This window comes from Oxyura jamaicensis, chromosome 9 (genome assembly GCF_011077185.1).
Source record: "Oxyura jamaicensis isolate SHBP4307 breed ruddy duck chromosome 9, BPBGC_Ojam_1.0, whole genome shotgun sequence".
Classification (NCBI taxonomy): Eukaryota; Metazoa; Chordata; class Aves; order Anseriformes; family Anatidae; genus Oxyura; species Oxyura jamaicensis.
In genome coordinates, this window is record NC_048901.1 from 7,197,610 (window position 1) to 7,341,788 (window position 144,179).

The 144,179-nt window shown below is 38.4% G+C and overlaps 4 protein-coding genes across 7 annotated transcripts in view; all 4 read left to right on the plus strand.

The window, feature by feature from the left end:
• Nucleotides 1-41,065: 41,065 nt before the first annotated feature.
• On the plus strand, nt 41,066-68,542 carry NMNAT3 (nicotinamide nucleotide adenylyltransferase 3). 4 transcript variants are annotated; one of them, XM_035334932.1, is made up of 6 exons: nt 41,066-41,092; nt 49,622-49,723; nt 51,963-52,097; nt 60,610-60,793; nt 64,840-64,949; nt 67,753-68,542. In XM_035334932.1, the coding sequence occupies exons 3-6, from the start codon at nt 51,983-51,985 to the stop codon at nt 68,160-68,162; spliced, it is 819 nt and encodes a 272-aa protein (XP_035190823.1). In that variant the 5' UTR covers nt 41,066-41,092; nt 49,622-49,723; nt 51,963-51,982; the 3' UTR covers nt 68,163-68,542. The 4 variants fall into 4 exon arrangements, with proteins under 4 accessions (XP_035190823.1, XP_035190820.1, XP_035190824.1 ...); XM_035334929.1 differs by lacking the exon at nt 41,066-41,092 and adding an exon at nt 42,946-43,083; XM_035334933.1 differs by lacking the exon at nt 41,066-41,092 and adding an exon at nt 43,031-43,083 and having other exon boundaries at nt 49,654-49,723.
• A 74-nt stretch (nt 68,543-68,616) lies between these two features.
• On the plus strand, nt 68,617-89,499 carry RBP1 (retinol binding protein 1). The gene is made up of 4 exons (XM_035334934.1): nt 68,617-71,090; nt 71,698-71,876; nt 85,888-85,989; nt 89,205-89,499. The coding sequence occupies exons 1-4, from the start codon at nt 71,018-71,020 to the stop codon at nt 89,256-89,258; spliced, it is 408 nt and encodes a 135-aa protein (XP_035190825.1). The 5' UTR covers nt 68,617-71,017; the 3' UTR covers nt 89,259-89,499.
• Nucleotides 89,500-106,575: 17,076 nt separating this feature from the next.
• On the plus strand, nt 106,576-116,562 carry RBP2 (retinol binding protein 2). Its single transcript, XM_035334479.1, has 4 exons — nt 106,576-106,671; nt 110,336-110,514; nt 114,522-114,623; nt 116,286-116,562. Exons 1-4 carry the CDS (start codon nt 106,599-106,601, stop codon nt 116,337-116,339), a joined length of 408 nt encoding a protein of 135 aa, XP_035190370.1. The 5' UTR covers nt 106,576-106,598; the 3' UTR covers nt 116,340-116,562.
• A 20,769-nt stretch (nt 116,563-137,331) lies between these two features.
• The window catches only part of COPB2 (COPI coat complex subunit beta 2), a 14,490-nt gene continuing 7,642 nt past the window's right edge, over nt 137,332-144,179 (plus strand). Inside the window, exons 1-6 of the mRNA XM_035334477.1 lie at nt 137,332-137,427; nt 138,612-138,749; nt 139,353-139,439; nt 141,371-141,497; nt 142,278-142,426; nt 143,327-143,473. Coding sequence (XP_035190368.1) covers nt 137,425-137,427; nt 138,612-138,749; nt 139,353-139,439; nt 141,371-141,497; nt 142,278-142,426; nt 143,327-143,473 — 651 coding nt within the window. The 5' untranslated portion in view covers nt 137,332-137,424. The remainder of the gene's footprint in view (nt 137,428-138,611; nt 138,750-139,352; nt 139,440-141,370; nt 141,498-142,277; nt 142,427-143,326; nt 143,474-144,179) is intronic.

Genomic DNA, 144,179 nt, shown 5'->3' on the forward strand with positions numbered 1-144,179 from the left:
CAGGCCAGAGTTGTAGCCCATGGAGAGGAGACCATGCCAAAGCAGGTGACCTGGCAGGAGCTGCTGTGGGGGCCCCAAGTTGGAGCAATTTGCTCCTGATGGATGAACTCGTAGTACGGACCCATATCTGGAGCAGTTCTTGAAGAGCTGCTGCCTGTGGGCAGCCCACACTGGATCAGTTCAGCAAGGACTGCATTCCGTGGGAGGGACCTCAGAACACAGGGGACGAGAGTGACTGAGAAGGAGCGGCAGAGAAGAAGTGCTATAGACTGACCATAACCCCCATTCCCCCGTTCCCCAGCACTGCTTGGGGAAAGGAGGTGGAAGAGGGCGGATGGGGGGCGAAGGTGCTTTTGGTTTCTTTTCTTTGTTTCTCACTTCTCTAGCTTGTTAGTAATAAGCAATAAATCTTACTATCTCCCTATGCTGAGTCTGTTTTGCCCATCATGATAATTACTGTGCAATCTCCTCGTCCTTATCTCAACCCTTGAGCCCTTTTCATTGTATTTTCTCCCTGCTCCTCTTTCAGGAGGGGGGGGTGAGAGAGTGGTTGTGGTGGAGCTCAGCCGCCCACCGGAGTAAAACCACTACAGCCGCTCAGCGGGGAGGAGGTGGAAGAGGGTGGATGGGGGGAATGTGTTTTTGGTTTATTTCCTTTGTTACTCACCTCTCTAACTTGCTAGTAATAGGCAATAAATCTTACTAATCTCCCTACTATGAGTCTGTTTTGCCCGTCACGGTAATTGTTAAGAGATCTCCCTGTCCTTATCTCAACCCTTAAGCCCTTTGCATTGTATTTTCCCCCCTTTCTCTTTGAGGATGTCAAGTGAGAGAGCAGCTGTGGTGGATCTTAGCTGCCCACCTGAGTAAAAGCACCACCTACAAGAAGCTGGGAAAGTGAGTCAGTGAAGAATTACTGTATTCTTGTTATTACAATCTTTTATACAGAGCCACTGGCTGTATAGAATCTAACGTGTTACTCATACATTTGACCTGTCTTATGGGTTCTTAGGCATACCTACTGTGCCTTAAGGATGTAATTCTTAAGCTATGTTCTGTGAGACTGTAATAAGGGATCCTTGACTCATTTACAAGTCCCATATTTAAAGCTATCCTTCCTGCTATTTCCTCAGTATTTTATGCGAAACTGTGCTTCTCCCTTAATGAGTGGCCCAATAAAGTAGACATGACCCCAGTACATAAAAAACCCTGCAATAAGATCTGCTGCTAAATAATGATTTGCATACACACACAAAAAGGTTAAAAAAAAAAACCAAACACTCATACCAACCTTGCAAACAGATTTAAGGTACCAAAGCTATCCTCCTTGACTATTTCACTCCCCTTTTCTTTAGTCACTAGCCAGCTTCATCTCTGACTGTCATCACAGTTATACTTAAGATCAGTTCTGCTCATCAAAGTCACAGAATCACAGAACCACAGAATAGTCTAGGTTGGAAGAGACCTCCAAGATCACCGAGTCCAACCTCTGACCTAACACTAACAAGTCCTCCACTAAACCATATCCCTAAGCTCTACATCTAAACGTCTTTTAAAGACCTCCAGGGATGGTGACTCAACCACTTCCCTGGGCAGCCTATTCCAGTGACTAAACTATCCATAAATATATGTACAAGCAGAGGAAATAGCACCAGAACAGCAGCTTATAATACTTGAAAAACCATTTCCACAGCCATTAATTCTTCAAACTAATGAGAAATATAGGTCAGGATATACCTAACTTGCAAGACCTATCCTATGTCATAATTGACAATGAGGACATACAAGTCTGGACATACTCCCAGCTGACTCTATTTTTTTTTCCCCAATTTAAATCAAAGGACAATGAGGTTAAGTCCTCATGACTGTTGGTTAGAATTTGCAGTCTGCATGCTCAGAAACATTTGAACCTCTCCCATTGCTTCTCTAGTGTCTATTTAACCTCAAAAACTAACTGCAGGTGGGAGATGGCCCCCAAATGGAAATTTGTCATTCCATGTGCTAGAGACTTGGCACCCTCTGCTAGTTCAGAACTAAATGAATGTTGTCAGTAATTTACTAAAGTGCCCTACTTAAAAGCTATAATTTCCCTAGCATAAGAAGTCCTGTCTTGCATCACCCCAAGATGTCATTCCATGTATGTAAACCACTGTGTCTAAAGGAGTTTCTTGAGTTGGCACTACTTACCTTTGTTTCAAATCCAACATATAGTCAATATTAAAAATAAAAGTGGAAGGATATGTGTGAAAATGAGCATTGTTTTTGTATTAACAGTAGATAATAATTGATACCAAATATTTTTATTTATTTATTTTTTTAATAAAAAAATAAGATCAACAAATTTTTGGCCAGCATTCTCAAATCCAAGTGACACAGAAGAGGTGTTTATGCCAATTGCAGGTCTTGAAATAAAAGAGTTGATTATCAGTAGTGCTGGACAATCATGACTGTTAGTGATAAAACTGGCCACTAGACACATGCAGAAGTCTGAAACTCAATCCCAGTGAATATCTGACTAGTTATAGATGCCTAATGTTGGTCAACAGTCTTTTTATTAACCTAAAGCCTGTAAGAATAATTTGTGTCATATACTAAGGTTTTAATTGACCTGTTCCCCACCAGTTCATTTTTAACCATCCATGTCTTTCTGTGGTCCTCCTACTTTCCCTTACATTATAAATGCCTAATGCTAATAAAGTTACCAAAAGGCACTTCAAATTTCTTGACAATCAAAGCCAGTTTTCTTCAGGTATTTACAAATTTAATCTGGGGTAGCATTGCAGCCAAATCTTTCCAAAATCCTGATTCAGCTAGGCAACAAGCTTTCTTAATTAGCTTTCCTCTCTTTTCACAAATTATAATTTATATCTTTTATTTTTCTGATAATTTTTCTCTTTTCAAAGCCAAACAAGCTTTTTGTAATGAAGTGTAGAGGGTTCCCTTTAATAGTACATTGCCTTAAGCAAATTAGTTGGCCTAGCCAAAATTGAACCGAACTGTACACTAGCTAGTGCTACAAAAACAAACAAACAAACAAACAAAAAACCAATGTGCTCTCAGTTTCTCTCTTCCTGGAAGCAGAAGTCTGAGCATCAATATAAATACAGTTGGGACGGCTAAAAGACTGGGGATATCTTGCCATTCCTTCTCTCAGACAGTCTTTCCCCACATGCTCAAACCACATACCTGATGGGCCACCCTATAGTCCTCACAGGTCTTTGAGCATGCACACACATTCCAGGTTTCACGGGAAAGGCAGAAGATGATGCAGATTGGCTGTTTTTGGCGTAATCTTTTCCTCAGACTCAAGGTTAGACTCAATGAACAAAATCATTCCTTTGAATCCCACAGATTCATTGGTTATGTCTGTATGGATTGTAAGGTTTGGGGACAAAAGGCAAGCTAAAGCACTAATTGCTACACAACCCACACCTACATATCCATGTTTTTAAGATGATGTTGCTCAGTGTCACGTGTCCGCAGTTTTCTAAGGCCAAACTTGAATAACAGAATCACAGAACCACAGAATAGTCTAGGTTGGAAGAGACCTCCAAGATCACCGAGTCCAACCTCTGACCTAACACTAACAAGTCCTCCACTAAACCATATCCCTAAGCTCTACATCTAAACGTCTTTTAAAGACCTCCAGGGATGGGGACTCAACCACTTCCCTGGGCAGCCCATTCCAGTGACTAACAACCCATTCAGTAAAGTTCTTCCTAATATCCAACCTAAACCTCCCCTGGCGCAACTTTAGCCCATTCCCCCTCGTCCTGTCACCAGGCACGTGGGAGAACAGACCAACCCCCACCTCGCTACAGCCTCCCTTCAGGTACCTGTAGAGTGCAATAAGGTCGCCCCTGAGCCTCCTCTTCTCCAGGCTAAACAGTCCCAGCTCCCTCAGCCGCTCCTTGTAAGACTTGTTCTCCAGACCCCTCACCAGCTTCGTTGCCCTTCTCTGGACTCGCTTGAGCACCTCCATGTCCTTCTTGTAGCGAGGGCCCCAAAACTGAATGCAGTACTCGAGGTGCGGCCTCACCAGAGCCGAGTACAGGGGGACAATCACTTCCCTGGCCCTGCTGGCCACGCTGCTTCTTATGCAAGCCAGGATGCTGCTGGCCTTCTTGGCCTCCTGAGCTCACTGCTGGCTCATATTCAGCCGACTGTCAACCGCTACTCCCAGGTCCTTCTCTGCCAGGCAGCTTTCTTAGCACACATCTCCCAGCCTGTAGCTCTGTTTGGGGTTGTTGTGCCCCAGGTGCAGGACCCGGCACTTGGCCTTGTTGAACTTCATACCGTTGGCCTCAGCCCATCGGTCCAGCCTATCCAGGTCCTCCTGCAGAGCCTTCCTACCCTCGAGCAGATCGACACACGCACCTAACTTGGTGTCGTCTGCAAACTTGCTGAGGGTGCACTCGATCCCCTCGTCCAGATCATCAATGAAGATGTTAAAGAGGACTGGCCCCAGTACCGAGCCCTGGGGGACTCCACTAGTGACCGGCCTCCAACTGGATTTGACTCCATTCACCACAACTCTCTGGGCCCGGCCATCCAGCCAGCTCTTAACCCAACGAAGTGTGCGCCAGTCCAAGCCATGAGCAGCCAGTTTCCTGAGGAGAATGCTGTGGGGAACGGTGTCAAATGCCTTACTGAAGTCAAGGTAGACCACGTCCACAGCCTTTCCCTCATCCACTAAGCGTGTCACCTTGTCATAGAAGGAGATCAGGTTCGTTAAGCAGGACCTGCCCTTTGTAAACCCATGCTGACTGGGCCTGATCGCCTGCTTGCCCTGCAACTGCCGCATGATGACACCCAAGATAATCTGCTCCATGAGCTTCCCTGGCACTGATGTTAAACTAACAGGCCTATAGTTCCCCGGGTCTACCCTCCGGCCCTTCTTGTAGATGGGCGTCACGTTTGCTAGCCGCCAGTCAAGTGGGACCTCCCCCAATAGCCAGGACTGCCAATAAATGATGGAAAGCAGCTTGGCCAGCTCCTCCACCAGTTCCCTCAGTACCCTTGGGTGAATCCCATCTGGCCCCATCGACTTGCGTGCATCCAAATGCTGTAGCAGGTCGCCAACCATTTCCTCATGGATTGTGGGGGTGACATTCTGCTCCCCATCCTCTTCCACCAGCTCAGGGTACTGGGCGTCCAGAGAACAACTGGTTTTGCTGTTAAAGACAGCAACCTTCATATCTGATCAAACTTTTCTGCATGAGAATTTTGACCCCACAAGGAAGAATTGTCACAGCCTTGTTTGCCTGATATTTATTAGTGATGTTACCATTAATTTAGCGTGGCACACAGAATGAGCATAGTCATTTCACCTACGCTGCAATTATGAGTATTGTGTTTGCCCTTGAAAAAGTATAGGACAGACATCAGTCTCCTCCCTTACAGTGTTCCAGGACTTACTCATTCAGGGCACCACATGGAGTGCATTTAAGCAATTTGGGTGCAGGGCAGAGAAAGACTTATGCATAAAGTTAGACTTCGGCACAAAGAACAGATTAGATGCCACTGAAAAGTGTATTCAAATCTTGCTGGCAGGAAGACCAACAGAGTATCGATTGTGGTGAATTTCCCAACAGCCAAGATTTAGGTCTACTTCAGAAGAGAAGCAATTACTAAAAAAAGAATGAGATCAGAGTTCATGAAAAGCACTGAATTAACTAGCAGTGGAAACTCTCCAATGTTTAGATTTATCCCCGTGTTATACACTAGGAATCCATATACATGGCAGTGAAAGAGCTGTACCTACAAAACAAACAAACAAACAAACAAACAAAAACTTCAAAATTAAGAAGTGTCATGTCTGAATTGGTAAAAATAAAGCAAAACAACAACAACAACAAATATATATATATAAAGTATGAGTTTTAGAGAAGACTTCTTATGATATTCTTATGAAAGAATAAAGCTACAAAAAATATGACCTTTCTGTTAAAAAAGAAAATATTAGTTAACTTTTTCAACTTGAGGCAAAAGCTCTTGAGAGTTGGGCTGCCTGAAAACACCACAAGGAGATCATAAATTCTCTCCTTACCAATGGTTTTAAGTATATATCATATTTGTCTCATGGAATTTCATAAATAGTTGCTCTAGTAGCTCAGCTTCAACGGAAGTCCCATAGTAGTATGTCCCATATTAAGTCCCATAGTAGTATGCAAGTGCTAAAAAATGCTGGTGGCTGCCTTACTGCTTGAAATGTAACCAACAAAACATACTGTCCTAATGTCTAGCACTCTAACTACATTTTTGGCCATACCAATAATTGTGACTGAGGGTATGCTTTAAATTAATTCACTTATATGACTTTGAATAAAGGAAGATTTTCTTCTCCTCTTCTGAAGACTGATGTTGTACCCAACCTGCACCAAAAAATGTTTGAACTTGGTGGAACCATTTTAGTTGCAGGAAGATTCAGCACTCAGACAGTTGAAAAATTCCTAAGGCCACTAGAAATTGGTCTCTATTAACAACTCTTCCTAACAGGAAAATGGTATCAGGAGCTTCTTGGTATGGCTAGATCTTTTTTAAATTATTTTTATTAGAGAAAATCTGGATTTGTGGTATTTTCTTTCTTTCTTTCTTTCTTTCTTTTTCTTTTTTTTTTTCTTTTTTAAATTGTACTAGTTTCAAATCACTCAAGACTGAAAAATTTCTTTGCCAAATTTCAGTAAGTACAGACTATTTTATTTCCTATTTACAAAACTTCACGAACACAAACTAATGCATGCTGACAGTAGGTGTTGTAATAATGGAAATGCAAATGTTACCATTGCAATAAAATATTTTGCTGTTTTCAATGGGCATCAAATGAAGGAAAAGACAAAAGCTTCAAATATAACCTTTTACTAGATCTATCAACATGCGATAAAGAAATTCTCAGTTTACATGCTACAATGTTTCATAGAAGAGGTAGCTCCTTTCCTTGGTAAAATGATCCGATAGGACGGGCAAGTTACATGTTTAGTGTACAAAACAGAAACTCAAGCCATCTGAGTACAGTGTTTGCCCTAATGTAGTATAATACAGGGCAACTTATTTCCTGCCTTAGCTCTGTTTACTCTTAGAAACGTTTATCTCTTCCTACTGGTCAACTCACTCAAATAATTTCATTGTCTAGCATAATAAAGTCTTTTCCTAGTAGGTGCTCCTATTTTGCAAATCTCAGTAATAACTGTGAAACAGAAGGAACTGCCTTTCCATCTTTCATTTCATTTCAAAGTGCAGAATTCAAACAGAGCAGACCAAGAAAATTCATCCTACATTCTGCTTAAACCTTTGAGCCTTTTATTTCCAAGTCACGAGGCATCTGTGAAGACGCAGAACCAGACCATGAGAATAGCTATCCATAGAGATGTAGCTGGAATTTAGGCTGGGAAAATCTGAGCTCAAAACACAGCAACGATCATTAGGATGTGATACCCTCAATCTCCTGTTCAGTATTTACATTGTCAAGGCAGTCTGGGAAGAACCCCAGCCTAGATGGCAAGCAGGGCAGAGATGTTGTTGTGACCACATCCTGTAATTCAGGAATCCACGCCTCACAGACCAGTGCTATCAGGGAGGCTACACTTGCTTTGTGTATTAGGTCACGGTATACCTTAGCCAGGTTGTTCCATGTGGGATGTTTCTAACATCTGTGCTCTATCTCTGCCCTGTCTGTCCACTTCCATGATTTCTCCCCCTTTGATTGGCCTAAAATCTGTAATGTGTTCCCTATCTATTTCCAAAAAAATGCTGCCTCTCTAAAGCAGACTTCAGTTGTGAAGGCCATGAGGTGAACAAATTATTTTTCGCCCTTTGTCAAGTGATTTGACATCCCTTTGGAGTCAAACAGTCTCCAGACAGGTATTTACAGACACAGGATAGAAGGATTGATGCATAATCAACGTGGCCAAACATACGTGGCATATTTTAGCAGCAGGAACACCACGTTCTCATCACAGCAACTCAAATATTTATGTTCGTAAAAGACCAGTAAAGCCTCATAGTAACTATTATACAAGATGAGAAGAGATGGAATAGTCTATGAGTATAATCTGGGAGATTTAATATTGCAGCCAATAGCACTTTGGTAGTTGTTTAATCATTTTAAATAGAGTAGCTTTAGAAATGAAGCAGGTCATCCCTTAGGGTTTTTTGAATTCTCCACTGTAGGTTCTCCTCACCTAAGAATATAATGTCAACGAAATTTAATCTGTCAGGAAAAAATGCTTTGAGTTAACTGATTTTTTTTTTCCTTTCAATTTCCTTTCAGCCAGTTTAGCTACGCTTTTGAAGTAGAGGTGAAATATTGTTGGAAAAACCACACCAGGCCCACTTTTCAAACTGACTGCAATGTGTATAGCATACCTATGGTTGCAGCTTTGCAAAATTTTGATAAATGAGAGAGAAAATACAGGCAAACATCTCTGTAAAAATACAAGGAACAATATTCTAAAGATCATTTTAAATAATAAAATATACTTGGCACTGCGTTTGAAAGGAAAAAAATAACTAAAAGCAAACAGAGAGAAATTGAATCCAGTGCCGTCCAAACTGTAACACTGTTCACCCTTGCATTTTATTTAAAAAAGCATATTTTTGCCTGTTTAGGGATTATTCCTTTTTACCTAATCCTCTTTAAGTACCACAAAGCCAACATTAGAATATGAAGCCAGCAGTATCCCCTGCAGGGGCTGCATCTGTCACTTCCAAAACAGCATTTCTTTGGAAACTAGTAAACAGCCTCACCTTTAACAATCTGTTAAAGATCATATTCCCAGGGTGCTATCTATTCTGTTTTATGTGTGATCATTGCCCAGTTTGTACTTATTATGTTATTAGGGCTGAAAGATGTTTTCCATGAGAGGGTGCAAGTTTTCAAGCTCTTGCTGGATAAAAGATGAAGGTAAAGGCTTTCAGCTCTGAAGGGAGAGATATTTGTAAATGTTTGGTTTTTATGGAACAGATCTGCTTTTGTCCAATCATAGAATCGTAGAATTGGAAGGGGCCTCAAAGACCTCTTGGTTCACTCCTATTTGACTGCTATTCGATGGTCAATGTGATCCACGCTTGTGTGAGCAGAGTTCAAAACAGATGTAAATATTACAGAAGTAATTGTCATAGTTAATACCTGGATTGCCAGGCACATTCAGCAAGTCAGACATTTACAGGCTGTGGAAACAATCTCTTTTTATATCTTATTGCAGCTCTTTTGTTTTGAGATCTAAGCAAACTAGCTGATGCTAGATGCTACCTCTGACATTCTTTACAGAACTGTAAGAGCCTGCAGCTTCCAGACTTAATCTGGCATTTACCGTGGAATGCAAATTAATAAACTAAACAGAGCTAAAATGTGTCTTTATCTTGCTGAGAAATTGCTTACTTATACCTTGAGATATCATTTTATTTTAATTAATATGGAAATAAAACCTAGGAGTGAATGCCAACGTCTTTTAAAACACCACTAAAAATAGCTTGTACTTTCAAAGGGCACATATCCCCAGGATTTACAAAGACAAAAATTACCACATTTTACAGATAGCAGAGGAACTGAGGTGACTGCCCAGTACCACTCTGAGTCTGTAGAAGACAGAACTAGGACACAGATCTCTTAATTCCTTGTTTTTCGGCTGCTCTCACAGTGGTCAGCCAATTTGATAGCATTTTTGTCAAATGAACTTTCCCATCAATTGTTAAAATAAGCAATTTTAAAATATATAAAACTCTACAGACAAAATACTGTTGCAATTTTATGCTTCTATTGAGATACACATCTGAAAATTAGTTCAGTAAACTTTTTCTGCTTCCAGTGACAAGAATTAATTCTCTTTAAATACTAGCACCTTTGCTCTCAGAAAACTGAGACCGATATCACTGAATTGGAACAAAACCGTGTGCACAGATGTGGAAACTTCACTACATATGCCCCACGCTTTGCAGGGGAGACTTGGCTACTCTGCTGTATCCCATTCAAAAACTGACAACTATGTTGTCTTCAATATGATGAACACAAATATCACCAAGGCATTGCAGGTTACACCAAAGCAATTCTATGTGTGAAAACATCCAATTATGAATGGGTATTTCTGAAAGTACAAAGCTGCTCATATCCATTAGAGCTCCAGAGTGCTTCTAATTCCCTCCTGAAAAATATGTTGAGTTGAGAGCAGCTATGATAGTATAACAGGAACAATCTGATGCCTTATCTAACTCTAGTTCTCAGGCACATGTGCTTATGCAGTTACACAAATAAATTATATTTCTTTATATTATTCAAGGCAACTATCTTTATCTAGTTGATACCACAATTTTTTCTTCAGTGTCTTTACAGAAGGATTTTAGTGGATCAAACTGAGTTAGCAAAGAGCTATAATTTTGGAATATAGGGAAATGGGGGAGAAAATGTCACATATATTAATTTTATACATAGTTTTGTTGTGAAGTCACCACTCATATGTGTGATTTTAGATGTTTTAGAATCAGCTTGAAGACATACTTCATGATGTTCATGGCTCCAGTAAGTCTCCACAGTGTCTCCAGTATTTCATATTATGTGAATTGCATGTTCCTTCACATGCGTAACTAAAGAGAAAAAGAACTTGAAGAGGTAATTCATTGTTTGTAAGGTGAAGCCCTAGACTCCAGAACTCCCAAAAGATCAATTTAAAATAAATCAATAGCACAACTGACTTAAAATAATATATAACTATGAAAAATTATATTTTTATATTGAAAAGATTAAACCAGACACAGTCCACAGTTCCTATTCCTAACTTAGACAGCAACAGCAGCTGCTAAAGTGCAGGGAAAAAACGCTTGGTTTTGTTGTTGTCCCCTCCTACCACACCAATATTTGGCTCTGGTATTCAGATAGATTGGCCAGTTCTCCTCTACTTCAACACACGTGATTAAATGACTTGACTAACCCCAGTTACAAAATGTGATTACATTTAGGAAGATGACAAGAATGTCCTGGTGCTTACCTGTATCTACAAGGGCAGCAAAAAGTTCTTGTGTGAGCATCCTTTTTGTTTGACAGTAGAAATGATTAATATAATCGTTGTCTTTTAAGAAAATCCTGTAAGAGCTCAGAGGACAAACTGATTGGCAACCTTTCCATGGATGGGATCTGCATGGAGTATTGCTTGGAAGCCCGTGTGATGCCACACAGCTTGCCATTCCCAGCGTGTGAAGGGATCTAAGACTATGATATCCTTATATATATATGGTATATATATGGCATTCTGAGTGATAGTTTACAGATTCCGAGTCCCTTTTTTACTGAGATCATATTGAACCATCACCTCCAGGTGCAAAACAGTGCACCTTGAAATCCTTCAAGGATTTCTTCCAAAATTTCCACCGTCAAAGTTCTCACTTTGGCTCTAAGCCTAGCAATGTAAAGCATACTGCATGGGCAGTTTGAAACACTGGCTGCAACTACTAACCATCTTTCCACAAAGGCAAGTTTAAATGCTTTGCAACTTATATATGTGAGAAAGCATTAAGCATTTCACTGCTGATAGTCAGATCTGAAATATGCAGTGAGGAGCTTCAATTTAATTATGAGAAAGGAAATATTCTATTTTAATATTCAGAACTGAGACTGGTTATTAAAATATTTTTCTCCAGCATTCATTACTGTTTGTTCTAATGCTCTGTAGGTATATGAATACTTCAGTATGAGAAGCCATTAGGGCTGTACACTCTTTGAACTCTGCCTTGTTTCAAAACACTTCAGTTTGAGACAAGAAGGATGTGTTGCATATGGAGAGCCTACAAGGATGGCTGCGTGGTGGACAAACTCATAACGGGTGGAGGCATTCAGCACCGAGAAAACCCTGAGTTCTATGCAAAAATGAGGCCAACATGGTCACTGACTATAAAACATAAGGTAGGAAGCATTTACTGAAAGAAAAAAATTCATAGCACAAATTGTTAAGGTCAAGTTTTTAATTTGGCATTATCTGTGAGAGTCTGAAAAATCAGAGAGCTATGTCAGTAGATCATGCACTTATCTTCACATTCCCAATACAGATCCTCTTTCCTATGGAATACCTTTGCCACCTTAATATCATATTAGATTGCATTAATAACACTCAAAAGATAAAGGAAGTTGGATTCGTTTTAGCCTCAAACTCTGATCACACTGATCTGTGTATTGCTATTACTTATGATCCAGAAGGAATCAAAACATAAAAGTCTGAGAAAATAAATACTTATCTATTCTTAAATGTTCCCAAATATGTATTTTGATATACTAATCCAATAACCCAGTATTTTTATTTTACTTCCTAGAGAAATACAGAAACAGCGTATAGAAGTATAATATAGGAACATAGAATAACAGGCTAGAAAATAAAAATAGAGTAACAGACCTTTCATACCCAAACTACAAACAGTTTCAGTGCATGAAGCACAACAGGAGATTAAAATGCAATTAATTATTCTTGGGCATGTATGATGTACCACTTTGTAAATCCTACACTCTAAACAAATTGAGCGTTTAGAGATAGATGAATACCGGGAAATGGCCTACAAATTTCCCTTGCCAAGCATAAAACAGACTGAGCAGTTTTGATACTTCTACTGCTGTCTCTTCAGAGTAGATGGGAAAAAAAAATGTTTTGGCACTTGCACAAAGAGTTACTTGACAGTTACTGAGCCTAAGATTTGTCCCTAGTGCTGAGACTCTCTCAGTGCCTGCAGCAGGGAATGGCAATCCCAGCAAAGCAACCAGGGGGTTGCTTTTTAGTGTGAAACTTTCTTTGAGGCAATCTTGCCTTACAAATCAGGTCCCCTTCTGGCTGGAATATCTGAAAGGGAAAAGGGCATTTTGTCCTATTGTATAAGAGTTACATTTCAGCTTCTCAAAGTCTCAGAAACTCCTTGGCTGTTGTCCAACACAATTGTTCAATGTCACCAGTATTCCATAATACTTTCTGGAAGGTATCAATCTCCTATGCTGTTCTTCTGATGAAGGAGACTAAACACAAATCCAAAAGGTACTCTACTACTGCACAGTTCCAGTAATGCTCTCTTTTAAAATTTGCATTTCTAATCTTAATTAACTACACTAGCATTATCAAAATCCTTGTAATATATGAACTATATTGTGATCACATTATTGACCCTGACAAGCAGTTACTCACTGATATAGTTCTGTTCAGGTCAGTGGAATAGCCTGTGTGAATGATTTACCAGACTACAATCTGATTAAATATCTCAAAAAGCTTTGAGAAGCATTAAATTCGTTAATATAATATATGAATACACAACAGATAAAAAATTATGATGCAGAAATGCAGTACACCCTGTCCAATGCCTACTTCTTAATATGTATATTCAGGTAATGGTCTAATTTAAACCTTATAAAAACTTTTATATAAGCAGTTAGCATTTATAGTAGTGCCCAATACGTTGCTAGCAGTGGTAATAGCCTGTGCTATATCATTATAGATGTTTGAGATAACTTTGTAAGAGATTACTTAGTCGTTTTCATCATCATATTCGACCTACCAGTACACTCTGAAAGGTTAAGCATGTAGAGTGAAGTTTTCCGTATCTGAAATTTTCTTCGAATGTAAACCTCTTAAAACTTAAAGGTCAAATAAAACATGGTCTTGCCATTTCCATGAACATGTTCAGGAAAATCTACAGAATTTTTATTTGCCTTTAATAATTCATGTGGAGAATCCCAAGCAATGCCATTATTTGGAGCAGGGAACTGAAATTCAGCAAGTCAGTAGTTCTGGCATCAAGACAGCCTAGTCCCACAGAAAACTGTAGACACTTAATCAAATTATGATTTTTAGATACATCTCAGTTTATATACTCTCAGGTTTCACTTAGGGTAGTTGTGGCATTATTTAATTCCTCAGTGTTTGTTAGGTAGACCATTTACTGACAAACGTACTGCAATTGTATTGCACATTATTATATTGCCCTCGCCCAAATACCATGTCTTACCATGAGTCTGAAAGGGAAAGTGTGATGCATTTGCTGACATTAACTCCTGGCAATATATGGTGGTTGGTTTTTTTTGTTGTTGTTGTTCATTTGTTTTTTTGTAATAATGTAATGTAACCTTCACACTGGCACTTGTTTAAGGAAATCTAACCAGATAGAAATAACACCACAGAATCATTACTGAAATGAACTTTTGTTTGTCAAAAGCTGCATTTTTCCCTAGTGAGTGAAAACAGGTCACCCACTGAGGTCAGCAACTATGACAACCTGTTGTTAATATGGATTTTCTTTGAAAAAACATTATTATTATTATTTTTTTTCTCAGCTAAGTCTTCAGGATTGTCAGTGCAGGCACCATCCCAGTGCCTCGTCAACACCGACAGGCCCGGGGCACCAAGCACCTCTCTGGGAAGCCTGTCCTGGTGTCTGGCTGCCCTCACTGTAAAAAAAAAAAAAAATCCAAACATTCAGTCTGATGCTGATAACAGTCATTATGAGGTTGAGTAACAGCTTATATGAGCTGTAGCTTACTTGTGCTTTTTAAAAAAGCCCCTCAGAAACAAAAGTATTTGTGATAAGCTTGTGCTGCTTTCAGTCCCACTGTCAGGATTAGAATATTCAGAACAAGGTCCTCTTTGAACTGACCTTCTCCAATAACAGTCCTGCTAAAGTAGCCAGAGTTTTCATTTCTGTAATCATCACCTTCCCAGAATAGGCTTTTTAGTCCATTTTTACTTGATTATTTCTCACTTGTGGCAATCTATAGGATTAGAAGGAAGATCACCAGTTGTAGGACCTTAGCATCATACACAAAAACAGACATATACTCTCATCATCTGTCTCCAATATATCACAAATAATTAAATAGCTCACTTCAAATGATAAGGTTCCCTCTCACAGCAAAAGTTATTGTAATTACTCTCTAAGTGTTTGACATTGTACAATTAAACTCCATTTCATTTTCATTAGTCAAGTCTACAAGGTCATATAAAATTTGTGGATGACAAAATGAGAAATTACTGCCAGGATTGGAGGAAGACTGGGTCATAATTCAGAAAGATTTTTTATCCTAAATTCATCTAATCCTTCCTAAATTATGACCCAGTCTTCCTCCAAAAGGGGTAATGCTTTCAGACTTTGCGTCAGCCACAGATTTTATAATCGCACCTACCTCGCTCTTGTGACATGGCCACTAATTGAAATGTAGACAGGACTGTTCTACAGACCCAACCTTGAGAAACAGCATTTGTAACTTTTCTTCAGTCTGGTAACTTTCCCTTCAGTGTAATTCACTGAAGCTGCTAGTACAGCAAGCTCTTTATCCACCCTTCAAATTAATCCCCGTGTTCTCCTTTCTTAATAATAGTTTCCCTTGGGGAACTGTATCAACTACTTTGCTTAAATTTAGACAGATTAGGTTCATTGCATTACCCTTGTCTAAGAAGTCAGCTTATCAAGAAAGATAATAAAATAGCCTGATACAACTCCTATTCGATGAAACTATGTTGCACATTATTCCATGTCTATTTACCCCTGAAACCTTGATGACTCTTTCATTCAAAATCTGAACACTTTCACATGTCACTGAGTTCAAACTCAGTGCTTATGCATTACTTAGATCATTTTTGCTTTTGTGAATGTATTGTCTTTGTCATCCTCCATATTTTAATACCAATATATGTAGTGGGCCACTGCGGAAGACATTATAACAAGTAGACAGTGGTTTCAAGCTGAACAGAGGCAGAGCTTAACCATGGTTGTTTATTGTAGAGCCCTGCACCTTAGCAGGAGTGATTGCTACATAACCCTGATATTAGTATGCTCTGCCTTCAACAATAGCGCCTGGATGTACATGTACTGCTTGTAAGGGCTTGTTCCTATGGAGATCTGTAAGAGCTTGATGCTCTCAATGAACCCTGGTGTACCAGAAAGTTCAGCATTGTAAAGGTCAAAGACTGGTAGCTTTGTTGCCTTGGAAGAATTGTATAAAGATGTGAAGAACAGTGAGTGTGGTGAATCTCCCTACAGGCCAGATGTGTGCAGCATGCCATGACTAACATGAAGGGTCTCATCCAGTGCTGCATTCACCACTACAAATATTTGCCTGCTGACATTCTAGAAACTTCAGAAAGACCATGAAAATATTTGTAAGATCACTCAAATATGCTTTGTTGCAATTTGCTTTTATACAATCATAATTATTGTGGTGAAGTTTTATTATCCAAATTCTTTTCTAATGAACAACAAGGTCCCATTTACTTCATTTTATGCCTTCAGTACATCTTGTTGCCTTTCTTCCAGCATATTTAACTGACACTATACATAACAAATGTTATGACGTATACATAGACAAAACTGTTTTCTCAGCAACGGAAATATGACTTTGCTGTAGGAAGTCTTCTGCGTTAAAGTGACATCAGAGAAACAACCACCACCTCTTCCTCTGCTAAACATAACATGCAATCACTTTCTGTAGGCACTGCAATATCCAGAGCTACATGGGGAAGTCTAACCACTACAAACCATATAATGAGTGGTCTCTATTTGGGAAAAATTCTACAAGCTCAAGCCAGGATTTTTTTATGAACTACAGTTTGTTAAGAACAAGTCACCAAGAATAAAATGGATTTAGCCTGCATGAGCTCTAGAGCTCAACAGGTTATTGATATTGATTTGGCATTCAAAAGAACACTACCCGAGCTCTTTCAAAAGGACCTAACTCAGCAAGAAATACAGTAGCACCATTTAAGTCAGGTTTTGAATGGCATAATGATGGCAGAGTTCGAGATATTACAATTCCTGTCATTGTCAGCTTGAAGCATTAAGCATACAGCTGGATAACTGAGGGGGAGGGAGATTTTTAACAGACTGAAAAACTAGAGTTACTTCTTGACATCAGCCCATTCATTATTAATTGGCCTTTAATATACTTAAAAAGTCAAACTGAACCAATGATCAACTCAAAGCTTATGTGGATTTTTAACGGCAGTATCCTAGCCCACAATCATTTGAGAAAAGATTAGAAAACAAAAAGTGGACTCAAGAGAATGAGTTAAGTCTAATGATGACATGATTCATTCATCTACATTCCCACATGTAGTAAAGGCGATCAGAGATATCATACCTCAGTAAGGCTCAGCTCCCCTTCTTCCCCTTCTATCTATATTTTCTTTCAGTTTTTCATTACTTACATTTTTAAGCATGCATCAGAATTACCCTAACAAAACAAAACAAAAATTCCATGTTGTCTGCAAAGTTTTTCAAGATGCCTTGCCTCAGTTACATATATGATGGTTGTAATTGATGTGTATAAAATAATGACTAACATTGTGCTCAGAAGATGAGCAATAGCCCTTAAAAAGTTACAAGCAACTTCTGCTTTTTTTTTTCCTTTGTCCTTAAATAGATGTAGTGAGATACCATAAAAAACAGGTAAAATACACATCTCTTCTGTAATGTTTGGCAAGGGTAGAAATCAACATGCATACAATGCCAACTGTAGAATACAACTAATACTTTAATTTCAAAGGAAACCTTAACTTTCAATTATTGTATGCAATGAAAATACAAGAGAATACTCTTTAGGAATAGAATTTACCCACTGTCAGACAGACATCTCAGATTCAGACTCAGACCCAGGCCTGAGGTGGTGATGATATATGCCACAATAAAGGAAAAGGAAGATATCTGTTTTGACAGGAAAGGTACGAAATCCCTGATTCTTGAACCTCAGAGCAGTGCAGTGGGGCCCATGAATGCTAAATAAACTACTGCTGAGCAACCAGTGTACAGAACTAGAGTTAGCGTAGGATCTGTTCATCCCAGCATAAAGCCCCTGCCACAGGCAAGTAGGAGGTGGATATCAGTTAGTATTCTCGTCCCATCCAAAACACATTATTTTTGCTTTTCATTCAAGTCCATTCAGGAACAAATGTCTCCTTTGTCTCCATGATGTACCTTTCGATGTTGCATCAGCCTCAGTACTGTCTAGTTCCCCTCATCTATTCAAATGCAATCTCTGCCTAAAATTTTCGACACTGACATGATTTGTTTGCTGTAAGGTATGACTCAAGTCAAAGATGGACACAGGGAAATGTCACTGAGACTTAAGCCAAGAGCATGTCATAAACTTGCTTTGAGTATCTGAACTTTTGAGTACTTTGGATCTACAAAATAAGGTGGTAAAATCCTCTCTGAATAACCTTGTGATGTTATTTCATATCCTTGCACAGCAGATACAAGATGGACAACTAAAAACCTGCACAGATATTCCTTTCTTTGTACCTGGTATATCCTTGTCCCTGTGTTTGTAGATGAATTGACCCCAGGAGGAGGGAACAGAGGAAATACAGATTGACACAGCAGTATCCTATTGATGCCACAGTCAGATGACTAGCAAAGAAAAACTCTCTTAGAAAAACAGTGCTAAGGTGAGATCAGTCCTTCCCCTATCTATCCCCCCCATCTGTGCTTATCAAAGGTTTGATAAAGTGTGGGATATGGTCACAAGACCGATTAAGCTCCTTCCTGCTGGCCCTGCAAAATTCTCATGTTACAAGAACTACAAGGTGGATTCTTAGACTGCTAGCCTAATTTAGATTGGATTGACTACAAATTTGTTTCTTTTGCTATCCTCTCTAATGTTTTCTTGGCATAAGCTTTTTTCAGTTACACTGTCACAGAAAAAAAGACCTCATAGGCTAGCCTCAAGGAGGACACAGGCACTCCCAGTCCTGAGGCTTACACCTATCATTCCCCCATTCTTTGTATTCACGTTTTTGAGACATGAAATAGTCGAAACAGACTTTTCTTTTATGAGGTCAACAGCTGATCCCATCTTCATTAAAGAAGGGTATGCACATACCAGAAAAAGCACCAGAACTACACACGTTTCTTAACCTCAGTTTTCTCAACGCTCATGAGAATTCTTTGGGTTTAGACCAAATATGCTTGTGCTCTAGATGCAGATACCGGGCAGCTGCAGCTTCATTATGTGATTGGAAATGCATCAGTCAGCTAGGCAGAGCAAACACAGGGGCTACAACCTGATTACCACTTCTTCCACTCAAGTCTTATCTTCTAAAAAAATTTTCACCTACTGTTCTAAGGATTCTTAACAAAAACAAACAAACAAACAAAAAAAACCAGCATTGCTGTATTTTCTCTATCTCTCTTCTCCAACCATTTTTTCTACCTCATTTGAATTCAAAGAACCCAAATCCACAGCTTCCTTTCCTTTGAGAATTCACCCACTGAAGGCATAGCTTCATGTTGCCAGCCAGTTGCCAAAAGGGCTGTCCCTTTGCATCCATCCCCCAGTCCTTCCATGGGCATATGCATGCAGCTTCCCGTTTCCTTCCTTGCACCGGTCTCACAAGCGGGCAGTTGGTGTTCGGTCAATGAGGTCATGTCATTGATCTGACGGAAATCTCTTTTTCCTAGGTTGCTTTTCCTTAGGAACAACTAAGTGATCCGCCTCACCAAGTGACCACGCAATCACTAGACCCGAAGGGGAACAGCCCTCCTCCCCTTCAATAGCCGTTTGAAGCATAATGTGAAGCTGTACGTGGTGACCTTCATACCTCCTCATTTTCAGTTCCCTATATTAACACCCAATGCTTTTTGTTCTGCCTCCAAACAAATTACTTTCCTTAAAATAGTAGTTGTCCAAAAGGAAGCTAAAAATTAGATCTACCTAGTTTGCAGTTCCTCCATTGTTCCCATATAAAAAATGACCTGGATGCTGATAGATTTAACAAACAGCCTCTACTAACACAGACATTCGTGTGACACTCGTGCCCTTAACACACGTAGTATGAGACAACACAAAGCACAGCTATACAACACAACACAAACACAGCTATAAGGCACAAGGACACTAGCTCCTTTATAAATTAAACACCACAAATAAACGATTCGCACAAACAGATCATGTTAAATACGCTGCATCATTTGAAAGATTTTGCAGCATTTTTGTTTTCACCATAAATTTTGCACCCCTTCCACTCATTATTCAGTGCCTAAATAATAAGGCTTAATCTATAGCAATAACCTATTCAGGCTGTTGGCATTATAAGAACAAACTTTCCCTGTGGCTGCATCTGAACCCAACAGAAGCTATCTGTCTCATGGGCTCAAAGAGAAGAAACTTTAAAGAAAGACTTCTACAAACTTAATGATTTATGGTGCAAGTGCTAGCCCTTTTTTTTTTTTTAATTTTATTTCTCTGGAAGTTAGTAACATGAATCCATCAGCAATTTAAGAATTTGAGAGAGTACATTATGAGCACAAGACATGCTGTCATGCTGCTGTGTCCTATTTAATATATATATTATTAAATTATATATATGGAAATATCAAAAAGCCTGTGAAGGTTTTACAAGTGTGTTCTGCATTTTCCATATTGGTTTAGATAAATTCCTCTAGCACCAAACTGGCAAAATTTGAAATGTAAGAACATTTCCAAATGAACACTTAACTGATTGATTGTATGGAGCAGGGTGGGCAGAAGCTGGTATTCCTCCTAGGAAGCATATTCATATCCATCAACTGGGACCAGGGCTGCTCCAGCAGCAACGGAAATAAGCAAACCTTTCCAGCAAAATAATGAGAAGTTTCGAACACTCCCATCTGCACTCTAATGAGAGCAATTTGACATTTATGAACACACCAATCACAGGTTCTTTAGTCCTGCCTGACATATTTCTACTTAGCAAAGCATTTAACCTGTGAAATGGAGACTTGATCAAACCCATGTAACATTGCTGTGCCAGGGGAATGCCCACACTTCCAGGCAGAGAGAGCCCTTCTCTTCTAAAGCCTCCAGAGCATTAAAACAAGTTGCCTTTTCAAAAAAAAAAAAAAAAAAAAAAAAAAAAAAAAAAAAAAAAAAAAAAAAGACCCTTTCTGAAAAAGACCCTTTCTGATCAGTTTGCCAACCTAAATTCTTATAGATCTTCAAAAAGAAACATTTTGCTACCTGTTTCATGCAATAAAACTACTGAAACGGGTGGAAATTCGAATTTCTAACGCTGTACTCCTCGAACACCTGATGTGAGACAGGTTAGCTTCGGCTCTACTAGCCAGGCTCCCTCTCCTGGTGAATACGAGGTAGTTTCAACACTTTATAGGGAAGTTGCCTTAAAGCTGCATTTCTGCAACTCTTTCATTCCCTCCTTCACATGAAATCCAAATTCCTTCATTCTGAAATCACCTTATGTTATAAGTCAGATAAATTTAAGCAGAGTCATAAAATATTTTCTACTTTTTTTAAAAAAATTAATACATGATTTATTACTCAAAAGACAGCATTTGTGGGAGAGTTTCTTCCAGACATCTTTGTCATCATCGATGTCTAGCTGTGCTCCATTTGTGCCTTTTTAAAAGATTTCTTCACATAGGAAAGATCTGGGAGTTTTGTAGATGTAAAGGGAAAGGTCAGTGTGGCAAAACGGAGCTGAAATTCTGTACACAACGGGGGGAGAACACAGGTCAGGCCAGCATGAGAGACTGAGATCTATACTGCTGGATGGTGGAAGAGACCTCTTAGGATCCTTAGAGGCACCAGGACTTGGGGCAGGACTGAACCTGCTGTATCCCACACTCAGGGAATAGAGGTGCCAGCAGTAATCAGAATGGTGGCTCAGCTATTAAATGTAGCTGTATGAAATTCAGTGGTCTGTCCTGCCATCTTTTCATATTACCTTTCTTCACTTTGAAATTAAAAACAAAAAATCAAGAGTGTAAATGGATTGATTTTAAAGTGCTTTCCAGTAAAGCTGGGTATTGTGGAACTGCTGATTTCCATCTGCCATAAACCACCTGCCTATGGGCTATCATTACTTAGCTCCTATTGCTAAACCATCCTGTGCAAGTTGGAGGACGGCATCCATCAGTCCCATCTGGTCTTCAACTTTTTTCTGTCAGAGGAACCAAGAGTTACAGAAATCCTCGACAATTATCAAAAGGAACATGAGGCATGAGTTACTTAGTGATATAAAAATAAAGATATCTATTTCTGGGTTTGTTAGAGCTCCAGACACTATTTCATGGCTAAGGGCCTTCATTTCCATTTCTAACTTGTGTACGTTTTCTGTGTCAAACTTAACTTTTGCATCGACTCAGAGCACAAGAATTTTTCTGCCCCAGTTCTCAAAGGCAGGAAATTTCCACTGCGTTCTGTAGGTGTTTTGGCTCCTGTAGAATTAGCAACAGGGATCCATTCCCCTGCCATAAGAAGTGAGAATTTCATAGTCAAATCCACTGCAGTCCCTCAGATCTAGTGGGCAGGAAGACCCCAGCAGCTGACTTCAGCCTCCCTGGGCTGTACAGTTTAAGCTCTCAAGCCCTCCACCATCCCACTCAGCCCTAGGTTTATTATATGAGTACTGTTAGAGCTCAGCATCCCAACCTCTCTGGAAATATGTTTCCTATCTCATCATTATGTAAAAGCATTGAATAACGAATGATATCACATAAAAATCAAGTTTTAATGTTAGAATTAAAGAAAAACACAGTAGCAAGAGAAAGCCTTGCATAAATGATGAAAGGAAAGATAGAGAGCAATGCAGGATATCATAATGTAGGTAAGATATGGGATGCAAAGATAATTCCCTAACAAAACCTAAAAGCAGATATGAATCTGAGACACCAATCTTCCATCACAAAAAATAAAATAAAATAATAATTTTAAAAAGTTCTCTCATTCCACCTGCCAGGACTTTATCCAGCCCTTGTTTCTGCGTGTGGCATTTCCCTCTTCCAGCGTTTAGCCATCCAAGCTAACCAGAAGGCCTGTGGCAATAACACCCTATTTCTAGGGACCTGTTTCATTCAAAGCATTTTGACACAACACAGCAAAGAGCTGCAAACGAATGCCCAGTTTCACATTAAGCAGAATTCTGTTCTCTACCACCAGCTGCTCAGAGGGAAGAATTCTTCCTGGCATGGCACAGGTGGCACATACAAAGTGCAAATTAAAGCTGGGGTTTCCACGCAGCAAGGGTGGACGACAGAGTCATTGTGCTGGCCTAGTGATCTGTGCACCTGACCTGCACACACGAGGGATGGGATGGGATGGGATGGGATGGGACGGGACGGGACGGGACAGGATGGGATGGAACAGAAGAGACAAGGGATGGGCCACAGAGCAAGCGTGTACAGCAGGGTGTGCTGCAGCAGCAATGCAGGCAGTTAACAGCACCCAGGCTCCAAATTAGAAGCAAGTTTCACTTCTGCAAATGTAATCTGTTTGAAATTCATTTAATCTTTTAAAATCTAAATGCTGTAGTTTTTTATCAGCATTATTTTAATACCTGTGATGTGTACATGTGCAGAGCTTATTGTTACTTTTAATATTCATTATTCCCTATAAAAGCAGAAGTTGTACAGATAGCTCGGTACAGCAGTGCCAACAAAATCCAATCAATACCCAAACAACTGCTTCTCACTTCAGTTGTACCAGGATAACTCAATACAGGTGTGTTTATGCCAGCTTCCTTTGAACACAGAAGAGACACAGAGGACTGGATCTGCTAACATATTGCAATGGTCTGAGCCTGTGGCAACACAGAGCCACCACGAACCCCTCCCGCTGAGTAGCAAGGGTTCTGGCTCCTCCGTTTCAAAGAAGAGAAAAGCTGCAAGCAGGTACCACCAGGTACCGCCTCTGAGATAATGAATTTCCTCAGCTGTATTATGGAAGTGAACACAAGGTGCAGTGCGACCTTTCCCTTTTCTAACCACATACAATTTTTCTTTTTCTTTTTCTTTTTTTTCTTTTTTTTTTCTTTTTTTTTTTTTGGACTCTAGCTGGAACATTTCTTCTGTTTTCCAGTTTGGGCTGTTTACTCTTGTAGGTTGTCTCATTGTGTGAGATTGTTTTGTTTGCTTCTTCTTTATCTCTTCTGTATCAGGAGGAATTTAGTCTTAGTACACAACTCTCAGGTAGGCACAGTGATATATGAGAGAAATTAAGAAAAATACAGATTTTCAAAATATAAGCATGGGAAATACCTTAACAGAGGGCCCAAAAGCCAAGATGAATCTTAAACTCCTATGTGCAGAGGATGTAACTTCATAGATGTGAAGTCCTTCCTTCTTACGTGCAATGAGCAGTAATATCAGTTTCCATGGATCAGAACAGACAAAGAGTATTACTTCCCACTTCAGAAAATGAACTGGTTCTAATAGTATATCCAATATTTAGGATAGGTAAATATAACCAGACATGGTAATTTTCCCAGAACTAGAAAAGAGATTCTTGCATGTAAAAATACCTATCTTTGTAGGAATCTAATAGCTTTAGATATTCTTAGTATTTTAATTTCACAAAGACTATTAAAAAGCACAGGTCAGTATATGAGCCTAAGCCTTCCCTGTATTTTGGGCAATATCTCAGGATTAGTTTCAATGTTTTCAGTGAGAAATAACTTGGGAATAAAAACCATTATGTCATGAAGAAATTCTGACTTAAAAATCCTGCAATACTTTAAGCATAGGTTTTTCTTATCATAGTCCATGGACGGAGTTTTCTTCTCCATCTTTCATAGTAGTGCTTACAGACAAGGTCCTTGTCAGTGTTTATCACAACTGCTGCAGCAGCTGTATATATCTTTGAAATATCTTCCAGAAGCTCTAAGACTAAAGCACAATATCTTCAGTTGGATCTGAGGTCAGACAAAATGCCAGTACAGCACGAGGAACTCTGCTGTGCATTGTTTTCCATAATTCAGCAGCCGATCCCAGCTTGTTGCGCTTGTTATTTTCTTGCAGTTTTCCTAAGAGCCAAACATCCAGCAAAATGCAAGGGTAAAGAACAAGTGGTAAAGGGAGAATATTTCCAGACAAAATGACTGGACAGATGGGAAAAAGGTGGAAACTATTTGTCCTCACTAAATAATGATGCTTGTTAAACTGCTTTGGATATCTGTATTTGCAAATGTCAGCGAGGATCTGAATGAATAAAGCAGACAATGACAAAATGAGCGCATTCCAGCTCACCAGATTCAGAAGGAAGAAGGTGTTAGTGAGGTCAAAAGGGAAGAGACAAAGGTATCCTACAAGCCTTAAGACAGGACCATGCCACTCATGACAACTCTTTGGTAGTGATTTTTCAGTGTCAAATGTGTATGAAGTATGAAGAACAGTCAGGGACGTTTATTAGTTGGAAACACAACGTACTATTTGCCTGTTGAAATTAACGGAGTGCGAGAAGGACATGGGTAGCTGTTGTGAAGGAAAACACTGCTGGTAACTGCACAGCTGGGGAGAAATGGTGAAAGACTATACAACAAATAAAACATACAGTATAAACTTCGTGGTGTCTTAGGAACTTCCTGTATTTTTAGTGTAGATTAAAGTTGCAGATAAAAGTCCTCTCACTTTACTTTGCCATACCGCTACCATTGGATATCCAATAAGGTCACCTCTGCCACTGCCACTGAACTCCACCAGTTCTATGGGAAATGCAAATCTATGACAAATAGAAAAATGTCCTACTTATGTAGGCAATGATTTTACCCAGCTTTTAATATTACATTCTTCCACGTGCATACACGAGAACTGTACCAGGGAACAGTGCACAAATGTCCCATGTGGGACTTCATTCTGGAATACAAAGCACATCCGTAACATCCACAACAGCTAACACAACCGCCCACACCGGGGAAGTGAGCTGTGTGCTTTCACAATTTGTGCTGAACTGAAGGCTAAATATTATCTGCAAAAATCACCTCCACACAAAGTAAATGCAATTTTTAGAGCTGGTTTTCTCATTAATTCGGTCTTCTCTGTGAAGCAGCTTATTATTGTTCTGTCCACCAGTGCGTGAAATCTAGCTTTTCCTCACTTCATATTTTCTTTAAAGTTATGTGTGTTTGTTTTTTTTTTTTTTTTTAGTTTGGTTTGGTTTGGTTTTGTGATAATCCTATCTATTTCCTATCAGTGGTGCCAATGTTTCATTTGAAATATTGCTAAAGAGAATTTTATTCTAGATGTATCAAAATCAAATGATATTGTACTTTCCATGTCAATCCAGGAAGCGTGTCTGAGGAGGAAATGGTCACTCACGGTACCTTCTGTGGAAGCTGCACTGCTAGTACCATTTCAATGCAGAAAAAGATACTGCTTTTTAAGTATTTTTAACAAAAATAGACATGTATTCCTTCTCAGACTCTAAAAAGAGACATTCATAACATTCTGATTTTTTGGGGTGGTTTTCATTCATTCTCACTTTCAGATGCATGAACCAAATTATGTTTGTTTCAACAATTCAGTCTGGTAGGCAGTATGTAAAGCTGAGGGGTTACCTTTGTAGAAAGGGACTACTCACAAACTTCATCCTGCAACTGTTTGGTACAACTTCCTACTAATTTTTACATCAATTGTTTTAAGCTGTCAGAGCTTATCACCTTTTTTGGTATTAATTTTAGGTGTTGCACACTCCACAGCTCAGGGATGAACACCGAATGGTATAGATCAAGATTTTGTTGCCTGTTACTACTGCTAAAAGGCACTGAGTGACTAGGTTCTTCCTTACTGTGTTACATACTTAGCCTCGGTGTCTGTCAGTCAAGAACTATTTTAACCCTTCCTTTGGCATGCCAGGCTGCAGCCATGGTTTAAAATAGTTACATTATATTTCCTTAGATTCCTTTTTGCTTCTAAGCCCATACCAACACTGCCTCTTTTACAGATGGGAGTAAAAATCACAACTATGGTAAGAATTTCTGGCTATATTCACATTGTTTACTAAATAAATACTTCAGAGCAAAGTGTGAAAAAAAATATTTCTTAGTGAGTCTCAGAGACATCTGTTACCGGATGGCTGTAGGAGTTCTGCACTGCAAGGATGCCCAAAGTCCATTGCTCGCTGTTGGCCAGAGACTCAAATTTGGATTTCCACTGTCTCACAGATCTTCTATTTTAACTTGGCCAAGTCACACAAACCCAAGCCTTCAAAGGTTATCTAGATGCTATAGATAAACTTGGGGTTATCTACCTAAGCAGTTTTATGAATGTGTAGCCATGTTTTACCTTTAAAATGTGGACAGCATATACCCTTGCCAGATACGGATGTTAAGATAATAAATGTTTTAAGGATCATCAGTTCCTCTGTAAAAAGTGCCAATGATTGATAGGAGGAAAAGTTACCTAGGTTTTTTAAGCTCCTCATTTGAAGAATTCTTATTTTAACTTAAGGGCAAATTCATTTCTTGAATAAAGCAGTACCAATGTTATTAACCTCACTGAACTGCAAGTCTTGGCAAGAAAACACCTCTCCTACTACTGCTTTAATTCAAATTATTCATATTTAAAGAAAGCCAAATTAGTAGGAAATGTGAATTCAGTCCCATAAAGCAACTTCAGAGATAATGAGCACCTGCATCCTCACTGCAGAAGATTTTATAAGAGGAGCCCTTTATTGCCTAGCTCACTATTCAGAGTTACTATGTATGGGCTCAAGAAACTCCGGAGGAGAATAAATTAAACATTAATTGTGTTCCCTTTAAACTAACTCTCCTTTAATATACCAGCTTCTAGGGATATCATATCTGTGGATGGTTGAACTGTTCTTGGGTTATGATGCTTTCTTTTAGATGTGAAATGATTTAAAGCACATACTACATTCCCTAGACATCCATTCTTTATTTATATTTTTCTAGGAGTTTTGTTGGAGTTTTAGACTTCTCTTAAGGAAATTCCACTATTTTTGTAAGAACATCAGGCATACCTTTTCTTCTTTAATGCTGTTCACCTCACTGTGCCATTCCTTGCAAATCGCAAAGAAATGGAGTTGTTCTAAATATAGCACTCCTCAACTCACTGCATTTCAATTTCGACATACATTAAAGTTCAGGGGTTTCTTTTCCCTTCTCTTTACTGCTATTTTATTCTGTGAGGGCCTGCCCCTGCTGTAGTTGATTGGCTGTCTGTATCATACACATAAACAAAAATTAGAGTCTAAAGACACAAATGTTTTTAACCTTTTTGCGTATGCAAATAATATTTCCTCTGAAGAGACGCTGCTCATCTCATGCATAATCACAGACTATTTTTAACTAGTTCTTTATTCAATGTCATACTTTATCTTGAAGGTTCATAACTTCTATCCTACATAGAAATCTGTCCTTGTTTCCACCGGGGTTTAAAGTACTAGATTCCAAAAGACTAAGAGTCCTGCAGCCGGCATTGGTCACTTACACAATTGCTAGGGCCCTGGGCTGGCATCATATTCTGCTACCAACAAATACTGCTACTGGGATGCACGCAGAGAAACTGAACACAGCAAAGACTGAAATACCAAATTTCAGTGATACATGAGGGGAACTATTTTAATACACTGTTTTCTTCTCTTTTTCTGTAACACAGGCAGCATGAAGAAAAGGCCATTAAATGCCACTCCAGTAATGTTACATTGCTCTACATTTTACAGTATTAATCTTTGCCCATGCAGGCACCAGGATCCAGAGGCACATGTGGCCCTTGCATTTGTAAAAGGGTTAGTCACATAGGACCAGCAACAAGATTTAAACTCTGCTACGGTAAAGATACCGCAGCCTAAAAAAGCTGAAGGGATGCTGGCCCAAATGGAATTACTGGTTTGGGATTTTTGTTTGTTTGTTTGTATTACTGATGTCCAGAGGGGTGAAATCAAGCAAGTTAACTAGTCTATTCTGCACATCATTATGAATATTTTCAGCAGGATTGTTTTCCTTTACCCTTCTCTCCTTTTCTAATCTAAACAGCACGTGGGAAATATCCTTTGAAATGGGCTGAATTTCCTTCTCTTACTGCTGAAACAGTTAGTAGAGTACACAGGCCTTGGCTTAGAATTTTGACAAATTATGCAAACCCTGATTTATTTTCTTTTTTGTCTCTTTTGATACATTAAACAAATCACATCATTAAATTGCATGGTTGAAGGATCGTTCTTAGAAACATCTTATAGATTAGCATAAGCAGTCACCTGAGGAAAAGTAAAATTCCTCAGTAAAGCAGGAGGAAAGTGAACCTGAAAAGAACAGGTATATAGGTAAGGTAATGACTCTGAAGTGGACAGGCAAAAGTATAAAGCTAAGCGAAAAGACTTGGTCAAGCTGCAAACAAAATGACTGTCAAGCTGAGGAGTAAGAGTAGTACTTAGTAACTGCAGCCACCATGTGGAATATTGTGCTGCTTCAGCAGGAGATACTGCAGTATCTTTTTAGACTCTCTTGTTCCACTGGAACAAAATTTGCTGAGGGGCAGAACTGTTGTATCTCAAATATCAGACTCAAATCAGTCATCACCAAACACACAGAGTTCATGTGAATGTGGAGGGAAGTAGCTCATTACATCTTCCTCTCCTCTCTAAATAGGGGTGACAGAGCTATAGCTAACATGAGGACAGACTGCCTCCAAACACCCGACCTGTCTCAGGTCTTCCTCCAGGACTTCTGGTATTTCTGAGTGAAAATGAATCTTTTCTTTCAGAGGACATGATAGAATTATCTGTTGAGAAAGAAAGCTTTTGGAACAGTATCCCCCTTCTGAATGGCTTTTAGTACAAGATATAATTATTGCCTGAAGTTCTGCTACGTAGATACAGACACGTTCTGAGGTTTACACCAGCAGCTACAAAATTATAAGCAAAAATCTCATTCACATAAAGGAACCCTACCTTCACACCAGGATAGTTTTCTATTCCATACAGTTCTCACCATACGCTGATCACATCATTAATCATAAAGGCCCCAGGGCCAACAAAATATCCTCCTCTTTGGGAAGAACAAAACACTAATGAAAGTTCAATAGAAATAACAGCATGAATAATAATAGCAGGCAATTATATCTGCTGTGGTATCAAGAAGGTACTCAGAAAACGGCATCAGAAGTTGCTTGATCAATGACTGGAGCAGAAGGATAAATGAGCTTATCAGTGAAGGCCAAGCTGACTGACGGCTAGAGCAAATGCCTTGACTAAAGGTGCTTGAAGTTCATTAATAGGAATGGCAGGGTCCTGCTTGGAGGCCTCAGTTAAAGGATCCCCAGTGGAACGAATGGTTGGTGACAAAGATATTTCTTCTCAGAGCTTTGTCAGAACATTGATGCTTTGAGGGTTAGGACTTAATGATGCATTATATGTTGAGGATTTGGACTGGTAATTTTAACTACGCTCATTTGCTTAGCTTTCATTAAAATCTTTTGTTAAAGTCTATACCACGGGAGTTAAATGCAAGAAGTTATCACAAGATTTGGTATTTCAGATAGTTTTAATCCATTATGACGACTGTGGGAGATTTTATAGTGCAAAGAGAAACATATATTTTTAATATGACTACGGTATGTTGTCTGTGTACTTTACTGCAGTAAAAGCTCACAGTTTCACTGTTCGCTTGGAGAAACATCTAAACACCTTATGCAGAAATGGAGGAAAGTTATCCTACCTGTTTAGTAAGCTTTGCTTCTACTCTTACATCTCAAGTAACTCAGCTAAGATCATTTTTTGCGCATAACCATATAAATCACTGTGGTCTTAAACATATTGAACAAAACAACAATCATGCAGTGAGAGTCGGTATCTTTATGAGAGTATCCCAATGAATTACAGATTGCAGAATCAAGATACAATTTTTGTGTTCAATTTCTAGCAGAAACATCTGAAAGAAAAAGTATCTAGGAAAGCAATATACAGATAGTTTCCACTTCTGAGCTTCCGTCTCTGAATTTCTCTATGCTCATAAACATAAATTAGCATTTGTAATCTCATTGGCCAGTAAATTCTTGCAATGTCTTACAAACAGTTAAGCAATTTCTACTTTACGTTTCTGTTGGATATACCAATTTACACGTATAAAGCCCCCCATCACATGTTCTTTGTTTAATATCACACCAATTCTCTGTTTACACAACAGGTCAGTAATAGTGAATATTGGCTCACATACTGCCCAGGTCTATTAGGAAAATAAGCTAACAGCAACCCGTGGAATCACGTTGGATAGATTTTGCAATTTTTATTGGAACATGCAAATAAGTATAATTAATTATGTTGCAAAAATGTGAAGAAGTGCTAAGAAGTAAGAAGTGGTTTTGAAAGTCACAGATCAGGAAATGAAATGTAATCTTTTTTATAAACCATGAAAATACATACAGTAATATCTCAATTAACTATATGCAAAATTACATGTAATGCAACTGAGGATAAAGTTCTATTAAAACCCACTTGAAGTGATACAGACAGCCTGACATATCTCTTTGTTGATTTAAATAGTGCCTTTCAGCATACTGCAATACATCTGCAACTTGCCTAATGTTAATCTAAAATAAGCACTAGCCCAATGACCCAAAGCATTAAACATGGTATATAATTGCAGCAACATGGTATATAATTGCAACTAATAAACAGCCACAGCTTGAATAATTTTTATAGTTTGTTGACAACGCTTTTCCAGTCAACTGTTAAACACACTTTTCTTTACCTGAATAAAATCTTTGCTATAGATTTAGGTGAACGAACAACACTTAACATCTCACTCAGGTGACATTCTTGAGATATTTTTCTCATAATTCAGCAAGAATTTATTCACTTATTTCTTCATTTTATTCAACCAAATTGCTACCAGAGCAGTTGCCAGGACACTTATGTTGTAACATTTCCCTTCATGTGCAGTTCTCAAAAACATTATTTCTCCACAGAATGGAACATTGGAAATCAGATTATTTCTTGAAGGGAAAGAAAATAATGTTGCTTACTGCTATTTTTCTAGGTTTGTACATATAATAAGACTCTGAAATTAGCTCCTTGGGAGGGTAAATGAAGGAAAGGGAGCCCATCCATTATAAAGCAGTAGCAATAACCCATTCTAATCCCATATTAGTATAATTTTGCCTGGGTTTTTACCTAGTAGTCTGATTCTGTTCCATTCTGGTGCAAATTATGCATCCTATGTACATTCTGAGCATGCCTTGATAACCTCAGATTCCACTATGTGTTTAATAATTGACTATTCAATAGAGCATTGATGTGTTTTTGTCTGGAACTAATTCACCTTTGTCTGTGTATCAGCAGGAATGTACACTGAATTACAGATATGGTCTTGAAATGTCATAAAGGCCATATGCTTTATTCATCTCGGGTTTTTTAAACTGCATATTCATGACATGCAACGCTTGGAAATTAATATCCTTGCTTGTATATGCTAGTATAGATACAAAATGATTTATTAGAGCAGTGATTTATTGAAAAGCACCTTGAACCTTTATCTGGAAAACAGCACCTCCTGTAAAAGGCCTGACCTCGAAAACGGAATTACACTTTGCTGTATTTGCTGAGATATGTAAGCCATGACATATCAACAAATAAAAACAGTAGTTAGAGTATTCAAAACATCAAGTTGTTTTTTTTTTTTTAAAAAAAAAAAAAAAGTGCAGAGGAAATTGCTATTACTCATACATATGAATATCTCTTTGAAAGAGGAAGCATTAAGCAAGTCCCCACTGTTCCTTGCAGACCTGACAAACTCAAAAAAATGGTTTGTAACAAAGTGCTTACTTACAAATATAGGATGTTCTGTCTCACTCAAAAGTAAGCATCCTTCATCGCCTCTGTTCTCCCTGACCATTGCCAATCAAGGTCAACCAGCCTTAGTAGTTATCAGCACAAAGTTACTGATTTAGGTCACACAACCCCCACTGAATTCAGTCATAGAGATATGAGAAAGGAAAATAAGACTGAAGAAAACAACCTCTACAATTTCCAATGAGTGACATTTAATCTTAAGGAGAAAAAGCAGTAATTTTTCTGTATTGGGAAAAATTATCTCTTAGCTATACAGTAACCAAGCTGCCCTTTCATCTTTGGAAGCTGTATTTCTAAAAGTAAGTTGGTCCATAGTATGTCGGTCAAGCCAGCACCTTTAAGAGCAATAAATTCACATTAAAACTATTCACGTCACTTTGCTGTAATAACTGACCTATTGGTCCTTTGTTGCCTTTGAATTTCCTCCAACTACAACCAACACCAAATGCTTCAAAAGCAAAACCTTGAGCAGAATTAATGGGAAGTAAGTTTCATACTATTCCTTGACAAAACTGAAATTACATCCTGAAGTAAGACAGTTACTTTTATCCTGGCCTGTAAAATCAGCAATATTACATATATCAGCCTGTTATCCAGTTCTTAAAAGAACCTTCCTATCTCCCTCCAAACACAGAGATAGGAGAGTGGTGTACTATAGATGACTATGGACTACAGGAAGTCTTACTACTTTCACTTACTTATTTCACTTTTGGTCATCCTGAGTCTCATCATGGGTCATTTCTGGTCCCTAGGTAGAGAAAGATGAAGAAGCAATCAGAGAACACTTCGTTGTTATCATTCCATCAGCAAAAGCCTGTTTATATCTAATAAATTTATCTGTTACACGAACACTATCTTGTAATATATTCAGGTTGACATATCTCATCCTACAAACTACACAAATGGTAATAGTTAATTTAGAAAAACATTTAATGCAGTATCAGTTGCAGAATGTGAAATTGCTTTACCATTATTATTAGCAACTATTTACTCTCAGGTAACTGCAAAGTATACTACCATTTCAAACACCTCTTGGTGAGCTTGCCTTAATTCTTGCTGTCTCTCCATGCATTCATCCTGATGCTTTACTTTGAGCCTTGTAAGGTGTTTGCTTAAAACATAACAGACTTTCTTCCCTTACTTTGCAGTTATTTGCTTTCCCTCAGAGGGTTTATGGAATGCTACAGCCTAGGAGGATGAAAGATTTTTTGAAAGATGAAAAGGATGTTGTGAACATGTTTATCCACTAATCTTTAGATGTATCTTGAGAGGCATTGTATTAAGGTGAATCAAAGTTTTGCCAAGGTTATTACAGAAATCACTATCATGGCTACTCTCTAAAGCCCTTGAGTGAGCAACTGGCTCACCTCTTCAGAAACCGCACTCAAAGGAGCACACTATTCTGGCAACGGTTCACAATTACAAAGTTAAGGCATACCCACTTCGATGCTTTTTTTTTTTAAATTCATTTTGGGGCTACCTATAGATGTCCCACTTGCTCAGTTGGAAAAATGACTTCTCAACTCTGCCATTAAGCCACCAATGTAAAGTGGCAGTGTTCTGTTAAATACGTGTTGTATTTCACCCACACGTGGCTGCTGATGGGTAAAGAAATTCCTTTGCATACGTGCAAAGGATTTAAAGTCTCACCAGCTGCCAAAATGCTAGGTTAGCTGTAGCTAAATCTAAACTAGGGGTACTCTAACTATATGCCATCTTTGAGTGTGGATCCCTTATAGAAGAATGATCTGAATCAGCATTTTTGGGAATCTACTTTCAATGACTTCTAATACACTTGAGATGCCTAAATTTCATTTCCTTAAGGACTAGTGGTTTGATTATGCAGCTATCCCAGTGTTAAACAGCTTCTTTCTTGATTATTTGTGATTGTGTCTCATCTGTTACTGATGGCGCCTTCAAGAGGGAAAGATGATTCGGCAAACACTAGGTTACAAGTCTTGATTCACGCTCCAGTTAAAGCGTTAGGAATCTCTCCACTCATTTTTCTAAATGTCTCATATGGCCCTGTTGTACTTAAGAATATCTGTGTTCTTTCCTACCTTTGATGAGAGCACCTTTAAGAAGTACCGTTGATTCCAAGTGCTTTATTTAACAATAAACTTGATGTTCATTTCCTGCTTCTACGACACTCCAGCCCTAACATGTTGCACTCTTTCACACCTATACTCGCATTGCTGTTGGGACTATGACTACATGTGTCTAAGAAACAAAGATACTGCACATTACAATCTTAACTACATGGTCTGATTTCTTTTTTGCCCTTCCCTCCCAAACAATTGTTAGTCATTTATGAAACAAAGCTGTTTTTCTTCTGTTTGCAAATAACTCTGTCACTGCATTTAGGCAAATGTATCGAGGGAAAATGCTTTGAATTGAAGACTTTGGGAGATAATGCAGGCTCTGCATTAGCTAGAAAATTACTGACACTTCATTGTATGAGGGATGCTGGTTTTTAAGTGGATACTTCACCTTTTAAAGGGCTCATTACAATGTTGGCTATACACTCCACCATTACCCAGTTTTTTTCTGTCATCAACAACAATGGAAAGCAACAACACTGTTCTAAAGCTCTAGAGACATTTCAGCTGCTGATGGCTTCTAAGTAGTGAAAATAAAACAGCAGTTTCTCATTCCTGAGTAATTTTATGCTTTTCATAGTTGGCTCTCTTGGTTCTTTGTCTGTAGTCTAAATAATTTGTCAAATGCCCCACCCAGGACTAAAATGAAAATACACCCATAAAATATGTTGGAAAGGAAGGCAGCTATTAAAATATTCCTTTATTTAAAGAAAATTAGACCAAGATCTATTGATCGTAGTTTTGTCTCTTTCTTAACATTCATATATTGTAAATTCAATGTTAGCAGATCATAGGCAGCTACTCTATTTTGAAATAATAACTAACAATGACAGTAACACAAAATTTTATGTCTCTCCTGAAGAAAAAAATATTGACATGGCAGTAATGAAAACAAACAAAAACAAACAAACAAACAAACAAACAAAAAACTTAGGTCTGCTTTTTCCATAGCTTCATATAAAAGATTCTTCACTGTAAGGGTTTATTTCACCAGTGATCTCTGCAGGAAGAACAGAGCTACAGATGAAGTTAGGCACTGCCATCAGATTTTTAATTGCTTGTGTATGGACAAGCCAATTAGTGACTAGCAATAAGTCATCAGGTGCAATTGAAAGGAATATGCAATCTGGCTTCCCCTTTCTCAAGAGGCAGTTATCTTCTCGTCTATTGCAGCTATAACTTGAAACTCCTCTGCAGTTGCCATCTGGCATATAAGTGTGGATCTGGGCTTAAATGAGAAACAATAAAGATAGATGAAAGCCTTGATGCTTTGCACTGCACAGTGCTGCTTTTTAGAAGATCCTTTATATTAAATTATACTGAAATCAAGATTTTGAGCATTATATTTATGCCTCATCATATCATTTTTAAGTTTGTATAAAACAGATTAAATAATCCTCTAGCCAAGTCATTAAAAACTAGACTGGTGAGGGCTGAGACAGAAATCCCTTAGCTGACAAAATGAGAATAGAAACAAAGAAAGAGAACTTTGTTTAAAAATGGTTAAAATGTGATGTTTGTATTGCATTTAATGTTTATGTTTTAAGGCACATTACTGTGTTTTTAAAAAGTATCCAAATATTATTTTTTATTTTATTGAAGCAATATCATGTATCACTGACTATTGGGACTATGAGAGGGATGGCAGTGTTAGCTGTAGAGGAAAGGCATCTGTTTGGCGGTAAGGTGTTGCAGCTGACCAACACCTGCACAACACTTTCTGCTGATGATTTCTGCTTCTGATGAAATTGTATGACTTTGTAACAGCATGGGTGCCATCACTGCATGCACAGAGAGGATGTTCTTGCAAGAAGACTGATACTGTAATGCATACTCAAAATGCAAAAAACACACTGCTGATCACTTTTGTAAGTTTCCCCCTTGTTTGTCCGCAAAAATCCTGGTGTACTAACTGTACGTTCAGTAATGAACAGGAGAGAAGAACAAAGGGAGGTCACCTGGTGAAAAAACAAAAACAAAAACAAAACAAACAAACAAAATACTGTTTCTAGAGTTTTCTCCCAGAAAATGGCAATGAACTTGAGCACTTCAGCAAACCTATGTGGCTACGGCAGCAGGAACCAAAGTCTGGATTACCTCTATTACTTAGAATGGGAAAATGATGAGCCTTCATAGCAAGTCCTCTCAGATAAGCAATAGTGAAATCCACGTATTATACCCATTTTTCTGTGTTACAAGACTCGGCGTTATGGAAAAGCTATTCTAAAAATTACAGAGCTCCCCAAAAGATGACAGCTCTGTCTCACAACAAATCTTCAGGTTTTGAAATAATTCTTTGTTCCGCATTGAAAGAACACAAAGTCCTCTTGGGATCATTGTAAAAGCGAATTGCATCAGAGTTCCAATTTTATAAAAACCCATGGTTTCTAGTAATAGACTTGTTTTCTTTTCTCCCTGCCCTATCTGTGCAAGTGATCAGTGAGCACTATACAGTCAAAACTTTATCAGAACAAATATGCCACCATGATAGAATTCCATTTTGACCGATGATGTATTTTAACTTAAAGTAACTAAATTAAAATTACTCCATTAAATTCAGGACTGTTCACTGCACTTTAAAGAAAATCTTAATGTCCAAAGCCTGGTAATTCCTCCCAGATATATCAGTGTAAAGTTAGAAGGGTTCTGCTCAAGAAGGCAGAGATGCCAGTTACTCTCATTGATGAGTATAGAAATGAATGTTACTTTTGGATCCCATTTTGTTCTTGGTAGACAGACCTAAAGTTTATGCTGTATTCTCCTTACAACCTTTTTTACTACTGGAGTTCCTGCTCCAGTGGGATGACTTAGACCTCCCCATTTACTGCTATTCTCGCGGCAGTCTCCCACCTCCTCTTTCTTGCAGGCTGCCGCCTCCCAGCACAGGGCCACCTTACCGGGCCGCCCCAGCACGCAGAGATGCATGCACCATGTCCCAGAGATGGGCTGCTTCACGGTGAGAAGTGTTTCTTTCCTCTGCTGGTTTGCCCTTGTACCACAGTGGGTACATTACAACTATTACATACCAAACTTCCAGTGATGCAAAAATTTTATATACAGAAAAGCCAACATTTGACAAAAATAATGCTGTGGTTTCCAATACAATAATTAAAAATACCTGCTGGAAAAACTCTGTAGATTACGGAGGAAGTAAACAGTAGCACGTTAACACTCAGCAACAAATATTCCAGTGTGTGAAAATTAAAGCGAAGGTCCCCAGTACCTTTATAAAATCCACTTAAAAGGAACGCTAAGTTATTTATATTGAAAAACTGACACTAATTCTCTTGGACTGCATATATGGTGTTGTTATTTCCACACATGATCCTGAACAATTTTTTTAAGAGTGATTATATCATCAAACATAATCCCAATGCTGAGATTATATCAACAAATAATACCAGTACGCTGGATAGATAATTCGGAGTGCTATCTGAAGCATTATGAAAACAAAGAGCTATTACAACTTTCCTAAAATGCAAAATACAAGGATGCAAAATCAATGTTCAAAAGCAAAAGACAAAACGAATGGAAGACAATGCCCTACTAAGATATACTGATGAATATTGACAGGATTTTACAAACAGCGAAGGATTAGCGGGAGAGAGAAAAACAAAAAATGCATGACATTCTCTAATAAAAGAAATAAATGAATGTAACATGAATTTTCTGTTCAGTTCACCTGTGACAAAAAAGAACACTTTGATGGTCATGGAGCCTAAAACAAGTGAGAAATTTTTATTTATCTGCTTTTCAGCATTTGTATTTTGTCTTTCAGACAAGTCTTCCATGCAGCCAAGTAAAAGTTTTACGATTGTTCTTTGAGCCCTTTTTAGTGTTTGTTTTTGTTTTTGTTTTCTTCTTCTTCCTTTTTTTCTTTTTTCTTAGCTTTCAAATAAAGCACTGTGTGTTGTTCTCTACTGCGGCTCATTTATCTTCTGCAGCTTCAGAGGAATATAGTCCATGGGAGTTTGCATTGCTTTGTTTCTATACTGCATTTTAGCCTTTTGATTTCTAATGTTTGCCTCAGTAATAATGGATTTGCTAATGTTTGCCTTTAATTCTAATAGCAATCAAGTAACTGAATGATTTTCATTTAGAGGAAGTTAACATTTTCTTATCCACCCAGTTTGTAATATTTGATGTAATGGTCAAGCTAGCTCTAACTGCAGCATTTAAGTAATTTAAAAATAAAAGCTTGAGTGTTTACTTCATAGACTAAGCTGAGTGAATGATTGCCTTGCTGCCCGAGCCAAGAATACAAGCTAATGCTTTCCAATTCTGTTATGGAGGGCAAAGGTTAATGAACATTTCTCTCATGTTTCTCTTCTCTATCTCTTCCCAACTGATTTTTTTTCAGACCTGAAATATGCATCAGTAAAGGCCGGGTGCCAAGAACTAACAGATTATGCTGACTTGCCGTGCGGCTCTTTGGCAGATTTTACAATTACAAGACCCAATCCTACAGCCTTGATGCGTGCACAACTCATGCAAGACCCTGGGAGCTTTGAGTCTCAAGAGCTGCAGCTAATGACGAATTTTGGTACAGCCGCAGATTCTGAGCATCCGGGGCACCTTTGGCTTGGGATTTCATACTCGCAGTTTTATACCCTGATGTGGGTATTCTAAATTGTGTTTCTCACTTAAAAGTCGTAGAATAGAAACAGAATGGTATCGTTGCTCCAAGCTCCCACTGGAACTGGCCCAGAATTGAAACCCATGAAAACACACCAGCAAAATAAAGATCAGGACCTGGTCTGGGGATTACCATTCTCTTTGAGTAATTGTAAGAACACGACAAGATTCCGTAGTGGTAACTTGGTCTTAATTTAATTGCTGGAATGGAGAATGGAGAACATGATTTGGATCAGATCTACTGATCTGTGTGTTTACCATCAGCAAATAATTCTAGATATAACTCAGTTCTGAAAGCATTTATTTATTAAACAGTCTCTAAAAGTTTAATAAGAAATGGAAAGCTTATATTTAAAGGCCACAGTCAAGAAATGCTTATTTTAACGATTATGGTTCAGCTTACAACAGAACTGGTGAAGGCCAGATCCTCAGCTAGCGGAGTTCCCCCTGCAGTCACTGGAACTGCATTGTGTCAGCTCTGGTGCTTGCCCTTAGTGCTCAAGCTTAATGCACAGGATTTAATCTTTATTCCTTTCTCTTTTGTTTTTTCTTTCAATTTATTTTCTTTCTATTTCTTTAGTAAATGAAGCACAGTATTTCCTGTTATAGGAAATTTTATTTATTCCCAAAACACATGACAGTAATTTAAAATATATAAAGCGGAGGTTTTAATTCTAGCTATTTAGAACAAGCTTTATATGCTTAGTAAGCCTGCTCAGCAAAAAACAAATGATCCATTTTGGTCTAGGATGTCAGCTTTATGAAGTTTTTAAAAATGGCCTTTTCTCCCTCAACGGAAGTTGGGAGAATTAATGTTCCTATAATGTTGTAGATTTAGCATTAGGAAGAAAGGCCTAGAAACACTAATATTTATATACGCTCTAAAGCAAAACACTTTAAACACTTATCTGCATTTCTTAAACTTCTGCCTTGCCTGGGGAATTTAATTTATGATTTCAGACTTGCTCAAGTTGTGCCTAGCGAACATACCCTGCTTCCAGTCACAAGCCAAAGATCCAAATGCTGAAACCATCCCTCGGCCAGCCACGGATCTGAAGGACAGCTCCCGTCCTCGCTGCGACAGCCAACAGCATCTTTTACATGTGCATTTCACACAGCAAAGATTTACAATCCTATTTTACATATACATATATTTTGTCAATATATGTATATTGACTATAATGTCAAGTAAGAGGAATACTTGTGTTTCAACACTATGATAATTAGGAGATCTGGGGTAGATTACAGAACTGACCGGTGAAATTCTGACATCCGGAGGCGCTGGATTTCACGTTGCTGAGAATTACATGTAATAACCGAGGGACTTGAAACCCTCCGGACTCCCCTCTTCTCTAGGATCCCTTTAATGCCTACTTTACACCACCGGTGTGCTTTGCAGACATTCAGCAGCCGCTGCGGAGCAAGGAGGCCGTACGGTGCCCCCCACCAACCCGAGAACGCCGAGCTCCGTTACCCCGGGCCGGCAGAAGCCGCCACAACCCCGAAGCCGCGGCCTGGCCGCGCGGCCCGGGCCCGTCCTGAGGAACACCCGCAGGGCGCCCCGCGCCCGTCTGCCAGCCCGCCGGGCCGCGCTGCGCTAGGGCGGCGGCAGCGGCAGGGGCAGCGGCAGGGGCAGGGGCAGGGGCAGGCTCGGGCCGGGGCCGGGGCCGGGGCCGGGGCCGGGGCCGGGGGCTTGTCCCGCCGCTACGGGTGGGGGCACTCGCGGGCCGCCGCAGCCCGTCTGGCCCCGCAGCCGGGGAGGGGAAGGCGGCCGCGCTTCCCGGGGGGATTGCGGGAAAAGTACGTATCCGGGAGCACACGTGTCTGTGTTTCTGTATGTATAGAGCCAGTTAAAGCTAATGAGTGAGTCTGGGCTTTTCTTCTTTTTCTTTCTTTCTTTCTTTCTTTTTTTTTTTTTTAAACACTTACTAAAATGTCAGCGTTAGGACAAGCGGCCGTCCGTGGTTACGTGTATTTGTGTGTGTGTATATATTTAGGCTTTGGCTTCGCTGTGTAACCGTGCATCTGCCTCCTCTACGTCAGCCTCAGAGGTCATTATCCCCTCTTGTGCAACAGCTGGTGTTTGGTTTTATAACTGATCCCTGGTGCTGGGTTATTCCGAGGCTTCGGCAGGCACTGCGCTGTGTCACAACTGTGTTGGCTTTAAGCACAGTAGCAATACAGGCTGTGGTTTGCTCATTCCTCAGGCGTTACAGTTTGCTATTTAAGACTAGTTACAGTGCTCAGTTCTGGCAGTAAGTTAGCTGTATGCCTTTAACTTCAGAAATGCTGGGTGTAGAATTGAGCTGAGGTTCAGTAAACTTGTTAGCATTCAGCCGATCTGCGAGTGTTTGTGAAAGGCCTCAGGGAAGCACAGGGGTGTCCGAGGGGCACTGAGGACACAGGAGTGAGTCCTGTCAAAGGGGCATTTGAGCTATACGAGGCTCTGCCTTTTTAATGCTGTTGTTGAGTGTAACGCACCGCTCTGCAAAATGCTGTAGAAGTCTCTCTGTTCATCAAACGTTCTGTGTTTTTCTTAACAATACGAAGAAAGAAACTAAGAAATTAGCCTTTAAGCTTAGAAATATTATGGAGAGCTCAAAAACCATAAGAAGTGTCAGACTAACAGTCTGTCCAGCCTAGTGGTTTGTCTTGGACATCAGAGAGGAGAGACGATTTAGGGAAACTGACCCAGCCACTTGCTTCCCCTTGTGTTCTCAGCTGCCAGCCACATTTCACGAGGTCCTACATGCAGGTATCCTCTGCACTTTTGTCTGGTTTAAATTTTTTTTTTTTGCTTTCACTGACTGCTTCCTAGATCTAGTATTGCAGGAAGAAGCTCTGCTTTCAGCTTTGTAATACTCAGCCCTATCCTCCCCCAAGCTCCTCTCCAAACCAAGCAGTTGCAGGCATCAGTTTGCCTCCCTGGAGCAGCAGTAGCCACACTCACTGGGTCTTCTGAATTGCCCTTTGAGCTGAGACCAGAATGCTCCCAGCAATCAAGATGTGGGCCCAGCCAGGTTTTCTTAGTGCTAAAAGGATGCCCTGTGATGGTCTCAGTACCTTTCCTCATGATGCCCAGCGTTTTGTTGGCTTTTTGGCTGCCACTAAAAACCAGAGGAGGTGTGGTCAGGATGTTTTCAGGATAATATAACTGAATGGTTATTAATGCTAGCTTCAATGATTCTAAAAATTTCAAATAGGGTGATAATTGCGATTATGCAAGGGGATTTTGAAAATCAGTAGTAATTAGGTAACTCGTTTGGATAGAGCTGTTTCAGAATCTCACTTTGTTCTTTGTTTAGATAGAAATCCCTGTACAGATGAAATATACTTAAAGGCAAGCAAAGCATTTTGGATGATAGGCAAGCCACATATACGTTTGTTTAATTTCTTTGAATTTTTGATTGTACAAGATGAGGCAAGTAGAAATTCTAAGTTGATTATCAAATACAAATATAAAGACAACAAGCTATGTGATCTCCTGTGCCTAGAAACCATTTACTTAAGCAGCCTTATTGCTATGCAAAGTCCTCACTGATACTAGTCATATTCATAAGGCAGTGTAAGAAGTGCATGTAATGCGTTTCATTTGGATGGCTTAGGTGTTGATTGCGGACAGCCTTCTCACTGTCAGCTGTGCTCCACTTAGGGACACCTGAATGCTACCAAATCGGTGGTGGGGTGGGACGGGGGTGTTTCATTTCAAACAGTAGCTTTCTGCATTTGGTATTAACTGCCAAATGAGAAGACCTATCATGCTGTTAACAAAGTGAGCAGTTCTGTGTATTGTAGGATTCCTTTTTGCTGCCTGCAGGTGGTCAGGTAAACTTCAAATTATAGGCAGAGAGCCTTTAGTTAAGTTCTTCATTTTATTCTAATTCTTTACTTTGATAGAAGATATCTTCTGTGTAACTGTAGAGCTGCTGAAATGTTCTTTCATCGCTCCCCAAACTGTGCCATGAGTTACTTTCTTCTGATGTACTAGACAGCAAATAGTTATCCCGTTTTGGAACAGGCAAGTGAGCAGTGCAATTAGAGATGTTGTTTTACTTCTGGTCTTGCTGCATGTTCTGGAAATCCTGCTTTACCCTGTGCTTGCAATAAGCGATTATTTCATGGCCAAGTGTTTTACAGTAGTGGATTGAGGGGCTCCATTTGTTTCCTGCTTTCTAAAGCCTGCTTTTGGTGATTGAACATGCTTTATTTGTTACGTAAATGTCTACCATTTGTGTGCAGCTTGTATTTTTGTTACCAAATTTGCCTTAGGTTCTGCTAAATGTATTTTGCTAATTGTAAGAGAACTGTGGAACAAGTTGATAGGAAAGAAATCAATCTGGCTTTGCAAAGGGAATTGTTGAAGTCATATAACAGTTTGTGGTGACAAACAAGCCAATGCTCCATCTAAATCAGCAATTTGTTCACTTAAAATTAGTCATTCCAGGTCGCAGTTCTGCTTGTATTCTCTTTTCCAGAAATTATTATATTGTTTCTTGTGGATAATTGAATCCTACGTGCAAATGAAAGGGTGTCTGTTGGTTGCATAAAACAACTCATGCAACAGCTGTAGAAGAGGAAAAACAAAACTTACAGGCTAGTGTGGTAAGGAAAAGGAAGGGGAAAGCAGCTGAATGTTAGGTGATGAGAGATCATCAGGGATTGTTGGGTAAGTAATCATAAAGCCCACACTGTACTGAGTACAGGAAGACACCTGGGTCCAGTCACAGTCTCTTGAGCTTGTTGAAACACTGCTTGAAGGCTGTACTGCTGCTGTGCGGTGCATGCTGAGACCCTGTGTTACCCAGCAAGGGCTGAATGGATGTCGTGGGTAATAGCTGCTCTCTTCTTACTTCTTTCCTGTGTAGTTCTGGGCTAGTGTAGTTCTACTGGGCTTGTCAAGTGATTATACAACCAGGCGCAACTGCTGCAGGGCTATGTGTCTAAGCATTGTTGTATATTGTATGGGCAGTTACAATGAAAAGCTTAAAAAAAAAAAAAAAAATTAACAACTGGGCAGTATTCCCTGAGAAAATAGAGGAGCAATGTAATAGCAATATGCAGCGGTTTGTCCTTACAAGCTTTTTTTTTTTTCCTTTTTTTTTTTTTCCCTGCTTAAAAAAGAGAGTAGATAAATGCGACTACCAGGAAATACTTGGTAAAATGCACTGTACTTGCCTTGTAACAATAGGTGAGCTTGCTGTTGATGGCTGTGAGTGGTCTTTTTTATGTCCGTATTCCTGTTCAGGCAATAGGGCACCTAAGAATATGAACTGTGCAGGATGAGGGTCCAAATTAAGAATACTGAGAAGAAAGAATCCTATTGTGGGAGCATGTTTACAGACATCTTAATGGCTAGACTCTGAGGACCAAATGCTGGCATATTCCTGAGTGTATTCATGGTTATAAACCTGCAAGAACTCACAAGTCTTTTTTTTTTTAAAAAAAACAACTTCTCAATTATTCTCTATTTGGGCCACAGACACACTGTAGTTTTCTGTCAGTTTTTTTTTGTCCACGGTTAGCTCTTGGGTTACTACCATTTGCTGGGGAAATTACTGCCTGGATAAGCTTATTTACTTTTTAATGTTGTGGTTGATTTGAATTCCCTGGCACCATCTTGTGGGTGTTGAGATTAATGTTTTCTTAAGGTTATATTAAGGAATTCTGCTGCCCCAGTTCTTTGCACTTTAAAGGCACTTAAGCAGTCACCGGATTCAATTTTTGCATGTATTTTAGACTGGGTGATTCCTGTGGTCATTTTATTATTTTTCATTTTTTGTCCATGTGTGCTTTTCACTCAGTTTTAGTGCCATTCAGTCCCAGTTTCTTCTTATCAGTGGAGTGGAAATTGGGAATGGAAGTTAAATACAGAACTAATTTTTTCTTTGGAAATAAAAAAAAAATATCAAAAAGACAATGAGTGTAAATCATAGTTAAGTTGATTTCAGAGACATAACTGCACCAAAAAAACTAAAAATTTACACTGTCAAACTCAGATACTAGCTAAAATCTGAGCTAAGAAAGGTGTAGGTTTATACTTAGGAACTTTTTTTTTTTTTTAAAAAAAAGGCAGTATTAAAACGTGTTGTTGGCTTTTCTGTGAACGGGTATTTGCCCACTGATACAGCCTGAAATAAAGCAATTGCAAGAAGAAGGCCTCATACTGTGATGTGGAGGTTTCTAATCTCAGGAAAGGAAGAGACAATTTGGCAGAGGCCGCTTTCTCTATTAGCCCCCCAGGCATTTGGGATTCGGGACATGGACTCCCTGCAGTTTTCTGTGAGGTTTCTTGTCCGTGGATAGCTTTTCGGTCACTACCATTTGCTGGGAAATTACTGCTTGGACAAAGCAGAAGGGAAAATGGCGAGTACCCCCAAATTAAGCCTATCTAAAGCAAAAGAGCCCAATGCACTACTAAAGACAATATTTTATATGCGTTGGGCCCTTTTCACAGATACATGTAGGGGAAGAAGCTGGTTTCTGTGAGGCTGTATAATCTGTTGCTCTAGTGGAGCCTGCAACAGGCTTGAAGATGTTTAGGTTTGCTTATTTTTTTTTAATCTGGTTTAGAAAATGCAAGTCTCACCACAGTTTCTAACTAAAAATCTGGCTTTAAAAACATAAATAGGGGCTACTTCATCCTTCTGATATGCTAAATATGATAGAAAATCGTGTGTTCTATCATGTAGTCTGTTAATGGCTCTACAATGCAAGTCATGAAAGATTTCATGAAATGAAGAAAGAAACCAAGTGCACCTGAGTCATTGGAAATAACAATAATGTGATCCATCATGTGGCCCTGAAAAAGCCATTTTAGAGGATTAGAGTGTCATATTAGGCTATGCAGAATATTTATAGCCACCTTATAAAATTCTTCATGGCTTGAGTGAGTAACTTCTTGATAAGTAAATAAAATATCACCCTACATTGTACATTTTTCATATTTTCTCTTACCCAGATATTTACCTGTATATCCCCACCTTCCGCTTTAATAATGAACATAACATAAATATGTCACTGCTGTGGAGGATTGCTTTGAAGTGAAAGCACACATTGGGCATGTAGTCACCGGAGTAACTTCTGTTACAGCAACGGCTCCTTTTAGTAATAGCATGAGAAAATCTCTGGTATCTGATCATGTTTTTAAGGGATATTTGTGTGCTATGGTTGGCTATGACTTGGGTCAGCTAGTAAAGTATACTGTTGTTTTCTGACTTTGAGAATGTGTCTTACAACCATAACATCCTTGACATCACCTCGTAGAACTCACTGGGCTCAGCTAAATAAATTTCTACGAGGTAATGAGGTGGCCTAGTGAAAGAATGGACGTGTGCAGCTTTGAACTTGTTCAAATCTAAATTTCATATAAACTAGTCTAGATTTACCCTTGTGGGAGGAAATAACACTTTTATCCTGTGCTAGAATTTGGTTTCTTTCTGTTCTTTTCAGAAACTGTACTCAAGGGTGAGTCTGCATCGCAGTGGGCACGTATGAGTGTCTTGTCCTCCAGTTTACTGATTTAACAGCTCATGAATCAGACTGCACTGCTCAGCACTCCGTTGTGCTTCTGATAATTAATCAGATACGGCTCTAATTACTGACTTTCAGCAGAACTTAACTGTGGTCATCTGTAACGTCATCTATTATTGATGTAGGAATGTAAGCAACAGAGGAAGAGCTTGCATTAATTCTCTAATGAAAACTGTGTTGTTTTTTCCATCATAACCTCTATCGTATCGCTTAAGTGTGGCTTCCTCATTTGAATGCATCTGTCCTTTTAAGTATAGCTGCATGGAGCCTTTCTAAACCACAGGCAGTACCCCAAGCACATGAGGTAACTGGCTTTGAGCGAGAAGACACCTGCTTGGCCAAGGCTACTGGAGCACATTGGCAGGAGGGAGCGTGCCCAGCCCTTGTGCAGAAGTGCTCACCAGAGGGAGCCATGCGCAGTTGTTGCATGAAACGTGAGCCTGCTGCTACAACTCGTCTTCTGCAAACCCTGTTCTTTAACTTATCCCTTTTGTCATCAAAAACAAAAGCTATAATGCTCTGAAGTGGCATATCTGCACGCTGTCTATTCAGAGATGTGCTTTTACTTGTTTCTGTTACTTGTGAATTTTGAGGACGGACAGCAAAGATGAGAAAAGGTGTTAAATTTTGCCCTCGTGTCAGGAGGGAAGATGAATTGTCACAAGATGTATTGATAAAATGTACTTATTTTATGCAAAAATCAAATGTGGTTGTTTCTTCTAAAAAAAATAGCTTTAAAAAAGTGAATTACTAAGCTCAAATATACAAATTAATATACTAATTAGTAAGAGTGATGAAGCAGAAATTTTAAATGACTTGTCCCCAAGGTTTCTATCGAATGCTTCCAAATTATTTGAAAATAGGTGAGGTCTTACTGTAGAAATAGCATAGGCAGTAAAAAATGGCATATCAGCAAAAAGAAAAAAAGTGAAGTTTGTTAAAGCAAGAGATACAGATGCAAGGCTGAGATGTAAAAGCTCTTTTTTTCTTTTTCTCCTAATGCACTTTAAGTACTTTCTTTTAGAATTCTGAAATACAGATTTGTGGAAGATGTTTAGTTGTATGTAGCTTGTAGTTCGTCACAGAAGTAATAATTTCTATGAGGGAGAAGACGTGAAGTAGATCTCTACAAATCAGGTTCCTTCAGTTCTGGTATATGTGAAGCCAGGTCCAGCCTCTAAAATAGCTGAATGTTATTTCCTCTTTCACAGTTGTGGAAGTGGAAGCACAGAGATAAGGACCTGACTTCTAAAACATGCTTAATAATTGCTTTCTGCTGATTAATATTATCACTATGTTAAAACACTCCTAAAACTTGGTTACCGAGGAGGTACTAGAGAGCTTATTTTCTGTGTTGCAGCCCTCTTTTATTTGGTGGGTTCTGTCCTTTCTTCCCTTCCTGATCTAAGGGTGTTGTGTATGTTCCATAATTCTCCTACTCTGTTAGAGGTCAAGATACATATTTTGACTTAATTGGAATTTCTTTTTACAGCCTTGCCATGAAAATGAAGCAGTTGATTTACCCATATACACCTTCCTCAAAAGTACTTTGTATTTCAGCTAGACATGGGAGCAGCAACAGGAGGAAGCACTTCTGTTTTATGGGGCACCGTTAATGGAAGATGCATTATGTAGGGATGATTGCTAGGGAACAAATTCATCCGAGATCATTTATTTAACTAAGTACGTTATTGATGTTACACCTGGGTGACTTTTTGCAAACACATAGAGCAACTAATAGGTGCAAATTGGTATTAGCATATTGAAATTGATGCAGGCTTTTACTAACTACTGCTTCCTTGGTCTGACGGCCATTTGGCAAGGGAAGACAACTTATCAAAGTATTCGGGGCTGGTTTAATGGCTTACTTTTATGGAACACATGGAACAAATATATTCCCCTAGCACGATGTGCACACTCAGTAAATGCCTGATAACAGCACAGTCACCTACTTACTTGGTTGTTGCTTGTGTTCAGATGGTGAAATTAGTTAAGGGCATGTTGCTTCATGTGTAGGTAAAGTGCATATGACTCTGATTTGAATGGTTGGAGGCATTTGTAACTGTAGGAACACGGTGCTGTAGCACTTAGTGCAACTGCCACTCCATCTCGTGAGATGAACAGGTCAGGAAAATGTTACGGTGTTTCGAGTTTTCTCCTCTGCTTGATTTCTCAAGGGAGCTTAGCTGAAAAATCAGTTAAAATCAGTTGGTGTGAAGGACTCGTTGCTAGCTATAAGGAAGCCAGAAAACATACTGGGGATTCTACTAAAAAGAATAAATGGAGGAAGTGGGAAATGAAATAACTTTTCTTCACTTCTTTAACAATATGCTATACTTAATTTTGCTTGGGGAATTGGTATCTTAAAATATACTCAGGGAGTACTCAGAATCTAAATAGAGCGTTCACTCCAGCTGGAGTGCTTTACCAGAAGTCTTCCTTCTCAATCCGAAAGAGAGGCGCACAGAACACTTCCTTGGGGATGCAGCTTTCCGCCCTTTCCAGCTTGAAGTGATCCCAAACTGATGGACTTCTAAGCAGCAGAGAAAGACTTAGCTATTTTGAATAGGAAGGAGAGAGCACTCTGTCTTGAAAACTTGAAAGCTTTCTTTGGAACCTTAAAAGCTTTACTGTGTACCTGTTGAGTAACTTCAGGTTACAGTACATAGGGATACTAGGAATAAAAGTACTGCTGTTTTATTTTTTATTTATAAATTTATATATATGATGTGTACATATTAATAAATATATTCTAGAATGCCTCTTTACTACCTGTTTGCCATTAGTGTATTTTTATTTGATCTTTTTTTTTTTTTTTTTTAATCTCCATTAGCAGTACTGTCTGGTTATCATTGAGAATTACAGGTTGAAGTCCTTCCCTAGAGGTATAAGCGAGTCAGAGCTGCAATCAAACCATCCAAGGCATCTCTTTCAGGTGAGAAATAAAGAATTAAAAGTGTATAGAGTTAAAAGTGTCTCTAAAAAAATAAATTCAGTTATAACTTCCAACACGCCAAAGGAAAGCACAGCAAAGGAAGCATAAGCTATGTTTCAGTGGAACAGAAGAGAGGATGGCAGAGCCCTTGCTAGAGCTGCTTTTGATAGATGTAACTGGGAAGACAGGGTATGTATTGGCCCCCTGAACACGAGAGTAAGAGGGGTGCTGCCTGATACTGCCTACAGTCTGGAGCTGTATGAATACTACTGATTTTAGGTTCTCATGTAATACTATCCAAGCCTACCTGCAGGGCTGGTTGCTGAGCAATGTCATTATAGTTATTACTGTAAAAAGTTTCTGCTTCCAGGAAATTCTTAGTCTAGAACTAATTACTTTCTTATTGAGAGTTCAACATTGACTAATCTGAGGCAACAGAATTAATACAGCTGGAACTGCAGGAGAACGCTTAAATGTTCTGGTAACAATCTGGTTTCAGTTCATCAGATAGTATTTTTTTTAACCTTTTTCAAGGCAGAAAGATGTTTTTCAATAAAATGAAGATCTACTTATAGAACTTGTGATACTGAAGAAAATTCTTGAGTTTGCTTTTGTTCTGAATAAAGAAGCTGTAAAGCTTGCATACAGCCCTCATGTATGAGTTTGTTAGTGTCTCTACAGGGTTAGTGAACCAAAGCGGAGGGACAGATTGCTGTGAAATGTGCTTTCCACAGCTACTGCAATTGTAGACTATAAAATTGCTGCTAAATTTCATTGGATCTCCAGCCACTGAGTCTTCTCACACCCCTGTATATTTCCCTTAGCATGATGAAATAAGAGAAATAAGTGGGGGGGGGGGAGGGAACTTAATATGTGTATTCAATGCTAGACAATGAACTAGTACGTATGCTTCAACTAATTTTTTCTATTAAAAGTTTGCAAACTGCCAACATTTCAAAAGTGGAAATATTAAACCTTGTTGCTGGGTGCACCAAATGCTGTTAAATGGTGCAGTCCAAGACTTCAGAGTTAAATCCTGCAGTAAATTCTATAAATGAACTGATAGAATTTGCAATTATGAAACATTAACTGGGCTTTATTTTAACCATTATCGTGAAATTCTTCTAAGGAAGTAAAGGGAAAAATTATGTAGGGAAACATAAGGACTCAGACCAGCGAGCGGTGGGCTCTGAGCTACAGTGCTTTGGTACACTGCAGCTAGGGAACCTGCTGGACAGAGCACAGAATCGATACCGGGCTTGGTCTGTTTTGGCCCAGGACTGGGTTCTGATGTTTGGGAGGCAGTAGTCTTCAGTGCTATGCGTGAGTGTGAGCATTGTCGGGTTAATTTCAAGTGCCAAGAAGACAGCCTATCTGAAAACCATCATCATAGGCACATATGTAGGACACAACTGTTTGAATCATGCCTGGTATATCTTGGACCAATTGTAAAAAGAGTTATGCAAATAAGGAGCACCAAGCACAGTGACTAACTCAAACCAGCTTTTACTGCAGCAAGGCTCCTAACAGGATTGCTCCCCACCTGTTATTCTTGTATCCATAGCTCTATAATGTCCCCTGTGTTTTCTTGTAACAGCTATAGTTTCTCTTCCCTGCTGTTCCCTATCATTGATCCACCATCACTTGCTCTGCCATCCAATGAAGAAACTGAGGAGGCAGTTGCAGATCATGTTTGAAGTATGTGCAGACTGGCTGCCTGGCCACCAGCCACTGCCTGCCTGCCTCTAAGGAAGCCAGACCTGTAGGTTTTGGTGTTACATGTGGGTTTTTGCCATATGCTGCACAGGTCCCATTTAAGAACTTAATTAAAGAAAAATAAAGTGCTTTCGACAGGCTTGCAGGTTCTAAAGTTATTAATAGGAGGTTGACAGAAAGACAGCACAAAGATGTTTTCTGGTAAGAGCAGGTTAAAAATAAAAGCTCAAAACTCTGACAGTTTTGTATAAATGACTGTATGAATTTCTAAAAACACTTCATAGCTATTTATGTATATAGGGAAAAAGAACCTGTTGATGCTCTCCTAACTAGTATAAAAGAATGTGTGCTTCTGAGCTAATACTTTGTGTGTTGCAATGATGCAGCAAACTGAACTTCTGATACTTTACCAGTGCTTCAAGAATGCATGGTTCTGAGAACAGTGCTGCTTTTGTTTTGAGGAACAATGGGAAGACTGCTCTTTGTCAAGTTTGTCTTTTTTCATTTTTTTTTTTTTCTTTAGGCTGGAATTTTAGTGTTTTGATGTCAATGAAGAGCAGGATACCTCTCATTCTTCTAGCCTGTGGCTCCTTTAACCCCATCACAAATATGCATATGCGTTTATTTGAGCTGGCTAGAGACCACCTGCACCAAACAGGTCAGTAAGGGTTTGTTAGGACCACATGTACGTGGTGTTTTCCTGGGAAAAGGAGGACACTTCTAACCTTTGCTAAGCCAACTGCAAAGTGACAGCTTAGCTATAATTTTATTATTTTTTGTTTGATGATTTGATATGAAGCTTTTTGTGGAATATTCAATATAGAAATTCTAGCATTACCTCTTCCTTTGACTTACTGCATTAAAAAAGGTATCACGAGTGTCCGTGCAACTGAACTGAAAACTTTATCAGCAGTTTTAGAATCATATGCATGGAATAGACTGAATCTTGTGAAAGACCTTCAGCAGTTTTGAAACTGAAAAGAAACGTTTATGTTCAGATTTTATTCTTTCATGATATGTTGTATTTTAATATGAAAAAATGTTAGAGCTAGCAGCTTTGACAAGTGGGTGAAACTGGAGAAAAGATGAAATGTTAATTATTCATTATCCTTCTTTAGTAAGAGGTACAACTTATCTCCCCCAGCAAAATAACTTCTTCAGAAAAGTGATCATAAAAGCTAGATGTCAGCAGGCTAGAAAGTTTCAGCAACAAAGGAGGAAGCTGGATAATATCAAGAACTTAAGCAATACTAAGAAAAGCTTTGGAGGAGCATTGTGCTCTAAGCTTGATAACTGCTTAATTGTTGAGGCTTTTATCTTCCTTCTGGCTGGTAAACTACACACGTACCTCTGGAAGAGGTTGGAAAGGAATCACAGCTTACTGGAACTTGATGGGGATGTTGCTAGGGAGGTTGTGCAAGAGGAACATGCATAGAAATTAATTTGGTTCTTAAACTTGCATGGGGTGGGTGCAGGAGGGAATGTGGTAAACCCTCTGGTATAGCTGTGTGGTAAGAGCTGCAGCTACGTAGTCACCATATAGTGTGAGAGTATTTTGCTTTTTCATGAGAAGAATTGCACAACTGGCTCTGTTTTTCTGGAATAGTAAAATGATACTGTTGCTCCTGGAGGACTAGAAATAAAGGGTTAAGGGACTTGAATTAGCTTTTCTTGTAATTTTATAACTCCTTTGAGTTCCCTGGTGTGCAAAGAGTAAAAAGGCAATGTGAGACCAACTGGTAATTCTCTTACATCATGTGTTACAATCAAATAACTTATTTTTTTTTACCTTGAAAGAAGGGTTTATTTGGGAAATTAATTATGATTCTGCCTGAATTGCAATTATGTCGTGGTCTGTGCCAGGGTCTCTGTAACAAGGCTCCACCCTTTACTCAGAGCAATTTCTTTAAACAGGTCTAGTGAAAATCATACTAAAAATGAAATTTTGAATGGCTGAAAAGAAATTTGTGCCTTGCTTCATGACTATAACATCAGTCCTTTGTTCTGGATAGGGTATGACTTGCATTTTGACTTCTTAGTTCAGTGTATGGGGATTTCCTCGTATAAGTACTTCTTACGCTGAAGAAAGTGAAATTTAATTACATCTGGGTTGCCTACAGTGTAATCCTTGCAGCTTTTGAATATTTAACTCAGTATGTAAAGCAAGAATCCTCAATTAGCTTGTGGGAACTTTAGTTATCTCAAGCAGAGGTAACTTTATATGAAATAACTATAAACGTGCGTGTATGTGTAGGTATGTGGTCTTTCCAGCTGTGGGGAGGGCAGTTTCTCAAACAGAAAAGGTTTGCAACATGCTATAAAAATGCCTGTAGAACCATTCCTGCCCAGAAACTTCATTGATCATTCTCTCATGGTTCCTGTCCTGTTTCTGCTCCAGTAGTGACCCAGGGAAGAACAGAAGAAACTGGAGTCTCTTGCTCAGAAGGAGCCCTAGTAGCAGAGTGGGAGCTGATAGTGGGGCTGGGAGGCCGTGGTTATACACCTCTAGAGCTTGCTTGTAGAAGTGAGGTAGTGGTCTGCCACGTTCGTGTTGACTGCCTTCGGTCACAACAAATACTGAATGCTTGAAAAAGTAGCTAGTGTGAGTACAAAATTAACTAGCATGAGAAGCGATGTTGCCAAGGCTGGAGAAATTACGTACTGCTGGTGCTACTTCCATATTTCTGTTCCACTGCTAATCAGGCAGAATTGATGAGCTGTGCAATAGCTTGGCTGCACCTGACTTCACAGTCAAGTTTTACTGTCACAAATGACGTGACTCCCCCAGTGTGCATCCTGACTGACATCTCCAGTCGTTCTCTCTGCCAGCTTTTTGGCCATCATATCACTTTCAAATGCTGTCTAATGTTACTTTATGGAGTTTGATACTTTAAGCAGCATCTGCTGTTTCATTGCCACAAGTCAAGTAATTCAACCATCTTTTGTTAATATCGGTCACCAAATCTTGTAATGCCACCTTCTAAATACAACAGACATGTCTACATGTGACAGAATAACTTAGTTTCTCTTTATCTGAATTTTTTTCTAGTCCTATCAATTTGAGTCCTCACACATAACTAGAATTTTCTCAGATTCAATTATTTGTTTTAAGATTTTCTTGAGATTTGAACTGATTGTGCCAAATGCCTTTTCATTCTGTTAATACCTAGTGTCAGATATTTTTTTCTTTGGTGGTATTTCTTATATTTGACCATTAAGTCTGAAGTGGTAGAATCAGCCTGTGTAAGATGCTCAGAACATTGTTTGCCAAATATTGCCAGCGGAGGATGCTTACATCACCAAGATAAGACCAGAAGGGATACAGGGCAAAGGAGGGGGGTGTGAAAGACAAGATGTTTCTGGCTCTGACAAAACACATGCAAGGAGGAGGAGAAGGAAAATCAGTATCTTACGAAAGGTGAGGAAAAATGTGAGACGTTGGTTGTCAAATGCAGTTCTGGGCAATGCAACTGAGAAATCCAAGGAGTTAACTAGTCACCAGAAAGTCCTGGGAATTCAGAAGCTTACGTTGTTCAAGAGCTGCACTTGATTAAAATGGACTGGTACTGTCAAAAAAGAATGAGGTCAGATTATAACTGCAGCAAGCCAACTGGAAGTCAATGCATTCATGCTGTTTTCTTGCAACAATTCTGATAACCAGAATTTTAACACAACCCAAAAAAGGCTTTGATCCTACTGTTGTGTGGTGTGTATAGCAACTCAGATATGATTAGTCTAGGATCAGATCTGCAATAGTTACTCATTGTCAATATTTACTGTATGTGCAGACATTAGTTAGGATTAACTGAAGATGAATTAAAGGAAACAACAAATCTTTAATTTTCTCCCTTTTCATTAAAAGGCTTACAGCAGTACTTGCTTAAATGGAGCACTTATTATACTAGGAGCACTATGGAGCACTAATTATACTAGGCTCTACCCTTGAAAGATACAAGGGGAGATGTGTGCGTGGCTTAGCATCCGGAAGGAATTAAAACTATTGGCACACTTTGCAGAGGTGCAAATCAAAGTATAAATCTTAAGACATCTCAAGATAAACTGCATCTCTACATAAGAAGCTTCCATTACATAAAATTCAATTTTCTCAGTTCTTATTGGTGCACACAGTTAGCTCCTAATCTTTTCCTGAGTTTAAGAAATTCAGAATAGGGTATCCTGTGAACAGAGTACTGTACCATGTTAATATTCATACTGTTAGGCTCACGATGCTAGCTTTCTCCTTCCCTTCTGGAGGAAATGCTAATTTGCATAGCTGTCAAGATAGGGTTGGTGTCTTTTTGTTGTGTGTGAGTTGTTTTGGGGGTTTTTTTTGGACAAATCCAATGAACTCTAAGAGAAGTGATATTTGAGGTCTTAGTATGAAATGTTTATTCTAGATGTGATATGTGGATATCATACAGTGTGTGTTTGAGGACTGATCGTCGTGCATCCCCAGGAACGCTCCTTCAGCAGGGGAGTAACTGAAGCCACAATGTATTTGAGAGTGGCTGGTGGCTGTCTGACTGCAGAGGTAAATCTGCATCTTAAGGCCCTGTAGTTCACTCAGCCAGGTGGATATGATTTATGTTTGTCTAGGTACTTATGTGGCATCTGTCACTACAGTCTTTGCACACCTCATCTATTTCAGTGAATGCATCTTTCAAGTACTCTGAAGTGGTGAAGGTAAAGCCATCCATCCTATGAAGAGCTATCACAAAAGATTGTCCATTACTGTTCTGATATATTTGTTGTTTGCTTTGACTTTCAATGCAATGGCAGCTAAATTGTTTACCCCTTTGATTTTCCTTCTGCTGAATTCTCCCAGGAGGTGACTGAACATAAAGTAAAAAGTTTTGCCTATTTTCTTTTCCTTTTTCATGCTTGACAATCTCTGCATACGTGTCATGGGAAGGTAAGCATAGGATGGCATCCTTTTCATGTTTTATTTGTAAGCAGTTTTGAACAACTCAGATATTTGGGATTTCTTGTATCTAGGCATATGGTGCTTTCTTTTTGTTTTCCCACCCTTCACAGCATCAAAACTGTTATTTATAAATCAAGTTAATATATTAATTTAAATGGAACAGTTAAAAAGCCTTGTATCTGTTTTCCTAACGTTAATAGCCTGAGAGTTCTGGGGGGATAACTGCTGATTTCTTGTGGGTTCAAGGGAAACCATTCCTATTACTTTCATTCAGAATTTTATTATGTGATTTTAATGTATATGTAGTCACAGAGGGCAGATTAAAGAAATAATCCAATGGACCATATTTTGAAATACAAGTGTGACTTTTTTTCAGTAAAGAAATGTAAGCTTATTTTAATGTAAGCTATGGGTGCATCTTGGAAGGTTAAAATGTGAAACTGTATTGTAAATATTTTCAACACTTCACTTCTGATAGCAAGTTTTACATCATTTTACAATGTTCTGAAATAGCTGCCACTTCCTGTCACAGAGCAGGACTGACTTAGTAATTTAGTGATTTTCTTTGTTTATATATTTAATGTTGTGTATGTACTGTGCAGTAAAATTCAAACTGCTTATCAGACTCATTTTGTTCTTAGATATGTGGGTAACCTTATGCCCTTAGAGTAGGATTAATGAAGCAGATAAAATGCTTGTTCCCAGACAAACCTTCCAAAACCCAGTCCAAAGATTTGCAATCCTGTGTCCTGCGATTGTTCGCATTATCTCTGAATATCAGTCTCCATTGATTTCATAGTGAATTGGCTCAACCCACTTCCTAGTGAAAACTGGGAATGGTTGGTCTCATTCCAAGGGAATTTGCAGTACAAATAATCATGTTATTAGCTTTATACAGGCACTTCCAAACCATCTTTCACAACATGAGCCGTTAAAAAATGGTAGGAGGTGGAATGATGCAGCATTCTCTATCAGGCAAGGCATTTTGAAATTGGTAGAACCTGAGAACGCTCAGGTTCTTCTGAGCTTCTCAGCTCCATGCAGCTGCTCACCTTTCCAAATATACCTATAATGATCTGTGACCAAGGAGCATTGGTTCTGTCACCCACTGAGGCTGAGTCCTGCCCTTTGCAGTGGTGGACAACACCAGTTAGATCAGTCTCTTGTCCAGTGCTGAAGAGAAAACTGGGGCAGTCTCCAGGGAGTGAGGGGGGAAAGAAAATAAGAAGTTAAAGCCCAGGGAATTTGGTTTGGCTTATGCTTGCAGACTTCGAATACAGGACAGAAGTCTTAGCTGAATTAAAAGCTGTCAGCTTAAGACTATTTTTTTTTCCTGTGCTGAGAGCTGTATGGTCCTTAATATCTGTTATCTGCAGGAAGGGAAAATGCATGTATTTCCAGGCTTTGATTTGGTATTGTATTTAAACAGTGTCACAGCAGCTACCAGCAAGACTTTTTTTTTTTTTTTTAGCTTACTATAAAGTGTAAACTGGGAGGGGCAAATACAAAATAATTTGGTGTAACAAATCAGGCGGATAAATGAATTGGTCTAATGCTTAAGGATAAAAATGCAAAAGAGGCCTAATGTTTTTCAGGCCGTGTTCAGCAGGGATTAAAGTTTCCAGAAACTGTTAAAACACTACTGCCTCATAGTATTTATTAAATAGCACTCTTGAAAAAGGAATATATTAAAACAATACAAGCACAACGTCCTATTGTAACCTGCTCTGGAGGTGATAGAAGGGAGAACGGTGTTGGGGTCATTCCTGCTCAAAAACATATGAAGCCTTTACAAGCTCCTACTTGAAAGAACAAAAAAGGGGGACAAAAATCTGGCGATATCTAGAGCCCAAAGAACTAAGGTTATTGAACCCTAGAATAAGAAACAAATTCTTCTCATCTAGTTTGTTTTTTTGTAGTTAAAACAACATTTTAAACAAGATACAGTTCAAAAATAGTTTTTAGTTATTACCCAACAGGACAAGCAACAACAGACTTCAAGATGACAACAAACAGCATTCCAGAGAAACAGAATGGGAAGGCAATTCTGAAGCAAGAAAGGCTTGAAACTACCTGTAATTTATGGAGCAAGAAAGAAAATATCAGAGGAAATGTAAAATAAATTTTAAATAATAATAATAAATTGAATTTAATGATTTCCTCTTTGCTTGCCTACCAGGACTGAAGGATGTATTTGAGCATGCAAACTTGTGAATTACAGAAGAGGACACAAGTTGTTTAGAGCCAGTAATAAAATATTCTCCTGTATTTTGAGCCATAAACTCATATTTTTGGTTGTAGCTTCTTATGTGTGTTATGGTTGTGTAGTGCTAAGTTGCCCAGTGGTTGTGAATCACCTCAAACTGTTATGGTGTTTGATTTTCAGTATCTTCAGTGTTAGCAATGATTCTTTCAGTTGATTTCATTTCTACTTTAGAACAGGAAGATATGACATTGGAAGCTCTCATCTCATCCAATTTATTCAGTTCTCGGCCAAAAGAGACTGAAATGTTTACAGCTCTCAAGGATATGGCAGAGCTTACTCATTCTTGGCTAGCATGACCACACCATTTTAGTTTTTACGTTTAGTACATCTGTTTGAAATATAATGGAACAATTTTTATATGTACAAAACTGACCAGTAGGGAACTGAAATGTAGAAGAGAAAGTTCTTGTATAAGAAAAAACCCTTAATGAGGGTAACATTAATGAATTCATAGTGTAATTGCTTTCCCTGTCAACTGAGAACTCACAATAGCGTTGTATCTTATCTAAGTATCAGAGAATGGTTGTTGCTCATATGTCAAGAGGAAATATTTCCAATTTCAGGTCTACAGATGGATTTAATTATATACATGTCTTTGCATGTTCCTGGGAAATCTTATCTTACGCTGTTGACCATTTTGCCTATGCTAAGAATGTTTTTAAAGCAGAGGATAGGTTGGGTTGACATTTTCACAGGAGATAGGCCTGTAAATAGCATTGAAATTTAATGCTGTTTTTTAAACTTCACCTCCCTTAAGTAATTTTGAAAATTTCACTCCTATTATATCAATTGTTACATTCCTAAATTGCTATTTAAAATTATTGAACTGTCATGTGCTAACATCAGAAATTGAGTCTAAGTCTATCATTTTCAGTACAAAGCTCTGGAGGGAACTTGCTGCATTCTGTGAGTTTTTTTTGTTGTTGTTGTTGAAACAATCAAGTTTTAAAAATTTTTTAATCTTCAATATCATATTTATCATAGTTATTTAAAATGCATGTGTTAGACTAGAATTTTTTTTTCATTTTTGTTTATTTGAAACACCTTTGCTCTCAGTTTGAGGGATGCAACTCTGCAACTCATATCAGTGCTTTATTTCTCAGACTTATTAAAATGAGAATTACATTTTTATCTAGTTCTGTTTCCTGATATGAAACCAGAACTGCTAATTCTAACAAAAAGAGCTCATATTAATGTCTACATTATGCAAGTAGAAAGATATGGGCATATTTTTCAGATTTAATTAACATGATCAGGCAGATTGAAGGGGTGCTTAATGGCAGCTCCGCTGATGTTTGGACCATAGTTTTGTAAGTCTAATTTTAGACTCCATTACCCATCTTTGTTCTTGAATCATCTTATTTGTCTGACTTGCATTAATCACAGCCACAATAACATGCTATATTTCTTGCTTTAGCACAATGAAAAGCACACTGATTCTGATAAATAACAAGCATGAGGCACTTAAGAACATCCCAGTGGTCAGTTAAGTCACCCATTATTTTGGCTGTCTAAAAGCTGTACTGATACATTACTGGAATATAAAATTTCATTTTATCCAGCAATTTTGATAGCTTGCATCATAAATTATAAACATCTCTACTTGAAAATTGCATGTTTATCCAGATCTTGTTTTTTGAATCATCTAATGATACAAACATATTGATAAGTACTTAAGAGTGGTTCAGAGTAACAGGAAGATTGCTTTTCAATTCTTTTAAATTATTATTTTCTTATTAAAAATAGTACCTAGATAAAAATGTTACTAAGTGGTTCATGGTGTCCTGTAACTTTGAAGTTTACCATGCTTTTAGCAGGAGGCTGGTCTAGATGAGCTCCTAATATTCCATCCACCCTAAATTTTCAAGATACTACGACCATTAATGACTAATTTTCAAGATACTGATTAGATAATGACTGATTTTCAAGATACTATGACTATTAATGACAAAATCACTATTTTCTTTTTCCTTCTGAAAGGAAGATACCAAGTAATAGAAGGCATAATATCTCCTGTCAATGATGACTACAGGAAGAAAGGTTTGGTTTCAGCAAGGCACCGGGTAGCAATGGCGAAACTAGCACTAGAGACATCTGACTGGATTCGAGTTGATCCATGGGAGAGCGAGCAGGAGACGTGGACAGAGACAGTAAAAGTGTTAAGGTAATTACATTGCTTTTTCTTTCTTTATGAAGTTACTGACTGCCAGAAATCTGTCAGGCTGATGGATCAATGCACAGAACTCACTCTTGTAAAACACCCAAGCAAAGTGTGTCTGTTTATGGCATTTTCTCCGAGATAAAGTATTATATCTGTGACGCTAGAAATTCATGTCACTGTCCTCTGAGAAGGTTGTGTAATCAGTATTTCCATATCTGGAGTCCTTTCATTTCCCAGTGCAAAGCGGAAAGGCTTCACCCAGGCCTATGTGTTGGTACTGCACTGCGTAGTAATGTGCTTGTGCCATGTAAGTCACGAGATGCCATGTGGAAAGCCTCTTTGACACCAGTGCGCCCTGGAAAGCAATAGTCGTTGAAAGAGTTGGGCAGCAAAGTTCTTGGCTTCCTTGTTATTTCTCTAGTTTTTAAGTCACTAAGCAGGTAATAGAGAGATCTCAGTCAGAAACTAACAGAGTTCAGAACAGCTCCATTTGTCAGGAGCACCCTTATTCTAGATTAGCTATGTTGGCAGTATTATACGTTTAGGTTTGTGTTCGCACTTCCTTTAAAAGCTTTTTTTGTATTAACTCTAATAGCAAGTTAAACCCAAGCCTATAATTGCTGAGGTTCTCCACAAAATCATTGAGTTTGCTGTTACTGTGCTAGAAGGAAAAAGAAAACACTTTGTCCAACCCGCCTAGAAACGAAACTTTTCCCCATACGCTTGCTTTTGATAACAAGTGCATTACAGTGTAAGGTATAAAAACACAAACTTCTTGTGCTGAGCACCTTCTGGAAACATAGGTGCTACAAAAGTCTACAGGCACCATTAAAGTGAAAGACTTTTTGGATGTCTTTCAAGAAAGAGTGCTGTAAGAAGTATTAATTATTTCTTATTCCTGCTCAGATTTTCTAACTTTCTAACTGAGAACAGTTGTTTGTATAGCTGAAGGCTTTAGCATGTGCCTTCCAACAGCTGCCCAGAAAGCTCGTAAGGCTTTAGGTGAAAGCCATTTCATAAGAACACCCTGTGTACTTGCAAAACATGTGCAGTGTACACAACTAGTGCAGCCTTTTGGTTCTGCTTTTCCTTGGTTCACTGGGTGAACATAAACATCCAGTTGCTTCTTTCCCCCTTCCCTCTAGCCAGCAGAATAGGAGTAAAGGGTGGTGAGGGGGCTCAGGACACCCTGCTAGCCTATCTTCGGAGAAAACTCTGCTCTACTGTCTAATTGCAGTGGTAAGTGTTATGCACCAGTGAAGGAGATCACCAACACTTCTGTCCTGCGACGTTAGCTGGCTATAGGATTTCTCCCCCAGACTTTAGCTTTGTAAAAGTAAATCCTTGCAGAGAAGGAGCCACAAATCCTACTGATCAGGTGATCCTACTTACAAAGACTTTGATCTTTCGCAGCTCCAGCTGAATTGAGTACTACTTGCAAGATTGGGTTTCTGGATTGTAAATTTAGGATAAAATGTACTGCATATAAAAAATAGGATAAGGGGTACTGTAAATAAAACCTGTATGCATAACTTTTTCCTTAGGAAAAATAGTATCAATGTGGCATGAGCAGCCAAATTGCCTTTCTGTCTAGGAAGTAAGCCACTAGTTTCATAAATAAATTCACAAAATGTTAAAATGGATGCCTATGAAGGAGAGAAATTACTTTGAAGTATTTTGTTCCAAACAACGACCTATGTTTATGAGCTGAACCAGTGCCATAACTTAATGCTGAACCCTGTCCCTTGAAAGGGAAAGCAGCATCTTCATGAAATGGCACAGGTCGGTGCTTTGGTTTTTACACGGTAACTGTCACATTTGAATTTTAAAAAGAAGAGGTCGTTTTAAGGCTAGATTCTTACTAAGGTTCTCCCCTAGTTAGAACTTAGAGTTCATTGCCACCTCCACTGTAAGCCCCCCTCAGGTAGGAAATGTTAGTAGCAGTAGGAAGAGATTTTAGTGCAAGGGAAAGACAAAACCTATTGTACCTAGATGTCCCTTCCTTCCAGCGTTTTGAGTTGTATGCTTAACTGTAATAGAATATTGTGTCCTGAAGGGGAGGAATGAAAGGCCTTATCCTACAGTATTTCTTTTACCTGTGTGTGCTGATGTCATATTTCATCAGAATCTGTGGATTTTGCAGAGGCTTCCAAGTAGTTACGACATAAAAGAATTTTAAGTAGCAGAGCTGATATCCCACTTGTGGTTATGTCATTAGTTGCCTCTTACATTGAGTATGGAAGTTCTGAAGGCTGTCGCAGTGCTTGCTGGTGTGCTTTATTTTCTTACAATGTTGTCAGAACTACTAACCAACGAACTACATCATTCCTCTCGCAATGTAGATTTAATTGTAGTGCAGGTAGAAATTTGCCAATTCTAAATTAAATCATGGTACGTCTTACCCAACAAGATTTTCTGAATTGTGCTTGTGATTTTAATTATATAGACTCTTGAAGCTACATGCAGAGTTCAGAAAATCCTTGATAAACTGACAGATTGGCTTGTCCTTTTTTGGTGTCTCTTTAAAGTAACATAATCCTCCCTACCCCAGCATCTGAAACGCCTGCTGAACAGACCTTTTGGCAGCTAAGACTTTGCATTACTTGTGCTGTTAGTCCTGCAGTGAGTTCTTTGCCAGAAGTTCTCATTTTTGAATCGAGGCCCAAGAATGTCAATCCATGATGTGAAGTTAGTGTACTTGACTATACATAGCATCAGCCTGTTTACAAGAAGGCAGGATTAAAAATAGAAATGTAGGAAGGCACAGGCCAAGCTACTGCTACCTACTCTCTCCTGCCATATGTCCCACACCCCTTGTCTATACAGTTCCTTTAGACAGTGGCTGAGCACCAGAAATGACTGGAGATAATTATGCAGCCTGGCTAGGTGTATATTCTTGGCACTCATGCAACTTATTACTGTGTCTTGAAGTATTGAGCGTGATTTGAAGAGTGTATATTTAAGTCACTAAACTATAAATTCATTTCTTAGGCAGACGTTCAAAAGGTTATCTATGGCTTTGTATATATTCTGAATTTTGACAGAGTTAAGGGAAAAACTTTACCTTGTAACCCATGGTCTTTGCTCTGATACAGTTGTCTAAGACCCCACAGTCATTTTGCTTATATGTTTGCTGGACAGACACAAAGTGCTGGCTTTTGTACTCGCTGTGACCACACTGTTTAGTGATACACTTGCTTCCTGACATGATGTTGGCTTGTGCCACTTAATACAAGCATTGCATAGGCATGGCTCAGGATGGTGCAAGACTGGGGCTGTTCTCAACAGGCAAGGCTGTGCTTGAAGGAAGAAAGCCGCAGTGTATGGATCTAACACTGGCACTTGCCCTCAGTCAAAGAAGGAGCCACCACCATGAGGAGGCAGTACCAGTGCATAGTGGGGCACCAATGATGCAGAGCAGCAAAAGAATAAAGTAATTGAAACTCCAGAAAATGACAAAATAATCTTTGCATGTCCTCATAGATCTGAAATCAGTAAAGTTAGAGGCATAGCAGGTGTGCAAAATTGTACGAGAACTGTGTATTTTGAATTTCTGGGGATTGGGGTCACTTTTAATTAAAAGGAAAAGCACAAGGTGAATGCTCAGGGAACATGCTTTTGTGGAGAAGAGGATGAGAGAAAACTCATGAAAACTTTTAAAGAGCAGAAACATTGTGTCTGAGGGATTTTGTTTAATGAAGAAATCAAATATACTGATTCAAGTGTGACTGAAGTGTGCTTTTTTCTAGTACAAACCTCCAAAATGTTTTAAATTTAATGATGCTATAAAATTTTCCCTAATAGTAGAATTTCAAAAAGGAATTGAAAAAATGTCATTACATGGATTGCTTGTGGATTGAGCAAAATTTAAGTACATTTCTACTAATCTCATGGTAGAAGGAATATAGTGTGTTTTTTTTAACAAATTATATTCAAATCCAAAGTGCATAAAAGTAGACTGTGTTCCTGAATGTGAAAGCACCGGGTAATCGCTTTGTGCATCTCTGAGAGGATTATCTCACACAGAAGCCTTTATTTTTTAAATGCAGGCACCATTACAATGAATCGCTCAGACTGCTGCAGTACAAGAAGGAATTCATGAAAAACAAACAGCCCTTAGAAAGATCTACAGAGAATTCCCTTTCTTCCCACTACACAGGTTGGTTCGTAAGTCTCAGTGTCATTTTGTTCATCAAAACAATAAATACAGCATTAAAAACAATACAACTTCACCAGATTGGACAAATTGATGAAGGTGAACACAGTAGCAGCGAAGTTTTGAAGATTGGAGCTACCTGCCAAAAACAAGCCATGCCAAATGCCAGCATGACTCCTGGTGCAGTTACTTTGGAGTAATTTCCATGCAATAAGGAGATTTCCACCACTCTTCTACAATAAGGAGACTTATTTCGGGGTTGTATTAATGTTTGGTTTTATAAGCATCAGTTTGTGTGTCAGAGATGTATGCTGTGGCCTTGCTGGTTTTGCTAAGTATAAAGTATATTATTAAAGATATTAATAAGTATAGAGATTATCTATAATTGTAATTCTTATGTTATACAATGAACAAAGTATATGGATGCCAAATCTTTGATGCTAATGCATTGTTTTGTTTGTTTTACTGCATTTCTGGATAGAAAGGTCTCTACTGGCATTAGAAGTATGGCAGATTCTGGAAACACCGTCAGCTGTTGGTTTCCTATTTTACCACATTCCCTTGCTCTGTGTTTTGCTAGGATACTGGTGGATTTCTGATACTTTACATTTTTCCTATGGTGTTGCAGCACTGCTTGGACATGAATGATCCATTTAGGTTATTCATGGCTACGCAAAGATTTCCACAGTATGGGCTGTTTTATCGTTACAAATGGCAGAAGAATAAAAGCCTCTGGTATTGGGACTGCAGTTGAATCTTGTCTGATGGGGTTTATCATTGTTGACAAGTGACAAGTCACGTTTTTCTCATTACCCCATTGAGGAAGATGAGTGGAAAAGCAAGCGAGACTATTTCAGCTTTCCTTGATGTAAAAATTCTCCTTTGGGTATTATTTTCTTCAGCTTTTTCAAGCTTTATGGCATTTTCTGTAAAAACTAGGCAAGAAAGCAAATTTTCAAACTAGTCTTTCTTTCCTGTTAAAGTTTCTTAGTATAGAATCAGTCAGTCATCAGCACAGGTTTCCCCTAAAGTCAAACACAAGCTACAGCAAAAAGGGGGTGAAAAGAAGGACTGGCAAGAAGTAGAACTCCTTGTCTAGGACATGGTGGCTGGTTTTTTTTTTTCTATTCATATTCTATGGGACAGCTAATCCCAAAGAACAGTCTGTTGGTGTGGACAGGAAGAAGTCTAGCAACCTGTTGCTACTTACTTTTTCAGCCTTGAGTGCTTTGTCAGACTGGGCAACAATATGCGCATGGTTATATTAAACACATGGCCCACCAAGAAGGAATGGAACAGTTTTTCCCCATTTGTTCGCTAGCATGCTATGGAGTGGAGCACAGGGAAAGATCAAGTGCTACTGAGAACTCCAGATCAATATAGTTCCCTCTCTGAAAAACGCATGTTGGTCAGCACAAGCTTTCTAACAGGAGGTAACTGACACTCAGTTTTCCCTCCCCCCACATCAACCCCCCAACAAACCAATGAGGAATCGATGAAAACTATTGAGTCAGGATTTTCTGTGAAGTTTGCAGGAAGGCTCTTCCATATAATGGAAACTTTCACAAAGTTCAGGTTGGATTTCATGGTACGGAATTCCATACTATTTTTCTACTAGATGTATAGCTACTGAACTGTAAGATTCCGTTGTTGCTGGCTGTCATTTTGTTTCACAAAAATCAGGTCATTGTAGTATGCATTGCAAATAAAAAGATTCATTAAGGAAAGGTATTGACAAGTGATTGTGGTTTTATTAAACTCAGAATAGCTTACTGATGCTACCCATTTAGGACCTAGATGGAAAAGACTACTGGGTCCTTTTATTTGACTTTAGTGTCCAAACTCTAAGCATCAGAAACAGCTAAAACTGGCTTCTTCTCAGAGACTGGTTAGTCTTCTGTACTTGATAGCCTGTACTTTGCAAAAGTCTCAGGATAGCTCATGCTTCTTTGCCTGTGTTCTTAAAATTTTGTTGTTATGGTAGCATAAAATGTAGGTAGTCTTATTGAAAAAGTTAGGTGTTAGGGCAGCTCCAGATCTTCATCTGAGTGTTCAATGTTTTTATTGAAAAGTAGCATCCCAATCAGTGTAAAACAGGGCTGAGCAATTCAGATGAAACTACCATATTACAGATTGCTTTGAAAGGACTTCCAGATTTACATCTAATGTTTCTTAAAAGCTCCTCTCAGTCCCTCGTATACTGTTCTGCTAGGATTTGCTGTGCCTCCTTGATTCACCAAGCATAGCTTCACATGCAGTGCTTCTTTTCCTGTTTACAAGTGATGGCTGATTGTCTTCATTTCGTTTTGAATTGGATTCCCTGCACTTCAAGTCTCTTAGTTTCCTTACGCAAACAGCTTTGCTGTCACCTTTAAAATGTTTTTCCTGGCATAATCCAACAACAGTCATCCTTCATTAGGCCTTGCTAATTCTTAAATCCAGCTACTTCCTTCGTATTATTTCTCCTTAGCTTACGCTCTCCCTTCTCTCTGCGCAACACTGCAAAAAAAAATAGAATTTGTTTGCCTGCCATTATTGATTGAGCTATACTGATTAGAAACAAGCAACAATTTCCCTGCTTCAGACATGCCATAACCTGAAATAAAGGTTATTGACTCAAAAAATGGAGCACTGGAATAATTATTTGGATATTATACCATTACAGATAGTGGAAGCTGCAGATCATTACTTAGCAAAGTGTCCTTGAAGGGCTGAAGTGACATGCTTCTTATTGGCACAGATCTGGGGATGTGTGGAGATGGATTTTTTTTTTTAATGAATCTCTCATTTATTTTTCTCTTTACAGTTCTACCAGAATTAAAGCTACTTTGTGGGGCTGATTTTCTACAGACGTTTCAGACACCCAATCTCTGGAAGAAAGAGCATGTCAAAGAAATTGTGGAGAAGTTTGGTTTGGTCTGTATAAGCCGTGCTGGCTCTGACCCTGCTCGGTATATCAGTGAATCAGAACTTTTAACTAAATTTCAGCACAATATCTTTCTGGTGAAAGAATGGATTCAGAATGAAATAAGTGCAACACAGATACGTTATGCCTTGTGCAGAGGATTAAGTGTAAAATACCTTGTCCCAGATTCTGTCATATCCTACATTGCACACCATAATATCTACACAGAAGAAAGCGAGCGGAAGAATGAGGGTGACTTGCTTCAGCCTCTTAGGTTGCATAACACAACAGTAAGCCCGCTGAATGACTGATGCCAGTAGTGTGTGGAGAGGACAGACGTTGCATTTTTTCCATGTGAAATTTTGGAAAGGCATTTCTCGTTATTAAGGGGAAAATACATCAGCCCAAAATTTCTTGAACTCATGCACTGTTTTAAATTCATGTTTTCGTTTGTGGCAATGCTTTATCAAATCAGCACACTCAGTTGAACACATTGAAAATAGAAGAAATAAGATCTTAGCAATAAATAATAATCTCCAGTAATACTTAAGGTCAAATATCGTACTTTTCTGAACTGTAATTCTTTAATCCTACAGGCAGTTTAGGATGAAGATGCCTTACTGTTCTGAAGCAGCAAAATTAAATGAGTCATAACTTCTCCTTATATATATATATATATATATATAAATATTTTCTTTTACATTAAAAAATGTGTGTATATAGATTAGTGTGTGTATATACATACACACACACACACACACTAATCTGTCTATCTATATATATATAAAAGCACTCCTAAACTTTTGACTTTCTGGACCCCAGAATAATTTTTGCTTCTGATGGGTACAAGTGGTGTTTTGGCAGTTAGGACAAAAGATAGAATAGAGCCTTTTTTCATGCAAGTGCTTAAAAATGCAGGCACCACTCATGTCAGTTGTAAATCTCCTGATTTACAAATGAAAGACAGTCCTTATCAATAAATTTCAAGTGTTTCTTTGCTTCTGTGATCCAGAATAAGTAATTCCAAGAGTAAGTAATTGCCAAAGCCATGGGATAGATAACATATCCAAGAGGATTGGGTCATTAGAAGCTTTTTTGCTGTTGAAAAAGTGAGTTAATGTTGTTGGTCATATCATAAAGTGAATCAAAATGTAGCTGATATTTTCCATAGATGAATTAATCTTCTTAATTAATCTTGTATTTTCTTGTTCCTTTGGCATGGTAGCAATGTAAAAGAAAAAAACTTTTACTTTTATTTTTCAGAGATTGCCAAACCTTAAAAAAGACCTTTTTTCATGAGTAATACTAAAACGTGTCCAATCTTTACTAGACCAGAGAGTCAAGCTCAAATTTTTGTTGTATAAAAACTGTAAGTTATGTTGTCTTCTTTTTTACGGGTGTATTTACTTTTAAGTGATAGGAAAAGGTAGTATCAAAAACAAATAAGGAAGGAAAAAAACACACATTCTTCATTCCAGTTTGAATATAACAAACTAAAGTTTCAATAAGTTGTTCTTTTCTGAACTGTTACTTAGACTAGGTACATCTGTTTGTAAAGAAAAGCATTAATTCAGCATAGTCCTGTATTGATGAACAAATAAAACGGAAAAGATACTGGTTTTGTGCCAAAATCGAGAAGTACTGAGATAACAACAGCATAGAACTTAAACTGTACCATTTGAAAAGACACGAGGGAAAATATATGAAAATAGCTAAGAGGCTTTCTCAGTATTTGAGCGCTAAGGCTAGCTTGACAAATTTATTCTTTTGTATGTTGATTGCCTATTTTTCTGATCCAATCTAGCTCACTTTTAACAGAAGACCCCTTCAAAGAATATCAGGGGGATAGCTATTCTGTGAGCAACAATGAGCATGTGAAGGTTGCTATAAAAGCACTGCAGTATCTTTGATTTTCCTGTACTCAAGGAAGAGGAAGGAAAACAGCCAAAAACTTGACTTGAGGCCTCAGAAAGATGTAGTTCCTTTTTTACTTCTTAAAAAGGTCTACATAAAACCATGGTGTAGTAGAAGGTGCACTACTACAACAGACTTGATGTTGAAAACTAGCTACTGGCTTGTCTGAAAGCAAATTACTGTTATGTCTTCGCACTGAATGATTGCTAGCATTTGACACTTTCTGTAGTGTCACTAAAATACAAATTATTTTTTGACATAAAAGCAAGTGTTTGACTTGGAAGGTTCCTGCTCTACAAATTACTAAAATGTAGGAGAGTTACTCCTTTGCACTGCCAGAATCAGGGTGTGGAACTGCAAGGACCTTTAGTGTAGTGCATTAGAACTATTTGGATGTTATCCCTTTGAAATAAAGAACTCCACTCACGTAGTGTAGCGCTGTACTGGGTGAGGGTGGAAACATGGGCATACACAACTTACACAACAAACACAACAGTAACATTAGGGAACTAAATTTGGCTGAAAAAGGCAAATGAGAAGTGAATCTCTGTGTGTTCCAATGTTGTTAAAATTAACTGAGAGCATGCATTGTGTTGTGATGCAGCATTTATTATGATGGGCGTTAACCACTGCTGCTTAATGCAAGATGCCACCTCACTGGCCTGTTTTGAGCCCTCAGCTGGCCCTACAGCTTCCACGGGTAGAATTAAGGAGCTTGTAGAACAAGTTAATGCCAGACACAAACTGCTTACACTGAAATGGTCTTATGATTGTTTTCCAAATAGAAGGTGGCATAAAATAGCTGGAACGTAATCAAGCAAGTAGGATGTGCCTCAAAAAAATATATATACAGGTGCATACCCTCTGTGGGTTTAGGTAATAACTTAAACTAAAGCCATTTAAAAGATCTTATTTTTGAGTAGCTTGAAAAATGAAGAGTTAATATGGTTAAAATGGATCTCTAGATAATCAGTGGCCTTACAGAAGCTATAGGGAAGATGAATGTTTCATTCTGTTTAAATCAAGTTATCGTGGTGTCATTAGAACTCTCAGAGGTTCAGCCTTGTGGAAGGATTTAAAGGCAACACTTCAACAATAATCGGATTAGAAGGACTTGCATAGCTACATGGTCTAAAAAACAGATAAAAGAAACCCGAGTTCAAACTTGCCACAAAGAAAGGCAGTGAGCTGTGAGGTGCAGAATCAACACACTGTTCTGAGACTTTGATTTCGACAATTACCCAAAGTAGGGATGCCTGCAGATTTCAATGGTTACTGGAAAATGATCAGCAATGACAATTTTGAGGAGTATCTGAAAGCACTGGGTAAGCTTCCTTTCATGTTTCTTTGATAAATAATCAATCAATGCTACCTGTCTTAGTCTTGACATGAACCTATTTTTCCTTGTACAGTCATAAATCATTTTTGTGAGAAATAATTTTTCAGGAATACGCTGTAAGAATTGCTGTATGCAAAATTGTCTTAAGCAGTCTCTACTTTTTAACATCTTGACGATTAATTTTACAGTGATTAAACTACATGTCTGAAAGAGATAAGTGGCAGATTTCAAACTTCAAACCCAACCATAACTTTAAAGTGTTATGTGTGCTACAGAGGCAATAACGTACTTGATGCACTTCTGTGTGTTTACGTTAGATGAAATATGCAAAATGCTAATAGTTCTGTAGAAATGCTGACACCCTTAATAACTATGAAATGCAAGAGGTGTTTTTTAGGGTTCCACACAACCAGCAAATCAAGACAAACTTATTTAAGTTAAAAGAATTAGGCTATGGATTTTTCCTTTTAAGCAAGCTGACCTGAAAGATCTGGACACTTATTTATCCATGTTCATTTTAGTCCTCCCAAGAGCTACAAGCCTGCTTTTGTGGTAGACTTTTCTGGATTAAAATAACTCTTTTTCTTTTTCAGATGTAAATGTTGCTGTAAGAAAAATAGCAAACTTGCTAAAACCTGACAAAGAAATCCTTCAGAATGGGGATCATATGATCATTAAAACGCTAAGCACTTTTAGAAACTACATCATGGAATTTGATGTAGGGAAGGAGTTTGAGGAGGATTTAGCTGGGGTGGATGATCGCAAATGCATGGTAAGCATTAGAACTGTAACAACTGACAAAAAAAAAAGACTGTTAAGACTTATTAATAATCCAAGGCCTTGCACAGACAACATCTATAAGCCATTTTATGTGGCTGTTCCTAAAACTGTTCCTGTGACTTTTTTCAATGAATTAATAGTAATTTCAATTAAACGTTAGTCAATTATACGGGGATATCTGTTGGACAGAAGGATGTTTACATTTGAGTTTTCAGAATCTCTTGATGGACTAATGTTTCCAGTACAAGAACAACTGCAGGTCTAGGTGCTGTTCCCCATGTGCAACAATGGCCAAGTGTTAGAAACCTGCTGCTTTTCTTGTTCTTGTTTTTGTGCTCCTTCCTTCCTGTGTGTATTTGGTAGAGCAGATGCATTAATTAGGCTTCTGGAACAGATCTTTGTAGTCAATAAGCAAACACCAAGAACTCTGCCTTATGAGCTCTTTTTGCTTGCCAGAAGGACCAGTGTTTTCTAACTTATGACTGATAAATACCAATTAACAGAGAAAACTTGGGAATACAAAGTTCTTTAGGTGAATATGACTGGACTGGACATTTTCTTTCCTGTTAGTTCACGAGCACAATGCCTGCAATATCCCACGGTGAAGAAGTTGATAAGCAAAAGAAAATTATTTCAGGAGAGACTATAGAGGAGTAATTATATAAAATGAATTTAATAGGTTTCCATTCGTAGATAGATACTGCCATTTACAAAGTACTGTTCTCTAACGTTAGGGTATATAAACTTACTTTTGCTCTGGTAATGGTAATACAGGAAATGAAGGATCCCGAAGACCAGGAAAAAAAAAAAAAAACACTAATCAGCAAGCAAGGACCTTAGCTAATCCCTCTGTACTCCTTGTTAGAGAAGGTAGAAACATGATAAAGTACAGAATACAAAAGTCACAAAAGGGAGAATCAAAGTATATTAGTGTAAGGGGAAGTGGCCTAATGTCATAATGCATTTTTGATTACTGGAAAGCTCTTCGCCAGGGTGATGAGGTCCAGAACCACCAATTGTGAGCCTAAGGAAAGATTTAGGTGGCTGAAGTACTGTCAAAGATAGCAATGTTCAAGTCCTCTACTCAAGTGCTAAAGATGTCTGAGTCCTCAGCGTTTACTTCAGTGAACTGCTGGTTTGTGTGTGTACAGAACTGTCTCCAGCTAAGCATTATCTATACTTAAATACCATTGAACTCCAGACTAAAACATCCTCTACTTGGCAGAACAAAGTAATTGTGCTAGCATATACCTGCAGTTAGTTCTCACAAACTGTTTCAGACAACTGGTGTGCTGAAAAAGCTGATTCAGAAGACATGAAAATGTAGCCCTTGACCAGCCATGCTTTTGAAATGCTGAACAAATGTAGCACAACTTCTGGTTCACTGAAAAATACCCTAAGCACTTCACTATTTGTAGCAGGTCAATATTCTCTGTCCTGTTTTGCTAAATTGAGTGATAGGAAGAATTCAAAGTGTTGAATCAGAAAGAAGAAAATAGAGACTATTCTAGTCACTACAGCAGGTATTAGATTTGGAGTGGAACCTAGATCACCCTGCTTCCAAGTGTTGCTTAAACGATTTGTCTATTGATTGTTTAGTGCAAAATCACTCAGCCCTGGAAAGAGGAGGTAGCAGCATCTTCTTGCCTTTTCAAAAAAAAAAATAATAATAATAATAATAATAAAAAGGTGTGGTCTTGCTAACCCTGTTTGTTTCTTTGTTAAGAATAACAGGCATATAACTTCACTAAAGCTTTCAGAAATCTTCAGAATCTCTTTATGATCTCCCATATCATAAGCAGATACCAACTGCAGCCCTAAAACTAAGGTCACTCTTAGTGACTGTTGCCTTGTAGCAACGTATCATACTTTATAGTCCAATTTTCTGATTAAAGATTTATTTTCTTGATGAAACCATAGCGTTTCTGAAGGAAAATAGTACAAGATGATGTTTTTGGGAAGCCACTTCAGTCCAAATCAGTTAGGCAAGGTTTGCAGTTTTAAGCATTGGAATAACTCCAGTGGGCTGGAAGCCTTGTTAAGGAAGGGTCACGGAGGTGATGCAAGAGATACTGGAACACTCCCTGGCTGGTGTTATGAGGAAAGCCACCATAAAAGCGAAGGTTGAATGTGATTCTTAATGTTTCATTTCCTCATCTATAGCTTGTGAAACTGCACACCATAAATGGCTTAATCATTAATACTCAATTTCTCCAATGGGAGAGATTATGAATCATTTATTTTTATCTGTATTATGAACTGAGCAGACCACTGGGCAAGTTCTCTCCTCACTATCCTGCTGTTCTTCCAAGGAGCTCAATGCATTGGAAGTACAAAGTAACATGGATAAGACAAATTACAAATTAAACATTAGTTTTATAAAGCAGAGCAATCATCATGAGACTAGTTAAAATAACCTTAGAAATCATTCATGGATAGTGTTTCTTTTAATGAAGAATATATTTTAAGAGTCATCTAACTAGAGGTAACATCAGTAGAAATAACGTTAGCATAGTGAACGGGTTGGATCTTGTGTGTAATTCACTGAAACTTTGTTCACCTTTCAGTTGTAAAATACATCTTTAAGTCTGTCAGGGTACAGTATAATTACGATAATTCCACGTCAATAGTCTATGATGAGTAAAGGCTAAAAAGTTTTGCTGATCCTAATTTTAGAAGAAAGCTGAAGTCATGACAATAGGGATTAATACTCCTGTGATGGTATGGGATTCCTCCTTGATTTCACTTGGGATTATTTTTTTTCCTTATTATAGTTGGTCACTGCTGGAAACCTCTGAACTTGAAACAGGGAATTAATCCAGCTGGATAAACCTTAGCAGATTCAGTTGTTCTATTTTCTTTTTACCTTTAACTGTCACTTTTTTTCCTGACACATTTTTAGGCGATTCTGTTTTCTTAAGGGATATAGATAACATCAGTTGGTGATAACAGCTCCTTTATGGTTTTATTTCTCTTGGGAAGTGAAAACTTTCTTCTTTAGAACTTTTTTTAAACAAAACATAGAAAATCTAAGATTAGGATAGTTGACCGTACAAGAGAGAGCACAAGAGACATTGCAAGGTGCTGCCGAAAGGCAGTTGATGTTCCATGTGTTCCAAGCATTTCTGTAACGGTGTGTGGGGCATGCTGCAGCACAGCCTTGTCTCTTAGGAAATGCAGACAAGACATACCACTCCTTATGCTATCATGTTTCTCCCAGAGCTTTTCCCTAGAGATTTTATCTCCTAGGTAGAAATCAGAGTTTCTCTGTTTGGCACTTTCATGAAAGATGAGTTTCTGAAAGTTCAGTCGTTATACTTCAGGGTTGTTAAAACTTTTGACAGTTTGAATTACAAAGATAAAATGGAAGTTTGCTTACTCAGGAGCATCTTCTATTCTTTGCAGACGTTACAAGGTGCAACTTACAATGTATAGAAAGAAGGCCAGAACATTAATATTGTATCACGTTATTTCTCATATGATGTGATATTTGAATTGGACCATGTGCTAAAGTTTCCACTACTTTCAAGAGTTTGGTTTAGCTTTTAATGGGTAACATACATCAGGTGTTAGTGTACAAAGACAGAAAATTGAAAATTCATGTATAACTATGACTTAGGTATTGCCTGAACTGAGTATTTCACTGTGCTATCTTCATTCTCAGTGAATTTCCAGCCCCATTGTGAAGTTTCCTCATTTTAAAGATAAATTCCATAGTCTCTAAGTTACGATTAATTTAGCAAGCATCTTAGCTCTTACACTAATCATAAAACTTTGTTTCAAGCACATGAACTTTACTGTGGAAAAATGTTGCTGTGCACCAAAGAGGCAAGACCTTACTGAAACAATAATTAGTTGATAACTGTCTCCAAAAGCGTGTCCCGTTCATCCTCAGATAATTTTACCTCCCTTTCTCACAGTTGGTAACAAACAGTGAAGCCGAGGAGATACGTACAGTGTAAAATATGTTAACAATAAACATAAGAATGGGGAAGGATCTGACATGGAACAGAAAAGTTAACTTTATGCACCTTCACAGCATATTTATTTGGTATGTCAAAAGTAGAGTGGGTGGGAGGTGGGGGGATTTGGAATTTACTTAACAGATCTATCATACGTGTTACCATGTGGAATGATTTCCTGAAAGCATATAGCCATTTAATGTTTAGACAGCCTCATAAGGATTGTCCACAGGCATCTGACCAGCCATTCTGTCAGTTGCATGTATCATACGCTAGTGAAAGGTCTTACCTTGAGGCAGGGACTGATCATGGCTCTGTTTTAAACAATAAACGTGCCTGATGTGGAACTGATTCCTGTCTAGTTTATATTCAGGGAAAACACAATAAAGTTCAGTTGCTCTGGGCATAATTTGATATATACTGCTGCAAGGTCAGAATAAAGCCCTATTATAAAATTACATGGCTCATTAAACTTTTTTAACCATTATTTAGGCAGGGTTCCTCTCTTCCACAAATGGAATTCACAACTGTTAATCTAGTTTAGAATAGGTATTGGAATGATTACTTTGCTGTCAAAAAAGCAGTCACCAGTGATACTTGGAATTTCAGTAGGGATCCTCAACAGGATGAGAAGACTCGAAATGAATTGTCTTTCTAGTAAGATGCAAGATCAGCAGTGTATGTCTTTACTTGATCCCTCTGATTCAAATCCTTGGTTTCTTCACCTCTTCAAATGTTTTCATTTTCTTTTTAAAGATTACTTCAGTTTATTGATTTGGATTTGTGTTTTCTTATATACTGTATCGGAAAAAGCATTGTTCTAGAATGATTATTGATGGGAGATGTGTTTATGTGATTGCCTGTATTTATGTGTATATATATATACACACTATTCTTCTCTCAAATCTACTGTTCCCTCTCTCTGCAGAAATGTAAATTCTCCACTTGCTTATTGAAATAATCTCTGATTAGTTGTGATTTTAATTCAAAGCAAGTAGTCTTCATGTAGTTTTGTGTTGATACTCGTGACCTTTACAAACTGCTGTCTCCAGGTGAGGAAGAATGGTTATTCAGTCAAGCAGAGAACAGAGTTCCACTCTTGGATCTGTCTATGGCTCTCTGAAACTCAGGCTCCCTGTGCCTCAGTAATGAGGAGCTATTCCCATTTTTCTTTTCTGTCTTGCTTGTTTTGTTGGTTTTGTGTTGTTCCCCCCCCCCCCCCCATTACTTGGCGTTTTGGCATTACTGCTTATTATCTGTAAGTGATACGTTAAGCACATTTGCACAATGATGTCAGATGAGATCTCTAGAGCATTTTGTCATATGCATTAAGATCTCATTAACTTCAAAGTTTGCAGTCCTGGATTCATACCGAATACCTGAGACTAACCAACAGTTCGAGCTAGTTACTCACAAATCCACTGGTAACGTTCTGAAAGTGTTGTGGGCAAGGAGGTTTTGGATGGGCATAGTATTTCAGCTTTGTGTGCATCCAGAAAAGTTCAGAGAATGATGAATTCAGTGTGTACAATGACAAAGAATCAGGTGAAAACTTGAGAACCCAACTTATCAAATTGGATTTTGAGTGACAAACCATTAGTGTAATGTACAATTGCATCTTGCTAAATTTATACAGGGTAATTCAATTATACTCATCAAATTAAATGGTGAATGTCTTAGAGTTGATTCTGATTCTTGCACAAAGTGAATTGGATTTATTGTTTTGTACTTTTTTCTGATGTAGGATATAAGCAAGCCATCCTGTTTTTGTATAGATTCTTACAATTTTATTTCAGTAAGAAAAAAGATTACCATTTGATTACCATCGTTACCAGAAATAAAACGTGATGTACTATCCAGAATACTTATTCTACTCTTTCTTCCACATGTTGTCACCTGTGTAGCCTGCAGCCTGGCATATGTCTCCAGTCATTGCCTTCCCTCATTGTTCTTATGAGCAAAGATTCAAAATAACATTTTGAACAACAGTGTTCAACATTTGAAGACCCTGTGCTACAGCAGCTTACTCTTTGATCTAAAAGTTGTCATTACAATTTGGTCTGTTTGCTAGCAGTGGAGATGGTGACAATCACATAAGCAAAACACAGCTTTTAGAAGTGTCTGATTTTTTGACTACAGCGAACTTCAGTAAGCTTATCAGTCAGGTACAGAATGCCCGCATTATAACCAGCTTGTCTTTCAGTAATGATCTGAGCAAGTTCAGAATGGCACAGGCATGTTTCAGAGTCCTGTAGCTACAGATACCCATTATGATATGTCATGCCCCTGCCCCTCAAATAAATGAGAAATGTGTTGTATTGTGCTACCATCCTTTTCCTATTAGCTAACTTCGGGAGTTCTGTTGCTGCTTGGCTTAAAGCAGGAAGGATTAAATGGGATGTTAGATTTATAGGTGCTTCTACACAGTTGAACTGAAGTTGTTATGGGAAGGAAAGTTCAGTACAGTCTTTACCATCCTCCCTAGCTAAATGATAGCTAAATATGTATAGCCTTTGTCCAACAACAGTATCTTGAGATGAAGTGCAGGAATCCTACCACTAATTTTTCTGTTAGTGAATGTTTCATAGATATTTTCCTATAGAAGAAACATAATTAGTCCACAGATTTTCTGTTTAGAGACTTGGCTCTTTGGGAAACACCATATTGAACCCTTATTTCTGTTGGATCTTTGAGGCGTAAAACTATAATAACTTTGTATCTCTATTTTCAATACTACTAGAATAGGTTCTAGTCTGGAATGCATGGAATGGTTATGAACAGAATAAGCAATCAGTAAGTTTCTTTCAATAGAATAAATTATCATGGCTAATAAGAAATGCTCCTGTAGTTTGTATGCGATTTTTCAGATGGCAATGCTTCTTTTTTAGCTGTTTATCATCTTAAGATGTTTTTATGTTAACAAGAAAATTGGATACCTTCTTAATATTGTTAAAATAAGTTATGAGAAATAGTGGGATGTACGCGATTTATATTTCTGAATCAAATTTTAAGATCATATAAATTTCCAAGGTGTTATACTTTACAACCAATTAACCATGTATATTGATAATGTCTTGTGAAAATAAGCAGTATTTCCATTTGAGTTCTTAACTATGATAGTGACCTCATAGGAAGCGACTTATTTTTTCCAGCATAGTGCCACCTTGTTCTCAGATACGGTATCTCAGAGCCCAAACAATATCAAGAATCAGAACAGTTTAAAAAAAATTAAAAAATAATAAAATAAAACCACCAAACATGTTACTGGGCTGCTAGGAAAGATGAAGAGGCCTTTTCCTAATGGGTTCCTAATTGATTTCCTAATTGATTCTCATTTTTTCAGTGCCTGATACATCTCCATGACTGTATCTTCCAGGATTTTTCATTCAAGGTCTGTAGTGTGGTAGTTCACACATTAACAGAGCTGTTATCATTGCACATGTAGGGAGCAAAGAAAGTACCTCATTTACTGAGACTTGCTTCAAAAGTTTGTGAAAACAATGGACAGCTGAAGTAAACATAAATTAGAAGGTCCACTTTGAACAAGTAATCATAAGAAAACGGGGGACTTCTTTAAGTAGACTTACAAAGTAGACTAAATGTCTTTATGGTAAGTTTGCTTCTTCAGCTCTGGAATGTCTAAACTTTTCTGGGTAGATACCTCGTTTAACTTGGGTTTCATTGAAAAATTACCTATATTTTTCATTCCCTCGTTTGATTTTCTGCATGTTCCCAGTATTCCTGGATCCGACTTTTCTTAGAAATAAACTTATTTACCTAATTTCAATTGTGGAATTGGAAGATAAACCAAAAAATATCAGTGTGAGATCAAGTATTTTTTTTGCTTGAATGTGCTCTTTTCTCCGTTTAACTATCTGTCAACAACCTGCAGATACAGACTTGATGTGATAAAAGGAGTTACAGGCTGGAGAGTGACAAACTCTGAGCATGTTTGTAGCCCTCCTGTTAGCAGTGTGCAGCATGCCTCCAACACAGAAAGTCACAAGTAGTGACTATGACCTTAATGAATGCACTTTCACCATTATATTTTATTGTTTGTGTTACCAACATTACTTTATTCCATCAGCACTTGAGTTGATGAAAAATTCTCCCTGAAAACTACTTATCAGATGTTTTTATGTCACTTTGATACTTAGTTCAGATGTAAATACTTTATCTTGAGCATTTAATAAATACCTAGTTGGATACATAGCCATGTTTGACCAGAAATACTCGAGTATTTTCTTTGGTGTTTTAGGCACAATACAGGACACAGCTCGAACTGGATTTTCCTGTGTCATCTGACCTTAACAATTACTTTTCATTGTTTGATCTTTCTTAAATTACAATTGCAGTTGTAAACGACCAGTTATTCTCGTAAACACAGAATTACTGGATTGAGAAGGAGCATGGCCTGTGTCGTGCAGTTGTAGGGCACTGCGGTCATTTGCTGCATCATAATACAGAGACAGCACTGTGAAGGGAAGTGGAAGAAAAATAGAACTTGTACAGCTGTGTTTCTTCTGAAGATAGAAAATCAATAACATATTTTTGAAGAAGGGTGGTAGCTGCAATTCATATTTGTAAATGCAGTGTGTAAAAAAAATCGATGTAGCATCAGCAAAAATATGCTCATGGACTACTTTAAAAAATATTCTAGTTCATTCATCTGTAAAATGCATTAGGTATCTTCAGCTGTATAGCACACAACACCAACAAGTACATTAGGAACAGCTAACATGGGAATGAGAAATATTGTGCAGTGCCAGCATCAAATGTTCTTGCAATTAGACCTAACTGGGAAGTGCAGAGTTTTCTGATAAATTAGTTTGCTTTACGAGTATTTCAGTAAATTACAAGAGTCAGTATCTCTAGCTGTGGGTCAATATGACTTACCACTAGAAGCTGGAAGTAATATCTACTGTAATTCTGCAAGACTTCACTACTGTTACGGTACTTGAGAAAATGCAAATACATACTTGATAGATTTATTTTTTCTAAATATTTCATTTAATCTACTTTGTCTCATAATTGAAAACAGTAATGAGAGTAATTTTCAATAATTCTACTTTTTATTTTCAGGAATATAGTGTTGTTATGCACATATACTGAAATCTTCATAAATCACTAACAGAAGTATGTGAGGGGGCAGGTAATAAAAGGAAAATAGCTAAGTGCACAAAAATAGTGTAAGACCATATAAATCATAATAAAACTAAAGAAAATTTAAATATTTACTGTATTCTCAGGCTTCAAAGATAATATAATTAGTGAATTCAGTATAATTCTTTTTTTGTAAAGTAATCCATCTCTACCTAGTGGTGCTCAGGCACAAATGCCATCAGTCTTTGGGACCACCGGTATGCCTCTTCCCTCTTGTTCTTAACTATAGTGTTTAATCCAGCGGAGCCTCAGACAATTGCCTTGGTTTGTCATCCTCACCTCCCAGATAAGCTCCATTCTCCATTATTATACCTCAAGAGTGTATAACCAAGTACGTAATCCCAAAGAGGTGCAGTACTGTTGGTTAGAATTTTTGAGACAAGTTAAATTGAGGCAAGGCCCACTTTATTTCCTGTTAACTTTCCTTGTGTTCCTTCAGTACTTTTTATCACGCTGTCCACTAATCATATTAATCACCATTTTCTGTTGAAGTTTCCTACAGAATTACATCTGCTTCACTTAGTGTGTATTCGTCTTAAGTTTAAGTTTGATCAGGCAGTAGGAGTCTCAAGAACATATGTAAGAAACCCTTGATCAATATTCTCCTTTAATTACTGCATGATGCTAGTGTTTATATAGCTCAGTGAAATGATATACTGACTAATGACACAAGATACATTTCTAACACGCTCTTTCACACTGCCCATCTTTTGGAAATACAAGGGAAATGATCAGTCTGGAAGAATAAAGCTTTAAAAAATATCAGCACGGTACAGTTTTTTCAAGGCAGATGTTTTATCTAAGAGAAATCAAGCACTGCCTGTTGGGAGATTTTGATTACTTACAGTATCTCCCCACCATTTTTTCTTCTTTTCCAGACATTTTTTTCTTTCTGTTGCCAGTATACTGTGGTTAACACAAAAATTTAAGGGTTTTTTCTGGAGAAAGTGAAAAATGGTAAGGAAGACACAAATAGTTCATTTTCTCACTTACGCTATGAAGCATTAGCAGTTATGAACCCAAAAGAAAACCGATGGTTCTGAAGCTATGGTATTTCTCCCTGTTCAGTAGTCACCGAACAGATATTCTGTATTCACAGGGAAAGGAGAGTGTATACACCAAATGGTAAACTCTAAATCGTTGCTGTTACATACAATAAAAGGGCCAATATTTATCAACATTTCTCCTACAATGGTATTTTTAGAATGTTGTTATTATGTTCTGTCTCAAATATTTGGAAATGCTTTAAGACAAGCTTTGCTGTTTCTTGGCTGTTGGTAAAGGGTAAAGAGTGGGCTATTAGCCGCACATACACCAGCTGTAACAATTCCATCCTTTGTGTGTCTCTATAGAGATATTTGGAATTGAAGAACTTATTGTTCTCTTTGATTTGAGTTAAAAGGGGAAGTTCTGTCTTTTGTATTGTTTGGGTCTTTTATTATTTCAGACTTTCGAGTTTGAACTAAAGAAAGAAAAGATAAAAATGCTACTGATTAATCTTACTGTCATAAAATGGTTGTTTCTGCTAACAGAATGCAATACATTCTGTCCTTTATAACCTTCATGGCAAAAGAGCCACATACAAAAATCAGAAACTGTATGGTTTACTCACATCCCTTCAGTATTTATATGCCTAAAAGGGAGGGCAGAGGATGACAACTGGGAATTCTGATAAAACAGCTTGGTTAACAGTCTGTGATATTTACTCTTTGTGGCTGTCACCAAGTCACCAAAAGCGATATATAATCTTGATTGAAAAAACAAAATGCAAGAGAAAAAGTGTGTTGTTTCCTGAGATGAAACAATTTTGAAAACCCTTAGAGACTGAAAAAGTTAACATTTCTTTGTGTTGCTACAAACGTTTCTCTATTGCCCCCAAGTGTACTAGGCTAGTGAAGTATTATCAGGACTAGTAAGTTCCACAGCTAACTTGGCATGTTAGTAGTGCTAATAAAGTTGGATCTTATTTTATCATGGTATTTTGCCTGTGAATTCACATATAAACCTATGAAATTAAACTTTACAGGTAATCTAATGACTCAGCTATACTGAGCAAGTACTCAAGGGACAGAAATAAGTACTGTTACTAAGCAAAACTACACATACAACCAATTTATTCCACAGTATCCCTTGCATCTATAGATCACTGGTAGAAATAACCTTCACTTTCTGATATAGTAATGATACTGAGAATCATCAGAAAGTCTTAGATGTCAACTAGTGTTATTTGTTATCTTCCACTTTCCAAATGGACATGCATAGAATCAAAACGGATATGGAAGAGGATATAAACTACGACGATCGCATTAATTCTCTTAAATACAGCTTTGCCACAATGTGTTGTCCCTTTCTGCATGAGCGTTTTAAACATTAAAAGAAGATAGCATTTTTTTTTAATGTTATCTACTGCTAGGTTTAAATACAATATTTTACAGGAAAGACAGAACAACTTGCCAATGCATTCTAGAAACGAGAGATTTTTAGCAAGGACAAATGAGTCTGTATTTAAGAAACCCCATGTGGTGCAAACAGACTATATAGGAGTACTAATAATGCCTTGCTTATGATTATCTATGCTGGCACTCTTTCTAGTGATTCATTTTCCATGCTTGTTTAGTCTTAAGCTTCCCGTGGGTGGAGACTGCTGGCTGTACTCATTTTTAGATGGTGGCTCTCATGGTTATCATTTAAGAATTAATTGTTTGTGACATACACAAATTAAATAAATAGCATTGCGTACTTCTTAAATGTTGAACTTTTAATTCCCAGAATAAGAAATGTAGACTGACTTCTCTTAAAAATTAAACAGGATATCTTCTCTCCATATTTGGCTACTTACACAGTTACTGGCTTGAAGACTTTCACAAGGTAGACAGTAATTCCATAGTTAGTCCTCAAGCTGGTTTAAAAGCAGTGTGGTCATATTGATGCTCAACTATCCTAACTTTTTGCAGCACCAAAAAAACATCATTACAAATTGGCACTGCTCTTGTCCTCACTTCTTAAAAAAATTTACAGAATATTGCTCTCTTTATTTTAAGGAGGGGTGAATCAAGGTGTTAGGAAATACTAACTGCAGCAACAAGCTGAAGGATGCACCCTCATACATTTAAGTATTTTTATTAATCAATAACTCAGGGCAGCACAGGTGTTCACAAAAGTGCTGTGCCGAATCCTGCAACACCTCACTCTTATTACAGAATCGCAGAATAGTCTAGGTTGGAAGAAACCTCCAAGATCACCGAGTCCAACCTCTGACCTAACACTAACAAGTCCTCCACTAAACCATATCCCTAAGCTCTACACCTAAATGTCTTTTAAAGACCTCCAGGGATGGGGACTCAACCACTTCCCTGGGCAGCCTGTTCCAGTGACTAACAACCCGTTCAGTAAAGAAGTTCTTCCTAACATCCAACCTAAACCTCCCCTGGCGCAACTTAAGCCCATTCCCCCTCGTCCTGTCACCAGGCACGTGGGAGAACAGACCAACCCCCACCTCGCTACAGCCTCCCTTCAGGTACCTGTGGAGTGCAATAAGGTCGCCCCTGAGCCTCCTCTTCTCCAGGCTAAACAGTCCCAGCTCCCTCAGCCGCTCCTCGTAAGCCTTGTTCTCCAGACCCCTCACCAGCTTCGTAGCCCTTCTCTGGACTCGCTCAAGCACCTCCATGTCCTTCGTGTAGCGAGGGGCCCAAAACTGAACACAGTACTCGAGGTGCGGCCTCACCAGAGCCGAGTACAGGGGGACAATCACTTCCCTGGCCCTGCTGGCCACGCTGTTTCTTATGCAAGCCAGGATGCCGTTGGCCTTCTTGGCCTCCTGAGCTCACTGCTGGCTCATATTCAGCCGACTGTCAACCACTACTCCCAGGTCCTTCTCTGCCAGGCAGCTCTCCAACCACTCATCTCCCAGCCTGTAGCTCTGTTTGGGGTTGTTGTGCCCCAGGTGCAGGACCCGGCACTTGGCCTTGTTGAACTTCATACCGTTGGCCTCGGCCCATCGGTCCAGCCTCTCCAGATCCTCCTGCAGAGCCTTCCTACCCTCGAGCAGATCGACACACGCACCTAACTTGGTGTCGTCTGCAAACTTGCTGAGGGTGCACTCAATCCCCTCGTCCAGATCATCGATGAAGATGTTAAAGAGGACTGGCCCCAGTACCGAGCCCTGGGGGACTCCACTAGTGACCGGCCTCCAACTGGATTTGACTCCATTCACCACACTCTTATTCTACCAAACCTGGCTCAAGTAGTTCTCCCGCTGCTGTTAGGCAAAGCAGGATGATGGCAAAGTTATCAATTTACTGATACTTCCAAAGCACTCTGCTCTGTCAAGGATGACAAATTAAGACATGGGGGTGGGGAATTATATATATGTACATATATATATATGTACACATATATGTACACATAAATTAAAAAAAAAAAATAAAAGCCTTTCTTGTACATCCCTAGCTGCCAGTATATGGGTACTATGTTCAGGTAGGGCAGCTGGACTATCCTTTATATGGTGGAAAGAAACTGAATCTCAGGTTTTTAGCTCCTCTTACAAATACAGCTGCACGTCCCTTTTAATGCTGTGTTTGTTAGCAGGGAGAAAGGGGTCAACTTTAAAAAAAAAATTTTTTTTTTTTTTTTTTTTTTTTTTTTTTCTTACAGTTAAAGCAGTTTATCTCACCCTTCTGAGTTTTGACAGGCAGTTGGACAGCAACTTGCCATTTAAGCTCTTATCTTTTGTAATTATCCTAATTGTTACAATGCTCTGCAATTATTCTTGTGAAATTCATTAATATTTTATTATAATGTAGAGTAGGTTTTCTTTAAGGAAACTAATCATAATATCAGGAAATGCTACAGCAACACTGAACGTGCCTGTTTTGTTAGACCACAGTATCCTGGGATGGAGATAAGCTTCTTTGCGTACAGAAAGGAGAAAAAGAAGATCGTGGCTGGACTCAGTGGATTGAAGGAGATGAAATGCACCTGGTAAGATCATGTAGCAGGTTTCAAATGCCACCCTATTATTTATTCAAATGGCTAGATGTAATGCAGCAAGCTGTGTGCTATATTATCTTGTCGTTCTTTGACATAAGTGTTGGTGCTGCGTTTGACTTCTTTCTAAAGCAATCATTTCATTTGGCACCATTATTCTTCTGTGTCCCTTACAGAGATTGCCTCATTTCAGTGCAGTACTCTTTCTGTGTTAACTGTCTGTCTGAACATAGCAATTTGAAATGTTTACACTGAGGAAGACATCTATTGTACACTCTATGAAATACACAGTATGGGAACTAGTGAAAGTACACATCCAACAGTAAGCCATAAGGGGGAAATATACCATTGTTCTTTTAAAATAATTACAGGCTAGACCGCATTATAGCCTAGAGAACTAAAACAGCAATTAAGTTTTCTGAAATGTCATGTTCTCTCAGATCACCATTTCTAACTTTTCTAAGTTAACAGGATTTGAAAGAAGATGTCTGTTCTTCATAGCTCTTCGTAGTATCCTCACTCTCTCATCAGTGTGGGTAAAATGAATTCTTCCGGCTGAGATAATAAAATCCAACTTCAATTTCATTCCACTGATTAGTACTAATAACACAAAGCATTCAAAATGAATGTTCTCTGTTTCAAATCAGTAACAGAGTTATAAATGAATCTTTGTGAAAGTTCCCAAAGCCACTTATTACTGCATACAAGTTTCAGGAAATACTGGAAGTCCCAGAAGACAGTTTGGAAAAGGAACGTATGTGATAGACCTTGCCATCTGATATAGTGCAGGTAACTAGGGAAGTAACGTTATAGCTGCAGTCATGGTCTCAATGAAAGCAGAGGTGAACCAATGAAAGAGATACTCCAGAAGTTTCTGTGTAAATACGTTCCCTCTATCTGCACACAGGCTACAGGAGTTCCACGCTGCCTCCCAAACTCACAACAGTGGGGCTGTGACCCCAGGCAGCTGCCCTTTCAGGTTCTCTGCTGGCAAAGGGGTTGCAATTAGCCACATGCTGCCTGGCCTTGGAGCTCAACTTACTCCCTGCAGCACTCAGCTCACATGAAGCAATCACACTAGTTGCTCTTAGATTTCTTTGGCCTTCATTTTGGCAAATCCTGGTCCTTGTCCCTTGACAGCTCTGCACTCATTCCCACTTGCTGCCCCCAACACCAATTTCTTTAGCCCAGATTTCTGTGTCCTTACTCTGATTCATGCTCTAGCCATGCAACCTGGCCATGGATGTCCAGGCCAGACCACTTTCTGTGCTTGAACCTGTCAGGGGTTTTATTTTAGAAGTCATAAAATCAGATTCCATTGCTCACACGTTGTCTAGTGTGCCCTGAGGTACCCTGAGGTTACCCGACAGATCTGAGGCTGCTGCTTCAGAAGGCTGTGAAGGGTTCAGTCTCATACAAGCCAGCTTACACGGGCATCCCTGCACTAATTGGCACTTGTGCAATTTACCATGACCTGTGTGTACACAGACGTTGGTACAAAGTTACTTCATGCAAAGGAAATACCCAAGTATTTTAGAGACCAGTCCCCAATATTTTAATTTTATCACTTTTTATATTTCATGAACTTCAAAAATGTCCTCTTTATTCCTCTGAATTCTCATTAATGTAACTCTCCATTAAAATTCAGTAAAAGAGTCCAATTTAGTATCTTATTTTTGACCAGCTAAGATAAGTTGGTCCTGTACTCTTGAGAGTACTTTGGTACAACGGGCAGTTACCTCTAAAAAATTGATACTTCAATAGTTTTATGATCCTATTGAACTTTACACAATGAGCCAAGTGTTAATTTAATTCCTTCCACGGTTCTGTAGGAAGTAGTACCACATCCTGTAGTAGTTTATCGCCTCCTATTTTTGCCATTTCACTCTACGGTCTGTACTTTGTAGTTCTTTTTCCTCTTTAGATTCTGTTTTATGTGAGTGACTTATTTGACCATTCTCAATTTCCTTTTGAGTTTTATTGCCATTTTCTATTGTATTGATTGCTTCTGCTCTGTAGGTTTTTATCCCTGTCAGCAGATCTCTTAGCACTTACAGCACACTCTTTCTTCTGGGTTACCTATATATAAAGTGAACAAAGCAGGCCCCAACTAAAATCACTGTATCAGTCTGCTTGTTTCATCAATTCACCATGAAGCGCCTTCTCTTGCTACAGGCTAGCAACATATGCCAATAAGGTTATTGATCCAGTGTAAGTTCTTAATAAGTCATTTTATCAAAGTCCCCCATAAGAAAATGGGCATAACATTCCAGTTAACTTTGCTTCCCATTTCCTCAAAATATTCTGACAGCTTAATTAAGTGTCTTATCTTGAAATAGAAAGCACTACCCTACTTCTAGGTCATACATAATCTTTGTCTTTATGTCCTTTAGGTAGCCCCACCCATTTTCTTTTTCTAGCAAAACCAGTCAACACCTCCACAAATCCCCACAAAGCCTGTGTGCAACTCTCAGGTCTAACTTCAACAGTTTTGGTAATAGAGAAGATTAAACTGCATCTTCAGTGAGGCTAGGTGGACAACAGTAAGCCTCACAAGACATAAACATCAATGTACCTGCTTATGTGCAAGTAACTATGACCCAATGATTAGTAGAGACTTTTTTAAAACCTGTTGTGGAACACAAAAGAGAAGTGGACAGCATTAGGCATCCAGTACGGCCAAGTTCAGTCAAAATTCACTGCCGTGCTGGGATTTATAGACCCAGCTCAACTCTTACGTATGCAATTACATGTGCTTTCCTAGCTATGACCGCTGTGTTGCTAGACTGGGCTTTCAGCTGTTTTCTGGTTTTTGTAGGTTTGAACTACCAATCATCAACATACAGACTCAGAATTCATTATTCAAATCCATCCCCAAATAACTTGTTCATGTGTCTAAAATACAGAATGTTCATTTCAAAGACCTAGGCAGTTGCACACACAAATAGTGAATAATGCACCAGGAACACATTTGGCCCTTTAAACTCTGGGATCCCAAAATAGCTTCTCTTATTCCACCTTTCTCCAGAAAGTAAACCCAAACCTTCTGATTTCTTTTATGATTAAAAAATAGGCTAAAATAAGTACAAGCTATACAATCTAATTTGATAAGAAATTGTGTACTCAAATTAAGCTGGACATACATGTGAGTTTATAATGCACGTCCTATGTAAAAGTTGTATTTTTTAAAAATTATTTTCTCTTCCTAGGAAATAAGAGTCTGTGGAGTCAAGTGTAAGCAGGTCTTCAAGAAGGTGCAGTGAGCCTACTGCTGATACAGAAATGAAGAACAGGAGAATTTACAGACTTGCCACCAAATCTCCAAGCACAAGTAATGACCATCAATGACAAGAGTAAACACAGAGATGAAGATTACATTAGAACAGTTTAGTTGGAATAAAATATTTTTTAAAAATTATTTTAAAGAAGTAATTGAAAATAAAACCCATTAAAGTTACTGAACGTTTTAAATGGGTGTGCACTGTAATTCTTGACTACACCAAAATGGAGGCTGTTTGGTATACAACAAAATAGTTGTGAGCACATGCCTCACTTACAATGGAAAACACCCTTCTGTAGCTTTAACAAGGGACCTTAAGGTAGTCTTGGTTTCAGGTAATGAATTGTTGTAGGGAAGCGAGTGAGAACTGCAGTATGTGGCTTCTGGGAAATCCTGTGAAGTCAGTGAGAATTTTAGCATCAGCTCCATTGGAGCAATACTTCACTGAAGGTATTCCACCAAAAATGAAGGTCTGATTTCCCAAATTAAGTAAATATATGAATCAGCAGTCTAGAAAAATAGCACTTACAGAACCATGGCCAAGGGGCAATTGCTTTTTAAATGCCTTAGCTAATGTCTGCCCATTTTTTTATTCTTACTTTTTTATTTATTTATTTTTACATTCTGAAGAAACTAATAGTAAGATCACTGTTAGAAACTGTATAATTGTACACATGCCAAACAAAAGATAGGACTAGCATTGCTTTCTATGGCATCATTTGCAGGTTTTATTAGGACATGTCATTGTGCTCATGTTCTTAGGCAGCATTTAGCAAATCATTGGCCTAGCAGTTTCTACCACTGACTTGGTCACTATAAACATTGATAGTAATTTTTAAACCAAAGTTGTATTTTCAGTCTGTCAACACACTGGATATACAGTTAGCACCACCACCTCGCATCACATTGAAAAAGACTCAAGGACACAGGATGCCTGATGGATCAGAGCTTTAGCAGAAGGCAGACTTTTACAAGTGTGGCATAGAACAACTGTTATTAGACAGTTTTCAGAGACTTAATCAGTGGGGAACTTGCTATGGCAGAGTCCAAGATGTTCTGAAGTGCTGCAACCCCTGGACATAGCATTGCTTTGGCCTGCTTTGGGAACCCAGTGCTGAGACTTCAGAGAAATTTTAGACATTCATCGCATAAATGTGAACAAATTATGACATTCTCTACTAACCAGAGACAGCTCTAAAGTATGCACTATTGTTAAACTTGTTCAGAGATGTTACCAGTCTGATCTAACAAATGAAGAAATGGAGGTCCGGAACCATTCGTTGTAAACTAAGAATTGAGTACAGTGGAGGTGATAAACTTTCTGAACTATGATATTTCAACTGTACTATGTACTGTAAATGTGGCTTCAGATGTACTGTAATATACATCCAATTTAATTTTGTAAAGTTGTCTTTCATTTTACATGAGGAAGTACACAGAAAATATTATCAATGAAGGTTTACACAACACCATGTGATGTGTAAAAAAAAAAAAAAGGTGAAAAATACTCCCTCCCCATGTAAATTCTTGTGTAACTATTGCAACAGATGTTCATACAACCTAGAATTACAGACATATGTAATGTAATTGTCGACTTTAGGTTCCCTTGTAGTTTATTTCTTGGCAATATGTAGCACTGGGAACTGCACTTGGCCCTAGTCAACCAGATAAAAGGAGAGGCTACTCATGTGTTAGCTGTCTAGCTGTTCCTACAGTTAAATAGATATCTCTCCTGACTGATATACACACCGGCAGTTAATGGTGATTAAGTTCTCTTGTTCTTAGAGTGGGAAAGGTCAGAACTGGTTATGGTTAAATACCATGCAAAGGTTCTAGGGAAGGAGAAGGGTGAGAAACCTGTATATCTCAGGTTAAAAATACAGCTCTGCTTAAGTCAACTTGCAAAAAGCTGTCTACTTAAAGTGTTATTTATCACCTTACACAAGGTTGAGGATATCCTGATTGCCAAATCTCAGTGCATCAGTCATTTGTTTTGCTTGAAATGACACCAAAACTTCTTTCCTTTGAGTTTCTAAATTATTGATTTCATAATTATGCACAACCTCCAGACATATCTGCACTCTTCAACCTCAAGGAAAGATAGCGAATAATGGAAAATAAGGAATGAACTCCAACTCTTCCTTTATAACAGACCTGAATTTGTTAAGGCCACCTATATTTCCCTCTCATGTGAAATTTGAAAATACACAATAAAAAGATGGTTCACACCGCTATCCACAATTAAACTTTGCATATTTCTTTTTTATGTTCAATACTGATTCAGACCCATTTTAAATGTGGTTTTCCTCCAATAGAACTTGGCAGTTCATAACCCTTAATTCACCAGATGTCTTCTAATTTTTGCCTCCAGCTTCCTGCAATCTTGTGTAACATTCATAAACTCTTTTTGCAGAAGGTTGTAAGTGGATCAATTAACATCTAGCTAAGTAAATCCAATTTTTAAAAACTATTATTATTGTAGTCAAACAGACAGCTTTATTCCCCTTTGGGCCATTTGGTACGAGGGCAAATTTAGCGCTGTAGTTAGTAACTCATGGCTTCTCAACCAGAAGCAATGTAACCTGCCTGCAATTACAGAGAAAAGACAAGCTTGGGAAGTACTTCTGCCGTCCACATACATCAAATACAGAAACTTCAGAAATATTTAACTTGGAATATATTCTCTTCAAATCATCTAAATTACTTGTCATTATAATTGTAACCTCTTATCTCTACTGCAGCAACTAGCTCCTCTGGAAAAGGAAATGCTGTCTGTTCATTGCTTCCCTGATGATGCTCTCCAAATACTGCATATAATACTAGCCATTCTGTTTCCTTAAACCCTTAACAACATGTTATCATACACTGGGATTTAAAATTGCCTCCCTAAAATAGGTGCTTACTGAATGCATAACATTCAACAACTACTTGACAAATATCAGCGTACTTTCAAAGCTTACTTTCAAAGCTACTTTGAAAGCGAAGTACCTTCACAGTGAATTCATATCCAGACTTGCTCAGGGATCAAACTTCATATTAATTTTCTTGATCTTCCATAGGAATTCAGCTATAGTTTTATTTTAACCTTCATTGTGCTAATCCAAGGTTGCAATGACATTAGCAAGTTTTAAATATACTTTACACTAAGCATTCTTACAGGTTTAAGAAGTAAATTGTCCACTGTCTCACAGCAAATTAGGCAGATGATTAACAATTTAGGAGGCTCCTCACAGAAGGGACACTTGAGTCCTATACTTCCTCTCCTCTTCACCTGATTTTCAACTTAATTTAGCAATAAACTTTTAGTGTGACCTTCAGCTTTTTTTCATGGTTTGTGTGATTATTCACCATCTGATCTAGCCGTGCCATTATATAAGAAAAACAGGAAAAGGATTAATTCAAGCTGTGTGCTTAGACCATATAATGATTAAGGAATAAGACTTGCACAGAGTGGAACATCTAAGAAGGTTCAGTAGGATTCAAAAAGCATAAAGGATCTGCAAATGCAGAGGACTTGATTTCAGGGTACAGAGCTGAGACCCTCTAGTGGCGTGATCTGTAGAGAAAACTGGATGGTCTCTTAACAGGAGAGAGAAGGGTGAGAAAAGAGAAGAAAAATTAGCATCACTAATGTTTTTGAACATGTTGATTACATAGGCTGTAATAGTGTAATCTGTATAGAAGACATTTTCATTTGGGAATTGATTTTTTTTCTGTTTTATATGAATAATTCAAAACATACATATTAATTTTAGTGGGTGCAAGTAAGTGTATACAATATTTATCTCAGCACTCAAAGACTAGATATTTGATGTGAGTGCAAATTTAATCTGATGCATGCAAAATACATGTATATCTAAGGAAGGACTATTAATTTCTGTTTGTTTATTCTAGAAATCCAGGATTTCTTGCTAGATACCAAAATATTTTGCATGCACAAAAGAATACAAATCAGATTCAATTATATAAAGAGGTATTTTTAATATTAAGTAATATTATGAAATTAATGTTATTAACTAATTAATAGTGAAATACCTTGAATGTCCTTCAGCATTTCATCTTCAGATATGTTCTTTAGTGACATGTATGCAGAACACCAACTTCTGTGATTTCCACATGCTGTGAGTGAGATTATACCACAGTGTTTTCCTAGGTTTTACTGATCTGTGACTCAAGCCAGAAGATGCTATATGTATGCTATATGTAGATGCTATATGTATAGCATCATAATATATATATTAATAGTCTTCATCATATTTTTCTTTCATAAAAATCTCAAGTCATTTGGGGGATCAATGTAAACATTTAACAAACACCACATCCTGTCAGCTGTTGAAGAAACATCTCTTTTTGTTTGCTTGAACCTGCTGCCTTCTATTACCATGTAATTCCTCCAAATTCTTGTACTGCAAGAGACATCACACAGTCATTCCCTATTTTCTCCATGCCACTCAGATTTCCTCTACCCCAAACATCTTGCTAAGATAAGTGTTCTAACAATCAGAGTCACTAGGCTGATTCCAGTGTTTCAACTTGAATGCTTTATTCCTAGAGGCTTTCGTTTAAAGAACCAGAAGACCACAGTGCTCCCGTTTCAATCCAAAACATTGAAACACTCCGTGGAAAAAACGTTAGAGCGCCTCTTACAGTCTAATCCATGTACACAGCTCTGGAAAACCAAACAGAAATGTGAGTTAGGGCTGCAGTCTACATTTATGCAAGAAATATGGGAAGGAATTGCTTAGTGTGATCTATGTAACATTTTGATTTTTTAATAAGCACGGGCTGGCTGAATGGCAAATACCCTGTAACAAGATAGGGCACTAGATTCCTAAAGAGCCTCTTATGAGACTGAGTCATAGAGGGTCACTGCCTACTAGCGTGGCATGAATGATGTGCTCCAGTAGATACATCCACTTTCATCAATGCCTATCATTTGATTGACTCCACTATATTAAATGTGCTAAGTGGACAGTAAAGCACAAGAGTTCTTCAGTACAACGTAAAACTTTCCTAGCATGTATCATATCGTATCGTATTGTTTCTTGGACAGTCTCATCTGTAACCACATAAAAGATTCATGGCCATTCATTCTCTATTAGTAAAACATTTCATCTCGGTATAGTACCTATATGCTGCTGCTGTTTGTATTTTAAGAAAATTTCAACCTCAAAGCAAATGTTTATTTTAGTAATTTACTCCTGTCTGGCAAAAATGCATACAGCAGTAGAGTCCCTTCAGTAGCCTGTAGTTCATTACCAAGACCCACACTCTTCTCTATACTAGCAGCTAATAAGTATCCTCACAGAACACTTAAGCAGAACAGCTTTTCAGTTCTTTGCCAGTCCTTTCAACAGGACTGCTAGAAGATTAAGTTCCTACACCACAGAGGCAGGATGAAATTCCCTCTTTCAAGAGCCACATTCTTATTAAAGGACGGAAGGAAAGAAGGAAGAAAAAAGCCTGTGGTTATTGACTCAACAGTAATTTACATAACTGGAGACCATTTATCTCATTGTGCCAATTGGTACAACACTGTCCTAATGCTGAGCCAATTAAAAGGTCAATATTGTGATAAGAGCGTTTCAAATTTAAAATACTTTATTTAAATGTTCAACTAATTGAGAGAAGCACGAGCAGTCAGCTATGGGGGCACAAGTAGCTAACATTTAGAACCTGTTGTGCCTGTGCAGAGATACGTACAGTGTAATTGTCAGCAGTAGGTGCAGTTCTTAAAAATGCTTTTATCTACATTGTGGAATCACTTTAGCAGCTTTTGTGCAACAATTTCACTTCCTTTCTTCCCCTCTCCCCTTGCCATCCCCCCCCCCCAATTCAACTGCACAAAGCAACACTACAGAAGTGCAGAGATAAAATACAAGAAAAGGAGAAAGAGGTAATGCAAGATTGTACTAGAATTTAAAATGAAAAGTCCCTTTCTCTCCTGATGTTCCCACCCAATTTTTCTCAATTGCGATTCAGTGCCATTATTGTAAAAAGGACATACTTATAATGCTAAGCAGGGTTTGTTAGGGTTCAGAGCCAAAGCATATAGGATGAGCTTACTGAAATTTAACATTAAATCAAGTGCAACAAGACTCACAGCAGTTCATTGCTCCCCTTCTCTAATTTTAAATCAGCATGATTCGATTTATCTTTTCTTACCAAGACGCCGGTGCTTACTATCCATAACCATTACAACTTCCAACACTTCTCTCCAGCTGGGCAAGTTAAGGGCAGGCAGAAGTTAACATGTTTCAGTAATACTTCTGTGAAGTGACTGTGATCTTCCACTCATCCTGTCAAGAAACACACTGCCATTCTTGATGCTGACATTTCCAAGTTTATTTTTGGAGAGGAAAAGGGAAGAAAAGCACCTTTATATGTATGTTACAGTAACACAGCTAGTATTCCAACACACTACCAAGCAGCTCCTGGAGGCACCCATGTTCAAGCACAACTATGTAACTCACCATAATGTAGTCAGTCCTCTCCACTGTATTGATGATACCCGTGTTCATTAGAGACACTTAAGTACTCAGGACAATCCTTAAGGGCCAGATGTGGGGTAAAATACCACTAGCTAGAAAGCTAGTCGTCACTAGTCCTCTGTTCCAACACATACGTTCCATTATTTTAGATACAAACACAGAGACTTTCTCAGCTTCTAAGAGCTATTCACATATTATTCTGAAAGAATTCTGCAAGACTAACTGATAAGTTTTAGACCTATTATACCTAAGAAATAGCAGAAAGCACAGAACACACTTTCACAATACTGCAGCAGTAGCACATCACACCAACTCTCTGCAAAGAGTGGCTTCAACCAATCTCAGACACGGGGGCTGACAGGAGCTAGACAAACAAGATCTGTAAACTAGATCTCACACTGTCCTAAATGATGCAAAAACAGATGACAGATGACTCATTCCCTATCAATCAAAACACAAAAGAAGAAGAACAGCAGAGTTCTCTAGGAAAATAGCCTCCAAAAAAACGTGTGGTTCCAGTTCTTTAATCACCATCAAAAAAAAAAAAAAAAAAAAAAAAAAAAGTTATCCTTGTCAACTTTTGGGCAAAGCAAGGGAAATGTCTCCCAAAAACACACATACAGGATTATTTCACAGAATGTTTTTCTGCAACACAAGTATGATCTGTTCTGTATTTTTCTCACACAGCAAGTTTGCCTCATAGCCATCAGAAGCATCTCATTACACATCTCCAGGTCCCAACTTGGTGGTAGATATTTTTTACTGTATTTCCAACTATATTTTGGTGACTAAAGAAACAGAAAGGTGCTTATCCTGCTGAAGGTTACTCAAAAATCCTGCCAGATGCTTAACTATTAGTTGAAGTTAACAGGGAATAAATACCTATTTGTTTGAAAATCATGTGGCCTTTTTAGGACAACCTTGTTCCCTCTTCAGCCACAAAAATGCTTTGAATATCTGGCCCAGTGTCATGCAGCACTTCCCACTCCTGTTTGTGTAACTTCAGGAACAGCAGCTAACTGCCTTTTCATACACATTCCCCCAAAGTAAGTGAATGGCTTTCAGTTAAAAATAAAAAATAAAAAAATAATTAAAAAAAAAAGTTGTTAGAATGAGGTATTCTGTCACCAGGCATTAAAGATTTGAAGGAGGAATGCCTAAATCTTTGTGGAGGCAAATGAAAAGTATGTCCTGAACTGAAACAAGTAATGAAGAAAAAAGCCCCACCACAACAAAATAATTAATAGCAAAATAACATTTTATCATTCTTTAGAATAGCTTTCAGTGACAGAGCGGACCAAAGGTTCTCTACAGTTCTCTGAAGCATAATGGCTCAAGACACTGAATTATGTGCCTAACGAGGGATTATAACATGAGACAGCTATTACTTAGAAGCAGCCTTTAGCAAGGTTCCTTCATATTCCTTTCCTTTCTGGTAGAAGTGCTCCCTATTTTTAGAAGATTCAATCATGTAACACTGTAGCCATGGGCCATTTCAGTCCTTATTTGCTGATAATTTCATTTCTTTGCAGTGAAAGTACTTGCTGAAATAATAACTTTTTTTTTTTCCCCCATTCTTTTTTTCCTTGAAAGGGCATCAAAACTACCTGTAATTGCACTGAGGTTGTCAACGTAGATAGCTGCATGTTCACGTTTAATGCAAATACTTTCACTTGCTGTAATTAGATACCTAAATTCAGTGCACTGTCCACATCACAAATGCACTTGAATGGGATTCTGCAAGGTACTGAGCTCTCTACCTTGATATAAAACACACTGCTACCTACTGACCAAAAGAAAAAAAGTGACGTAGATGTGTTAGCTGGACAAAAGGTAGATTGCTCAGCAGCCTGCATGCTCAGACAGTAATGAAAAATGTATCAATGGGGGGAAGAAGAACAGTTTTGGACAGCTTTTGTTAAATCTGAACTTTCAAAGAATCCTATTACAAACTCCATTTAATGAGTGTTTGTTTAACTGACACCATATAAAGGGTTGTAACAATGGTATGTTTTCTTTGAAACTGCAGATATCTCGGAGTGCCACGCAGTAATATAACCTTTACTCACATGAGTGAAGGATATGTTGTTGAACAGAGATAGCAAATCAGCCTTCAAAGGCAATGAGCATATTCCAGTCGAATGGTAGGCATAAAGCAATTTACAGCTGCCCAGTAGTAGGGCCTTCCAACCACTTTGTACTTTGCCACCACCTCTGTTACAGCACAGTGCTATTTGAATCCTTAGCACTGCTGGCTGAAGATGAAGTTATATAATTAGTAACAAGGAGGAAAGGGGATTTTTTTTCCTCCTTTCAAGCTGAATATTGTTATAACAGGCATTTGGTCTTCTACCTTTCAATGCCCCCCTAAATTATTTGCAATGTAGTAGCAGAGTTAAGATAGCAGAGTTAATACATGCAGCACCCCTGTCCCCCAGAATGTTCACCCTTTGACTGGGAACTGATGGAGCAAAATCCCCTGACAACCAATACACTCTTCCTTGGCAGGGTTGTCTTTTGTTAGCAACAAAAGCAATGATAAACATCTTTTGACAGGTATATAGCTTACCACAAAGTCTTTTATGTACACTTAGCAAGTTACAAAAACCTAACCAGATATACATTTTTACAAGTAACACATTTAATTTTAACAAAGGACTTTGTTCTCTCATAGCCGTGAAGAGAGACTCCTCAGAAGGAGTGTAACAGTCCTGAGGAAATACTTCTCAGCTCACGCTCTTTTATTTCTGTGTTGCCATCACAGCGGCCAAAACTTGACACTTCACTTACTCCACTTTCACACATTCTGCATCTATGATCATAAAAAAGACATACTTGTTCCTGTAGTGGCACTTCTCTGCTCAAACCTCAGTTCATCTGGAAATTCCCATTAGGTATAGAACAAGAGTGAAGCCAAACAACTTGATGGTAACTTCAAATGCAGTCTGAAAGGGGTATGCGGGCCAAATCTTTAAAGACCGGGAAGAGGTTAAAAAAGGCTTAATCTCTTTAAAATTTTCCTCTTCTTTAAAGAGGGAGATATGGTTATTCTGTCTTTTTCACTCAGCTTCCTAAATCTATCTTTTTGGCAACATTCTAGGCAAGCTGTTATTATATAATGAATGTCAGATAAAAATAAACTGTTATGTCCATCAATAAAGACTCTTCTTTCCTTCCTTCCTTCCTTCCTTCCTTCCTTCCTTCCTTCCTTCCTTCCTTCCTTCCTCCCTTCCTTCCTTCCTTCCTATAAAATTTCTTCTAAAATACACATTTTAAGAAAGTTTATTTTCAATTGTATCATATTCTACATGAAATGTACTTGGTACTTTTCCCTTAAAATCTGAAATCTCCATATTTATTAATTCCCTGTTTCAACATAGACGCCCAGTGGCAATGTCAATACCTGGTTAGATAGAAATGAACCTTACCCCTGCTTCACATGCACGGACACATATATGCACCCAGTTCCTGGAACTACATGGCATCACTGCTATTACAGCCCTGTCATGTCAGATGTCTGGGACAAATCTTAACTTCAGCAATGTATCCTGAGTTATATTCTGTGGCTTACCATCAACGATCTTAAATTGCTTATACACATGCTTACCTATCCGTTGGCAGTGTCAAGTTGCATTTTAGTAACATGGAGTATATGGATTCATTTAACTACATCAGGCAATATTTGGATTTTTCAAATTACATTTTTTTTACATATGACTATAAATTTCCATCTTAAATGCTATTTCTATCAAATATCTGCAAACATAAAGATGGAAAGTCATCAGAAGGACAGGCAGACATCTAAACACCTCTGCTACTACATGGGATTATTTTCAAATAAATTCCAGGATTCATCAGGGAATTAAACACTGGTTTCATTTCTTGAGCAGGATATGTTAGAATGAAGCCAGAGCCTTTGGCACCGTAGCAAGAGTACTACTGTGGACCTAGAGATGCAGGCAGAAAAGAGTAACTACACAGCACTATGAAAAAAAGAAAAAAAGAAGAAGAAAAAGGAGAAAAAGAAGAAGAAAAAGGAGAAAAAGAAGAAGAAAAAGAAGAAGCAGAAAAAGAAGCAGAAGCAGAAGAAAAGGAAAAGGAAAAGGAAAAGGAAAAGAAAAAGAAAAAGAAAGAAAAAGAAAAAGAAAAAGAAAAAGAAAAAGAAAAAGAAAAAGAAAAAGAAAAGGAGAAAGAAAAAGAAAAAGGAAAAAAAAAGCTTTAAAAAGCTTTACAACACAGAATATCCCTTAATCAACAGGAAAAAGAAAATCATGCCAAAGTTCTCAGAGAGATGCAAAAACACAGGATAAAAACATTGAGTTCCCTAGAAGAGAGATTGCCTTCAGGGTTACTGGGCTAGATTTTTTTTTTTTTTTTTTTGCTGAAATTTTAAAACTGATTTATGGCAATGATCTTTCAGAAAACATTTAGGAAACAGGTACACTCAGCTATTTAGTAATTTTTTTTAGGACTAGTATAACAGTTCTGTAAATGCCCTATTCTGGTAGCACCACAGTGAAAGAAAACAAACTGGAAGAATTTTATTGTGTATTTTTATCAATATACCTGGGCCTAATTTACAGTCTTTCTGGAACGGTGCCTTTCCTGATGATTACGACAAGAATGGTTTTAATCTTTTTTTAAATGGCTACAGTGAATTCACAATTTTATATTAATTACAGCAGATGATACGGCTTTATTTGTTCATCTAGATTCTAGAACTTTAAGCAAAATGGATTACATTCTACAAATCTTTCCATCATCAGATTATACCAGTTAGGAGATCCGTGAGAACTTGATGTTTAAGGTATTTGAAAGTACGCTTTTAAAGTGTTCTCCAGATGAGGCAAAAGAACTATTTCTGTTTGGTAAAATGGATTCCTTAAAATGTTATTCTAATGGATGAGACCCTGCATTAAAATGAGCGTGACAAAGGAGATGCACATTTTCTTAGCTAAATTATGCTTGTCATAGAAGCATCAAAGAAAAATAAAACACACTGCTTTCTATAGATTTCTTAAATTCAAAAACTATCAATCAATATTCCAGTTCAATGTCTGAGTAATACAACCTTTGTCTGATGATGATAAGAAGTGGCAGTTGCAATTACAAGACTTTGCCACAGAATAAATATAATTAAGTTATAGACTATAGTTACAGATATTAATGCATAGCTCATGCATGGAATTCAGATCTTGAAGAAATCTTTGGAGAGAAGATTTAAGCAGCCTTAATGTCAATGACAAAGCACTTAAACTGGGCTCAATTTTTCAATCAACATTATAGTCAGCCCAGAAAGAAGTATGCTTTAATGGATAAAATAAAGGATTGTACTCTACAGCTTGCTCTAACTAGTGGCTTATTTCATGACCTTGACAAAACCTGTTTTTCCAATTTTACAGAAGTTAAATTTTTACCCGCTTCCTTGAAATCTATGGGTAGACAGCACAGAAAAACTCCTAAGCAGAATTCAGTAAATAATAAATTCAGTATTTTCCATTTATTTTAAAAATCAAGGTCAGTTTTATAATTAGCTATTATGTATCTTCAGTATACTTTTTCAAATTACAGACCACTTTTATTAAAGTAAGTTTTCAATCCAGTAGCATCCACTAGATGATTTCTTCTTAAAATAAAACTTAGTGACAAATTCACGAGTACATTATGGAGTCTCTAATACCGAGCCAAAGCCCTTAGTAAGAGAGAAGGAAGGTTTCTAATTAATAAAGAGCATAACACCTGTATTTTAAACTAGCAAGATCAGATGAAGTAGAAGAGAAGAGATTGAATGAAGACAGACAGCCATTGATCAAAAACAGAAAAAATATCCAATGTCAGAAAGCCTATTATTTTATTTCCAGAAGATTGATTAGAAACAGATTTCTGTGCTTCTTTGTTTAAAATGAAGCTAGACACTGACGAAACATACCAAAATGGCATAACTGCAAGCTATGTGCATGTCCTCACCCTACCAGAGCATTTGCAACCAGTCATTATTGTTTTGTCAACAGAAGTCAGACGTTCCTCTATTGAGATGCGAATACTGCTCCTTCTACTTTTTTATTTGGTGTCAACAAAACTTTTGTTGCTTCAGATTTCTGTTTTGGCATGATCAGCTAAGAATTTACATTATATAATAAGTGTTTAATCAACAACTAGATGTGCAACTGGTCAAACTTCCTATTCTTCTCTGTAGGGTCCAGACCTGAACAGACAAGCAAACTTAGAAGTAGAAGACAAGACTCTAAGTAAGCCTGAGAAGGTGAGGCAGGCTTAATTATACCTGGTTGTATCCAGACCTGGCAAGAAAGCTTGTGAGCTAGGATTATCCAAGGTAGTTTAGTGCCCTTTGATATTGGGCGACAGCAGCCATTAACAACTGGGCAACCAGTTGCTGTTTGCTGAGCTCATTTTGCAAATGATGCCTTTAACTTGGTCTTCTTCTGCTGTGCTTCTCTCTCCTACTGCTCCTGCCATTTCTTAGCAAATTTTCTGCCCCATAGCTCATGCCTGTCTTAATCCAACCAAATCCCCAAGGCCTGCTAGGCATTTTGCATACTGACAAGAAGCGGATTGCCTCCCTCCAAGTTACTTCTAGTTGTCATAATGTGACCACTCATGTTTGTGCTAAAGAGAGCCCCAAGCCTGGTGAGATGGCACCTCTGGCAGTTTTTGCAGTAGCTGCCATCACTGAATACATTTCAAGCAATAAATTTTCATAAAAATGAAAATAAGCATGAGTCCACATGTGGTAACAAGCTTAAAATAATAATAGGTGTCCATGACCGTGCTCCTTCTGTCTGAATCTTTCAGGGGAATTCAATTGCTAAGAACAACTTTAGCAGCTTGCCGTATTTCTATGTGCTAAAGAGCAACCAAATAACCATAGGCAAAAGTCCCTGCTGTCAAGCATGAGGAGCGTAGGGGCTGATCGGTGGAGTACGAGGCATTGTTTCTCCTGTGATACATTTACATATTAGATAGTTTTAAAGGAAAATGAAAGTGAGGTAAGGACAGAGTGGAAAGCATACTGCTGTCTCTTCTAAATGACATGCCCAGAAGTTGACAGAAAAAACTGTTTTACCAGGAGCCTCTGTTCCTTCCACAGGTCTCTTAAAAGTGTCTTGCTGCATAAGCTTTCTCACGGACAGTGCACCACAAGCTCTTTCAGCTAGGAAGAAAGCTGAATGCTTTCAGACACCCTTATAGGATTTTTCGGCCGGGCAGGACTTGGATACCATGAGAGGAACTGGAGGCAAGTGTATGAAGTGTCTTTCATGACTGCTGACTCATTCCACAGCAACAAGGTTTGGGCCTCACATCTCACTCCTGTTTGTTCAGGCTTTTTTATGAGATGTTCTGTTTCAAACTGCCACTAATCAATATTGATTCGTAGGACAAAGGCAAGAAAAGCCATCTTCATTTCTTCACACACAACTAAAGACTGTCAAAGTTACCCAGGCTTTAACATTGTACAGAGTTCTGTCTTTTCATTACATTGTTTTATTTCCAAGGTCTTATTACTCGGCCATAAAACTTATCTCTGGTTGAAACCTGACACACAAACTATGAGCCCAGAGCTTTTGTTTTTCCCATACATATTGGAAAACATGAAAAAACACACCTAATTCCTCCCATTCCCAAGATTCTGTACATACTACATGGCATACCAACTGAGTTGACTGGTGATCTTGCAAGGAATGGGTGCTGAGAACATGATTATCATGACAAGTAGAAGAGGCCACCTTTTCTTCATTTCTGTAACTGCACACTCGTGACATAGGAATGAAATATTGTTTTGCTATTTGTGAGTTTTTCTCTATGCATGTGCTGCATAAAAAATAAACACAGCATATAGAATAATTCCTAAGATTTGAAGTTAATTATAAGTCAGAATTTTAAAGCTAAAATGCAACGAGAGGCTGGTCAGTATAACTGGCAAGGCACAGTCGCAAAAGAACACTGTCAATACAGTGGGTCAGTGATCTGCAGACTTAAAATTATCCACACGGGGCTTTTATAAATTTGTGTTAACAACATCTGCACTGTCTAATAGCTCCATATGATTTAGGCAGGCATTTAAATGTGGTGGAGGTTTTATTGCCTATCAAGATATTGATTCGTAAAATAAAAATTGTCTTTGTGGATCTTAACACAATGCTCTTTAAAATCTCATGAAGCATCACAGAACTCTGTCAAGTCAATAGTTCATGTTTTATTAATTCCCTACTTAGACGTTTCCTTGACTGGTTACATTTAGTGTCTGTAAGCCAGTTGCTTATTTACCTGAAAGTCTCACAAGAGCTATTTCCATTCCATTGAATAAACCTGTGCTTAGAGAGGTCCTAATAGCGAGTTTACAAAATACACATATAGAAAAAAAAGAAAAAAAAAAGTTATTTAAAAAGAAAATAATAAGGAATGGACAAACAAAGCAGAATTGTGAAAACCTGTACAATTATATGTATATGCTATGAATTAATTAAGGCCTTATATGTACAGGATGATCTTATCTCATAATTTGTGTTCTCTGAATGTGGCTAGCTTTGCATATCTACAGTAATGGAACCATTTATTTCTTTAGTAGCTCATAATATATGTTAATTATTGATCATCACATCACATGATACAGTTTCAGTCACTTCCGCATCTTGTCGAAACGACTGTGATAGAGGAAGCAAACTACCTCAGAGCTAAAATCAATGAGCATATAAAAACTGTCACCATGAGCTTCTACCATATGCTCTGATTTTGGAAGGTGAATATACACATTCAGTTTCATTCATTCCTTCTTATACATCCACCACGAGGCATCTGGAGATATACTGAGTACCTGCTTATAAATTGATCATCCCTTTAGTGCACTGAAGGAGGGAATAACTTCCAGTTGGAAAAACAGTGTGATAATGCACTTAGAGATTATTATGCGTGTGCACAAGGCAACTGAAGTGATGTTGCTTATACAGCTGATTTTGAGTGTTTGTGAGTGGCTGACTTGGGAGTAATAACATTTTCTTTTCCTTGTTTTTAAAGAATCTTTTACTATCTACATAAAATGCATAAATAATGGGAATGTATTTATGCATATCGATGTAATGTGTAGACTAAGAAAGAAAGTACACAGAGACAGGTAAAGTCAAGCCTATTGCATAAATATTACATAATATCATGATAGAACAATGTTTTAAGAACAGAGCATTTCAAATTTGACTTTCTGCATAACATCATTCATAGTGTTTCATCTCAAAATTCTTAAAATGGAAGCAAATACATATGTGTTCAGCCCAGTACCTTGTGCTTGAAACAAGGCATATGTTCTAGAAAGTAACCTTCTGCACTGATCTCAAACAGTGATTAGTTTACCAATTTCCATGGGCAAACTGGTCTGTAGACAAACTACACGGTTACAAATGCAGATATCATCCTATGCGCATTCATGCAGGAATTCATTGATCTTCAGATTTCAGTCACTGCAGTTTCCTAACCCTGTGTCTGATTGAAAGCCCTCTTAATATCTTCTGTAAGTAGGGATCAAGATACTTCACCTTCTCTTAAACGAGCTCTTTAAGTATCACTCAAAGGTATTTTAAGCACTGAACTCCCAGCAACTCTTAACTTTTATAGTTTTTCTTTTTCAACCTCTGTACAAATTTTCAGCCTCTGTGGAGTTCTAAAGTGCCTTCTGTGGAGAACTGCATTTTAACAAAGTAAAAGACACTACAGAAGACACTGTAAGATCAGTAACTTTTGAATTTCCTTATTTCTGGGTTGGAGTTCTAGATCTTTATATTCTTCTAGCAAAAATTTTAATAATATCCCTGTTAAAATAAATAAATAAATAAATAAATGAGAGAAGAAAGAGAGAATAATCAGAAGGGAGCACTGGACTCCTGATCACTTCAGCTGTTGCATTTGTACAGCTGTCCATAAGTTACCTTGATTAATTAAAGACAAAGAATTTAAAGCCTTAGCTCATATTAAGTTGCTTTTAGTGCTTACTTTAATCTCCTATAAAGTTCTACTGCACGTTCAAAGTCTCTATTCAGACACATTTTGAATGTGCTTATTTTCACAACTTACATCTGTGCTTTTCCCCACAATAATGTAGTGCTGCTGGATGAAAAATACCTTCCTAACACAAAATGCTATGTTTCAGAGTAATTAAAAGCAATTAATAGGGTGCAGTTAATAGGGAAGGATTGAGACTAATTATGAATTACTTTATTGTACATTTGCTAAACTTGCTGCAGAATAGCCAATGATTTTGTTAAATCGAAGTTGGTGTAAGCATAGCTCTTGATATATAAATATTTGAAAGTCAAAGGAAAGCAAATATATTTTCAACAGAAAAAATCCCTTTTCGGTCCTATCTTGTGTTTGTTACACTTTCAAGACTTCCATCAATTTTAAATGGGAGTTCTGGGTCTGTCAGCTCTGTAAGGTTGGGTCTTCACAGGGAAATGTCACATCTAGAAAGGAACTGAAAAAAAGAATTCACCTTGGGAAATTTAACTGTGCTGTACAGTTTGCCACTGTGTTCAATATATCTCAGAGGTATCCCATAATAGCTAGTAGTTCTTTACAAAGGTCACTGTAAAATCATATCCTGTATTACTACATATTTCAGAAGTGATCCTTGTCTGCCAGCTGTTCAACTGAACTTTGTTAATGAAGGCAAAGTTTTCTAGGGTTATCACTTTGACCCTTAAACTGTATTATCTAGAAAACCATAAACCTTAAAAGATATGAGAACGTTTATAAAATGCTCTCCTAACAGGTCCTGTTTCCAGCTTCACCTTTTGATCTGAAGTTGGTTTTAAGCTCTTGCCACCATGCCTGCTGATTACAATGGGACGTGGGAAATGGAATCCAATGAAAACTTTGAAGGCTACATGGTTGCTTTAGGTAAAATAAAAAATATTAACTATATAGAGATATAGATAAAATGTTTTTGTTATTTGTAAAATCTTTCTAAAAATTAATGGAAATAATTTTATTTCTGTATTGTGCCTTGTGGCATAGGGGTTTCTGTCAATCACATTAAAAATGAAGTAATTGAAATGTACTTGCACTTACAGTGATCTAAGTATAAAACATGAGAAAATTTGTAGCCAAAGATATTACTCTATATTTAGATATTTTATTTTTGTGTTTACAGTGGACAGCCCTCATGGGCCCAGTTGTGCCAACGCACTTCTCATTCCCAGCTGTTGTCTCATGGTTTTCTATCTAATGGTCATTGATACATATCTTCTGTTGAGCATTTGATCTTTCTCTTGCTCTGACTTTTTACAGTAGCTGATGCCACTCTAAGAGCTAGAATTATAAAAATTTTTTTTCAAGTCAAAGCACATTGAAAGTCAAGATCAGATTTGTGGCTTCCTTGAGCTTTGTCCAAAAGTTTTTGATTCAAGTTACTGGAGAGCTAGAGAACTTGTTTGCTCAGATACAAAAATAGCTTCTTATGTATATTATAAAAACAATTCAGTGGTTCAAAATCAGTAATATAGTGTGTAGCCGCCTTCCACAAGTTAAGATAATGTATTTGTTAGGAAGAAAAGTCTAATACATCAGGTAATCAGGTAATATCTAAATCCAACAATGCTCAATGCCTACACTAGAGATTGACTTAGGAATAAATACCAGAAAATGCTTGACTGAGATGAAAGAAATGATGCTTTAGCTGATTTTTTACTAGTTTTAGTCCCATCAAAGAGTCTATGTCTTAATTTATTTATCTATTTAGATGGACAGAGAAGAAATACATGTAAACTCATAAAAATAAACTCTCATGATTTACCAACAACTATTGAAAGTATTTATTATTTCCTCAAAGCTTCAGCCCATTTAAGAAAGAAAGGCAGGTTTCCCTGTTCTGAGTTTTTAGCTTTTACATTTACAGAAAAAAGCCTGATGACTTCAGGAAAGTCTGTAAGTACTATACACAAACACCTTAGAGGTATATTTGTATATATATATATATATAAATATATATAGTTAAGATAATATCATGAATTTCAGGAGAAAGATACACACTAATTGATGTCATATGAGAGAGCTGCAATTTGACAGCTACTTGGAAAGATATGCATCTTAACAGCATCCTTAGAACCATTTCAGTCAGTGGATAAATTATCACTTTGTTGTTATTAAATAAAATAGCTTTTTTTAAAAAAAAAAAAAATGTATTTTTTATCCCCTTCTGATCTTGTATTTCCCAATGGAAACTGGAAGAAAAATGGATGGATTCAGCCTACAATGGAGTCTGGACTACAGACATCTGATACTGAGAAGGCTGCTTAAAAAAAGAAGGAACAGTTCACAAGAATAAAAGCACTGGACCCACTCAATAGCCTAAGATAAAGGAGAAAGAATGTGTTAGAATATGGAATGCAATATAGATTTATTCTTCCTGGGAAATACTTTGATTCGTTGCCTACCCTGGGCACACTCTAATGGAGACGTACTCACTGAACTTTCTGACATTTTCAAACTATTTTCCCAATAAGAACATCAGCAGCTGGTTAGGATGAAGGAGTTATTCGCACTAGTACATCATGATTTTTTGTGCAGACATGCAAATATGAGTTATACATTGTAGTAGTGACAAACTGCCACTAAATTAGTGAGAGAAAAAAAAAAAAAAAGAAAGAAAAAAGATGCATATGACTATAGGTTATTTGCAGACTGCATTCTTCATTAACTTGTTATCAGTGAAAGGAAATGAATTGGAAAGGGTGAAAAAGATATTCTGCTGCTTTGTTTCTCCCAAATTTGCATGTGGTTGATATTTAAGTATTAAAATCCTCAGGTTCAAAGCACTCTGAGGCATTTTTTTAAAAAAAGTCATCCATCCTTATAATTAATAAATATTTATTTCTATACTTTAATTAAAGAATAGTTTTGCCCTTTAAGCCAGAAACTTTGGTTTTGTCATAAACGTGTTACAAAGTATTTTAATCTACTATAATAGAACAATATATCATCTTTATCGCTTGTATTGTTCAACATGCAGTTATGAAAACCATGCTTTAATAAAACCTCCCAATTTTTCTCCAGGAGCTACAAGACTAATATATTAGTCAGAAATAGCATTTCTTTAGAAGTCTAGACAGTTTTTTTCCTCGGAGAGACCTAAATTTTATGCTACCTGGTTATAAATCAGACCCAGAGATACTTTTAATCCAACATAGAAGATAAAATATACCCAAGAAGTCTTGAATATAAATAGTGAACAAGAACATTATTCCCCATGTTAAAAAATTCTTCTCAAGCCAATGCTCTCACTCAACTCGATTAGTACTTCACAAGTAGTATAATGAATCTACCAAAACAGAAAGGACTCCATTAATATGTGGCATTGCTGAGCTGACAATGATTAGTTCATATGCAAAACTACTAAAGGATGGCTAAAAAGCCACAACCATTTTTCAGTCTCTTGCAGAAACATGTGAGACTATTTCATTTGCATATAACACTTTATTAAGATTCATTGCCAGCGGTTCAGAAATATTTATTGCAGCTGGCAATGCAGCTGGCAATAGGTGGATTGTCTGGAGCAAACTGTCGTGATGGTAATATATATTCTCCTTTCGGTAACTTTCAATGTATTCAGTTGCAAGCAGTTGTTTACCTTATGATGTTAGCCTTCATCATGAACAAAATAAGGATGTTAAGGAGATGAGCACTGCATAAAATGCAGACAGAACATTAACGAGGAATTGCCAAATGCTGTAGTTTGATACTTTTTCAAGTTTTTAATTTGAATTATTATTCCTTTAACATCTAACTACAATTTATTTCTGTCTCTGCTGTTTAACTGTAATGGATATCAGTTATGTGGATTGTTTCTCTTTCATTCATTAGCAAAACTTCTGCAATTTTTTAATGAATTAATTAATTTCTTGTATACTCCCACAGATTTTAGGGTCCACTTAAAAGTAACATGCCAAAATCACATTGATTATATAGTCATTTTAACATGCTTATTTTCTGACAAGGAATGTTATTCTGAGGACCTTGTTTGGGGAGTGGCCTACATTTGTAACCCTGCAGGATGCATATCAGTATCTACATATGCCTAAGAGTGACTTGATTTATACTGCACGCTTGGAAGAGGGAAAGGCTCTCAGGCACAGGATGATAATAGCACTCCTGGCATCCCACGGCTTCATGCGTGAGTGAGGCCAAAAAAGAAATGTAGGTCTTGTTATTTCACTTCCAAAAAATCTGGAGATTCAGATAATTTAAGAAGCCAGCATGTATTAACTGCTGGTTGCATGTTGTAGCTCTGCTCATTATATTCCCACAGATACCCACTTAATAAGAAAATGCACAATCGGTGGAAGATTTTCAGGCTGAAAGCCTTGCAAACACAAGTTGTTGTTTTTAAAAGATCTTTTCCGCTGTGAAATATTGCAGGGAAAGAGGTTATCTGAGAAATTAATTTATCGTTAAATAAAGTGTCATTTTTATGATGTGTAAATGTAAATGATGACCGGTGACTTTCTTATTTTTAGTAACAAATGTTGGAATTTTGTGTGATACTCTCTATTCTGTTTTTTGGCAGATATTGATTTTGCAACTCGTAAGGTTGCAAAACACCTGAAACAAACAAAGGAGATTGTTCAAGATGGAGACAACTTTAAAACAAAAACACTCAGTACTCTCAGAAACTATGAACTGAACTACACTGTGGGAGTGGAATTTGAAGAACATACCAAAGGACTTGATAACCGAATGGTTAAGGTACAAATGTAGTATCTGATTCATCTTTACACCACAATCAGCACTAGCCGTTCCAAAAAACAGCTGAATAAATGATAAAATTAATTGCCAGAACTTTACAAACATAAAGCACAAATAATTTGCATCTTGAGACAGTTTTCTTCCCTGCTACAAGCATTTATAATAAATACAAATTAGGATGCATACTCAGATACATGAGGACAATCATCAATAAAATATTTTTCTGATGGGGGATTTTTTCAGCTTTTCTATGATATGTCATAATTTAGAAAGTAACAAAAGCAGTTTATTATTACCTATGTATCTTCCTTAAAGAAACTGTAAATTTGTCATTTTGATTTTAGGATACATTCTGTGTCAATATACATTTTCAGCTCTGAGTGGCTGGGTTCATATTGGACTTGTAGTCTGAGCCTGCTCAACCTCAGTTGGACAGTTTAACAGTTGGACGTTGTTTAAAATCAGGTGCACTCAGCTATTAAATTTAGGTTAGTTCGGGAAGGACAAGCAGAAAACATGAGCCAAAGTTACCCTTGGTACAGGTGCCAATGCAGGCCTGCAGGCAGCGACAGGCAAGAAGGCCTTGCAATGCACGCTTTGATCTTTCAAGGCTTGGAGGAGTTCCAAGCTCAGAGTTCCTGTGGGAAACGATGGGCATATCTTCAGACACCTTTCAGTGAGCTGTGTGGACAAGGAATGTTTGCATCAAGGACCATATTGTGTGTTAGCACATCCCCTATCAGCTACAGCAGAGTCAGCTAGTAAGTCTTGTGAGGCATTCAAACCAGTCCATGTCAGAGAAGTCCGTAAGGAGAATAGATACGATTGTCAGTTAAATTCACTTACCGAATTCAGCTCCATGCTTCTGTTTAATTTCTGTTCTCACACCTAAAATACTTAAGCAAGATTTTTGAAGGTAGGAAGGGTGATAGATCTTAAATTTCCATTGACTGTCCCCTTCAGGGTTTTGAAAATCTCCTTGCTCCACCTGCCTGTCTAGGCTGACTTTACCCCTGTCAACTCTTCTGACAATTACCACATCTTCCACTCAGCAGTCAGCTCTCCTGTTCTTCTCCAGGCTGCCTTCTGCACCATTACCACTATTATCTTCCCAATAAACAAAGTTTCAGACCTTGTTGCCAAACTCTCAGTAGCTCAGATCAAAACTCACTGCCAACAAGGCCCATCTCGCTTTGGCAATTGCCACAGGAAAGCGGCAGCACAGAGAACATGTTCACGTTTGAACTTACACAATCCTTCACTGGAGTGGCACAGATTTAACAGAGCTTATTGACTGCTTTTCATTCTTAAATCAGTTTTGTGCAGTGTAATTCCTATGACTTCTATGAATTCTTCCAAATTATTTCTCAGTCACAGCACTGCAAGCCATCAAATAACAAGACCCATTTTCCAGTATCAAATATCCCTATGTCTATTTTTTTTCCTATCACTTTCTCCAGTGAGCACTGGGTGGGACATACTCCTGTGATGGGGTTTGTGCTTTAAACCTTTGCCCCCACATCTCTTTAGATCAGTTGAAGGCATTACTAAGGATCTAAGGAATCATCAGTTACACCAGTCCTTAAATCCTTAAATCTTTGCCACTGTCAAAGCCATTTTCTCTCTGTCTGTGCAAAATCACTTCACTTGCAGACTTACTGATTTCCTCTTCATTACCAATTATTTGGAAGGAAGGAAGCACAGCTAATACAGTTGTTACCCTACCTGGGTTAATCACTTTTGCCTAATACTCTTTTCTGAACAAATTATATTATTTCTTTCTAACAAGAGGAGGAGGAAAGAGGAAACACATCACGCCATTAATGTCTGGACTACTCTAAAATAATTTTCTGGTCATTTTATTAACAAAATAATGCCTCAAAGACACTGAAGTTAGATAAAGGTAATAAAACTGCTAGACAACATTTAAATGTAAAGAGGGCATAGATAATTTAAAGACCATGTAGCTTAAAAATACCATAAATATGAAAGACGTTAACTGAAATGGAATGAGTTTTGTCCTGTTATTAACAGAAAGCTCCCTCATAAGAGAAGTAAATCATCCAGCACTGAGCCAGAATATGAATTAGGCTCCCAATACTCTTGGAGACTTTTAATAACTGAACTTTCATTGACTGCAACTGGTCGGATGAGGATTTGCCTATGATACATGGTTAAATGTCTCCCTAATTTACAATGCTTCAAATCTAGAGCAATTCAAAAGAAGTTCCTCTGAATTCACTGTAGCATATCTAAGAGAATTCACCCTATAAAGAGAACTTTTCCTTGCAGATATGATCCTCCTGCTCCTGGACAAGACTCAGTGTATCCAGTACCCTGTTTATTAGTGACAGACTCTGAATCACACAGACCCACTGAATGGTTAAGGAAGGAAGGGACTTCCTGAGGTCACACAGTCCAACCCATCCACTCCAGCAGGGTCACCCGGGGCACATAGCTCAGTGCTGGGGCCGGTCAGGATCTGACTGCCTCTACAGATGGAGACTCCAGAAACTCCCTGTGCAACCCCTGCCAACGTTTGACCACCCGCATGGTTAAAAAGCAATCTTCTTGTGTTCAGATGGGATTTCATGTCTTTTAATTTGTGTCCATTGTCTCTTGTCCTGTCAATGGGAACTACTGAGAAGAGTCTGGCTCCCTCATCTTCATTCTCTTCAATTAGGTATTTACACACATTGATGAGATTCCACTCTGAGCCATCTCTTCTCAAGGCTGAACACTCCCATATCTCTCAGCCTCTCTTCTTACAAAAGATGTTCCAGAAAGACTGCCCCATAGGGGAAATAATCCCCCGTAAAGGAAATAAGACACCCCCATAAAGGAATAATCAAAAGATGAATTAACCTCATAGTGCTTCTAGAGTATTTTCCCAATAGTTGGAATTTGTTCTGATAGATAGCACTAGCATTAGCAAGACCCTCTAGGTCAAATAAGCCTTTATATGGGATAGTATATTTGAGGAAGCTACTGTTGACCTCTTTGAAGGGAGAAATTCAAGTATGACCTCTATAACACAGAGCAAGAAGTAGTTTAAACTTTTTTCACTGTAGGTCTAAATCCTTCAACTTCATGTTGCCCTCAAAGTTGCAGCTATCTCATGAATCTGTACACTTTGGCAAATCACATTCTCCAGATTCTTGTGGAGACTAGTGGACTAGTCTCTGAATATACCGACCTCCTGTTTTTTTTTTTGTTGTTGTTGTTTTGTTTTTTGTTTTGTTTTTTATCATCTCTGAGCACTAGTACTGTTATGTCTGTCTGACCTCATATGAGTATGTTCACCAGCTGAGCGGTGCTGTGCCATCCACATGCACAGTTAGAACGGAGGTTAAGTCACACAGTCACTTCTGCATCTGTCACTGTTCCACCTGGAGCTCACCTCCAGACCCCTGTCCTTCACCTTCAATGCACCACTGACTCAACTAAAATTCCTCTGTAAAAGTTTCTTTCTCTCTTTGGCTCATGATATCTGTGTTTAAAGCCCTCTTGTGAAAGTGCAGGAAAGATTATATCAAGTAAATAAATGAATTGTACAAGATTATATTAACATATACTTCCTCTTATTATTTTATGCAGAGCTATAAGAAGTGCTAGCACAGCACTATCTGGTATATGCCCGCAGATCTTCACTCATGAAACCTTATGATCTTTTTATTAGTGACTTTAAACAGCAAGAAAAAAAAATCACTTTCATTAAAAAAAAAAGGGGGGGGCTCAGCAATTCACTAGGTGATATGAATGCTACCTTAGTGTATGGAAATTCACTACAAAATACTGTAAAAGCTTAACATCAAAACAGTGATGTCATCTTGAAAGCATTCAGGGTTTTGGATGACTGGTTGATTTACATTTTCTTAGGAGGAAAATGGGGAATGGTAGGAAGAAACTGTAATTGTTTCTTCTCATTGTTTGATTGAATGAACTTATTTTCATGTATTTGTAAGTTTCTTGTTAACATATCTGAGCTAATTACTTGATTCATGCAGACACTAGTGACCTGGGATGGTGACAAACTGGTATGTGTTCAGAAAGGTGAAAAGAAAAACCGAGGCTGGAAGCACTGGATTGAAGGAGACCTGTTGCATCTGGTAAGGGCTGATATACAGACACATAGTGCATAACAGACTGCAACAAAGTATAGCTCTTCCATTTCAAAGGTTTTGTTACTTATTCTAGTTAGAAAGGTCTTTATTTAGACAGCTCTGATCTCTGAACTCTAAAGAAATCCCCCCTCTGCTACATCTCAGGAATGCTCAATTTCTTTCCAACTGCTCCCAATTAAGACAAAATCCCACAGTGCCTTTTTTGCTCCAGTCCACTGCCCTCTGGCTATTAACCCTTCTTGTTACATTGCACCTCTAACGTCTTCTCATTCTCCTTTAATCACTGGAAGAAAAGGGGAAAAAAAGAGGAAAAAAAAAAAAGTATAGGTAAAAGATTGCAAGAAAAATGTTACTTTTGTCCTGAAAGAATGAAAGAAGTACTATGTAGGAACTATTCAGTGATCCAGATCAGAAATCACTCTCTGGATACTCAAGAGGATCCTGCAAGCAACCTACATTGCAATTATCTTGTGTTAGTACAATAAAAAGATAAAACATTCAAACATCTGAGATGGTAAACTGGGGCCCAAAGACAAACACAGTGAGCCCCAGAGAGGCCAGAAGGGCCATGCAGGAAATGAACAGTCACTGGAGCATGGAAAGATTTCAAAACAACATCGTATGTAATGAATATGATTCCAGAGTTTCTTGGGAGAACAATCAAGAAATGGGCAAGACTATGTTGGATGGTGCAGTAGGTGGGTGCAGAAAAATTATGGAAAAGAATGTATTAATTGCTATCTCATTATATGCACCTAGGTATCTACACCTTGACAAGTTTACACTGCAGGTAGTTGGTATGGCTAGACACATTGCCTGAAGTCTGTATGCTTGAAAGGTCGAGGCAATGAATTATAAAAACCATCTGTCACTTAACTGAAAGTCAACTGTCCAGAGCACTTTTTCAGCCCTATTTCAATACATCTTCACATATTCAAAAGCTGACCTAACAAAGATGCTACATGCTGCCTCCAGTAATCAGCCTAAGGCTGGGGGAAGCAGAGAGACCAAGCAGATTCTCACAAGAGTCTTCAGAAACTCCATGGCAAGTCAGGGCCACTGCTGGTCAAACGGTCAGCTTCAGTGCACCTTCGAGTCATACCTGGCACAGTCAGAAGACTAACCCAGCTGAGTGCATTGCAATGTGCAGGTGTGTGCACTTCAAGAGATCAGCTGCAATACCAGGCAAAAATCCTGTATTGATCTGGCCACTGAAATACAGCTGGGAATACCTCTGAAGCAAATGTCCCCATCCTTTTGAAGCATCCTCCTTTTTTTCTGTTTGTTTGGGTTAAATTTCCCTGTTTCGGTACTTCTCATGAATTATGAGGTAATGTGAAATATAAACTATTACGGTATGTTGTTTTAATAATTGAACATGAAAAAGCCATGCATTAAAGAGCAATCTTTATGCATTTTTCAAGTTCATTCTTTGTAGAGCTCAATTCACATGTCAAAATCTAATTACTGTGTGGAGCATGCCTGCTGATCGGTCACATATAATTCACTATTCTTTCCTTGTGTTCTGTTTTTCATAAGCATATCTTTGTAATGCAGTAGCAGTAGCACAGTTGTAGTAATTTCTGGGGAGCTGCTGGGCATGCAACTTGTACCACTATATTCTTACCAATTGTTTTAATACTGCAGGAGCTGACATGTGAAGACCAGGTATGCCATCAGATATTTAAGAAGAAAAAATAAAACTGACCAGGAAAAAACAAAGATCTTCACCACACTACTGTGCTGTTATGTTTTGTTTAAAAAACAAGCTAACAAACCAGATTTGCACTAATTCTTTGACACTGCTGTTTGAATGTATTGTGCATGTTTATGGAGAGAAGTACTTTTTATGGAAATAACATCAAACCATTATAAACATTTTTTTCCTTTTTTTTTTTTTTTTCTTTTTTCTTTGTTTATCAGTCTGGAGTTAAATAAAATTAATTGTCTTTGAAATAATACTTTTCTACAATCCCCGTGATTCTTTCCAGAGGAACATCCTTTGGCAACAAGGCAGAAAATTAACAGTCACAGTGATCTCAACTACGGTTTATCTCTCCAAAGTGCTGTAATATCATAAGATATTTGGATGATTGAGTAAAATTGGACATTCATTGGACTGTTTTTATTTAATTTAGTCCTGGATCCCTAAGTCCACAGGTTCAGGCAACAGGATGATGCACTGAACAAGACACACAGCCTCCCACATAAAGGTTACTCATATTAATTTGGCCCAGATCTATGGCTGCTAGACCTCATAAATTCCTCATGGCCAGCGTGAAATGTGATCTGGTCCTAACAGATCATTGACACAGTGCTGACCTCCAGTTAGAACTGGCATCCTACTAATAATCCCAGTGAAGAAGTCAGCTGTTTGAAGCACACTCTCTTTTCAAGAGTTGCTCCATGAAGTTAATACTAAGGCGTACGTACAGCTCTCAGAGGAAAACTGCAGTTTACACGGACTGCATGAGGAGTACCCAGCATACTGCAGTCTTCATCTTGTTCCTAGCTTTTAAAGACTAAAAAGAAAAGTCATTTCCATGCAACTATCTTCAGTTTTATTTTTTTTTTCAAAAGACTTCATGCTCTTTGCTATAGGCAAGTTTAAATTAAGCATGGATGGTGAGAACTACTTCAGTAGATGGAAACTAAAATTATTCGACAAAATGTGTATGCATGATAAACAGAAATGAAGAGGGGTTTGTATGCCCCAAGCTCATCTGTTTTTTCCAACTGTATCAATCATTTGCAAGGTCCAAAGCTGATTAATACCTCACTAATACTTACATGGCCATGTGCATATGTGTAAATATGAATGTAGAGACATTTTTATGAACTAGACTTTGCTTCTCCTGAAATAAATTTGATACCAACCTGGTATCAAACTTGTTGTACACTTTTATTGAGCATTGCTCTAATGGTAGTTTACAGTGCAGAAGCTGCACTTGGAGTTAGTAAATTCATTCTTCTTTTTCTTTTCTTTTTTTTTTTTTTTTTTCATTCAGCCCTAACCTGGACTTTCTGATAGAAATAGACTTAATTTCTACTTCTAAGTCTCTACTAGTTACTAGGCTTAGGAGGACCACAGTTAGCTAAGCATTCAAAATGTAACCAGAACTAAGTAATCACCACCAGAAAAAAAAAAAAAACGTGCATGTTGTAATCAGTGATATTACTCACTTTTGGTTCTCATCGGGAGAAACACTGCACAGGGTTTCGTAACTTCATGCAAATCACAAAACAAAGGAGAAGTTCTTGTATATTATGAAGAATTGTCATAAATATAGAAATGCTGAGTTTGAAGATGGAAAATGAGCGTTATTCATTTGTTATGGCATTTACAAGTTCTGTCTAGTGGATATGGATGGGAAGTTAATGAAGTAGGCAACTGGGCACTTGAGTAGACTTTGATTAGAGAGAAAACTGCATCTGACCTTACTCTTTCGCAAACTTAGAAGATGAAAATTCTAGACTTTTTCACAGGAAGAGGGAAAATGTTAAAGCTTGTTTATGCTCCAAAACAAAATTTTCTTCCTGCACATACTGATATGCAAGACCTTGCAGCACTCTTTAGAAATGTACACTGAGAACTATAGGCAGAGGAAATATTCATTACATTGCATTATAGTCACTTCCGAATGTACACTCGATTGCATCTTATTTGCGATGTTAAGTTGGTCTCTAAGCTGTACAAAGTCCCTTATCTCCTTGTCAGCAGATTAAATACTTGCACTGAAAGAACAGACCTCACCGGTAAATCACAGAACGCTCATTCACATTTTTTCAGCCCTCTGGCATGCAGTACGGTCTCAGCTGTTTTGAAGGATTACCATTTGCATTGATTCTTCTCATAGTGAATATTACTCAAATGTAGCTAACAGGAAGGGAATTTACCAGGGGCCTTCTGATCCAGAGAGCAGAAAAGCCTGTATTGTAACAAAAGCACTTCCTAGTGAGTACTGCACTGTGCAAAGAGTCAATACCATTGCTTGTCACTGGACTCTTCAAATGACAATGAAACAGGTGTGTGTAGGAAATGTTTATGATGAGATTTCTAAAAATTCTCTGCATCAAGCCTATTTTCCTCCCTCAAAGCCAACTGGTTAAAAGAAGACAGTACTGCTGAAGGATAATATTGTAAATGCTCCCACCAGTAATGCTCTGTGGTTACTCTGTAAGATGTTATCTTTCTGTTAAGCTCTGAAAGTTCATGTAGGTAGCATGTGCACAGAACGGCTTTCAAGTTTTCCATGAATAAACTACCCACTCTGCTGATTTGCTGCATGTGAAATATATCTATTCCACTGCCATCTGTCAAAAAGTCTGAGGTTTCTAAATCAGCATTATTTTAACATCTGACAAAGACAAATAGAATTTCACACACACACACACACAAAATAATAAAAAATAATAAAAAAGTAGTTTAATTACATTTGTTTGTGTTCTTTTTAACCAGGCATACATATTTTGTTTTAGTGGGGAAGGATTAACAGAAAGGATGGAAGCATTCAGATTTATTCTGAAGATTTTTTTTTCCACTAGAGAACATTCTTGTCAGGTTTAATTCCTGATTGATTGGAAGGGCAGAGGTTGCAGATATTTTAATTTCAGCTTGCTGATTACACATTATGCAGATGGTGAAGATTAGAATAAATCATTTTTTGTATCTGATCAGTTGTGTTGTGTTTTGTTTTGTTTTGTTTTTCTTCAAAATTGGCACATCTCTTTCCACACATGCAGGGAAAAGAACTGTAACAACTGAAGAATAAGTATGTTTTTCCTGGAGGTACCCTACAGCTAAAGATTGCTCAAATTTGCAGCGTGACCAGACCAAAGTGGTGTTATTCCAAGACACCTTCCAACATAGTTGTTCTAAAACCCAGCTGAATACCTCTTTCAGCGTCTTTTCAACAAACCAATTGAAAAATATTTTTACTCCACTTAAAACGTATTCTAGCTTGATCAGAAAAAATCTATTGAGCTTTAGTCACAAAAGCAGGTAGTCTTTTTTGTAAATTTGTAAATTCAAAATTTTTTTTGTAGTCTTTTTTGTAAATTTGTAAATTCAAAATTTTGTCAATTTGTAAATTCAGTTGGTGTGACAACTGAGCCAAGTGTATACTCCCATATATAAAATATAATTTTATATTTTCTGTATGCTTTTCCTAACTAAATTTCAACTTTTGAAATAATTACACGGGCATCAAACTGTAGATTGGAGTGTCATTTCACCAGCAGTTCTACTTGAGTCAGAGCACTTCTGTGGAGTCATTCATTCCGTTCAGTCACATCAGGTCCTGAAATCAGGTCATGCACATCTACTGATAATATAGACTAGAGAGACTCTGAAGCTGCAGGATTTAATGCATTTGGAGTTCAAAGTAGCAGTGTCAGGAAAATGTGCATTACCATTCACTGTCAATGGTACCTGCTTCAAAGATTCTATAGGGAAAGACTGCAATAAACTTCATGGAGATTTTAGGAGCAAGGTTTTTAAGCCAAACATTTCTGCTTACACTAAGATGCTCAAAGCACACAACAGAAAATATTAGCATGTTTCATATGGGATTTTTTTCTGTTATGCTATATTTTTTCTGTCCAAAAATTATTTGAGATGTGACATTGATATAGATATGTACCATGCTGTATTTTTCTAAATATATTATCAGCAACTTGCTCTGAATTTGACTCTCATTTGCTAAACATTTTTGAGAAGCCAATATCAGTAAACTAGTCAGGAATAACACCTGGAAGATAAGCTTTACTGGGTAGGGGATTAAGGCAGAATTGAATGACTCCCTTTCTGAAAAAAACAGCCTTGGTTCTCTAAAAACACAGATTGCTGTTTGCCACTAATGGGTGCCTTGAGTAGTGTTACAGCAAATTGCTTTCCTTGATGGCATAAACTGAATACACAGCAAACATGAACACTTAGTTAAAATGTTAGCACATCAAAAGTCACTAAAGGAAAATAAGTGTTTTCCAGAGAAGGGCTTTGTATGATCATAATTGAACTATTTCTGTTTTAGAGAACTTGTGCCATTTAAAATGGGAAGCAGAACCAAATTTTCCACTCCCATAACTGCATAGTCATTCTGCAGCCATGAAAAATGAATGTTATCTGCAACCAAATCACAATGGTAGGAATAAATTAACTGTTGGCCACCGGGCCGCAGGATCCAGTGTGGTCCCCAAGAAATGTCTGGACAGCTCCAGTCCTTGTTCCAGTTTGGAATTCCAGATACAACTCCCGATTACAGCATCAGGCTTCTCAACCTGCTGCAGTGACGTCTTCCTCCCTGACTCACCTTGATTACCTTGTATTCTACTGAAACATCCCTGCACTATGAAATTCCACAGGGGCACTGCAGAAGTACAAGAAGGTAGTATGTACCAGTAGATGATCTTATAACTGGCTGAAATTTTTGAATGGAACAAGTTAACTCAAAGGAATTGCAGAACATATTTTAGTAGAGTAGTTTAGCCCTCTGTAATGCTCTACTTGCACAGCATGAAGTAAGTGCAAGACAATGAAGATTCAGATGGCCTTGAGTTCAGACATGGTCATGCTTCATAAACTGTTTTTGTTTTGTTTTGTTTTGTTTTTCCCATAAGGAAAAAATCTGTTTATTCTGTTGATACAGATTAGGTTTGCTTTTTGATTCAAAGACATAAAAAAACAAACAACAACAACAACAAAAAACTTCAGCTTACTCTAGATCTCAGTAGAGGTAAACTAGACTGTGCAAGAGTACATTATAAGAGCTTCACATACGTGTCATTATTTACAAAGTATCTGACAGAACTCTGTAGCTGTCCTAGTGCAAGGAATTAATATAAAAGGAGACACAGAACACATAAGGAATATGTTTCAACTGGAAAGCAGAACACGCTTTGACACCTTGGAATTGGGATTTAAAAAGGTCCAAATAATCCACTTCTTGCTGCAATTTGTTTGTTAATACAAGTGGACACTGATTAAAATTCTTTGGTAGTATAAATCACTATTGCTGTACTAGATGTAACAGTGCCACATCTTACTGAAGAATCTGGTATTCTGCAGCCATGTATTTGTACAGATTCACACAGAGCAGTCACTTTCACCTTAATCAGTTTACAAACCAAAAGACTTTCTTAAATATTAGACCAATGCTAAAGCACTTGGGCTGCATGTTTTACTTGTTTTAGTTGTTTTCTGGATTTGACTTGGACTAAAGAACAAAATATGGAAATTTTTCAATCAATTGATCTCAGATTGTTAGAAGATTGCAACTCACCCTTCTTCCCCTGACCACAGGTTTTGGTTATGAAAACCATTACTGCTCCTATCCTTTCCTGACAGCTGCATCAACAGCAATTCATCTCTACTGACCAAAGGCATAAATATAGCCTGGTGTTTTTATCACATTTTTTTCCTTTTTTTTTTTTTTTTTCTTTTTTTTTCCTCCCACATTAAAAAGATGCCAAAGAACATCTTTAGGTAGGAGAAGACTCAATCTGTGAACTTCTGTACCTAGTTCAATGCCAGTTCATATTAACTGGCAGTTAATCATAGAGAGAATGAAAACAAAACCAAAAGCAAACAAACAGAAAGCCCCTTGTTTTATGTAGCTCTCCTGAATGTAAGATTACATTTAGCCATTTCCAGTATGGTGAAATAAGCAGCAAAGTAGAGTATGCCTGCCCTAATGCTTGCTATAGGTAAGTTTTCTTAAACACTTGTTACTAACAGGCTCCATGGTCCTTCAGAGGCTATTAAAGTCAATGGTTTGTGGAGCCACAGAAAAATCTGAAGCACCACTCTGAAGACTAATGTTTTAATTCGGTGATTTTTTTGCACTCTTACGACTAAGTTATGAGGGATGAAAACTGTGTATTGTGTCCTCTACATCTTTCATGTTCAAGGCCTCATGTAACTCTGTCCATTTCTGATTACAAAGCAGAAAGCATTATGAACTTTGGAGTTGGTTGTTCCTACACGTTCTGTTCAAAGCATTTAAATATTTACTATCTTCAAGGAAACCAAATAGGGTAATTTAATAAGTAACAATGCTTTAAGAAAGGTAATAAGGGAGAGTTATAAAACATGTTTTAATAATAGAGGAGAAATTAATTAGTGTTGGTTTTGTGTTTTGGTTTATTTTTAAATGAGCCATACAATGAGTTTTTTCTATACTATCCTGTTCAGCCTGGAAATTTCTCAAAAGACTGGCTTACACTACAAGGGCTTATTGTCAGATATTTCCTTTTATCACTAAAGGTATACATACAAATCTGATGTAAGCTAGTAAAGTCCAGTTTTTGTCTTGTCCAAACCAAATCTACTTTCTCAAACAAGAGAATTCTCTAAGCCAACACTCAGGCACCAATAAAAACACCACTGATACAATAACCCTGGCAGCTACAAGCTCCCAGCTTCTATTTGCAGTCAGAACCACTCTTCCAAGTCCCACCTCTGAGAAGCTCCTCACACATCTCCATAGCTCAGTTCTGTTACATTTAACAGAAAAATATTCCTCAGTTACCATGAAATGGTTTACATATAAAAATCAGATAATGTTTTTGTTAAAGTTGATATTTAAATAATTTAAAATTTCCAAATTATCACAGATTAGAACAGGTCTGGATCTTGTAATTGCTACAGGTGGGTATCTGTTGCAGATAGAAAGTTAACCAAAGAGGCTGGATTTTATCAGCAAAATGGTTTAATAGCAGTGTCATATCATACAAGATGTGGTAGAGGAAGGTGTTTTCTTTTGTTTTCTTTTGTTTTTAGGAATGGCCCAATGCAGCCCTTTCACACACACCAAATATATCATAAAGTAAATAGTTCCCAAAGGTCAGCTTCATGCCAGTAACTGCTTCCCTGCAAATGTCTACAATAAAGTACAAAAAAAAAAAAAAAAAAAAAAAGAGGCAATTTCCTGCCTTTCATTCAAAGGGAGGCTGTTGTGAAGAAACTGCCAGGCAGAAGCTTGCTCACAGTTTACAGTCATCAACTGACCCATGGTAATTTTTCCTACTACAGTAACTTGTTTGTGTACCACAGACTTTGAACCTGAAAGTAATTAGTGCAGAGACTGATGAATGAGGAACAGCAGCTACAACACTTGCCTTGCTACAGTGACTGATCTGTGATCAAACAAGATTTCAGTCACTCTCCAGGCTGGTCCACACAGGAATTATTTATGGGTATAAATATGTCAATACCAGGATGTTATTTTTTTTTTTTTACAGAAGTATGAGTACGCATCAAAAAATGGATATGGTTATGTCTGTATTAAAATGCGTTGCAGATCTATAGTTTATTCCCTCCATGCCCTCCTGGTGAAAAATAATAATAATAATAATAAAATAATAATAAAAAAAACCTGAACCAAATGAAGCACATTTATACAGGCTTTTTTTTTTTGTTTTGTTTTTGTTTTTTGTCCAACACAAGCCATTATTTAAATTAAAATTTACTTAACGGCATTATTTTTAATTAATGATAATAATAATTATTATTACAAATAATTATTTACACGAGGAATTTTTTAAATTAAAAGCAATTAAAAATTCCACTAAAACGGAATAAGAAAATCCGATGACAAACAAATAAGCATGATGCTGGATTTAAAAGCAGCAGTGAATACTATATTCAAATAATTTTATGTAATTCAGTAAAAGGCCTTAAAGACGATCATTTAAAAATAAGCGACCATCTTCGTAAGCATTCTTCCCCAGCAGGATTTACTACCGAGGCAGCTGCAGGAGCCCGGGAGCAGGCAGCCGCCGGGAGCGAAGCGCGCCACGAGCAGGATGCCGGCGCCACCGCGTGGCTCACCGCTCCTGACACGCAGCCAAGGGCGCAGCCAAGGGCTGCTGGCTGAGCTCACAAGGCCCTTCCCGACCTCGGAACGACAATCACCGCCTTAATCGCAATGTTATGTCTCCGTAATAAATTAAATAAAATCAGAACTGTGAAGGCAGTGTACATTTTGAGTACGCTAAAACACATCACAGCTTTGCAAGTGCAGGGGACTTTGCGAGTGCACCTTGAGGGGATTAAGTTCCAGCTACATATTAGTTACACATTACTAAAAACCATCAGTTTTAATTTGGGTGGCCATATAAAACCATGGATATAAAAAACAAGGAAAACCAGGGATATAAAACCATGCCTAGGTGGTAGCTCTTCTTACTAACTGCAGGCCAGGGGAGTTGACTGCATGTCTAAGGCAACGGCCGCATCTTCAGGAGGTAACATGCAGTTCCACGGCAGCTTATGCCAGTCTTAAGTGATGCTCCTTCTAGACCCTGCATCCTGAAATCTCACAGCTTGACCCTATGTGCTGTGTCAGGACAGATATTCATCTAACCCACAGAAAGATAATTCAGGAAGCTAAAATTAATTCGTCAAAAAATGATCAGTTCTCTATTAAAAAGTTTCTGGGTTTTGTTACCTAAGTCTACTCACTACAGAATCTGACAAGCATCACTGCCACAGGGTAAAAGAAATAGTAAGATTAAGCTGCAAGATAAATCATTCCTTACAGTAATGAACTGTCTGGAAACAAACAACTAGAGAATTTGCAAGTATTTAATCGTTAGCCTTCCCAACTAGGCAACGCTTATAAGACTCATAGAAAGAAAAATCATTCAGAAAATTAAAGCAGACATTGTATGGTTATCTTTTGCCGGCTAGAAGACAAGTCATATAAAAGCAGTTTACCAATTTAATGATTTAAATTATCTACATTATTTTTAAATTCTCACTTTTACCAGGAGTTTTGTATTACCGCATGCTCTTTACTATATGGCATATTCAAGATAATTTATAACAAGAACAACACAAGAGGGTTTGTGATTGGATTGCTATATGGATATATAAGATCCAATTCATTTCACTTACTCCATGTCAGTGAATTTCTTGATACTAATGGTGAAAAGGGACATGTTTTCAACATACCATGGACATAAAGAACTGTTTTATTACACACAAAATGGAAGGACTGCATTGAACCTCCATTCTTCAAAATGTTCATTCAAATGTATGTATCATCTGACTCCTGGTGTTAATAAACATCTGGCTTTACCCTGACTACATACACCCTAGGAGGTTGCACAAACCCATGATCACTTAAAAATAAAACAAAACAAAATAATAATAATAAAAAAAAACTCTGGTTATCCTAGCAACTGTTGCTGCCAACATAGAGAAAAGTTCCTGGGACTTCTGCAGGAAAGGAACAGAATCTGTGAAACAACTCAGCTAACTAATTTAATAATTTTTCATAAATCTTTCCAACTGGCATTCAAAGTCATTCTTAAGCCTAAAGCTTATTCAGTCATCTTTCACACACCTACCAGTCCTTCTGCCTGTTTAGACCTAGATTTTTCATTGATAGCAAGGCTAGCGGCTTTGACTGCTAACCAAATTGCAGAACAAGGCTTGAGACAACAGATTTTAAAGGTAGATTGAACCACTACTTTTTTTTACAAAGACCAAAACAGTTATTTACAGAAAATCAAATGCAGGCTTTCCTATCACCTTGAGCCACTCACAGTGTTGCCCACCTTTGATGTGAATAATACACTTTGTTTTCTCGTTTAGCTCAATTTTCAGCTTACCTTCAAACATTTTTACTAGTTGTGGAGCAAAGCTGAGGCAAAAACAATCGGTATGAAAACCATCTTTCAACAGCAGATGAGGCAAAGCCATGACTGGGCATGAGAAGCATAGAGTCACAGATTTTTGCTCAGCATTAGAGCAAACAAAAGTGACATAAGGAGAGAATTAAAAGCCTAAACTTTCTTAGCCTGAACTAAGACATTATATTGACTTTGTATTGATCCTCACTCCTCAACAGATTATATACCTCATCTTTGCAAGTGAATTTGTCCAGAAGATCTGAAGCCTGGAAATCCCACACACCAGGTTCCTTTTGTATTATATATTGCCAAAGGACTGAAAAAGAGAGAGCAAAAGCTAAAAGCATGAACTGATACAGTCTGACTTAAAAATGGTTGTGATAGCTTGCACTCCTCAGAGTGGATGACGAGGGTACACAGCAGAGACTGCTGCCATTGAAGTTCATACATGGCTGTATCTCTGTCCACAGAGAACTTTAACAATTCATGTTGTACCACAAATGGGAAAACGAAACAGAGCTTGTGTTGGATTTGTATAAATAACTACATTTTTACATTTGTCTCTAGCAATATGTTATTTATGTGCGATTATTATAAAAGAGTGAGAATAAAATCTAATACAGCTTTCATCACTGCCTGCTGTCATACATAAATAACTTGTTACTGCGCTGTTGTGAAGAACAAACTTCCAGTGCAAAGACATACAGTCAGTGCTACAGAAATGCCATGCAGCTCTGTGATTGCTGTTTGAAGTACAATGCAAACTGAGAAAACATCTAACTAGGCAGCTCAAACCATAAAGATGGAGAGTTCTTAACCCTCCTGGAAATAAATAAATAAATCCATATTACAACTACTGGGACAAAATATTAAAAAAAAATAAAAAAATAATAAAAAAAAAAAACCTTCCCAAACTGTTGACAGAGCCAATTTTCATTTGGCAGGCATATCTCAAGAGTATGGCTGGGGATGGTGGTCACATTCTGGGTTTCTAAAAGCTTCTCCCAACACCCTGTGTAAATCAGCCTCACCTGAAAACAAAACCTAGTAGCAGGGTTTGAGTTTCATGTGCCTAGCCCACCACAAGCCAGATCTGTGTTTGAGCCTGTGATGAAACACCACCTATCAAGCAGTAAAACAAAAGACTGTAGTAGAGCATTAGGCCACGTGGGATGAGTGCTGAATAGGATCTCAACAGTGAGAATGGCAGCTACTCTTTAACCTCAATTTCCTTCCTTTTGCATGTTGAGAAAATACAGAGCTGAAAGATTTCTTGCTGTCTTATATCACCACAGTCCCTTCAAAGTGGTTTGACATCACTACCATCCCTTTGAAGTAGATAATAAAGTAGGATATTTAAGATATTAATACTGGCTGCTTCATTTTAGCCAAATAAAAATGTGGTCTCAGAGTTTGATTTTGTATCGTCATATACATTGCATACCCAGATGTTACATCGGGGACTGAGACCTTATCTCTGTGACTGGAAAACACAAAGCTGCCTGATGTGGAGAAAGCAAACAACTTGGTTCGTTCAAAGGCTGCAGTCGATTACCAAAGTGTCCATAGTGCTGTTCTTAAACTTGCTTTTATTCCTGCTTCATATCTGCATAAGATACAACTCTGTGTCAATCTTGTCTAGCATTAATAGAAAGCAAATGTGATTATTTTCCACTTTGCAGAGGGCTGGTGCAACAGATCATTCTGATGACTGGTAATATCACTCAATAAATATTCTGTGCAACCTTATGGAAAACCTATGATGAAACATCTCCTGAGCACATTCCATCTCTGTGGTCACCAGTCATAAGGTAATACTAGATAACAACAATTAAAAGTGAGGACAAATGGGTATTTTGGCCTGAATTCATGAATATCACTGTAATTTTAAAGTAGGCTGAAGTAGGCTGAAATATTTAAATAGCTATTGGACTGATACTCCTCCAAGGAGAAAATTTTGTAATTGTTTTAGATTATGTTATCTTAAGACTATATTCAGGGCAAGCTAAACTGCTCACTGAATCAGATCTTTGAAACAGTTTGACAAATAGGTGTAAAGAACAGCAAAGAAAATGGAATATGATTATCTGAAGCCTCAAAACTCAATAGAACATTAATACCAACAACCAGCTATAGTGGAAGGCATTGTGAATCTGATTAAAAAAAAAAAAAAAAAAAAAGATATGCTCTAAACTTGGAATACCCGGGAGGATATATACTGCTGCCGTCTGCTTCTGTGATTCCAAGGCCTGCCCTTTTGTCACTGATTTTAATGGAAGTGGAATCGTGCCAAAATTGTGACTATGGCCTCTACAATATAAAACGTGAAGAAGCAAGTGTTAATAAATCAGAAGCACTAGCAGGTAAATCAAGACCATTCCTGCTAAGTGATTACATAAACGACATAGAGATAGCATTTATCTAATGAATCAAATGCACTCAAAGAAGCTGTAGCACATGAGGGCAGGCACTTGTGTCTTTATATTATGTACCAGGGTTCCGCTTACTCTCAGTTACAACCTATATTTCTGTCAGTGTTCCTTGTTTATGGACATCTCTCTCAACATTATTACCATGTGAGTATCTTTGCTATCACTATTAATTCCTTACATTATATTTTCTCTTTAAATTCAGTCTGCTTAAATTCTGCCTAAATATCAGATGCTGCTAAAAATATTGATGATTATCCTGTTGCTGATTTAAGGAAGATGGCATTCTGAGCTCCCTTAATACCTTTAAAAATGACTGAATGTTTCTACTGAAACCTGAAAATACACCTGGCAGTGGTTCCTTGTTGAGATGAAGATATACAATACAAAAAAAAATCTAAACTCACATGGCTGAACTTTGGCAGAATTGTAAATTGAATAGGCAGGCCTGTAATGAAAGTGTCAGGTGATATTAATTTAGGAGACTTCAGACCCAAAATTTCCAATCCCTTCTTTACATACTGCAATATCTATTTTCTTTGCTTACACCACATACACTGTTGCATTTGAAATAACTATTTTTTGAAACTACCAGTTTATGCACCATAAGGCTGCTACTAAGAGGCAGCAGGTTTTGGAAAGGATTATTTTTTTCTAACGTGAACACTACATGTGACAGTTCTGCTAAAAGTTCTGATTTCTTTACAGTATTTTAATTCCTCATTACCTTAGTGAATGTACTAATCTGATGTCTGTACGTGAGACAGGATTGCATACACCGGTAGCGTGTTTCCAAGACACAGGCTAGACAGGTTAGACTGAAAGAGACAAACTCATTCCACAATGATGTAGCCTTGACCCGCAACAAACTGAAGCAGTATCATTTCTAGGAAGCTTTTAATTCAGATTTACACTGGACTTTGTCTCACAGCTCTGCCACCTACATGTTAATAACACGTTTTCTTTAAACCCACTGTGTTCCATCTGTCTTTACAACGCAGTTAAGGCTGCAATGAGTTTTACTTCAGCTCACTGCACTGCAACTATTAACTCCTGGCAATGAACGGGATTTCACATTTATTTTGTATATGAAATAGACACTTCAAAATACGATGGAGTTGCTCTAAATATATAAAAGCCTCTATATATTCAAAAAGAAAGGATCTAGTCAGAATAATAGAGTGATGTAGGTTACAAAATAACTCACAGAATACTTAGAGAATTACTAAATGATCCATCAAGAATACCTCAAGATAACAGAATTAGTCAAGTTCAGGCATGCTAGAAAACTGAGTTGCAAAGTGAAGGGCAGTGATTCTGGGAGATGCTAAACAACCCCATGAAGAAAATAAGCAACGATTGAAATCTGGAGAAACAGAGGAGAATTTATATAACAATGGTGGTGTCCTGGTCAAACCCTCCTCTGGACAGAGCCACCACCTGTGACAAGTGACTCTTCTGATAGTCCAGGCGGGCAGTGACGACATTGAAGACAGAAGCCTGAAGGCAATCAAAAGAGACTTTAGGGGGCTGGGACGGTTAGTGGACGGAGCGGGAGTGCAGGTAGTGCTCTCGTCCATCCCTACGGTGACAGGGAGGGGTACGGAGAGGACCAGGAAAGCCCACCTGTTAAACACATGGCTCCGGGGCTGGTGCCAACGCAGAGATCTTGGGTTTTTCGACCATGGGGCAGTTTATTCAGCACCTGGTCTGATGGCCGTAGACGGGTCCCTATCCTTTAGGGGAAAAAGGATCCTTGGCCAGGAGCTGGCGGGGCTCATTGAGAGGGCTTTAAACTAGGTAAGAAGGGGGATGGGGGTGAAGCAAGGATTGTTGGAGCTGTGCCAGGGGGAACAATAGCAAGGCCGGGGAATAAGGTAATGGCCCAGCTGAAGTGCATCTACACCAATGCACGCAGCATGGGTAACAAACAGGAGGAGCTGGAAGCCATCGTGCAGCGGGCAGGCTATGACTTGGTTGCCATCACGGAAACGTGGTGGGACCAGTCTCATGACTGGAGTGCTGCAATGACTGGCTATAGGCTCTTCAGAAGGGACAGACAGCACAGAAGGGGTGGCGGTGTGGCTCTCTATATTAGAGAGTCTTTCGATGTTGTAAAACTCGAGGCTAGGAATGACAAGATCGAGTCCCTTTGGGTTAGGATCGGCAGGGACAACAAGGCTAGCGTCCTGGTCGGGGTCTGTTACAGACCGCCGAACCAGGACGAGGAGACGGATGAGGAGTTCTACAGGCAGCTGACAGAAGTTGCGAAATCTTCAGCGCTTGGACTCGTGGGGGACTTCAACTTCCCTGACATATCCTGGAAGCACAACACAGCCCAGAGAAAGCAGTCTAGGAGGTTTCTGGAGAAAGTGGAAGATAGCTTCCTGACGCAGCTGATTAGTGAGCCTACCAGGGGTGGTGCCCCGCTAGACCTTCTCTTCACAAACAGAGAAGGACTGGTGGAGGATGTGATTGTCGGGAGCTGTCTTGGGCAGAGTGACCACGAAATGGTGGAGTTCACTATTCTTGGCGAGGCCAGGAAGGGAACCAGTAAAACCTCTGTACTGGACTTTCGGAGAGCTGACTTTGGGCTGCTCAGGACACTGGTTGGTAGAGTCCCTTGGGAGGCGGTTCTGAAGGGCAGAGGGGTCCAGGAAGGCTGGGCGCTCTTCAAGAGGCAAATCCTAATGGCGCAGGAGCGGTCTGTTCCCATGTGCCCAAAGATGAGCCAGCGGGGAAGAAGACCAGCCTGGCTGAACAGAGAACTGTGGCTTGAGCTTAGGAGAAAAAAGAGGGTTTATAATCTTTGGAAAAGTGGGCTGGCCACTAGGGAGGACTATAAGGATGTAGCGAGGCTGTGCAGGGACAAAATTAGGAAGGCCAAAGCTCATCTGGAGCTCAATCTGGCTACTGCCGTTAAAGGTAACAAAAAACGCTTTTATAAATACATCAACACAAAAAGGAGGACAAAGGAGAATCTCCATCCTTTACTGGATGCAGGGGGAAACCTAGTTACAAGAGATGAGGAAAAGGCAGAGGTGCTCAATGCCTTCTTTGCCTCAGTCTTTAGCGGCAATACCGGTTGTTCTCTGGATTCCCAGTACCCTGAGCTGGTGGAAGGGGATGGGGAGCAGGATGTGGCCCTCACCATCCACGAAGAACTGGTTGGGGACCTGCTACGGCACTTGGATGTGCACAAGTCGATGGGGCCGGATGGGATCCACCCAAGGGTACTGAGAGAAGTGGCAGAGGAGCTGGCCAAGCCACTATCCATCATTTATCAGCAGTCCTGGCTATCGGGGGAGGTCCCAGCTGACTGGCGGCTAGCGAATGTGACGCCCATCTACAAGAAGGGCCGGAGGGCTGACCCGGGGAACTACAGGCCTGTCAGTTTGACCTCAGTACCAGGGAAGCTCATGGAGCAGATCCTCTTGGGAGTCATCATGCAGCACTTGAAGGGCAAGTAGGAGATCAGGCCCAGTCAGCATGGGTTTATGGAAGGCAGGTCCTGCTTGACGAACCTGATCTCCTTCTATGACAAAGTGTCGCGCTGGGTGGACGAGGGAAAGGCTGTGGATGTGGTCTACCTTGACTTCAGCAAGGCTTTTGACACCGTCTCCCACTGCATTCTCCTCAAGAAACTGGCTGCTCTTGGCTTGGACTGGCGCACACTTCGTTGGGTTAGAAACTGGCTGGATAGCCGGGCCCAGAGAGTTGTGGTAAATGGAGTCAAATCCAGTTGGAGGCCAGTCACTAGTGGCGTCCCCCAGGGCTCAGTGCTGGGGCCGGTCCTCTTTAACATCTTCATCAATGATCTGGACGAGGGCATTGAGTGCACCCTCAGTAAGTTTGCAGATGACACCAAGTTAGGTGCGAGTGTCGATCTGCTCGAGGGTAGGAAGGCTCTGCAGGAGGATCTGGATAGGCTGCACCGATGGGCTGGGGTCAACTGCATGAAGTTCAACAAGGCCAAGTGCCGGGTCCTGCACCTGGGGCGTAATAATCCCAAGCAGAGCTACAGGCTGGGAGATGAGTGGTTGGAGAGCTGCCAGGCGGAGAAGGACCTGGGAGTGATAGTGGACAGTCGGCTGAATATGAGCCAGCAGTGTGCTCAGGTGGCCAAGAAGGCCAACGGCATCCTGGCTTGTATCAGAAATAGTGTGACCAGCAGGGCTAGGGAGGTGATCGTCCCCCTGTACTCGGCTCTGGTGAGGCCGTACCTCGAGTACTGTGTTCAGTTTTGGGCCCCTCGCTACAAGAAGGACATGGAGGTGCTTGAGCGGGTCCAAAGAAGGGCGACGAAGCTGGTGAGGGGCCTGGAGAACAAGTCCTACGAGGAGTGGCTGAAGGAGCTGGGCTTATTCAGCCTGGAGAAGAGGAGGCTCAGGGGCGACCTTATCGCTCTCTACAGATACCTTAAAGGAGGCTGTAGAGAGGTGGGGGTTGGCCTGTTCTCCCACGTGCCTGGTGACAGGACGAGGGGGAATGGGCTAAAGTTGCGCCAGGGGAGTTTTAGGTCAGATGTTAGGAAGAGCTTCTTTACTGAAAGGGTTGTGAGGCATTGGAACAGGCTGCCCAGGGAGGTGGTGGAGTCACCATCCCTGGAAGTCTTCAAAAGACATTTAGATGTAGAGCTTAGGGATATGGTTTAGTGGGGACTGTTAGTGTTAGGTTAGAGGTTGGACTCGATGATCTTGAGGTCTCTTCCAACCTAGAAATTCTGTGATTCTGTGATTCTGTGAAGTAGCAGCACACACTCTATTCATTATGCCAGATTTGGATCTTGCTACGAACACCTGTTAAATTTTCACCTGAATACAAATTTCCAAGCATATAAAATGAGCCACGTGGCTCTATTTCCAGACCTCTAGTCTTTATCTGAGAGAAAAAGAAAGTGGACTGGTGTTTTATTGTTAGCCTTCCCCTTCCATGATGTTAAAAAACATTTGGTACACTGAGGGTAAAGGATAGGTGTTTGTGATCAGTATTCCAAAACACTTTGATCTTTTTTTTGGAAGATCAATAATGCAAAATTTTATATCTTAAAATAGTTTATCCTGTTCCCAGAAAAGTTTTTTTTTTTTTGTCGTTGTTTGTTTGTTTTGTTTTGTTTTGTTTTGTTTTACCATAGAAATTCAACACTTGCCAATAATTTCATAGCCAAAAGGATGTAAACTGAGATATCTGAAAAGTGAGGTTGAACAGACTGGGTATGCTGAGCAGCAAGAGCCCTCTAAGGAAGAAATTACCAGTAGGCCCAGACAATACCATAGCTGCCTTCTTCAGCTGTATCTCTTGGTGCAATTCCATTATAACTGCAGTTATTTTAACTAAATCATCTATAATAAAATGGGGGGAAATTCCACTGTTACAGAACCCCAGCACTTTTTTTTTTTTTTAAGTTTACAGAATTTAATGTGTCAGAATGCAATTGCTTCAACTACCAGCACTTAGCTGGCTGTAGTAGAGAAAATATCTTTTCTTTAAATGTAAAAACAAAACAAAACAAACAAAAACAAAACAAACAAAAAAACTTTTTAATGCTTTGTGCTGAGACTGTCAAGAAATTTCAAAGTAGCTTCGCAAATACAGAATGTGCCCTGCAATGCCATCTTACCGATACCTTTATTACACACTTCATTACCCACACATATCCGCACTTCACAGAAATGCTCTTTGTGCTTCTAACAAGAAGACAGTTGTAGAATGGCACTAGACACTGCATTGTAAATATTCCTGTACAGCTTTATTCTGGTTTCTAAAGGAAGCAAGGCTTATTACTGCACTCTACTGGTCTGTAACAATTTCATCATCTGCCATACATCATTCCTCCTCCTCTTCCCTGTCCGTGGTCCTAAAGATGCCAAATAGCCACAAAAATAATGGCAGACAGATAAACCCAAGTTTGTTTGTGCCCTTCCTCCAAGATAATGACGGATTTTTTTTTTTTTTTTTTTCAGGGCTGGGAGGAAACAGCCAAGTGCCCAGCACACGTATGTGCTGCTCCAAGTAAACTGCAGTATTATTGCATAGCCAAGCAGGCAGAGCTATGAAAGAGGCAACAAGGAACTTCAGAATGGGGATCCCTCTCAGTAAATTGGCAATCAAAATAGCTGTTGGGTTGCATAAAATAACACAATGAAGAGATTTGGGGGTTATTTAATGTCTTTGCATTGAACGTCTTTCTAAAGATATCCTATGGTTCCAACTACATTGTATATAACTGCTTGGTATGGGATATATAGCAAAGAATATGAAAGGAAAACACATCCATGACAGTATTTTCTCTGTATACCCTGTTTAATTTCCAGTAATCTGTGGATCATTTTCTTCTTGATTCAGAAGTGGTACCCTTGTGTCTAACAGCTGTGAGAGATATTTCTTATTCTTAATATACCAAATTATTTGTTTGTTTGGGTTTTATTTCATTGCTTCTCTCCTACTGCAAGGTCAGCCTTGGCTTATATCTCATGTCTCTTTTCTGCACTTTGCTTTTTATGTTATTACAACTTCCCAGGGGATGCTAACAGCAAACTAATTTCTTCTTTTCCCTGCTGTGGTTTTCTTGACAAACTAGCTCTTCATCTTTCACATATTTTCCTTGTTATCTTTGATTCCCCTGTCATACCTATATCTCTATTTGGGCAGGACCTCGTTGAGTTTTTCAGGGAAAAATACACAATGTTTATTGTGGTTCACAACGGTGGTTCATCTCCCACTACCTGCATTCTCTAATAGGGGTATCTTTACCCTACCTTTCTTCTCTCAGTGTTCCAACTTGTTTCAAACACCTCGGCTGTATAAAAATCATGAATTAGATTCACATACCTTAAATTTTACTCAAATCATTACATTTAAGCAAGCTTATCCAGATTCTACATCCTGAAGTTCTGTAGTCACAGGTTTGAAGCATTATTCCGCAATCATTAGTGTAACAAAACTAAAGTGAAAAGAAAGCCTTAGATGAAAGCTGAAAGTCTAAACTCACCCATAACAGTTGACAACATTGTGCCTCTCTTCTTGCTTCAGGCATTTCCCTTTTCACTTATTTTCACTAGGCTTGTGTTTTTCTAATTTTAAGTATGTCTGTCTTTGCTGTCTTGGAGTGAAAGTAGCAAGAGTTGAAGCAATCTTTCTGTCATCCTTTTGTTTGTTCACGTCCTTCAAACTGTAAAAACTCCAGAGTAATGTAATCCTTCTTACTGTTTTGTTACATGGGGGCTCCTAATTGCCAGGTGAACACTTGTATCAAAAGAAGTATTTTCTTTAGCGAATCCCAATAAATATAAATATCCTTTGTGCTATTTCTCTCCTTTATAGAATTAAATTTAAGGTTGCAATTTTTAATTAAAGATGGGACTTTTTCCTGGCAGCAATGCCAGAAGTTTTCTCAACAGTGATTGCTTGTGCTTTGATGCTTCCTGAAATCCCACATTCACCAAGGTGTTTCTGCTAAACTCTAGTAGACAGCTCAATATGAGTATGAGTCAACAAGGTGTCCTGGTGGCCAGAAGGGACAGCCGTATCCTGGGGTGCATTAAGTGCAGCAGAGCTGATTGAAAGAAGTGCTTGTCCCAACATATTCAGCACTGGTGCAGCCTCACCTTGAGTAGTATGCAGTTTCGAGCTCCACAATATAAAAGGATATAAAAATGCTAGACAGGATATTTCCAAAGGAGGCCAACAAAGATGGTGAAACTCATGAGAAGCTGAGGACACTTGGTTCGTCCAGCTCAGATATAACTGAGGGGAGGCCTCATGGCGGCCTGCAGCTCCCTCACGAGGGGAGCGGAGGGGCAGGCGCTGAGCTCTGCTCTCTGGGGACAGCGACAGGACCCAAGGGAACGGCATGGAGCTGGGACAGGGGAGGGTCAGGCTGGGTGTTAGGGACAGGTTCTGCATCCAGAGGGTGGTTGGGCACTGGGACAGGCTCCCCAGGGCAGTGGTCACGGTACTGAGCTGTCAGAGTTCAAGAAGCATTTGCCAAGGCTCTCAGACACAGGGTCTGATTTTTGGGTGGTTCTGTGTGGAGACGGGGGTTGGATTTGTGTCCTTGTGGGTCCATTCTGACTCGGGATATTCTATGGTTCTGTGATTCACGTGGAGCTTGCATTACCCGCAGCATTAGCAGACAAAAAAAAAAAAAAAAAAAAAAAAAAAAAAAAAATTACGAAGAGATGTGTCCCACAGCCGTTCACACCCACAAGCTCTGCAGGACCGACCAGGACCACGTCTTGCAGATCTCTGGAGAAGCAGGATGGGCTCCTCCCGGGGGCCCGGTGGTGAGCCTGACAGGGCCCCGGCTCCTCTGGCCACGGCCGCCGTTACGTGCCCGGAGAGCCCACAGCGAGCAGGCGGCGGGGACCTGAGGGATCTTCGCCACCATTCGCAGCTTCCCCGCACTGCCACCTGACCCTGAGATCCCGAGTCACAACGAAGGGCGTCGCTGGGGGCGGTGAGGGACCCGTTTCAGCTCCCGCACGGCCGTGCCAGCAGCCCCGTTACCGCCGCCCTGAGGTGACAGCGTGCGCTCCCTCCCCGGGGCGACTACACCTCCCGGCGTGCCCCGCGATCCTCCGCCCTGCTCTCGCGAGACTCGAGGAGGGCGGCGCTCAGCTCTCGCGAGAGCGCCGGGCCCGGAAGCTCCACGTCGGAGGGCTCGGGGCAGCCGGGCCGGCGTCGAGACTCGTCGGGTGTCGGCGGGGCCGCGCGGGGCCATGGTGCGTGAGGCCGCGGCGGGGGAGCGGGGACCGGGGCGCGAGGGGGAGGCAGAGGGGCCTGCGGGTGCCTCGGCTGCAGCCGGGCTGGCGCAGGGGGCTCCCAGGCCGCCGCCTCCCCGTCAGGAAGGCGGCGGCGGCGGGGACGTGGCGGGCTGGCCCTGCGGCCGGTTGCCCCGAGGTTTGGGCGCAGGCCGGCGGGACCCAGCGCTGCGCAGCCCCCGGGGCAGCCGCGTTAGGGCAGCTCTGGCCTGCGCCTCGCTGCCCGGAGTGGTGCAGCAGGAGAAATCGCCCCCAGCTGTGTTTTGTGTCCTGGGTGTCCCGTCCGTGAGGTACAGGGGCTGCACGAGAGCTGCGTGTTTGTTTTCAGGGTCTTCCCTGAGCAATTTGCCTTAATTAGGTCTGTTTCGGTACCTTGCTACCGCACATGCAGCATCCTGTGGTCAGAGATTACCCCTTCAGCTCTCCGGGATAAAAGGCTGTTCGGATGCATTAAAAACCCATCAGTCTTGTAGTGTCTGAGCAGCTTTGCAACGCCTGACACGTTTCAGAAAAGTACCTTGTGGTACTTCATGGTTCTGAAATAGCCACGCTTCAGGTTGCCACTGATGAAAGTAGAGGGTCGAAACCTGCTTTGTATTGAAAACAGCTAAACTCTTCCCTCCCCCCAGTTTTTATAACGTTGTGTTCCACTCTCAGACTTAGTGTTGGAATTGTGAATGGAAATAAATTTGTAATGCACACATGTTTTCTGTAGTGACAACTGGCTTCTTCACCTGTTTTTTTAAAGGGAAATAAAAGGATTCATTTTCTGTTGTTTGCTTTGGAAGGAAATTCATTTTAATCGTTCAGGGGCACCAGGGAAGTGTGTATGGAGATGTGCAATGCGTCTTTTCCTCTGTTTGTGCTGGAGATGCTATTTATAAACAAGTATATAAATATTGTTAATTTCACTGAAGTAGATTAAACAAGCCTGCTGCCATTGGTAGAGTTGTGCTGTTAGCAGAAATCCCTACGCACGCACAGAAAAAGCAGTTGGATAGAAAAGAGTAGTCTGCTGTCTGCCTGAAGAGCGGAATTGACTCCATTTATTTCAAGGTTTAATTTCAGGTTTCTTTCCTCCATCATTTTCTTAGGCAACTGTATGTTGAATAATTTACCATTCTCATTTTTTTTTTCATCTTTAGCCTCTCCGACTTGATATTAAGCGAAAGCTAACAGCCCGGTCTGACCGGGTGAAAAGCGTGGACTTGCATCCCACAGAGCCATGGATGTTGGCTAGCCTTTACAATGGCAGCGTCTGCGTTTGGAACCATGAAACGCAGGTGATGACTTTGGTTTTCCTTTACTATGATTTTTTTGTAACTGACAGATATATTAGTTCTGTTTCAACACCATACATACTAGAAAAATCTTAAAATACTGCTACTGGGTGACTGTACTCAGCCCGACTTGTATACAAAAGTCCTTTTAAAAATATATAAATATTTTGAGCAGTAGCAGTAATGACACTTTATTTGTTATACATTTATTTTTAAGAATTAATCCTTTGGGGATTCCTTGCAAACTAATGCCTTTCCTTCTGAGAGATCAGACCATTCTCTCTTGTACTTGACTTCTGTATTTTTGAAGATTGAAGAATTAGACCTTTGCTTCTCTGTCAAGTATAGTTGAAATTGGGCAGCAGCTTTAAAAATTATTTGGGAGGGGAGGGATGTGTCTGGGGAGAATGGAGAGAAGACATAAAGGTGAATAAACAGGCAAGTGTCCACTTTCTTGAACCAGGTGTCCTGCTTTAAAAAAAGTGTGCACGTAGTGTTGTAAGTTCTTTGGAGTGTTTTGAACGACAACATTTTGGACAACATTAAGAAAAGCTGATTTCAAAACTAGTATTTTCTCCAGTGCTAAAAACATATTTTTATTTCTAGACCCTGGTGAAGACTTTTGAAGTATGTGACCTGCCAGTGAGAGCTGCCAAATTTGTGGCAAGGAAGAACTGGGTTGTTACAGGAGCTGTAAGCTGTCATCTTCTTGTGATTTCCATATGCAGTACTAGGTTTTCTAATTCTTTTTCATCCAATGCCTTTGTATATCACCTAAAAACATGATTTGACATGAATTTGCAGAAGGCAGAGGAATGCTTTACTACAGTTCCCCAATAACTTTCTCCTTTAAGTAAACTTGGAAACTTAAACTTTTCATTTCAAAGGAAAGTAACCTAGTGTTGTGGCTAGTGCAAGGTAGGTCTGGATTCAACCTTTACTGTCAACTGGAGTGCGATCAGCACCCAAGTTCAACTAAGTTAGTAGTGCTGCTTTAGCTAAGCTGAAACTAATGATTTTTGAAGGTAAGATGACTTCAAAGTTGCTTTCTGCTCTTGACCACGGCTATATTCAAAGCACATTTTTGAAGTTTTGTTCACCTCTGGAAAAATGCTCCTGTTCTATTCAGTGAGTCTGCTTTGAGAGGAATTGTTTTATTCTAATCTTGCTAACATTTTGTGATGGAGTGAGCGTTGATCAGTTCTTAATCTGGGGTCCAAATTATTGCTGTATTATTATTAATTAAAGTAGGAGATATGTGTCAAAACATGAGCAGTGTGTTAATGCAGTAACTTCTTGCTGAAGGGCTCTGCTATCTGTCTATGAATCAGCTTTCAGATTAGACACTAAAAAGATGTACATGAAAAGTATGGGTAATCCGTTGAAAAGTCAGATTTCTCTATTTTTTATCTAAAGCGATACCTAATGCCTGAAATGTTTGGTCACACGTTTTTTCTTTCTAGTCTAGCCACTTTACTGTCTTAAGCTGCCACGACATACTTAGTTCAAGTGATTGTAAGTCAGGGCTATTTCCTCAGAAGTATAACACTGCTTCTCTGCCAGCACAAGAGTTCAGACGGATGGATGGGAACTGGATTTGGAACTGATGAAATTTTAAATCTTTTTTTTAATCAGTTTAATTTCACCTGGATCAATTCCTCAGTCTGATTCACTGTGCAGTGTATCAGCCCTACCTTTCACAAGGGAGGCTACAGTGCAGTGGCAAAGAAATGATGAGGGAAAAAGCAAGACAGTTGCTTTTAGCAGCAGGGCCAACTCTTAATCAGATTGGATATGAAAATGTGACAAGAATCCTTGCATATTGTTTGCATTGCATGTGAATTGTGCTGAGTGCCTTGTTTCAAAAGAGCTCGTGTTGTTTTCTGCCATTCTGTAGGTTTTCTGTAGATGTTGTTTCTTAAACAGGCATGTGTGACAGAGGAGAAGGGTAGAAAAGAAAATACTTTGGATGAAGCAAGTAATACAGAATTTATCAAAACGGCAACGTTTTGTTTACTCATGACCTTGTATGTCACAGTCACTAGTGAAAGTTCTACAGCATGCCTTACTCCTTGACAGACAGTTCTTCAGAATTGCTTTTTTATAAAAGGGTTTGGGAATATTTTAACAATACTGAGTCTGAAAAATTATTTTTTTTATATTTATTTTTGACCCGTCCCTGCAATTCAATTGAAAAGCAAGTTGAAATCACTTTTCCATTTGTTTTAATATTACACTTTATTTCCTCCTGGCCCAACAAGATTAACGTTACTGTAAAGCTGATGTTGGAGAACCCTGCTTTTAATTTTCATATTTGCGTTAATTTTCAAAGCGTTTTTCCACTCTGCTTAATTTTAAATCAAAAGACCATTTAAAATACTTCTTTTTAAAATGAAATCTTAATTGAAGTTTTCTTCAAGTGCCTTGGAGTAGCATTGGGTAATTTATAGACTTCTGAACTAAATTTTAATTTGTCTTGTTAAGTATAGAATTTTTTTCTTAAACTTACTGTTATTAGATACTCTTCAATAGTGGAGTGTTTCAGTCTAGCTACCTTGCATTCAATACGAAGGGTATTATACAAAGAGCCCTGTTTTAATTGTTGCTTTTCATCTATTTCACAGGATGACATGCAAATCAGAGTTTTCAATTACAACACCTTGGAAAGAGTTCACATGTTTGAAGCGCACTCAGATTACATCCGTTGTATTGCTGTGCATCCCACACAGCCTTTCATACTGACAAGCAGCGGTAAGACTTCTTTGGTATATTTTGATATTTTTTTAATCGTCTGTTTTTAGGCTTCTGTTCTATGCCTAGTGAGGAATTGCATGTTTTATCCAGTTCCTGATGAAACAGGAATCTATGATCAAGTAGCCAACACATCAGTTATTTCTTTGCCAAATATATTCTTTTTTTTTTTTTTTTTTTTTTTTAATAGAATATCTTCTATTTACAATTTAAAACATTACAGCTTATGTTCTTGTTAGAGTTCAGTTATTTGAGACAATCAGAATGAAAACCGCTAGTGTTCCAGCAAATCTTGCCAAGAGCATGTACCACGTCGTGGTCCTCAGTCCTTTTCACTCCTGGAAATCTTACTAATGCAGTCAGAGCTCTACTAGAATATAAAGAGTGTTTTGTGTCAGAGGCACTGTAGTTAGTTCTCTGCATTTTGGTGTTGAAACCAATATGCCTACACTTGAAGTAAAGATACCAGAAAGCCAGGTTGGTCGTTTCTGCTTCCTTTTCCTTAATGATCATCACAGTATATGCTGCAGAAGGCAGCACAGGTCCAATTCTTCAGTGTGATCTGAAAAGGAACAGTGTATATAGTCTGTTGGGCAGACTCCTTTTTTAGTTTTATAACCATTTTACCAGAGAATCTTTTAGATGAACCTGTATTCCCTTGTATTTACAGATTGAGAAATACTTATCTTCAGTATTAGAAGTGCCTCCTTTCAAGGAGAAGGGATGAATGAACTTCAGAATATGTTAAACTAACTGAAGCTTTTTTTTTTTTTTTCCTAGATGACATGCTTATTAAACTCTGGGACTGGGATAAAAAATGGTCTTGTTCTCAGGTGTTTGAAGGACACACACATTATGTCATGCAGATTGTCATAAACCCGAAAGACAATAATCAGTTTGCCAGTGCCTCTTTGGATAGGACAATCAAGGTAAAGATTTTTTTGTTTCTTTTTTTCACTCATTAATTATCAGACAGAGCACACAAACTGATAATGTAGTCGGAAAGTTGGGTTAGAATTCTTAAAAGCAGATGCAATAATAGATTTTTTTGTACGAAGACCTGTACATTGGTCGAGTTACTATGCATGTACTAAGTCATTCAGTAAATTTACAAGATTACCTGTCACCTCTAATCACTGAAATATGGTTCTCTAAACTTTATTATCAGTATAAAAATTATATAGAAATAATCGGTAATAAATATATATATATATATATAATATATATATAAATTATCAGTATATTGGCTAAATTATCGCTATTGGCTGTAAAAATGCCAATTTGGATTTCATGCATCTTCAGATGCTGAGGTTAGATGTGTATAAATGTTGATGTGATTGTCTTGGGAAAATATCAGTGTATCTACAACTTCATTTGATTCACTTTAAGTCCTCATTTAGAATGAGATTTGACATTTAATGGAACTGGAAAAAATTGGGTGCAAACATGGAACTATTGTATGCACAAAAATTAGATTGCTTTTTCTTGGTCTTCTAGTTGGTTTCGTAAACAGATATTTCTGCTTATGAACGTTGTATTACTTGGTTGTATATCCTAAAAGAAAACGCTGAAAGAAACCAATTCTATTGCTTTAAGGTGTGAAGCCGAAGTGTGCCAACTCAGCATGTTTCTTCTGTTTATTTTCTTTGGGGATTGGTAGTTCGATAAACTTCATCTTCTTCACCTAAGAGCAACAACTGTATCTTTGGAATTTAGAATTCCAAACTCTAGAATATATGTTCTGTTTGGCAAGGTTGATGAGAGAACCTTGATGAGAAAAGATCAATAAATCCATGTGGTTTTGTTTTATTTTCTGTCTCTCTGGGAAGGTGTGGCAGCTTGGTTCTTCTTCACCCAATTTTACTCTGGAAGGCCATGAGAAAGGGGTGAACTGCATCGACTATTACAGTGGAGGAGACAAGCCGTATCTCATCTCAGGTGCAGATGACCGGTTGGTTAAGATTTGGGACTACCAGGTATGTGTTCAGCTTTCCATGAACTCTTGTACAGACTTTGCCATAGCAAAATCACTAATGAAGAAAGAAATAGGGAAGTGGACTTGAAAGCATCAACACATTTTTCTCGTCCTTCCTTGGAAGGAAGGAATCGGGCAGTATTTAATGGTACCCTTTCCAGATCTTGTTAACCCTCTAGAAAATATGCTGTGAATTCTTCAAATTAACTTAGAGATTGTTTTAAATAAATTTGACATTATGGTGTTGTAATTAGTGTTAGCTTTGTTCCCCTCCCTCTTTCTGTTTGCACACGTGCTTGTATTGACAGTTCACAGGGATCATCAAGTGAGTCATTATTGCCTCATTTGAATGCTCTACAGGAAAGAAACAGATTGAATCCAGGGACAATTGCTGGAACCTAGAGCTCATGAGTACTTCCTGTGTACAAATGCATTAATAGCCAGAAGGGTAAGGTAAAAATTGAGAGATAGGGATGTCAGGTTGTTGAAGTGTAGTGTCCTAGAGTAAATCCAAGCTCAGAAGTTAAAGCTAGCAATGTTAATTAAACTACATGTTGCAGTAATGATTGTTAAATAACCGTGCTCAAAATTTTGCCACCCTGTACAGCTGTATAAATTATGTAGTCTACTCCTCGTTGCCTCGAGCAGAGTAGACTTTTCTTTCACAACTGTGAGTGAACATCCTTAACAAAGATATAAGATCTTTC

What these genes read in the sequence shown, in the direction of transcription:
- RBP1 (XM_035334934.1), top strand. Translation starts at nt 71,018, where the DNA reads ATGCCTGCAGATTTCAATGGTTACTGGAAAATGATCAGCAATGACAAT. An exon ending in GGAGTATCTGAAAGCACTGG is followed by an intron (nt 71,091 to 71,697) that starts GTAAGCTTCCTT and finishes TTTCTTTTTCAG; the next exon opens with ATGTAAATGTTGCTGTAAGA. An exon ending in AAGGAGATGAAATGCACCTG is followed by an intron (nt 85,990 to 89,204) that starts GTAAGATCATGT and finishes TTCTCTTCCTAG; the next exon opens with GAAATAAGAGTCTGTGGAGT.
- RBP2 (XM_035334479.1), top strand. Translation starts at nt 106,599, where the DNA reads ATGCCTGCTGATTACAATGGGACGTGGGAAATGGAATCCAATGAAAAC. An exon ending in AGGCTACATGGTTGCTTTAG is followed by an intron (nt 106,672 to 110,335) that starts GTAAAATAAAAA and finishes GTTTTTTGGCAG; the next exon opens with ATATTGATTTTGCAACTCGT. An exon ending in TTGATAACCGAATGGTTAAG is followed by an intron (nt 110,515 to 114,521) that starts GTACAAATGTAG and finishes TGATTCATGCAG; the next exon opens with ACACTAGTGACCTGGGATGG.
- NMNAT3 (XM_035334932.1), top strand. Translation starts at nt 51,983, where the DNA reads ATGTCAATGAAGAGCAGGATACCTCTCATTCTTCTAGCCTGTGGCTCC. An exon ending in GAGACAGTAAAAGTGTTAAG is followed by an intron (nt 60,794 to 64,839) that starts GTAATTACATTG and finishes TTTTAAATGCAG; the next exon opens with GCACCATTACAATGAATCGC. An exon ending in CCTTTCTTCCCACTACACAG is followed by an intron (nt 64,950 to 67,752) that starts GTTGGTTCGTAA and finishes TTCTCTTTACAG; the next exon opens with TTCTACCAGAATTAAAGCTA.